General features: G+C 33.8%; 10 protein-coding genes across 17 annotated transcripts; 6 read left to right on the forward strand and 4 right to left on the reverse strand.

The window, feature by feature from the left end:
- The first annotated feature begins 21,158 nt into the window (after positions 1 to 21,158).
- LOC107922343 (alcohol dehydrogenase class-P) lies at positions 21,159 to 23,425 on the forward strand. The gene is made up of 8 exons (XM_041087530.1): positions 21,159 to 21,379; positions 21,584 to 21,720; positions 21,799 to 21,845; positions 21,918 to 22,329; positions 22,414 to 22,489; positions 22,579 to 22,736; positions 22,821 to 22,982; positions 23,056 to 23,425. Exons 1-8 carry the CDS (start codon positions 21,346 to 21,348, stop codon positions 23,176 to 23,178), a joined length of 1,149 nt encoding a protein of 382 aa, XP_040943464.1. The 5' UTR covers positions 21,159 to 21,345; the 3' UTR covers positions 23,179 to 23,425.
- A 7,108-nt stretch (positions 23,426 to 30,533) lies between these two features.
- Positions 30,534 to 43,772, reverse strand: LOC107922089 (probable polyamine aminopropyl transferase). 4 transcript variants are annotated; one of them, XM_016851925.2, is made up of 8 exons: positions 43,304 to 43,772; positions 43,169 to 43,224; positions 42,923 to 42,982; positions 42,751 to 42,828; positions 41,997 to 42,126; positions 41,802 to 41,854; positions 34,292 to 34,465; positions 30,534 to 31,081 (listed from the first exon to the last, which is right to left on the reverse strand). In XM_016851925.2, exons 1-8 carry the CDS (start codon positions 43,650 to 43,652, stop codon positions 30,932 to 30,934), a joined length of 1,050 nt encoding a protein of 349 aa, XP_016707414.1. In that variant the 5' UTR covers positions 43,653 to 43,772; the 3' UTR covers positions 30,534 to 30,931. The 4 variants fall into 4 exon arrangements, with proteins under 4 accessions (XP_016707414.1, XP_016707416.1, XP_016707415.1 ...); XM_016851927.2 differs by having other exon boundaries at positions 30,597 to 31,081; positions 43,129 to 43,224; positions 43,304 to 43,734; XM_041087532.1 differs by lacking the exon at positions 30,534 to 31,081 and adding an exon at positions 31,651 to 31,872.
- An 82-nt stretch (positions 43,773 to 43,854) lies between these two features.
- On the forward strand, positions 43,855 to 49,446 carry LOC107922088 (L-2-hydroxyglutarate dehydrogenase, mitochondrial). 3 transcript variants are annotated; one of them, XR_001691187.2, is made up of 5 exons: positions 43,855 to 44,613; positions 44,689 to 45,134; positions 46,706 to 46,865; positions 48,367 to 48,537; positions 49,214 to 49,446. XR_001691187.2 is itself a non-coding variant. In XM_016851924.2 (4 exons), the coding sequence occupies exons 1-4, from the start codon at positions 44,065 to 44,067 to the stop codon at positions 48,481 to 48,483; spliced, it is 1,272 nt and encodes a 423-aa protein (XP_016707413.1). In that variant the 5' UTR covers positions 43,855 to 44,064; the 3' UTR covers positions 48,484 to 48,642. The 3 variants fall into 3 exon arrangements, 1 of the variants encoding a protein (XP_016707413.1); XR_001691188.2 differs by having other exon boundaries at positions 49,249 to 49,446; XM_016851924.2 differs by lacking the exon at positions 49,214 to 49,446 and having other exon boundaries at positions 48,367 to 48,642.
- A 6,968-nt stretch (positions 49,447 to 56,414) lies between these two features.
- Positions 56,415 to 59,860, forward strand: LOC107922505 (protein disulfide-isomerase). The gene is made up of 11 exons (XM_016852578.2): positions 56,415 to 56,863; positions 57,447 to 57,477; positions 57,575 to 57,862; positions 57,949 to 58,137; positions 58,220 to 58,345; positions 58,506 to 58,643; positions 58,731 to 58,850; positions 58,943 to 59,060; positions 59,145 to 59,257; positions 59,366 to 59,566; positions 59,650 to 59,860. Exons 1-10 carry the CDS (start codon positions 56,688 to 56,690, stop codon positions 59,552 to 59,554), a joined length of 1,488 nt encoding a protein of 495 aa, XP_016708067.2. The 5' UTR covers positions 56,415 to 56,687; the 3' UTR covers positions 59,555 to 59,566; positions 59,650 to 59,860.
- Positions 59,861 to 62,305: 2,445 nt separating this feature from the next.
- LOC107922590 (GDP-mannose transporter GONST3) lies at positions 62,306 to 65,831 on the reverse strand. Of its 2 annotated transcripts, none has more exons than XM_016852693.2 (2): positions 65,638 to 65,831; positions 62,306 to 63,911 (listed from the first exon to the last, which is right to left on the reverse strand). In XM_016852693.2, exon 2 carries the CDS (start codon positions 63,909 to 63,911, stop codon positions 62,802 to 62,804), a length of 1,110 nt encoding a protein of 369 aa, XP_016708182.2. In that variant the 5' UTR covers positions 65,638 to 65,831; the 3' UTR covers positions 62,306 to 62,801. The 2 variants fall into 2 exon arrangements, with proteins under 2 accessions (XP_016708182.2, XP_016708183.2); XM_016852694.2 differs by having other exon boundaries at positions 65,209 to 65,648.
- A 7,378-nt stretch (positions 65,832 to 73,209) lies between these two features.
- Positions 73,210 to 75,884, forward strand: LOC107922183 (caffeic acid 3-O-methyltransferase). The gene is made up of 3 exons (XM_016852077.2): positions 73,210 to 74,014; positions 75,088 to 75,152; positions 75,276 to 75,884. The coding sequence occupies exons 1-3, from the start codon at positions 73,312 to 73,314 to the stop codon at positions 75,582 to 75,584; spliced, it is 1,077 nt and encodes a 358-aa protein (XP_016707566.1). The 5' UTR covers positions 73,210 to 73,311; the 3' UTR covers positions 75,585 to 75,884.
- A 1,376-nt stretch (positions 75,885 to 77,260) lies between these two features.
- LOC107922184 (acetyltransferase At1g77540) lies at positions 77,261 to 79,297 on the reverse strand. The gene is made up of 2 exons (XM_016852078.2): positions 78,738 to 79,297; positions 77,261 to 77,532 (listed from the first exon to the last, which is right to left on the reverse strand). The coding sequence occupies exons 1-2, from the start codon at positions 78,999 to 79,001 to the stop codon at positions 77,461 to 77,463; spliced, it is 336 nt and encodes a 111-aa protein (XP_016707567.2). The 5' UTR covers positions 79,002 to 79,297; the 3' UTR covers positions 77,261 to 77,460.
- An 8,912-nt stretch (positions 79,298 to 88,209) lies between these two features.
- On the forward strand, positions 88,210 to 89,729 carry LOC107921067 (photosystem II 22 kDa protein, chloroplastic). Its single transcript, XM_016850919.2, has 4 exons — positions 88,210 to 88,598; positions 88,705 to 88,821; positions 88,984 to 89,227; positions 89,326 to 89,729. Exons 1-4 carry the CDS (start codon positions 88,371 to 88,373, stop codon positions 89,571 to 89,573), a joined length of 837 nt encoding a protein of 278 aa, XP_016706408.1. The 5' UTR covers positions 88,210 to 88,370; the 3' UTR covers positions 89,574 to 89,729.
- A 2,947-nt stretch (positions 89,730 to 92,676) lies between these two features.
- Positions 92,677 to 94,809, forward strand: LOC107921038 (uncharacterized protein At4g08330, chloroplastic). Of its 2 annotated transcripts, none has more exons than XR_005909572.1 (2): positions 92,677 to 94,063; positions 94,172 to 94,304. XR_005909572.1 is itself a non-coding variant. In XM_016850890.2 (2 exons), the coding sequence occupies exons 1-2, from the start codon at positions 92,946 to 92,948 to the stop codon at positions 94,566 to 94,568; spliced, it is 492 nt and encodes a 163-aa protein (XP_016706379.1). In that variant the 5' UTR covers positions 92,704 to 92,945; the 3' UTR covers positions 94,569 to 94,809. The 2 variants fall into 2 exon arrangements, 1 of the variants encoding a protein (XP_016706379.1); XM_016850890.2 differs by having other exon boundaries at positions 92,704 to 93,040; positions 94,172 to 94,809.
- A 2,459-nt stretch (positions 94,810 to 97,268) lies between these two features.
- On the reverse strand, positions 97,269 to 99,289 carry LOC107921262 (uncharacterized). The gene is made up of 2 exons (XM_016851137.2): positions 98,545 to 99,289; positions 97,269 to 97,833 (listed from the first exon to the last, which is right to left on the reverse strand). Exons 1-2 carry the CDS (start codon positions 98,843 to 98,845, stop codon positions 97,544 to 97,546), a joined length of 591 nt encoding a protein of 196 aa, XP_016706626.2. The 5' UTR covers positions 98,846 to 99,289; the 3' UTR covers positions 97,269 to 97,543.
- Positions 99,290 to 110,589: the final 11,300 nt, after the last annotated feature.

Here is a 110,589-nt window from a genome sequence, read left to right on the forward strand (position 1 = left end):
AAAATAAAATAATAATTGAAGAAAATATTATATCATATTATATATATTCCATTTAAAAGAAAAAGAAATTGGAGAAAAATCTATGGGATAAATCTCAAAATTATACATAAACTTTTATTTAATGTGCAATTGTATACATGGACTTTAATTTGGTGCAATTATATACGTGCAACACTAATTGTGGTTCAAATTTATATTTGAAACTTTAATTTTGATTTAACCATACACATCTAAAGAAATAAATACATTAATTTATTTTTATATTGAATAAATATAATTATTTATGTTTGCAATATATAAACATAAAATAATGTTATATCAATAATTGTGTTAATAAATTATAAGAATTGGATCAGATCAAAATTTCATATATAATTTAATTCATTAAATCATAATTCATATATAATTTTGATACAACTTACCTATTAAGTTTCATCAAAATTCATCTTAAAAACAGTACACATAGTTTTTCATTTTTCCCTTTTGTTTTTTTTACTTTCAGATAATTATTTTAGAATTTCCGACCATATGTAATATAAAAGTTTAATAAAATTTACATAAATAAGTAAAAATAAATAAAAAATAAACATAACTAAAAAAACATCATAAATAATTAAAGTGCAATAATAATTAATTAAATAAGGCATAAAGCTAAATTTAGCCCTAATATTTATTAATTTTATCATTTTGGCCTTTATTCTTTTTTAGGTTATTTTGGCCCTCAACATTTAAAATTTAGTCAAATTGCTGTTGAAATTTTAATGACATTGATGTGGCAACTCACGTGACATTTTCCGTGTATTTCACTATTAATATAGATAAATTTTCTAAAAGTTTTTATGAACTTTTTAAAACTTTGTTAATCTTTTAAATATTTATTCTTATTATTATTATTATTATTATTATTATTATTATTATTATTATTAACTTTTATGAATTATACATGGACTGCCACGCTAGTGATTACATCAATGTCAATAAAATTTTAACAATTCAATTAATTTTTTCGTAAAAAAAATAATTTGAATAAATTTTAAAAAACAATAGCCAAAATGATCCCCAAAAGAATAAATGTCAAAATGATAAAATAATAAACATTAAGAGATAAATTTATCATTATGCCAATAAATAATAACATTTTCAATTAAATGAATGAAATCAAAGTTTCGGAGGGCCATAGAGTTCACATCCAAAACTTGCTGCTCCCCACTCAAATGTACTATGTTCACCTCACCCATAGATTCTAACCACGTGTTCAACTCACACACAAACTATGAGGGTATATGAGGGTCAGAATGATCCCAAAAGAATAAAGGCCAAAATGATTAAAGAGTAAAAAGAAAATGTAGTTTTGATCCCTTTATTATGAGGATTTTCCTTTATCACATGTGCTCAACTCACACACAAACTATTTTGACATGATATATAACACCCTGATAAATTTATTTCTGTTTCTGTAAATTTTGATACAAATGTGTATCGGCTTCAGTGGTTAAGTGTTTTGGGTGTGTGTATAAGGTTTTGGGTTCAAATCTCACTTTTGGCAAACTTTGTTTTTTTTAGATCCAAGCCTTACTCTTGTTGAGTGGGCTTATATAAAACTGTTTATTAATCTATATCAGAATAAGCTTGCTGGTTTGAGTGGTGAGGGAGTTGGTGTGTTGGAGATTTTGTGTTCGTATCCCTGTACGAGCGTGGATGTTATTTTTGCTCGGTTGTGTGTTAGTGTTTCGGTGGAGCTGGGATTCTGAGGTAGTTGAGATTATGTTGTTAGTAGAGGGGTTGTTAGGGGATTTCGAGTGTATCTTTTAATTAATCATTTTTTAAAAAATAATTCCTTTTTTGGTTTTTGATGTCATTTTTTTTTCTGTTCCCTATTGTCTTCTCTGAAATTTTTTCTTCTTCTTCTTCTCTTTACGAATTCCAAATCGATCTAACGTGCATTACTCTTTGTGGATTAGCGTTGTTAATTCTTTTTGTCTTCTTTTGTGCAACTTGACTGTGGGCCTACCGTAGGGTCTGTAAGGGCTAACCAAACCCTAGATTATGTGATCTAATATTCTAATAGTTTGCTCTGAGTAGGACACTTTACGCATGTCTGATTATTCTACTATGTATATATATATCTGATATCTGTATGTGAGCATGTTAAGCATTATATTTCTGTATCTGTAATATGTAATTATGTTTGGGGAGGGAATTGTATATGTGGAGGAAGTGTTCTGTATGTAACCTTTGCCTATATTCTGGCAGCTTAGCTGCATATTATCTGATATGTGTCGTAATGACACAATATGGTGTGTAGGGATGGGTGAGTGTTTTAAACCCCACATGGTGTAATGAGATGGTCAAAGTTGGTGTGTAGAGGATAGGGGTAGGATTCTGTATATATGTTTGCATTTCTGGTTATGTTATCTGTATCTGTAAATGACTTAGGTCCGAATCTGAATCTAACTATATATTGATTTCTGTATGATTAGCATGTCTATTTTTATTAGGTTACACACTGAGTTTATGAAAACTCACTTCTGTCTATTTGTTCTGTTCAGGTAATCCACGAACTTAAGCAGATCGGTGTGACGGAGCTTCACAGTGACCATGAGTTTTTAAACTGTTAAGATTATGATTTATGTTTTAATTTTCTGAAAGTTTTGTAATAATTGGACTCTCCGGACTATTTGGTTTAATTTTGGGATTTGGATTTTTGTTTAAACATTCTATTTGCAATGGATATATAAAAATATGGTTGTTGCTAAAACAAAGGTTTTTTAAAAAATGTACGAATGGAATTTCCAAAAATAACGTTTTCTATGACTTCTGTTGTAAACTATGATTTGGCAAATAAATTAATTAAATAACATTTTTGATAATTGGTATAAACGAATATGAGTTATAAAACTGGAATGATTTATCGTAATGATTTAGTTTTCAAAACCCTTCTTTATGACATCACCGAATTTGGCCATAATGTCTAGGTCGAGTTTGAGGTGTTACATTTAGTGGTATCAGAGCCAGGTTACAAAACTCGGGCTGTGAATTTTGGGTTTCAAAGTTGTGTTTGAAAAATAATTGGTTTTCAAATAATTTGGATCAATCTGAATATGTGGTATACCAAGTCTTCGGCACCGATCCTGTAAGTATTTCTGAACTTAGAAATTTTCTGAAAATACTATGGTTAGTACTTTTTGAAACTGTACTGAGTTAGTTAGAGACTGGAACCTCTAAAATATTTCTGAACTTCTGATAATTTAAGCATAAAATATTTACTAATAAAAATTGGAACTGATGCATAAAATTTTGTAATGTAGAAAAATTTGAAATATACGATGAGCGCTCATGAAACTCACGGTCATGGTAGTTATGAGTGTGGTAAAGGTATTAGGAGGGCTCGAGTTGAGCCTTCCTCTCTGGTAAGTATGCCAAAATTAGACATAAGTGAGGCACCGGTTTCATCTGTTACTGAAACTAGGTCTCAAAGTTGCTCGGCTGGGGACGACGCACTGTCTCAAGCAATGTTAAGAGTGTTGGGTAGGGTCATTAGACCCCATTCTCAATCTGGGGGTCGTGGGTCAGTAACTGAACGAATTCGGTCCAATGGAGCTAAGCTGTTTAGGGGTGTTACTGGAGTCGCCCCTACTGTGGCTGAGTATTAGTTGGAGACCACTAAGAGGATTATGAATGACATCGACTATACTCCTGAGCAAAAACTAAAGGGTGAGGTCTCTTTGCTTTGGGATGAGGCATATCAGTGGTGGTTGTCGGTTGGGAGGGTACTCAATCAAATCGTCTGAAAGTATTTTAAGACTGTCTTCTAAGGAAAGTATATGGGCACGAGTTATGTTGATACTCGTAAGCGTGAGTTCATGAATCTCACGTAAGGTAATAAATCTGTGGCCGAGTATGAAGCCGAGTTTTTAAGGTTGAGCCGCTACGCTTGGGGCATTGGGGCATTTGAATATGATAAATACGTCTATTATGAGTACAACTTGAAGGATAATCTGAGGGTATTGTTTGCTCTACAGAGGGAGTGAGAGTTTGCAGTTCTTGTGGATAAGACAAAGATCGCTGAGGAAGTTAAGTGTGTGGAGCGTCAAAATAGAGATCGTGAGAGAGATAAGAATAAGAAGGATTCAGAGCCTTCTAGTTCTGTTCAAAGGCCCAAGAAATGGGCCAGACCTGATGAGCCTAATAGAGTAGGGGTTCCTATTACTCCTAATGGGATTCAGTCATGTGGTGATTGTGGTAGGCGCCATCCGGGCCAGTGTTGGAGGAGGTTAGGGGCTTGCCTAAGGTGTAGGTCTTTGGAGCACGGTATTATAGATTGTCCACAGCGGGCTGATCAGATGTAAGCTTTAGGACCAGGTTCAGTACAGCCTTAGAGGGCAGTTCAGCAGCCACCTAGGGGCCATGGACCGGCTAAGGGTGGTAATAGTATGGGCCGAGGTCAGAGAGCTTCGAGCAGAGGCGCTACTCAAACTGAAGCGAAGCAGTTTGCACTGGTTTATGCTGCTCGATTTCGAAAGGATAGGGATGCTCCTGATGTTATCACGAGTACATTCTTTATTTTTTATGTACATTATACTGCTCTGATAGAAATAGGTTCTACAAACTCCTATGTAGCTGGTACTATTTTTGAAAACTTTGGGATCTTTGTTGATTGTACTTCTAGTGAGATTACTGTATTGAGTCCGTTGGGGTAATCTGTTCGGGTTAGTAGATTTTATAGGAATGTTTTGTTAGAAGTACAAGGGGTTGTGTTTCTGGAAAATTTGATGGAGCTACCGTTTGGGGTGTTCGATTTAATTCTAGGTATGGACTGGTTAGTTCGGCACCGAGTTAGCTTGGATTACGTGACTAAGAGGGTTGTTTTGAGGATCGTAAATGATAATGAGGTGGTTGTGATTAGAGAATGTCAAGATTATCTGCCTAATGTGATCTTCGCTCTTGTGGCTGAGAAATTGGTTCGAAAAATGTGTGAGGCATACTTGGCCTACATTAGTGTTTCAATTTCTGGGGACTCTTCTGTAGGGGATATCAGAACAGTGAGGGACTTTCTAGATGTCTTTCTTGAGGAGTTACCGGTTTTACCTCCAACTCGAAAAGTTCAGGTCGGCATTGAGCTTCTACTGGGTACAGCTCTATTGTCCATCGTTCCTTACCGAATGGCACCAAATGAGCTTACAGGGCTTAAGGCTTAACTGAAAGAGCTTCTGGGTCGTGGTTTCATCTGTCCTAGTGTGTTCCTATAGGAGGCACCAGGTTTTGTTTGTAAAGAAAAATGATGGTACCATGAAGATATGCATCGACTACCGGCAGTTGAATAAACTAACTGTAAAAAATAAGTATACACTTTCGAGTATCGACAATTTATTTGATCAGTTTTGAGGGGCTTCAGTGTTCTCAAAAAGAGATCTTCGTTCTGGTTATCATCAGCTTAGAGTTAAGATGGTAGATGTTTATAAGATGGTGCTTAGGACTCGTTATGGATACTACGAGTTCCTAGTTGTGCCCTTTGGTTTGACGAATGCTCCAGCTACATTCATGGATTTAATGAACCGAATGTTTTAGCTGTATCTAAATCAGTTTATCGTGATCTTCATCGATGATATTCTGGTTTACTCTAAGATTATGGACGAGTATGATAAACATATTAGAGTAGTGCTTCAGATACTCTGAGAGAAACAACTCTACGCTAAGTTGAGCAAGTGTAAGTTCTGGTTGCGAGAGGTAACTTTTTCGGGGCACTTGGTTTCTGCTGAGGGGATCCGAGTTGATCCTATGAAAATTGAGGTTGTGCTTGATTGGAAATAGGCTAAGAATGTATCTGAGATCCGTAGTTTTCAAGGTTTTGCAGGATATTATCGGTGATTTGTCGAGGGGTTCTCTCTGATTGCAGTTCCTTTGACTAAGCTTCTGCGCAAGGGTGTTCCTTTTGTCTGGACTGATGCTTAACAATCGAGCTTCGAGAAGCTCAAGTCTGTTCTAACTCAGACTCCTGTTCTGGTACAACCTAAATCTGGTAAAGAGTTTATGGTGTAGAGTAATGCACCGCACGTCGGTTTAGGATGTGTACTGATGTAAGATGGTAAGGTTGTGGCTTATGCGTCTCGTTAGTTTAAGTCACACGAGGGGAATTATCTGATGCATAATTTCAAGTTAGCTTCTGTGGTATTTACTTTAAAGATCTAGAGGTACTATTTGTATGGTAAGAGGTGTATTATCTACACTGATCACAAGAGCCTCAAGTACCTCCTTACTCAGAAAGAGTTGAGTCTTAGACAACGTTGATGGATTGAGCTGCTCTATTATCCTAGTAAGGCCAATGTAGTGGTCGATGCTCTTATTCATAGAGCGATGACTGATTTGATAGCGATGTTCACTCGTCTTAGTCTATTCGATAATGGATGTTTGTTAGCCGAGTTACAAGTCAAGCTGACTTAGATTGTTCAAATTCGGGATAAGCAGTTAGGGGATGAGTCTTTAGTTTAACGATTTCATCAGGTTGAGAGTGGTAGTACTTCGGATTTTGGGCTGAATACAGATAAGGTTCTGTATTTTCGAGGTCAGGTTTGTGTACTAAATGATTTTAATCTAAGACAGTCGATTCTGAGGGAGGCGCATAGTAGCCCTTTTGATATGCATCCCGGTGGTAATAAGATGTATCAGAATCTCTGTGAACTGTACTGGTGGTTGGGTTTAAAATGTGAGGTTACAAATTTTGTTACTAGTTGTCTGACGTGCCAACAAGTTAAGGCTGAGCACCAATTGCTTTTGGGTTCGTTAGTGAGTTGCCCTTGACACCTATTAAAAAGGATTTTGTTTGGGTCATCATGGATCGATTGACCAAGTCTGCTCATTTTATTCTGGCTCGGACGGACTATTCTCTGCAGAAGTTAGTGAAGCTCTATATCTCCGAGATTGTAAGACTGCATGGGGTTCTTGTTTCGATAATTTTTATAGAGATCCTCATTTCACTTCCCGGTTCTGGAAGAAACTGCATGAGGCTCTAAGTTCGAGATTGGACTTCAGTACTACGTTTCATCCTCAGACCGATGGTTAATCTAAGAAGGTGATTTAGATATTTGAGGATATGCTTCGGAGATGTGTGATTGATTTTTGAGGTAGTTGGGAGGGTTTTCTATGGTTAACTGAGTTCGCCTACAATAACAGTTCCCGGTCTAGAATCTAGATAGCACCTTATGAGGCTTTGTATGGTCGTAAGTGTCGTACTCGGCTATGTTGAACTGAATTGGGTGAGCGTCAGGTTTTGGGTCCTGAGTTAGTTTCCGAGACTAAAGATAAGGTTAGACTGATTTAAGATCGTTTGAAGGTAGTTTCTGATAGACAAAAGTCTTATGCAGATTTGAAGAGGAGAGATATCAAGTACTCTGTGGGTGACTTCGTATTTCTTAAGGTTGCTCTGTGAAAGAAAGCTCTAAGATTCGGTAGTAAGGGCAAGTTAAGCCTTAGGTTTATTGGGCCGTACTGGATTCTAAAGCGTATGAGACCGGTTGCTTATTAGTTGGAGCTACCTCTAGAGTTAGACCGTATCCATGATGTGTTTCACATCTCGATGTTGAGGTAGTATCGGTCTGATCCATCTCACGTTGTCTCTGTTAAGGAGATTGAGGTTAGACCGGTTCTAACTTTTGAGGAAGAGCTGGTTCAAATTTTGGATCGTGATATTAAGGTTCTAAAGAGGAAATATATCCCGTTGGTTAAGGTTCAGTGGCATAATCATGGCACTGAGGAAGTCATGTGGGAACCTGAGGATTCGATGCATCAGCAGTATCCTCATCTGTTCGGACTAGGTAAATTTCGAGGTCAAAATTTCTTTTAGGGGGTAGAATTGTAACACCCTAATAAATTTATTTTTGTTTCTGTAAATTTTGACACAAATGTGTATCGACTTTAGTGGTTAAGTGTTCTAGGTGTGTGTATAAGGTCTTGGGTTCAAATCAAACTTTTGACAAACTTTTTTTTTAGATCCAAGCTTTACCCTTATTGAATGAGTTTATAAAATATTGTCTATTAATCCTTATCAGTATGAGCCTGCTAATTCGAGTGGTAAGGGAGTTGGTGTGTTGGAGGTCCTGTGTTTGAATCCCTGCGCGAGTGTGGATTTTATTTTTGCTTGGTTGTTTGTTAGTGTTTCGGTGGAGCTGAGATTCTGAGGTAGTTGAGATTATGTTGTTAGTGGGGGAGTTGTTAGGGGATTTTGAATTTATCTTTTAATTAATTACTTTTTTAAAAAATAATTCCCTTTTTGGTTTTTAACGTTATTTTTTTTCTGTTTGCTATTGTCTTCTCTGAAATTTTTCTTTCTGCTTCTCTTTACGAATTCCAAATCGATCTAACATGCGTTACTCTTTGTGGATTGGCGTTGTTAATTATTTTCATCTTTTTTGTGCAACTTGAAATTGCATTCGTTTCGGTAAGTCTTCTATAGATAGGGTTTTTAATGTTCTTGATTTGTAATTAATAGGGGTTTTTGTTCAATTCCCGGTTAGGGGAAAGGCAAGATACAACCGATGCTCCTGCAGTAAATTGAACGTTGGGTGATCTTGTTCATTGTCGGTAAGTATACGATTACGTTAAAGATTGTTGTGAGATCTTGTTTTTGGGTAATTCGTGTTTGAGCTTCGTAATCATTTAATGAATTTAGGCGTTGAAATATCAACTTTTAGGTTCTGGAGGGCTCGTGGTTGCTGTAGCATTAAAATTATAACAGGTGTGTTCCTAAAATGTAGAAAATCGAGCTTCGGCGAAAGCTAAAGAACTATTTTGTCGACGCCACAAGGGCGTGTGCCTAGCCGTGTGCGAGAGATGGCCGTGTGGTTGACGAAGGCAGGGCGATGCGTAAGACATGGCCGTGTGGTGGTGTGGGTGTGGTCGTGTGAGAAACACGGGCTAGGCCAAGTTCGACTTATGGGCCACACAGGCGTGTGGGTTTTGGGCCAGGTCGTGTGGGTCACAGGAGCGTGTAGGCCCATACGGGCATGTGGGCCCAAAATTCTAAAATCCCTAGAGTCACACGGGTCGTTCCGATTGACTATGGGCCTACCATAGGGTTGGTAAGGGCTAACCAATCCCTAGATTATGTGATCTTATATTCTAATAGTTTGCTCTGAGTAGGACACTGCACGCATGTCTGATTATTCTACTATATATATATGTCTGATATATGTATGCTAGCATGTTAAGCAGGATATTTCTGTATCTGTAATCTGTAATTATATTTAGGGAAGAAATTGTAAATGTGGAGGAAGTGTTCTGTATGGCGACCTTGGCCTATATTTTAGCAGCTTGGCTACATGTTATCTGATATGTGCCGTAATGACACAATATGGTGTATAGGGATGTGTTGGTGTTTTAAACCCCACATGGTGTAATGGGATGGTCAGAGTTGGTGTGTAGAGGATGATGGTAAGATTCTGTATATCTGTTCTGCATTTCTGATTCTGTTATCTGTAAACGGTTAAGATTATGGTTTTTGTTTTAATTTAAGGTTTATTTCTAGGAGTTTTATAATAATTGGACTCTACGGACTATTTGGTTTAATTTTTGGATTTGGATTTTCGACGGATATCTAAAATATGGTTTTTTCTAAAATAAAGGTTTTCCAAAAATACACGAATGAGATTTCCAAAAATAACATTTTCTATGACCTCCGTTGTAAATTACGATTCAGAAAATAAATTAATTAAATAACGTTTTCGATAATAGATATAAACGAATATGAGTTATAAAACTAGAATGATTTATCATAACGACTCAGTTTTCAAAACCTTTCTTTATGACATCACCAGATTCAGCCATAACACCTAGGCTGGATTTGAGGTGTTACATGATAATTTGGAATATGTATTTTTAAGAAAAACTTGCCCTAACCTTTTTAGCTGAAATAATAAAAGGTGTCACTTAAAAAAAAGAAATACTTAAGGGTGTCAGTTATTTTAGTTAACTAATAATATTATAAAAGTACATGAGTCAAAGTATGTCAAATTAAAATATAGATACAAAATCTTAAATTTAAATATAGTAGTGGAAACATAACCATAATTTTATCTAAAATAATATGTATCTAATGCCACCCTTTATCATTTGATTTAATAAAAAAATTATTTTTTCTTTAAAAAGAATTTTAAGATATTAACATATAAACTTTAATAAAATTTACACAAGTATAAGTAAAAAGAAATAAAAAAATACACATAACTAAATAAAACATCATAAATAATTATAAAGTGCTATAATAATCAAATAAATAGGCATAAAGCTCAATTTAGCCCTAACGTTTACTCATTTTGTCATTTTGGCTTTTATTCTTTTTTTAGAGTTCATTTTGGCCTTCAACCTTTAAAATTTGGTCAAATTGCTTGCCTTTTTATAGAAAAGCTGATCAAACTGTTAACATGAATTTTCAAATAAGTGTCACGCTAGTGGATACATCAATGCCAATAAAATTTTAACAGTTTAGTCAAATTTTCCGTAAAAAATAGATAATTTGACTAAAATTTAAAAGTCGAAGACTAAAATTTAAAAGTCGAAGACTAAAATTATCCCAAAAAGAAATAAGGACCAATATGATAAAAAGAGTAAACATTAAAAGTTAAATTTATCGAATAAATAATAACATTTTCTATTGGACGAATGAAATCAAAGTTTGAATGGCCATGTACTATGTTCACCTCGCCCACTGATTCTGACTAGAGGTGTGCGTGGACCGGGCTGGGTTCAACTAAAAATTTAGGCCCATTTGCTAGGCTCAAGCCCGGATAAAAATTTTGCCCAATTTCGACCCGAATAAAAATGTTAAAATCTGGGCACGACCCGGCCCGCCATATTAATTTTTATATTATTTTTTATATAATTTTAAAATATATATAATACATCAAAAATACTAAAAATATCAAAATAAATATTTTTTAACAAATTAAAAATAAATTTTAAAAAATATGTATACTTAAAAAAATTAAAGATAGATGCAACTTAACAAGCAAATGTCTTTAAAATAATAACAAAATTAACAAATGTCTTTAAAATGATAACAAAATTAACAATAAAATAAGTTTTATATATTCAAACAATAATAACAAAATAGTAGCAACATAATAGTAAAATGGTAGCAAAATAGGAAGAAAACAATAAGAAAATAATATTAAAAAACAAAAAAATGTCCTTTAGTGAATTGGGCTGGGCCAGGCTCGGGCCAAAATGCCTTACCCTAGGCCCGATCCATTTTTTAAACGGGCATTTTTTGTCCAAACTTATTTTTCGGGCCTATATTTTTGCCCAAACCCTCCCACATTTTGAGCGAGCCCGACCCATGAACAGGTCTAATTCTAACAACAAAGTAGTTTTTGTCCCTAATACGTCCAATCCATAATAATTTTGTGGTTAAATTGTGCTTTAAGTTCATGTACTCTTCAATTATTTAAATTTTTTTACCTTTATTTCAAGGAACTTAGCTTTTCTATTTTTTAGATTTAAAAAAGCTAGTTTAATTGTTAACATTGTTAAAATTCTTTACTAAATTCAAATTCATTACAACATTATTTTTTCTTGTTGCATGACTATCAAAGTGAGTAATTTATTTATTTCAGGTTATTAAACCAGTTAATCTAACAAAAGAAATTTAATGAGATTAAATATTGGACAAAAATTCTAAAATTTAAAAGATATAAAAATTAAATTCTAAATATGGATATTTAGTATATTTTATTGAAGCACCATTTTGATAAAATTAATTGCATATATTGTTAAATGCAACAGTTAGAACTTGCATAAGATTTTATTTTACTTTTTTCCTTTAGAAGAAATTCAATTCCATAACAAATAGAAATAAGACATATGTTATTTAACCCTTGGAGAGGAAACAAAGTCCAAATTCTCCTGCTTGGATATTTGTGCATGTAAAAACAAAAAAGAATGCTGAAGATAAACCACGACTATAATGCTACATATCATATCTTAATCTTTCATAGACTAAAGTAGTCCAACCTTTGTCACCTCATCAAATAAAATATAAAAGAGAAATGCTTATAATTAGGATGTGGAAAAATTGCACAAAAGGTGAAGAAAAGAAAATTAATGGCGACAGCTATTACGGCTTTAAGCTTATCCGTTGAGTTGGGTTATGGAGGTCATTCTACCAAGAGTCACATTATATGTTGTCTCTTATATTTAAAAAATGAGTAAATTAATTTATATATGTTATATTAAAGAGTAAATCAGTCTTTCTGTTAAAAGTTTTATCTATTTCTACTGTTAAAAACTGATTAATGTATGTTAGCATGAGATATATGTGGCACACCACATGTTATTATCTAGTTATTTCATCAACTACGCTAGTTTTTAACAACCAAATGGATGAAAATTTTAATATAAAGTATCAATTTACTCTTTGATCTAATGTACAAGGACTAATTCTCTATTTTTGAGTAAAGTAAACAAAATGCAATCTGTCTCCTAATATATGACATCCATGTGTTGGAAAAAATTTGGTTCGAAAGCAGTTTTCTTGCATAGCGGAAAAATAAAAATTTTGAAAGTCGAGTCAGTTTGTAATATTTATAGTAATAAACTTTTTCCTAAAATAATATATGTGCTTTGAGCGAGATGGATTCTAAATGTTCCTGGTGGAGAATGGATTCTAAATGTTCCTGGTTTTCAACCGAACGACCTTCCCCACTATTCTCGTACCACAAACTACTTCGAGTGTAGGATCGAACAATTTCAAACCAAACACAGAACTAAAAATAATTTTCTTACTTTCAGTAGTAAAGTAAATCGCTCTCTTATAGAAACCAACAATTATTATTCCCGAAAAATATAATTTATACTGAGAAATAAATTCGAACTATTTTCGAGTAGAAAAATAATATCTCAAAGTTGTGTTTTCAGCCCTATCAGTGTCATCTATTTATAAAGAGAAAAAGTGAAACTCTACTTAAATTAGCAGAACACAAATAATACTTAGTTAATAAAAAAAACCAATCCCTTAGTTGAACTAGGAGAGAGGAGCGCCTAATAGGGTGTGCCTCCCCTCATATGTATTATTATGGGGATTCGGGCCTCTCCTATATTGGGTCTAATTATATGTGCTTCCTAAACTTTTAACTTAACACTTTATAATTTAATCCAACTCAATAAATATTTTTCTATCTCCTAAAATAAATATATTTATTAAATTAATTTAAATTAAATAATTTTCTCAACTCAAGTTTAATTCTATTAAAATCATGGAAACTTTATTGTAAAAAGAATCTATGAGAAAATGTAACACCTTTACCCAACTCGATCGCCGAATCTGAGTATAGAGTGCCACAAATGAATTGGATTAGTCCCAACCACAAATTTTAAACTTAACTATTTAAGACAGACTTTATTAAGTAATAAATATCTTTTATAGCCGAAACTTTTTAAATTAAAACAAAAGTTTACTATCTCCAATCTCAATTCTAAGAAAATTATTTAACTATAATATATTCAACCCCAAGGCAATGCTTCTAAAGGTACCCCCTTCCTATGCGTATGGCACCTTATTGACAATGATCATTGACCTAACACAGTCTGGTTTGGTCCCTTCTAGGGTTCCTTATCCCATAAGTCCTGCAACCACAGGTCAGAACCTTTGTAAGTTCGAATAAACCCAATGAGTTTCTTTACTGTATTACTAAAAAATAAACCCCATCCTGCAGGGTTTAAATAGAAAAGAACTAAACACACACTACTCTATGTTTCGTTTAGATGATCTCGTTTTGTCTGGAGTGTTAGACTCATGTTTGCCTTCCACCTTTCTTTGATGGCGAAATAATCATTGAGCGATTGTTTCTTGGTTTGCTTATGACCATTCAACTAATCCTGTGGGATTCTAGATAATTTATCATCCTTGTAGATTCTCACATGTCCTTGCACATATCACCTATTGTCCCCATTTTCCTCACACTTCCTATCATGTATATCCTTCTTAGTTTATCTTAGCTTGTAACACACCCTAGCTCTGGCAGATAAACTGACATTCTATTCATAAGGCCTACTAGAAAAAGCTCACACTGCACTAGTAGTCTTAACCTTATTTCAACTTTCTTTATCCTGCCCTATACTCGGGCTATAACGTTGTTTGGATGACTCCCTGGTATTCTACCCTATTCTTGATACTTTACTTTTAAGTTGAAACATATCTATCTGCAGAGGACCATTCAGGCTTACAACACACAGTAAAATGTTATCTTAACACCATTCGTATTTACGGTTTCTCTTTTATAATGGTTTCCCTACGACTCTATCTTTATGGTGGTTATACGCACAATAGCTTTTTTCCCCAAAGAGGATCACTCTTGATAGACATATCTGTCACTTAGATACTCCTTATTGGTATATTTCTCTCTCTTTCTAGTCAAAGTTTCATTGAGCACCTTCTAGCGGTCCTTAATGGTGGATCCTTATATGTGATCCTCGGACAAATCCCTTTTTGTTTGTTTTTACACTAGACATTACTGGCACATTATTTCCCCTGTATGAATCTCGTCAGGTTGCCATCCATATGCCCTTCCGGCTTCTACGACTACTATTTTGGAAGTCTTTTCCCCCATTCTATTACTTTTTCCATTCTCGACGGATTCCTCACACCTACTGTCTAAATATCACTTGTCAACACTTTCATTTTACCTCTAGCCTTTTTTTCTTGTTTGCATGATTTCCTACGATTATCATCCTGGTGATCCACCCTGTGTTTATTATTCCGATGGAATACCATACGTTGTCATGCCTATGCCATGGTCCTTTACATTATGAATCCATGTTTAACATCCTGGTGAATCATCTCGTATTTAATGTTCCAGTGGACTGCCCTGTTTTAATGTCTAAGTAGACTGCCTCATTTTTAATGTCTCGACGAGCTCTCTACGCTACCATAGTCAAGTTGTGGTCTTAAATAGTATAACCCTATGTTTATCGTCCCGACGGACTCCAATGGTTGGCATAGCCGAGCTATGGTCCTACACCTCGTTATCCCTATGTTTATTGTCCCAACAGGATCTATTGGTCGCCATAGCCGACCTATGGTCTTAAACCTCGTAATCCCCATGTTTATTATCCTAGCAGATTTTATTGGTCGTCATAGCCGAGTTATGGTCTTACACCCTAAACCTCTTTGAGGTGTCGCCCTAAAGGATCTTACTATCGTCGCGGTGTTGCCCTATAGAGCCTACTAACTGCCGTCATGATGTTTCTCTATGGAACCTAATAATTCTCAATATCGATTTATTTCATATTTAACCTTGATGCTCGAACACCAAAATGTCCTCTCTACAAGGTCTAGAGCTTCGCACATCACGGTTTGTACCTAACAACACCATGTAGCGGTATATAGAAATATCATTTCTCAAATCCTAACTTCTTCTATCTTGTCAATACATTTCCCTCCGTAGCCCATAATTTATAAGAATACAGGCACAGATATATGATCAATAAAACATAGATTCATGATTCATGGCAGTCATGTAGTATCCCAGAAATGGAATATGGAAACTCACATGATGTTTTTCTTTCTCTTCAGTTCAGCCTTTTCAAATGTTATAGCTTTCATTCTCCTGACAGCTAAGCATTATAACCAAAATCATAAGTTAAATCCAACTATTCAACTTAAAACTCAGTTTTCCAAAAATATGCAGAACTCGTAATAAACAAGTCAAACAGATTAGGAGTCATCACACTATCACATGTTATAAATTGGCATGCTTTTCTAAACTCAATACATGCTATATTCAGTTCTAAAATCGACTAAATTGTGACTCTGATATTACTAAATGTAACACCCTATACCCGGTCCAATCACCTGACCTAAGCTATAAGGTATTACGACTGTTAAACGTTACTGTAATAAAAATATTCGGCATAAATAACCAATAATTATTTTAAACAACATTAACACAAGTATGATGTGATTTACAATCAAAATCGGGCATTAATTAAGCATATAAGACTTTTAAACCAATTAGGAATCAACTCAGGACTAAACTAAAACTTTTACAAAAATTTAGGAAAAAAGTACAAACAGGGGTTACACGATCCTATGGCCAAGTTGTGTGGCAAGGTTGAGACTTTGTATTCCTAAGACATGGTCGTGTTGCCTAACCGTGTGACAAATTGATGTCGTGTAATCTTGGGTCACGCGACTATGTCACCAGGTCGTGTAACAGGTTGATATTGTGTGAACGAACCTGCACCAAAATCAAACAGACCACATAGTCATACCATGCAACTGTGTGTGACACAAGGCAATGTGGCAAACCGTGTCATAGGCCGTGTGCACTTAAAAACACCTTCTACGCAAACAATCACACCTATAGTCCTTTAAGCCACAAGTCATGCCATACCAGCCATTTAACCTATTCAAAGTACATCAAAAACTTGCCAAAATACTCCATATAACATACAACCTAAGTTTTTAACCAATATGTCATCATTGGCACCACATTTCATACATAAAACATTAACCATTCAAACATAAACAAATTAGCATTTCATATCCATTCCAAAGAACACTTATACTTCATTTTCTCATGACTTAAACATTATCAAATAAGGTACTCCATATGACCTAAACCATACATGCTCATTCAATAAGCCAATTATACTAAAGATACTAAACTTGCATAAACATCACCAACCATCACCAACGAAGCAACCACCATAACTTGCATATTTATACACATAGTTATTCAAAATAGCACAAAGCTTAACCAAAGTACTTATACACATATACAATACCATAATCCTATTTATATGCCACTTATAACCGGTCCAAAATAAGTGGTTAACTATAGAAAGAGTTGACGGATAGTGTGATCTTCAGAAATGATCCAATAAATAGCTCAAATCTGATAATTTACATGAAGAAGATAAAACGAGGTAAACTCACTTAAAGCTTAGTAAGTTCGTAAAAATTAAACATCATATATCTTTCGTTTAAAGCAAACAATTTAATTTAACATATAGCAACAATCTGTGCCTTATTTCACATTACCTACCATACCAAAAAATTAGTAAACTTCATAACGTTGGCAAGATCACAATATATATGTTCCACATACCATTTGATTTCTATTTAAGTAATAACCAATCATGCCATGAGTTCCATTCCTGAATATTTCATTAATTGTTTTGCCCGAACAACTTTAGTAACTAACTTTGGATACATGGGGAATAAATGCTCATATGAGCTAATCATCGGAATGTTAACCAATACACAATGCTGCTCACACAAGCCAAAAAGAACTAGATTCCAATCATCGGTATGGTATCCACCACCGGTACATAGTATCTAGAAATAAATCACCGGCACAAAGTGCTTGGAACTATAACTCTGGTATATAGTACCTGGAAACTGTAATCACCTGCACCTAGTTCCTGGAACACCCTAATGACATGTCATTTGTATCCTAGTTATTCATTGAGTTCACATGGGTCTTAACTTGTACACCTTAATCTTTTCATAATTATAACCTCATACCATGATCAAATTGATCACAAACATTCCATATAATAACACGATTCAATTCAAGCAAGTATAATTACCATTATTTACATTTCAAACATTTGTTTCCACCTTCAATCTTACATTAATTAACTATGCCTGTTGTAAACATATATAATTAGAATTTAAAACATCAATAGGCATAACAAATCAATACGAACTTACCTAAATGCAATAGCTACCAACACCTCGACGAAGACTACTCAACAACTTTTCCTTTCCCGCGATTATCAATCGATTGATTCGTTTCTTGATCTATATATAATAATTTAGTCAATTAACCAATTAAAATACCTTAAAATGTCTAAATTCATGTAATTGACCCTTTAATGAAATTTTACATTATTACCCTTAACTTTTACCTTTTATTCAATTTAGTCCTTAAAACCGAAACTTTCGCATTTATGATAATCAAATCCAATTCAAGATGGTTGAATTCTCTATGACCCTCATATAGACCATAATTAATAAATTTATACAATAATTTCATGCCAAATTTATTATTTTATCATTTTAGCCCCTAAACTTAAAACTAACCAAATTCACTTTACAAAATAGTTCCAATTAACAACCAAGCTTAAAAACCTATCAATTAACTTCAAGAATCATAAAAAATCATCAATGGTAAATTTCAATTGTATTTACAATTTAGTTTTTTTTAGTGCTAGGTAATCAATTAGCTTAATTAGCCTCAAATTATGCATTATCGTAATATAGAAATTAGTGAGTAGCTAGCTAGACCTCTTTCTTGCATGCTTGTTTAATAGGAATCATTAAATCACTGACTTTCTTAGGTTCGATCCTTAGAATACTTTGGTGTTCCATTAAACACTATAAATATTACAACTGACTTGTCATACTTGCAAATATCGTCATATTATTGATTGTTTTAAGCGTTGATTCTCAGCCCTAGTGCACACAAATCGGAGCGCAGTCAATTGGCCAAAAACTTGGCCGAGATGCATGTTTGAATTTCCTGATCGGCGTATGACATCCATTCAAACTATAGTACAAAATTATAAATTTTATTATCCACATAATATTAAATTTCAAATCATTACGTAAATATTATATATTTGAAAAATTAAAAAACCAACCTCGGCTTCCGATCGTTGATCTAATAGTAGTCAGATATCTTCGAGCTCCTCTACTAGTCCAACATAACTCGGATTATTGTTCCGCCTATTCAAATAACATGTTAATTCAAAAATATAAAAATGAAAAAAATTATTATGGTAACTATATTATCAAATGAATTTTACCTTGTTACGAGTGGGAAAGTATAAGGGCCATCAACTCGGGGAAGTAAAAATGGTAGTTGATACCATGCCCATGACTACAGCAGGAGTATGTAACCACCAATCTTAATTTTTTTTGGTTGCGTCGCCCGTTACATCTCTCCGTACAATGTGGCCAACACAGCTGATCCCCAACTAAGTCAACTCGCTTCTTTCAAGTCATTGAGTTGTAGTAGCCACCTTAAATGTACCAGAGTTCAAGATTTATTGGGCATTAGAACACCCCCGATTAACCTCAGGATGAATGCTCGGGTGTGTTATTCTCTTTGAAGGGCACTCGAGGTGTTATCAAGATAATCGAAGTTATCTTCATCTTTCAACCATTTCATCTCTTCCTGGCTACCAAAAAACTTATCCAATACCTTGCCTAATAGTTGCTCACAAATGCCGCCCAAAGCGCCAATGACCACTGACCCCGTAACGACTATCCCATCCATCGGTAAACCGAGTTGTAAAGTTGCATCCTCGAGTGTGATTGTACACTCACCGCATAGAAGATGGAATGTGTGTGTCTCGAGTCTCCATCTTTCCACCAAAATGTTGATAAGTGTGGAATCCAATTTACACCCTCGAGCATACAAGACACAGACAAGAATCCTACCTCTTGCAATTGAGGTTCAATTACACACAGTGCCCTCGCAGATAGATTGTGTATGTACGTCTCCAAAATCCGATCTTCCACTTGATTATATCAACAAAAAAAAATTAATAATGTTAACAACTTAAAAATAAACTTAATTAAAATTTAAAAAATTACAATTTTTTCCTTACCATTTGCAATTGCACACCAAAAATGTTGTTGTCATCGAAACAAATAAGAGGAATTGGTATTATAAAAATAAATTGAAATGAATAAATTACGAATTAAAAAAATTAAAACAACAAGATTTTGAGAGAAATTTAATGAAAATTTAGAACTAAAATCTTGAGAGAGCTGAGACAATTGGATTTAAATGAAAATGGGGGAAATGGTTGGGTTTATATAGGAAATAAACTATCCATTGGGAGGATTTGAAATTTGACTGTTGGGCGGATTTGAAATTTGACCGTTGGGATGTTCCTATTGGCTGAAAGCACACCTGTAAGATGCGCTTTCCTACCTAGTTAGATGAAAACACATCCAACAAGATGCATTTTTATTGAAACGATAGATTTAAAATATTGAAAATTATCATATTTTATGTTGAAATTTTATTATGTGCAATTTCTTTTTAAATTTTCACAAAATATAAAATAAAAAAAGTCTAATAGTACTAATGTTTATTATTTATAAAATAATATGTTTTAGTAATTTCTTAACTAAGTTGGAATTCATGATGAGTGACAATAAATTCGACATTTTTTTCTAATGTGGTATCTCTGTTATGTTAGTACAAAACTCCGGTAAGAAAAATCTCGAACACACGATCAGAACTCGAAAAGAAAAGAAGAAATAGGACAAGGCTCCAAGGCGTGTATCAAGGCACTATATTTAAGGTTATATTCGCCCCCACTTATCTTCAGTGTGCAAATGAGTTCCAAGCAAATTAACCTCGAGGATACAATGAAGCGAATGACTATTTGCGTTTTGCACTGACGAGAATAGTCCACTATACACTGAGTAATGTATAACAAAAACTTAATTTCTACAAAGGATTTCTGCAGTAATACTTTATAGAATAATCTAATAATATTAGAAAATGAAGGAAGAGAAGAAATAATATTAGAATTTGTTGATATCTTTCCAAATGAAAACCCATTCCTATTTATAGGAATTTTCTTGTCTCTTCATAGAGACATCTTTCAATAGGTGTCTTTATGAATAAATAAATAATTATTATTATTCATTTAATTTTGTAACTATTCAAATAATATTTTTTGAATAATTATAATTCTTTTTTAAATAATCAAATGATATAACTTTTGACCAATGACCAAAAGATTTATCTTTTGATTAATTACACCCATTCATTTATAGTTATTGTGATACTATAAATATTTGAAAATGTTCCAACATGTTATTTTTTGATTCAATTTTATATCTATATTTGACAAAAATTATATATTTTAGTGCTCAATGGTAGCAATGTCAATTTTTAGTGCTTAATTAGGGTTTTAAAGTTATATATTTTGATTCTCATGTACCGGATGATATATAAAATCTTTAAATAATAGTATAGATGTACCAAATAATTAAAAAAAAATATTTTATACTAAATTTAATATGCATTATCAATATAAGTGAAGCATGAAATATAAAATTAGATTATTAAAATATTAATCCTATAAAAAATAATCACTTTAGTTAATATATATATACGATATTTATATGGCATAATTGAACTAAAATACCTTAATGCTTTCATAAAGAACCCAAGCAGATAATCTCGTACATTTAAATATTATTTATTGTGCAGTCAACAGTGGACTACAATTTTTTCTATATATACAACCATTTGAAGCTGCTTTTCTCACTACACTCAGGAGAGAATCTTGTTTAAAATATAAGAAAAAAAATCATACGCAATGAGCACTGCTGGTCAGGTTATTCGTTGCAAAGGTGATGATAAGCTCTTATCTCTTCTCCCTTACCCCAACAATTACAATTTTTCCTTAATTCCCTTGTCTCCTACTTACATATGATCAAATATACCTTTTGTTCTTGGTTCGGGTTACATTGATTTCTTTTTTGACAACATTTACAATATACTTGAATTCATGCCATAGCATTAAATATGTAAAAATAGTGTGGTTTTGATTGTAGCTGCGGTGGCATGGGAGGCGGGGAAGCCACTATCGATAGAAGAAGTGGAAGTGGCACCACCCCAAAAGCATGAAGTCCGTATTAAGATTCTCTTCACTGCTTTATGTCACACTGATGTATACTACTGGGAGTGTAAGGTATTACTGTTCGATATAATGAATATTACAACATTTATTTTCTACAAGTATTGTCACTGTTTTCCTTTAATTTGGCAGGGTTACACTCCTCTGTTTCCTCGTATACTTGGTCATGAAGCCTCAGGGTATGAAAGTTAAACCATTTTATTTTTTATGTATTCTTCTGTATCAATTTAATCTTACAATTATAATTATAGGATCGTGGAGAGTGTGGGTGAGGGTGTGAATGATTTGAAACCTGGAGATCATGTGCTCCCTATCTTCACCGGAGAATGCAAAGAATGTCGCCACTGTCTGTCAGAAGAAAGCAATAACATGTGCGAACTGCTTAGGATCAACTGCGACCGAGGTGTTATGCTTGCTGATGGGAAAACCAGATTTTCCATCAACGGCAAGCCTATCTACCACTTTGTTGGAACCTCGACCTTTAGCCAATATACTGTCGTCCATGTTGGCCAGGTTGCCAAGATCAGTCCAACCGCCCCTCTTGATAAAGTCTGTCCCATTAGCTGTGGGATATGTACAGGTTTTGGGGCCACTGTGAATGTTGCTAAACCCAAAAAGGGTCAAACTGTTGCAGTTTTTGGACTGGGTGCCGTTGGTCTTGCCGTGAGTTTATTCTTGTTTCACCTAAGGTTTTTCTCTAGGCTATTTGGTAAATGTGTTTGATTCACTTTTATCCATATAAATTAGGCCGCTGAAGGTGCAAGGGTTTGTGGGGCTTCTCGGATCATCGCTGTTGATGTGAACCCCAGAAGATTTGAAGAAGGTACCTCTCATAGCATCATTTATATGATTTGTCGTTGTTTCTCACTAAAAATACTAATATATGGATCATATTTCTTTGCCTGCCACCAGCTAAGAGGTTTGGGATTACAGAATTTGTGAATCCAAAAGACTACGACAAGCCAGTTCAAGAGGTGATTGTGGAGATGACCGGCGGAGGAGTGGATCGCAGTGTGGAGTGTACAGGGAGCGTCCAAGCCATGATTTCCGCTTTTGAATGCGTCCATGATGTAATTTAGCTTCTTCCAAAAAAAAACTATACTACCTCTTTGCATTAATTGTCACACGCATATATGATGCTTCTTGAATTACAGGGTTGGGGTGTTTGTGTGCTGGTGGGTGTGCCAAAGAAAGACGATGCATTCAAAACTCATCCAATGAATCTACTAAGTGAGAGGACCCTTAAGGGTGCTTTTTATGGCAACTATAAACCACGCACTGATATTCCCATGGTTGTCGACAAATATTTGAACAAGGTAAGGTGATGTCCTCTATACAGATTACAGAATATAGTTCATTTCGATGATGGTTTTGTTGATATTGTTGCAGGAGCTGGGGCTGGATATGGACAAGTTCATCACACACTCTGTGCCTTTTGCCGATATTAACAAGGCATTCGACTACATGCTCCAGGGTATAGGTCTGAGATGCATGATTCATTTGGATGCTTAAGGAAATGTTGCTGCTGTATATTTGCCCATCCAAGGATCAAAACTCTAATGTTTTGTCCTACTATGTGTTATATTATGTGCCTACTTAAGCTACCTTTCCCGGTTATCAAGAGTGCCTATATAGAACTCTCTCTCTCAAAAAAAAAAAAAAAGAGAAAAGAGTTCTTTATATGGAGTTTTATATTATATGCTGAGAGAATAAATTATCTTGTAAAAGCATGCTTTGTTAATGAAATAAATTTCTATTACTATGATTGTCCAACTTTTATTTTTTTATTTTTGAAAGATAAAAGCATACAAAATCAATTAAACTAGATCCTTAAAGGGGATCTCCAAACAATTTTAAACCTATTCTTCTATCACGAGCCATCTTAACAAGACTATCTACGGTTGTGTTTTCTTCTCGGGAGATATGTTGAATCTTCCACTGCTTTACCATTTTCAGGAGTAGATGAATTCTTCTAACTAGAGTAGAATTAGAGTTTTCAGAAGAACCATCCTGAATGGCATTAACTGCCTCAAGGTTGACCGTTTGAATTGAGACTCTTTCGAATCTCCTATCTAAAATAAGCTTCAGCCCATCTAAGATGCCCCACAGCTCAACCTCTCTCATTGTGCAACTTCCCAAGTATCTGCAGAACTCAATGATCCACCCACCATTATGATCACAAACTAATCCTCCAGCTGCAGCAAAACCTTCTTCATTCTTAACTGAACCATCCGTGTTCAAGCACACCCAACTGCTAGCTATAGAAGGGCTAGCTAAAGATCTTTGTATCTTATGAGGTGATGCCTTTGAAACCGAAGTACATTGTCTTGCCCAGCTATGAGAAACCTTAAGGATTTCGTTAATACTCTAGGAAATACTTTGAAAAGTAAACAAGTTGTAGTTCTTCCAAATGCTCCAAGCGATAATCCCAAAAAGGCACGGTCAATCTACCCCACCCAAAAAAGGAGTTTAATGGTTTTAAAGGTTTTTCGTCATCCATTCAAGGAGGGATCCAGTGTAGAATCTAGAGGGCGTTCCTTCTGGAATGAGCTTGTCCTAGATGTTCCTAGCTGTAGGGCAATCTCTGAGAACATGCAACAACTCCTCAGATCTATGCCCACAAAAACCTGAAAACATGCAACACCTCTTCAGATCCATGCCCACAAAAACCACGTGTTGTCATTACCAACTCCTCGCCTTGCCCTTTCTGCATGCATTCGTAAGCAAACGTTACTTGAGAGCGAGCCAAATAAAGAATTGAACCTATTACTGGCCTTTAAACTTTTAAGGAAGCTCTCAAATCGACTCTTTTAAATTCAATGTACCTTCCCGAATCTTACCATAAGCACTTTTTAGGGAAAGAGCCAATCGAAATAGCCCCCCATTTAATTCTATCTAGACCAAAAGATGGGTGAGGCGATGGGACACCTACAATCTTATTTATAACATCTTCTAAAACCCAAAGTCTAAAAAGGTCCAAATTTCACGATCCATCATTTCTAATCATATTGCTAAGAAGACAATCCATATTAAGATTAGAAGTGGAAGGAATCTGTTTATGAAAGGGTCCACAATTCCCATCCCCGATAGATCATAATAAGTTTTCGTGAATAAGGGGTCATACCTTAGAAAGGGATCTCTATAAAAAAGAAAGGTGTCCTCTTGATAAGTTCTCGAGCAAACCACTTGTAACCCTATACTTCGATCGAAGAATCTGAACACAAAGGGCATTAGAATTTGAAACAATGTTGAATCCAACCTACATAATGAAAGAAGTGTTATGGTCCTTCAAGTGCCTCACACTAAGACCTTCACGCGATTTAGGTTGACACACCGAGTCTCAACTTACCAAAGCCATCTTGGTACCACCATTATAGGACCCCAAACAATCTTTCTAATTACTCGCTCAATCTCATCACACAAGCCTTTAGGAACCATCATTGTCTGCATAAAATAGCTTAGAATCGAAAGCAAAACCGATTGAGCCAAAGTCAGCTACCAGCTAAAGAGAGTTTTCTGATGTCCCAGCTAGACAGTTTACTATGCACCTTGTCAACAACAAAACGCAGAGTGTTATTAGTGACCTTCTAATGGAAGAGGAGCACTCTAAGGTAAGATCCTAAGTTTCACACTTCTTGAAAACCAAAGTATCCGCTTATACATCTCCCTAAGCTACCATCAATGTCTTTAAAAAATAAGATATTTTTTCCACATATTAATCTGATGTCTCAAATATTCACAGAACTTATCAAGAATGTCTTTGATGACCCAAGCTTGATGTTCTTCAGCATGTCCAAATAAGATCAAATCATCTGCGAAGAAGAGATAAGTTAACGGTAAGCCGATGCGAGCCAGACAAATAAGGGACCAATTACCAGAGCCTATGGCAGAATGGATATTTTGGCCCAACCATTGCATACACAAAATAAACAAATAAGAAGATAGTGGACATCATTAGCAAACACCCCTAACAGGCCGAAATTTCTGTGTTGGAACCCCGTTCCACAAAACCTGCATTGTGGAACTTGAAATTGAAAACATAATAACATTACGAAGAAAATTAGGAATACTTGCAATCTAAAGCGAGGCATCGATGAATTCCCAACGCACACGATCATATTCTTTCCCTAGATCAATTTTGATGGTAATCCATCTCCTATTTTTTTGCGTACTCATAGAGTGGATAACCTCTTGTGCGATGACAATGTTATCAATGATGTTTTGTCCTGCGACAAACCCAGTTTGCTCGAGAGTTATGATTCTTGGAAAGACCACTTTAAATCAGTTTGCGATAACCTTCATAACTAGTTTGTAGAAAGAAGATCATAGACTGATTGGCCAAAAATGAGAGAAACCTTCCAAATTTTAGACTTGAGGGATAAACACGATAAGTGAATTATTCAAATCAGAGTCAATGTTCTTTACCGGAAACGCTCTTAACCCAATTACAAATAGAGGCACCTACATATTCCCATTGGTTTTGATAAAATAAGACATGATAACTATCACTTCCTAGAGCTTTCAACGGAGCCATATCAAAATGAATAACTTTGATCTCCTCATTAGAGATCAATCTATTTAAGAGAGTAACATCTTCATAGTTAAGGTGTGGGAAAACATTAGGGGATAATCCTCTTATTGGGCCTGGGTGTTCACCATTCAGTTTCGTATAGAAATTAATCGTTTCAAGCTTCAATTGATCCTCATCCAAAATCCACTCACCCATATCATTCTTCAAGGCATCAATTATATTTTGTTTCATTCTCCTCAAAGCGCGCATGTGAAAAATTTTGTTGTTACGGTCCCCTAACACCAACCAGTCCCATCGTGCCTTTTGATACCATAAAACTTCCTCATGATGTAGAACATTTTCCAATTCCTCTCTCACCTCCATTTCAACCTGATTAAGATAAGCAGAGTTCACTCTATCAAGTGCAATCTCAATATTTTTTAACTTCCGAGTCTAATGCTTTTTACGGGTATTAATATGACCATACAACTTTGTATTTCATCGTTTAACATGCTCCGTAAAGTTGGAGTGTGCTGTCAACATGTTAGCAAAAACTCTCTAATTTTCTTTAACAAAATTTGAAAATGTTGGATATTCGACCCAACCCACTAATAACCTGAAAGGACGCTTTCTTGAGAGGTGATATTCAGGCATAAGAGATAAGCTTAATGGTCAGTGATCGAATTTAAGCCGCGGCAGGTGTGTCAGAATGGAATGTGGAAAAGCAAAGTTCCAAACATCATTGCAAATAGCCATATCCAATCACTCAACAATCCCTCATCTCTGCTATGTGAACTACGAACCTCGGAAAACTAAATTGTGCAACTAAGCCGAATCCATAAAATCACCAAAAAGTGGACACCTTTTCCTTAAGGTCCGTCCTCCTCTTTTTTCCCTAGAGGAAAGAATAGTGTTAAAGTCACAAATCACCATCCACAGAAACCCATCCATTGGAATAGTACTTTGTAAGGCCCTTTAGAGTTGTTTCCATTTATGGCTATCAGGGCTTCCATATACAAAGGTGACTAAAACAAATTGGGGATGACTTTTGAGAACCTCAACACAAACCACCAACTCCCTCAATCCAATCCAAATACCACTTGAAAACCCAACTGCCTCCACATGATGAGAACACAGGAAACTAAGCTTCATCATAATCAAATTTGCTTTCCTACAGCTGACTCTCGTTTTTAAAATGTCAATCAAATCTGGTCTATATTCTCAGTTATACTCATGAAAAACACGGAGAAACTTCAAATTGGCACAACCCTGAAAATTCCAAGATAAAATGATAAAATTCATAAATAAAGTAAAAAAAAGGTAGGAGAACCAACTACTAGGATGTAGCAGATGTTTTAACACGACCATCTTGGGCGTCAGCCTTATCTGTTGGAGTTTCCACTTGTGCACCAAAGAACTTTTCCATAAAAGTCATGGCTTCTAGAAGTGGGGCATGTGAATTGCCAACAAGTTTAAAACATCTCCCACATCCATGAATCGTTTTATTTAAGGCCCTTCCAAGACGACCACTCTTTCCTTTACTCCTATAGCCATGCCCTTTAGAAGATATTAGAGAAAACCACATTTATTTTCAAATGATTTCATTTCTCTATTTTCATTTTCATTTTGGAGAAAACCATGCTCATTTCCAAATGTTTTTAATGAAAATGGAGAAATTGAATCATTTGGAAATGAATGTGGTTTTCTCCAAAATGAAGATGAAAAATGAAAAATATTTGGAAATAAATTTATGTTTTTCAAATAAAATGAAGTTCAAAAATGGAATTAAATCATTTGGTCATGGTAAACCCATTGAATGTGAAAATACTCTCATAGATTCTTTTACGATAAAGCCATGATTTTAACGAGATTAGGGTTGGGCTGAGAAGATTATCTAAATGGAAATAAATTAAGATGTTTATTTTGAGAAATAAAAGAACACATATCGGGTTGGATTGAATTATAAAGAATTGGTTAAAAGTTCAAGTACTTGTAATTGGACCCAATATGGGAGAGGCTTAAAATCCCCTCATGTTAAAAGGAGAGACGACAACCCTAGTATTATTAACTAGGGTTGTCGCCCCCTATACTTCTAGTTAGACTAGGAGTTTGTTTTCCTAATTGAAATAAACTTCTGCAATTTAAAAAGGGTTTACTTTTTCTCCTTATAAATAAATGGCACTGGTAAGGTTATTTACACAACTTTAAGATATTGTTACTTTGCTAAAAAATAGTGAGAGTTTATTATCAAGTATTAAATTTATTTTTTGGAATAACAATTTTACCGATTTCTATTGAGAAGAGATTTTTTCATTTTCACACCAAAAGTTAAAAAAACTATTTCAAGTTCTGTGTTTGATTCGAATCGTTCAAGCCCATACTCAAAGCAGTTCATGGTACGAGAATAGTGGAAAAGGTCATTCGGTTGAAAGCCAGGGACAATAAGGATCCGTCTAGCCGAAAACACATGTGCAATTTCAGTAAAGGGTTTATTGCTATAAATATCACAAATCAGCTTAGTTTTCAATTTTATTTTTATTTTTCATTGTGCAAGAAAATCAGTTTGGAACTAGATTTTTCCAACACGTCTGATATCAACTCACCATTCAGTGTAGAAGGTTTCTAGGCATGTGCAAAGCATAACTTACATAAATCTTCTTACTGTTGATGCGTATGAAACACTTCTTATATGTTCTCTTTCTTTTTGTTGTTTTAAGATAATCATCCAAATAAATATGAAAACTTGATGTAGAAGGTTGAATGCCTTCCTTCGCACCAGACATTGCAAATTGTTTTAAGATCTTACCAATGTATGAAGCTTGTGATAAAATTATCAATTTGTTCTTTCGATTATTGTATATTCAAATACCTAGAACATGATTGAATTCACCCAAGTTCTTCATGTCAAACTTTGAGTTAACCATAGTTTAACCAATGGTAGTGTCGCTATATCATTTTTAATAAGTAGAATATAACCACATTTCTGTCCTTCATACGTTTATAAATACAATGTTCATCAACATTTTGCTCAAATTTAAAGGTTTTGATCGTTTGATCAAATCTTAAATTCCATAAGTGAGATACTAACTTAAATACATAAATGAATCTAAGCAACTTGCAAATTCTATACCCTTGTCCTTTAGCTATGTAATCACTAGGTTGCACCATATAGATGCTTTTGTTAAGTTAATCATTCAAGAATGCAATCTTGACGTCTATTTGCCAAGTCTTGTAGTTGAGAGTCGCAACAATAGATAAAAGAATGTGAATATACTTTATCATCACTAGAAGCAATGTCTCATCATAATTGATACTTTCTTTATGCATGTATCCCTTTGCTACAAGTCTAGCTTTATAAGTTTCAACATTTCCTTTTACATCTCGTTTTCTCTTGTAAATTCACTTATCCCCTATAGATTTAATCTCATCTAATAAGTCTACAATTTCTTAAGTCATATTGGATTGCATAGAATCTATCTCGATATCCATAACTTCTTTCCAAAGCTTAGAATCAACATCATGCATAATATCTTTGTACGTGAGTGGACCATCATCTTCTTATTCGATAATTTTTGTGTTATAAACATTGCCTATAGCACTCCTTACCCAGACTAACAACAGTCTTGAGTAAGTGATTGCATTTAGATATCCAGGGACATCATCCAATTTTCGATCGTTCAATCAGATGATCAAATATTCAAACGTCATATTTAAAACTCATTTCATAACTCAAGTTGTGCTCAAAATAAAAATTGAGAACTTTTAAATCAACTTCGGGAATAAAAACACAATTAATAGGTGCAATGGCCTATATCTCTAGACACGGTCTGTTACCATAGCAATTTAGCTACTGACATGCATTGTCTCAATACTAAGGATCTATGTCTTGACTTTGGACCCATAGAGCTAAATTTTGGATACTAACTTACCTGTTTCAAGGCTAAAGTGCCATATCTCGAGGCCTAGGTACAAGAGAGCAAAATCTAATTTTTATAATATAATATATGCTAAATATAATTATCCCATTAAAACATAAATTTATAATATAATATTTTTTAATGTACATATTATAATATTTATTGTTATTTTCATTATATAAATATCAATTAAGTTTTTATTTAAAGTAATTCAACTAATTAAGTTGATAATTAAAATTGAAAGATATTTAACATAATTAATTATAATTACTTTTTTTTAATTAATGATTATATTTAATTTTGAAAAATAATATTTTATCATATTGATATTATTATATATCAATTTGTGTCATTCATGACAAATTTTCTGAGAGTAGACAAAATTTCTAGAGTGGTGGTTAAAACTCGAGGTAATGCTGAAAATGTTAGGGGTTCGCTTCTTTCTACAAGCATTTTGGAACTATTAGATTCGAATAACAAATTGAGATAAGTCGATATGCTCCAAAATTATTATTTTTCCTACCAAAAACTACCTTGAAATGATAAAAACTACCTTAAAAATAGAAAATAAACGAAAATGACACTAACAAGAAGCTTTAACTTAAGAACAAGAAACAAATTAGCTCTAAATTAGTGTTAGATAACATTTTCTTTAGAGTAATCATTTGTCATGAAAGAATAGTATAATGTAAGAATGAAAAGAAATGACCTATTCTTACATGACTAAAAGCATAACCTAGTGGTGTGGCACATGTTGAGAATTCCAAACCTGTGTTTCACATGTATGAGCGAAATCCCTTGCTTGCCACACAATACACATCTTCCTCCTAATATGTTATCAATGAAAGGGCCTACAAGGCTTCCATTGTTTCACAGCTTCACTTGGGCAACTTGGGACCATAGCTGACCATGAGGTCAAATCTGGCAAAGGTCCTGTTAGGGCAAGATAGTTTTGTCCTTGGCTTTCAGGCATTCTCTTCCAGTTGACCTATATCAGAAAGAAGCCAAATTTAACATTTCCATCCAAGAGATAATGTAAAATAGATATCCACACCAACAGTTAAATTCACAATTGTTGATCTGCATAAGATTAAAAATAAGCAATAACTTGATTGTGAAAATCATTTATGATTCATGGTTAGCGATTCTCCATATCATATATGACCTAGTAATTTATGCAATATTTTTCTTCTTGCAAGTAGGATCTTCAAATAAATTATTAACTTCAAACTATTTGGTCGTCACCATGATAGTAGTTTGAAACTTGGAACTGTAAAAGAAACAAAGGAAATCTAGGTACTAAAGTCCGAGTTGGACAGTTCATGTCAACTTATATGATAAAGGGTTTTCAGATCTTTCTATCATAGGATAGAAAATAGAAGTTTCAGTTTGAATATAAATAGCAGAAATGACAAGAGAAAGTGATAGGAATACATAAATGTCTCAAACTCTATATAATATGAATTATTAACATATCAAAATTCACAATTATAACACAAACACAATACAAATACATGAATAGCCAAGTGTAAAAGAGTGTAAAAGTTATTCTTTACCATGAAAAATGTAGTAATTCAAATACAGAATCGGAAATTCCTTGGTAAGACGGCCAATGGAGAAGATGCATGAACCTAGTGTTTATGGTAACTCCATAAAGACCTCTTTATTTCATCACCACTTTGAGCTAACACTAAGGTTTTACACCATTTTGGTGAGAACTTCCACCATTTCAGCAAAAAACATTCAATCCATTCCACAACTCATGCTCATCATAAAAACCTGCAGAAAATGATGTGGTCGATTTGCACTTGTCATATTGATCCAGAATTGCTCAAAACTAATTGTCTTGAAACTCTCAATTTTATAAATATAAAGATCAATCAAGATTTTGATTCCAGATCCAGACTAATAGCAATATTTATCTTCTCCACAAGCCAATCAAATTTTGAATAAACAATTTTGGACAAAGCATCTCTAATGTGAGCAACAACATCCAGATCCAATGATTATGAAATGATCTCATCACGGGTCACAGAAACAACACAAGGACTTCAAGAAACTACACGTGAAAATTTTTGAAAACTTTTTAATGGAATCGATATTTATCATCCTTAAGTTTAGAATCATATTATTCTTGTCCCTTAACAAACTCAAAATTTCCTAAATGTAGAATTGAAACCACAAACAGAAATACTGCATCTTGCTCTGTCTGACTGATCCAAACAACATCCATAGCTCCCCTAGTTGCAAGATACTCTTCTAATTCATCTAGGGCATCCACCTCAATACAATTTGACTGGTTTAAATAATGAAAAGTTCATGGATTCCTCGATTTTTACTTCTCAACATCCTTTGTTGGTGCAGCGTAAAGCATATAAAAGCAATGATAGTTTCTCTCTAAACTAGACACTTGGAAAATATGAAATCTTTCTAGAAAATAAGTTCTTATTGCAACTCCATGCCCTTGTGATGAAATTGAATTACGACAATTTTGCCTAAGCGACTTGAGCTATTCTTTCTGACAGTCTTTGTATTGCCAAATGCTTCTAGAGCTGGATTAGACTCCAAGACATTCTGCTCCACAGACTGTTCCAATGCATTGTTAACTCTCCCTCCCATATAGGCTAGATATTTACCAACTCCATTTTCACCACTTACCAAAATTGCTAGGCTAATTCCCTTATTGATCATCTGTCTATAGGCAGGATCCACAACTGCAAACGGGTGTGGGCTCAACTCACCCAAAGTTACGACTTTGCACTTTTGCATCTCCTGTTTGTCAATTGTCAGATAAATGTCTGTCTTTGAAAAGGATTTATAGCAATCAATATACTTCTTGTGTAGGTATATAGTTCAATAGCATCAGATCAACATCTTCACTCAAGTGAAACCCAGGTTCACCCAAATATGCTAGCTTTTTGTCATATCATCAACACCACATGAGGAAAATTCAAGGTATTTGAATAGACACTAGATGTCTTGGCCATAACCTGGAATATGAATGGTGACCAAATGGAATGTATAGCACAAAGCGGTTTTAAGAGGGGATAAAACTTCCAAGACTGATGAAGAGCCATTAGATGTGGGATAGAACTTGCTGTTAAGCTATTTTATATGTTCAAACCACCTTTTAAGTGCTTTCACAAAGAATGTAACAAACTGAGAAACAGACCAAATAAATATTGTCCCATATAGCTTCAAGCAAATAATTATTGTTCAGACACTAGGAAAAACAGTAGTGCAAAATTATTAACAAAAAGTCCTCATTTGTACCTCTCATGAATTTCACCCACTAGCAATTAACTTTCTCTAGGAACCAACTCGATTGGAAAAAAAGCTTTCAGAAACTCAGCTTTCATGTTGATTGCAAGCAATTGTTCTCTGACAGGCTGCCTTACCTTCACAATGTTACTTGCCTTCAAGTTTTCATGCTTTTTATTGAGCTCAACGTTGAATTTTCTTAGTAAAGTTAGTTTCAATTGGTTGAACTAAATTGATTCTGTTTACTCCAAATTATCACTTGTGTTTCCCTTGAGATATCAAAAGATTTCAGGCTTGCCTACAATCTACACCTTCTTCCGAGGTTGTGACTGTAATTCTATGAACAACCGAAGACATTCCCTCAACCAGATATACATAAACATTTTCACTTTCTTCAGAATACTCATCATACATAGGATCCAATAAATCATACTCTTGCTCTTTCACATGCATTGTGTTACCCGCATTTAATTCAAGGGCATGCACATAAATTGCACGAGACAATTCTTCAATCGCACATCGCAACCAAGAAGGTTTGAGTAATAATCTTATATCAGGAAAACTTTGCTAGTATGTGTAATGTATACAAGATAAGATCTTTGACTTCAAGATTCAATTTCCCTTCAGTCTATATTCAACTTTTTATTTCTTGGTTCAATTTGTAGTTTCTTTCTTGGTTTCCCTTTCACTCCCAACCTCACGTGCTAATACAAACATTCAAGAATTACTTATCAAGTGTGTTAAATAATAAAAAAGAAACAAAAACAAGCATAAGCCAGGTAATCTAGGTGGCTCTATATTTTCATTCATTTTAAACTATTCAACCGTTTGCTAAGATATTACTGGAAAATAGCATCATCACCCATTCTTACCTAAATCACTAATCACAAAAACATTATGTCCATAAGAAAGAAAAACAGAGAAATAAACAACATACTTGTCCAGGAAATGCTTCAGCTAATGCCTTGATGGTAGAATTTTGCATCCAAATGTCATCAATGGATGGAAGCTGTACTTTTCCATCCAAAGATGATTCACTTACACCACCACAATTCACCATAAGGCGACCACCAGGCATCAATCTATTACTTAATTCCAACCATATTTCAACCTGACAAAGGCAATTATAAAACATGTTGCAACCGGTCAAATATGGACATGAAACATGTAAATGGTAACTATAAACAAGCTGGCACTAGCTACAAGTTAAAGAGTGCATTAAAATTGTATGAAAGTAAAGAAATTGAGAGAAAAAGGCTAAAAAAATGTTCTGTATTTGTATTTCTTGATTTTCTACATAAGCTACATAGACATTTATTGTACATATAGGAAGAAAACATCTAACAAGAATAATTGCAAATTCAGCCTAATTACTATATGTTCATTAACCTTCTTCCTTAAAATCAGAAATAGAATTTCCTAATTTATTCCTGATTTTATGGGATTTGGGATTCCCTTGCTATCTATAATAACAAAAAAACCCTCAAGCTGGGTTGTAGATGTTGAAAAAGCATGGAAATAAGAATCTTGAATTTGTTTATTGGAAGAACCTTTGTTAAGATATCGCCAACTTGAGTTGATGTAGGAACTTAGAGAACTTTGACACTCCCTTCTTCTATTTTCTCCTATATTAAATAATGATCAATCTCTACTTGCTTGGTCTAGTCATCATGTACAGGATTCTTAGCAATATTGATGGATAATTGATTGTCACAAAGCGTCTCTATAGCATTGTTGATTTCAACCTTTAATTCCTTTAGTACCCTTTCAAGTTGTATTCTTTCACATATTCCAAGTGCTATCGACCTAAATTTTGCCTCAGCACTACTTCTGGAGACTACACATGGTTTCTTGCTTTTCCAGGTGACAAGTTCCCCCCCCACAGATGTACAATATCCAAAAGCTGAGTGTCGACCTTTTACTAAGCCTACCGAATGCACATTAGTGAAAACTTCAAACTCTTGGCCGGTATTTCTGATGCGAGACTAAAAGTTGAGTAGACAAAGAAGAAGAAATTTGAAGAAGGGAAAAGAGAGAATGAAGAGAACTCCGAAATTGAGAGAAATTAATTCAATATTTTCTGGATAATGCAATACATGCAAAATATAAAGAAAACTAACAAGGTGACGTGCACAATTCTGTTATAACAACAAAAACACAAAACGCCCCGTTTCAATTAACTCCAAAACTCCCCGTTTCAATTAACTCCTCAACAGTCTTCTGCTAACTTTTCAATTCATAACAATACTCCCTACCCCAAAAGCAACCTTGTCTTCAAGGCTGAAAATGAGGAAATTTGGCTTGCAAGGCAGAAAATGATTCCCAGGTCGCGTCTTCTGGAAAAGAGTCAGCCCACTCTACTAGCACTTCAGTCACAGCTTGACTTCCCTTCTTAACTATTCTTCTATCAATAATGCGAACAGGCTCCTTTAGTAAGGCACCATGAGCATCCACGAGTGGTAACTGTGATTGAGTTGGAGCAGACCCCACATGCTTCTTTAATTGTGAGACATGAAAGGTGGGATGAATACGAGAATTTTGTGGAAGTTGCAGTGTATAAGCTACTGTCCCGACTTTCTTGGGAGAGGACCATAATACTTGGGAGAGAGCTTCTAATTAGAAACCTTTCGAAGTGATTGCTGCCGATAAGGTTGCAACCGCAAATAGACCAAATCACCCACTTGAAAGCTTCGCTCAGAACGATGCTTGTCTGCAAAGTGCTTCATGCGATGCTGAGCTTTCTTAAGGCAAAAATGAAGTAACTTTCGAGCAGCCTCTCGCGCCTGTAAGCTTCTATCTACAACCGCCACAGGAGAAAAACCTGCCAGATAGGGCATGTGGGTAGGGGGTGGCTGACCATACAGGGTCTCGTATGGGGTAAGCTGGATAGAAGAATGGTAAGAAGAATTATACCACCATCCAGCTAGAGGCAACCATTGAAACCAGTGTGCAGGCGTTTCCCCAGTCTTACAATGCAAGTAATTCTCAAGGCATCGGTTCAAACTTCAGTCTGGCCATCCGTCTGAGGGTGGTAGGCCGTCGATAGTAAAAGCTTAGTCCCTGACTTCCGGAAGAGTTCCTGCCAAAAATTACTAACGAAGATTCTATCTCTATCCGATATGATAGAATCGGGCATACCATGCAGCCTGTAGACCTGACTCAAATACTCAGAAGCTACCTCTCTAGCTGTGTAAGGGTGAGTCAAAGCCAAAAAATGACCATATTTAGTGAGATGGTCAACCACGACAAGGATGGAATTCTTCTGATTCGAAACCGGTAGTCCTTCAATAAAGTCCATGCTAATCACAGACCAAGCTCTATCAAGTATTGGTAAAGGCGGTAGGAGACCGGGAGGAGCCACTGATTCCCCTTTGCACTTTTGACGAATGATACATTCACGGATCCACCTCTTAACATCCGTAGTAAGGCCCTTCCAGTATAATTGACTCAAAAGCCGCTTCCTAGTCACATGCACCCTAGAATGACCCCCGATAGCACTAGCATGAAAATGAAGAAAAAGCTCCCGTCGTAACTGTGGATTCTTTCCCACGACTATTTTCCCTTTTCGAAACAAAAATCGACCATCCCAAGAATATTTTTGGTCAAGATTCGAATGTTGCTGGGTGCATTGAATAATTTGCTGCAATCGATCGTCTTGGGTATAAGATTGCTGCACCTGGACCAAGAGATCCGAGATCACTGAACTTACTGTCATTTGATAGTACTGGCTATGTTCAAGTTGTGGTTGTCGAGAGAGAGCGTCCGCAACTTTGTTGTTAATCCTTTTTCGATAGGAGACTTCAAAATTATAACCGAGCATTTTAGCTACCCAACGCTGCTAGAAGGGAGTAATAGCCATCTGATCCTACAAAAAACGCAAGCTTTGATGATCTATGCGAATTTTAAAATGGCGCCCCACCAAATAAGCATGCCATTTTCGAACTGCTAGTAAAACTACCAGCATTTCTTTTTCATAAATAGATAAAGCTCGATGTCGCACCCCAAGAGCTTTGCTAAAGAATGCTATCGGCCTACCCTGCTGTTGCAAAACTGCACCAATGCCCCCGCCGCTCACATCTGTATCCACAGTGAATTCAAGCTGAAAATTTGGAAGTACCAACACAGGCGCTGTAACCAAGGCTTGTTTAAATGCTTGGAAGGCTTCATTAGCTCAGTCGGTCCATCCTCAGCAATTTTTCTTTAATAAATCAGTTAACGGTTGAGCAATTTCTCTATAATTCCTTATAAACCGTCTGTAGTATCCTGTGAGACCAAGGAAACTACGCAGCTCCTTCACTGACCGAGGAATAGGCCATAAAGATATGCAATCAACCTTCGTGGTATCCATAGACACCGTTCCATCATGCAATACATGACCTAAATATTGGATTTGAAGGGAACCAAAATAGCATTTTGATTGTTTAGCATACAATTGTTGTTCTCTTAAAATAAGAAGAACTGACCTCGAATGTTGTAGGTGCTCAGACCATGATGCCGAGTAGACAAGGATGTCATCGAAGAAGACTAGCACGAACTTCCGCAATAACGACTTAAAAATAGAGTTCATGAGGGCCTGAAAACTGGGGGGAGCGTTCGTGAGGCCAAAGGGCATCATGAGAAATTCGTAATGCTCTTCATGCGTCCGAAATGTCATTTTATGTATGTCTGGTTCCCACATACGGATCTGATGATATCCCGATCTTAAATCCAGTTTAGAAAATACCCGCGCGTCCCCTAATTCGTCTAGTAATTCCTCGATCACAGGAATAGGGAACTTATCCTTAACTGTGTGCTGATTGAGCTGCCTGTAATCCACACATAATCGCCAGCTGCCATCCTTCCTTTTAACCATGAAGATAGGAGAGGCAAATGAGCTGGTACTATTGCGAATAAACCCCGCTTGAAGGATTTCCTGAATAAGCTTCTCTATTTCTATTTTCTGAAATGCAGGATATCTGTAGGGCTTAATTTTGATTACTGCTCTTTCATCCGTTAGAGGAATTTTGTGATCATGAAATCTCCTAGGGGCAACCCTTTTGGAACTTGGAATATGTCATCAAATTCCAACAACAGGTTCTGAAGCTGATCCCCCTGGCACATACCCCCCTTGGTAGAGAGCGTCACCTACTCGGGTGAACTTAACACAGCTGTATAAGGTCCCAATGACTCCCCGATTACTGCAAAACATCTTGGCTTGCATTCTGTCTTCATAGTTGCTAACGAACCGGGAATGATGCCTTGAAGAACGCATGATTTCCCAGCTAAGTTGAACTGCATAGTTAAAGAGCTGAAATTCCAAATTATGTCTCCCAACGCCAATAACCATTGCACCCCCAAAACCATATCACAGCCCTTCAAGGATAAAACCATGAAGTCAGTTTCGAACTTCTGGTTCTGCACCTCCCACTTGACCCCTTTACATAGACCTTTGGTAAACAAGCAATTTTCATTGGCCACCGAAACTTTCAATTGTTTCTGGCGTAGCACTAGTAAGGAGACTCTATTGACCAACTTTATGTCAATAAAATTATGCGTACTTCCCGAATCCACAAAAATAATAACCCAATTTGTTCCCACCCGAGCAGTCACCCTCATGGTGTTATGCCCTTGTGAGCCTGTCAAAGCGTGTAGCGAAATTGTAGGAGACTGAAGACCATCTTCCTCGTTCCCGTTTCCATCCAATTTGTCAGAACACTCCTGGAATTCTTCCACTTCACCCTCTGAAAAAGGTTTCAAAAGAAATTGATACAATTGGGATTTCATACATTTATGGCCTACGTGGTATTTAACCCCATACCAGAAACAAAGCCCTTTCTGTTTCCTTTCCGCCATCAATGCTGGAGAAATGGTCTTAGACCCAGAGATGGTTGATGGTACAGTAGAAGCAGATTGTGAACTTGCCACCGATTTTGTGCGTAAAGAAGAATGCCTGGAAATAGATGAGGTACTGGTTACGGTCCGTGGCGAGCTGACCCCCACTGTCGGAGGCCCTTTTCACGAATGGGACACAAGAACTTTGATTTTTCTAGCTAACTGGAAAGTTTCCGTCAACGTCGCAGGTGTAAATAAATCCAAATAGTGTCTTATTTCGGCCTTCAAATTCCCAATGAAAATACTAAGAGCATATGATTCTGGCAGATGCAGTTGATTAAGCAGTCCTACAAACAGATCTTGGAATTGCTCAACAGTACCTTGCTGTTTCAAGTTGACCAGCTCCCTCATTGGATCCCCAAATGGTCCACAACCAAAACGATCTTGAAGGCTCCTAATGTACGCCGGCCAAGTCAGCATTGGCAAGCCACCATTCCGCTAAGAATAGAAATGATGCCATTCCAACGCCCTGCCCTCCAAATTCAACATCACCAAGCGAACTTTACTGGCTTCAGGCGTACTTTCTGCTTCAAAATACTGTTCTAGTTTGGTCCACCAACCTCGGAAATCAGTTCCATCGAACTTAGGACACTCCAAATGGCTGAATTTGGTAGAAACCCCTGCCACAAAAGAAGGATCTCTCGCATGTACACTACCTCCATCCGCAACATAAGGGTCCTTCTGTTCTTGCGGTAACTCAGTATTCTTAGGTAAAAACCCAGGAGGAGCTCCCAAAATGCCTTTACCCTTATCAACCGCCGCATTCACCGAAGAACCTGTCGGAGGTGGCCCAAAATACTGGCCCAACAACGACTGTAAGTCTCCCCGAAACTCCACTTTGAACTCCTGTAACCGATCCTCCATTTTAGTTTCCAGTCGAGCGATTTCTTCTTGGATTTTTGAAATATCCTACTGTAAACTCCCTACCTCCTTCTGCAATCTGGTCTATACCCCATCGCCAGCCATCACGAGGGATCGTAAAAGCTCTGATACCCTTGATGCGAGACTAAAAGTTGAGTAGACAAAGAAGAAGAAATTTGAAGAAGGGAAAAGAGAGAATGAAGAGAACTCTGGAATTGAGAGGAATTAATTCAATATTTTCTGGATAAAATGTTTCCATGCAAAATATAAAGAAAACTAACAAGGTGACGTGCACAATTCTGTTATAACAACAAAAACACAAAATGCCCCGTTTCAATTAACTCCAAAACTCCCCGTTTCAATTAACTCCTCAACATTCTTCTGCTAACTTTTTCAACTCGTAACAATTTCTCATGAAATAGAGATCCTTTCTAGTACATATCAATTTGTTACCAAAACTTAGTAAGAGTACTGAAATATTCTGTCAGTGGCATTTCCTCCTTGTCTCAAGTTGTGAAGGAGGCTTCCGACTTCAAACAAGACCAAATTATTTTCATTATTGGAATACATTTCTTTAACTGCATCCCAAATGCCTTCGACAGTTTCTTAAAGAACAAAATTTTCACCAATTTCATTGTTCATAGAATTAATGACATTACCATAGCAGCTCCAGTGATAAGATCATCTTTTCCTTTGTCGTAAATAAACAACTTTACTGATTGGCTCTACTGCAAATAATTGTTCCAGTTTAATTTGTGGCTGGTGACAAGTAGTAAGTTCCCTTCAAATCCTCCATTGGTGTTTGTATTAGCAGGATCTTGGTTGGATGTGACTTCAGAATAAGTGGGCGAAGTTCTCATTTTGGTTGCCATGGGAACTTAATAGATAAGAAGAATTTAAGAATTTACAAAAGAAAAAGAAAAGGGATTTGGTTTCAGAAACAGCTCTGACACCATGAAGAAATGGAGAGAAAAAGGCTAAGAGAATGCATATATTTGTGTGTATTTTTTTTTCTGACTTTTCTGCATAGGGCTATTGTTAAACAACCTTATTTATAGCACATAAAGCAAGGGAAAATCTGGAAACAAAGAATCACTAATTACGAAATTCTCCTTTATCATATCTTTAAAATCATAAACACAATATCCTATTTAATTCTTGATTTGACGAGAGATGATATTATGGGATTTAGAAATCCAATAATATCCATAATAACAACAATAACTTAATATTGCTTTAAGTTAGTTTGCTAGCTTTCAACTTGATAAGTCCTTATTCGACTAGGATTAGAACATGGCAATGCATTTGAGGGTAGTCATTGTATAGGAAATGAAACTAGTCCGATTGATGAAGTGATGAACCTTAGATGTCAAATGAATGATCCAAGCTAAGTTTAGTGATTTATTCACCTTTTCTATTCAATTTTAGTACTCTTCACTAGGAATTCGACAAAGGATAATCTCATAAAACACAAAAGTATATTTTTATTTAAAACCTAAATTACACCCACACTCATAAAAGGTTGAACCAAATGCAAAATTTTCCCAAGTAATGCTCACAGTACTAGAACTATAGCTCTTTATCCCTTATTTTCTGCACTCAACCTCAGCCCTATAATAACTCTATGCAAGCCCCACCAAACCTCCCTTAACTAAATCTAAAAATAATCTCTACAATCACCTACATATGTTTCATCATTGGCACATTGTACATACCTCTTGCAACTGTGAAAGAACCTTTCCATCAGAGAACAAGTCAATAACGATGGCTGAACAATAATTGTTCATACAAGTTAGTCTGTGAAACACAATCATCTACTCAAGAGAAACTCAGTGCTTGTCTGTGTGTGTTTGTGATCTCAAAATGTCAAATACGCATGTTAATGCATATAATTAAAATAGAAATCTCACCAGCATAGCCTGAAGGACGATGTTGTTCATGTGAAAAAGCATCATCAATGTGAACTTGAAGCTGACCACCAACGTCATTACACTTCTCAAGATTGGATAGCCCAAAATATTCTCTTGCTTTATCAATTAACTATTGTACAAAAATACAAAAAAGGAAATAATAACCATCCACCAAGAAAGGAATCAATTGAGACTGGAATCTTCATTGATTTAAATATTTAAACCCGGAAAATATAGCTAATAAATATAGCAGCAAAGTGCTCACCAGAACAAATGCCACATTATTTAATTGCTTTAAATGGCAGAGAAGGAAAGGGATAGACCATGACTCATAAAATAAACATATCCTTGTTTAAATGAGTCAAAATAAAGATGAAAAATTCAGCTACTTGTAAAATTTCTATTGTGTCTATCTAGTGTTTTAAACTATGTTGTTCTAACTCTTCCTTTTTCATAAAGCATCCATGGAGGTTCAACCCCACAAATATATGAAAGACATAGAAAAATCTAAGTGTACCCGTATTAGACACATTCCCAAATCCAACACTAAATCTAAATCCGAGTAATAGAAGTTTTATAAAATTCATCAAATAGGAGACTAAGACTTACCGGTGGCTATCAACAATATAAATCATATTTGTAACTGTGAATAGGAAAAGGGAAATCATGAATCAAAACATTGTATGGCCAAAACAATTAATGTGATAATTGGAGAATGTATATTATGCATTTGTCAACATAAGTTTATTCTCACTATTTCATCAATCTCCCAGCCTTCAAGCTGCAATGAAGGCCACACGTCAAGCATCAAATGTGCAGCAGTTCCGCCGCCCTACAATATGATATATAGCTTCACAAACAAATTCACTGAATTTCAATTTAACAAGAAAAAGAAATTGCAGGTCAGATGAGATGAAATGTGTTACCAATCCGTAGATTGCAATGGGACCTTCAGTTACAATTGGTGGCAAACTAACGAATTCGTCCTAATTTTGAAAAGGGGAGAAAGAAGGGAAAAAAAAGTCAAAACAGGGTTCAGAAAAATCAATTTGAACAAGTTTGTCAATTACAATCACAAAATCAATGGTTTATAAGGTTCAAGAACAAAACAAAACATGTTTAAATTGATTACATGATGAAAGAACAAAAGAAGAGGCTTCTTCACAGCATACCCAATATGATCCGGTCCATTTCTCATCACCCTTTTGTAGAACGCTATGAACATTATCTGCATAGGGATTTGGGGATGAACCAATCCACTGTCTAATAGCAAATGTTAAAAAAGAAAAGAAAAAGAAAAAGCGTACGAGTGGAATCGAGTAGTAGCATCCTAGATTGAGGAGTGTCGACAATGAGAATGTCATTGTATTGCGTATGGATGGCTGTCAGCACTTGAAAGGTTTCTTCTGCTGCTGCAGCTGCAGCTGCAGCTGCTTGTGGCTTTTCGTCTTGTTTTGGATAAGGATTTGGTGGTGGTTCTTCATGTTGACTTGTTAAGTCTGTTTTGGTACAACGACAAGTGGATGAAGAGCGTAATTTGAAGGTAGCAGCAGTGAGAGTAGGAGTAGGAGAAAGCGGAGGGAAGAATAATTCAGTGAGAGGGAAAGGGGGCGATGCTATTGATGTTGGTGACAATGAAATTGATGACCAAAACATTGTTGTGTGTGTGTGTGTGTTCGAGTTTACCTGATATGATATGATATGATAAAATATTCAGATGAGTGCGAGCGGGGAAATATGCCAATTGGCCTAATATTTCTACAGTCCTTATATGCATTTTCTTGTCAAATAAAGGGGAAATCAGTCGCACAAATTTACAAAAAGGTAAATTACGCACTCAACTTTTAAAAAATAACATAATAATCACTAACACTATAAAAAATGATAAACCAATCACTGATTAACAGGTTGTCCGCTGATGTTTAGACCCTTTTCGATTTTCATCTCTTTCAGAAAAATCACAAGGCTATCGATATTCTCCATCTTCCCTAATGAATCATCGTTTTGTTGCTTCAACAGTATCAAATGGTAATCATGAATGACGTTTGCGGAATAAGAAGGTAGAAAGATGCTAAAACGGGACGTTGTTAGGGTGATTAAGAGGAGATTTCATTTACCAAAACCATCTGAAACGTGGCGGAATGCCCCAAAAGAGAAAGCGGAGTGCGTCGTGATCGGAGCCGGAATCGTGGGACTGGCAGTGGCCAGAGAGCTGTCGTTGAAGGGGAAAGAGGTTTTGGTCCTAGACTCTGCTCCCACCTTCGGAACAGCCACCAGCAGCCGCAACAGCGAGGTCATCCATGCCGGCATCTACTATCCTTCCAATTCTCTCAGGGCTCGTTTTTGTGTGAGAGGAAGAAAATTACTCTATCACTACTGCTCTCAGCGTGGGATACCTCATAACCAGATCGGTAAACTCATAGTTGCCACAGGTACTTCCGAGATTCCAAAGTTAAATCAACTGTTCAATCGTGGGATTCAAAATGGGGTTGAAAATCTTCGGATGTTGGACGCTTCTGAGGCTATCAAAATGGAGCCTGAATTGCACTGTGTCAAAGCCTTGCTATCCCCTGCTTCTGGCATTCTGGATTCCCATTCTCTGATGCTGTCTTTAGTGGTATGCCTCTTTTCTTCTCAATTAATTTGGTGATAGACTTACTTAATTAAGTGACTAACCAATACCAGGATCCAGGGGGAGGCTGAAACTAATGGCGCTACCTTCTCTTACAACACTGCTGTCATTGGAGGTCATCTTGAAGGAAATCAAATGGTCCTCCACGTTTGTGAAACCAAAACACTTACAAACTGGGATGGGAACACTCCATTGCAACTGGACCTCCTACTTATGCCTAAAATTGTAGTCAATTCTTCAGGCTTGAGTGCTCCCACTCTGGCTAAGAGATTCCATGGTCTAAACACAGCTATCATCCCTCCTGCATATTATGCTCGTGGCTCCTACTTTATCCTTTCAAATGCAAACTCTACTAGACATCCTCCTTTCAAGCACTTGATATATCCTGTACCAGAGGAAGGTGGTCTTGGAGTTCATGTTACTCTGGACTTAGATGGTCAGCTCAAGTTTGGCCCAGATGTTGAGTGGATTCCTCATGTACCTGATACAACCAACTTCCTTAATAAGTATTCTTTTCTCTTCCCATTCCAATTTTTTTATGCTGGTTTGGGTGTAATACTTTTTTTCCATTCTCAATTTCATGATTATGAATTTTCTATAGTTTTGTTTGTTTACAACCTATACAAGTTCCATAATTTGTAGATTTGTATTTCTTAAAATAACAAGACTACAGTCCCATGTAGAGGAATCAGTGATTTACTTCCTTTAAGTGGTTATGATTATAACAGGTGTGATTACTTAAATTTTGAGAGTAGTAGTAGAAGGCGCCATTTCACTTGAGGGTATATTCAGTAAAACACAAAATACATGCTAGTGAGTAATTTGGATTAAAATCACAGTACGTTTTGCTTCTTCTTCTTTTTTTTATCTGTCTCTTGTTTGCTGGCAATGGAAAATATGTCATGCATGACAATTATCCCAGCATCAATAGTTCAGTATGTATCATTTGTTTATACTGATGTTGTGACTTAAATTCTTCCTATTCTACTGTATACTTTGTTTCCATCTCTATGCTAGGTGCTTTTTCCTTTTGAGATTTCATGTCCTCATTGCTCATCATTTTTTTCCTTTTTGTAATTTGATGAAGAGTTGTTATAGTTATTACTTTATCTTTTCTTCCAGAGCCAGCTTCCTTTCAATAACTTTCATTGTTTTGTTTGTGTGTTAACTTAGATTGTCAGTCCTGCTTTTTTCTGTTACAGTGGCCAATGTCCTAAACTAATACAGTGATTGGCAGAAATCTCTTGATGCCTAACTGAGAAGAATATTTATCTCATATTAGGATTCTTTCCATTTCATTTATGTTTTGGAAATTTGTCTACTGTCATGATCACATTTGAGAAACTCTTTTTGAGTAAGAAAATTCTCTTGTGCAGTAGAAATTGCAATTGCATCTAATTAAATTTCAATATAACTTATACTATATTCTCATTTGCTAGAAGTTTTTGGATCAAGTAATTTGATTGTGCTATGCTTCTCTTTTCTTTGTTTGAGCAAACACACTCCATTTTGTATCCAATTGTCCTGGAGGTGGAAATCTGACTCTTAGAATAAGTTTGTTCTAGAACTCAGTAGCAGATAGTGCAGTAAGTTTTGTTCAAAGTCTTAGTAGTAATCTTATACGTTAAGGAAGTCTGTACTTCATTTGATATTTCCTTTGTTGAAGTTAGAAGAGCTATATTGGGTGTTGGCATCAGAGGTAGTCTCCAAGAATTCTATTGATTTAGTAGCTTGGCTGGTTAATGAACCCTCTTTAGAGGTTAAAATTAAAATTTCAGCTCTTTTCCATTTTATTTTGATAGAGGGGATGAGTTTTCTTGAGAGGGGGGGGGGGGGTACTGGTTTGAGCCATTCCATCAGTAGCTGTTTTATGGCTCTGCAAATGCACTGGATTTGAAATAAGAAAGAGGACAAATTTTGTCCTCGAGTTCATTTCAGATAAGTTAGTTGCTGCATTTGTTGCATAAAAGCAATTGATTAAGGGTTAGTTCTTTTGCTGAACAGAATGTATGTGCTTGTATCGTGAAAGGCATTGTCATGTGGTCAAAAACTAAGCTTAGTGGTTCCATGCTCTCAGGTTTGACTATTCTGTAAGTGCTGATCATGTTGCAAGATTTTATCCAGAGATTCGGAAGTACTACCCAAATCTCAAAGATGGATCTCTAATACCAGGTTATGCAGGGATTCGACCAAAACTTCATGGACCTGGACAGTCTGCCTGTGATTTTGTAATACAGGTTTGTTTCATGTATTCTCTTTAATATGGAGGAATAAAACTGATATATACCTTTGTCAAGCCATATGCCTGAATTTCATTTATGGTACAAAGAGCTACTCTTTTTCTTATTATTACTAAGAAATACTACCTTGTTGAATTTTCTCTAAGAAAGGAATAACAAAAAAGAAGTGTTCCCAGATTAGCATTCAGACAATTGTTTATCCACAGTTTATGATTGGTGAGAAATGTAGCGAACAAACAAACTAGAACCTAGCCCTTCTCACTACTTGGATAAGCTAAATGGACAAGCTTTAGCTAATGTTCTTTATCTTGAACCACTGAGTAAGAGCATAAAGTTTGTAGTCCTATTTAATAGTTTTACTTCTATTCCTTAAACATACTCATCATAAATAGGGTCTAACATATCCTCTTGCTATTCTTAGTATCCTCTTGCTATTCTTAGTTAAGTTCACCCTTTGTTCACAACTAGAGTAAGAACTATGGCCATTTTTCCCGCAAGTAAAACAACTAATCTGAGTTGCTGCCATCTTAAGAAGCATTCTCTCCAGCCGACTCCAGCCTTATTTTCAAACCCCATGTCCAGCTAAAGCCTTCCCCTTTTCACTCCTCTCAATATTTCCCTTGTTTCCTCCATCAACGTGTTTCTTAAAGGAAGCTCACTGTTAATTTTAAAGGTTGTTAGTTTAGTTTTAATGCCTTAAATTGCTTCAAGCCCCCTTTTTGCTACTCCTTCAATCCTTCCCAATATAGGCTTTCTTGCACCATACTGTCAAATACGTTTTTCAGCCGTTAAAGCATGTTTTCATGTATTTTCAAGGTCCAATAACTGAACGGCTCCTGTCTCATCCCTCATATATTGGTTTAACCTTGCTAGACAATGAGATCCCATTTATTCTTGCCGCAGCCAATTATGTTTCTTGACCCTAATTTCGTCTTCCTTGACCTCTACCACATCCAATGATAGCTTAATAGCAAACCCTAATATAAACCCTAGGATCTAATGGGAAAATAGTAGTAAATCCATAGAATTAGGTCTATATAAACAAGTTAGAAAGAAGTTACAGCTCTAGAAAACATAGGGTTTATAGAGAACCTCTAGTTTGTTTCTATTAAATCAAGAAAATGATAAGGATGTTGTTGTAAATATTTTAAAGCTTATTTATTCTAAGATTACAAATAAAATTTTAATCCTAACTCTAGATTTGAATCCTAAAGATAATTAATAATCGCAACCGTGTAATAACAGAAATAGTAATAGTAAATTTATTTATTTATTGCTACTCATGATTTAAATAAACTTGTGGTACAAGATAACTGCATATGTTTCATAGGTTCATGTTAAACAGTAAGAATTTGGAGGAAAAGGATGATGTCTCTAATGATTTACATGGGTATATATATATAGATACTATCCATTCTAAACCTGTTAAGAGTTTAGAGTGGATTTTGGTGATTTGGATCTATTGGGCTATTTTGACATAAATTTCTAATTTCTGTAGGGAGAAGACATTCATGGAGTGGGTGGTCTTGTAAATCTTTTCGGTATCGAGTCACCCGGGCTGACTTCAAGCATGGCGATTGCTGAATATGTAGCTGCTTTACTTTTGGGAGGATGATGGAGATATTTACTGTACATTCAAAACAAAGTTGGTGTCTTCCCATTGCTATAGGTAAAATTTTCATTTATTTATATTTCCATTGAAAATGATTATATGTTGAACTTGATGTCCTAACTAACAAATAAATCATTTTATTAGGATAAAATTTTGTTATTAGTCTATGTACTATGTGAAAGTCGTGGATTTAGTCCCTATACTTAATTTGATTGTTTTCAGTCCTTTAACTTTTTTTATTTTTAAAATTTTAGTCTTGACTAAATGGTAGTTATTAAATTCATTAAGTTTTGTTATTTTCAAAATTTGATGCGGCAAACATATCATCGCATTTGTAATGTCATGTTAGCATGCTATTTCTACATATTACTCACATGAAAACTAGTTAATGGATTTAATGATGGTCATTTACATCAAGACTGAAATTTTAGAATTCGAGAAATATGCCTATTAAGAATGATCAAATTGGAGAATATGGGCTAAATCTATAATTTTGCGCATAGTACAGGATCAATAGTAGAATTTAACCATATAGATTTAATTGTTACTGTTTGGTTATGATTAAAATTTTAACATTCAAAAAGTATAAGGGTTAAAATTAACCAATTTGAAAAGTACAAAGATTAAAATTAATCAAATTAAAATATAGGGACTAAATTCATAACTTACGTGAAGTATGTGGACTAATTGCAGAATTTTACAATAAAAGGATTTAAATAGATTTTTTTATTAGGATAAAATTTTACAAGGGGAGTTAATGTCCGATAGGTGAGCTCCAAGCGATGATTCAATAACCAATACGATGGAACAGTATTCCTCGACAAGTAGAAGAACATACATTATATTCAAGTTGATCTGATGATCGATGTCTATGATCAGATGTAATACCCTTAACTTATATATATTGTCGGAACAGGGTTACGAAGCATTATCGAAGTTTATAGATCAAATACAGTTAATTTTTAACATTTACTATTCATATCACAAATCAATCATAATATCCCTTATATTGTCCCTCGAGGTTCAATATGCATTAGAAACAAGTCGGGACTAATCCGGGAACTCAGAAAATTTTTCGCAAAATTTTAAAATTTTGCCTAGTTGTAAGGGACACATGCCCATGTAGCCAGGCTGTGTGGCTCACACAGCCAAGAGACATGCTCGTGTCCTAGGTCGTGTGGGCATTCGAAATAGGGGCACACGGCCGTGTCGCAGCTCGTGTCCAATTTAGGTTGCTTACTGACTTGGGTCACGCAGCTAAATTACACACCCGTGTGCTAGGTCGTATGAACAATTTAATTTACATTAATTAAGTGCAAGGATCATACGCCCAAGGCACATGCTCATGTGCTAGGTCATGTGTCACACACGGCTGAGACACACGCCTGCGTCTTTGCCCATGTGAAAATATTTGGGCATTCTGTTTCTCAATTTTAAAGATGCAAGGGACACACGGTCAAACCACACGCCCGTGCACATGGCCGTGTGTCACACACGGCTGAGACACACGTCTGTGTCTCCACTAGTGTAGACAAAAATAGGTTATTTGTTAGGCCACTTTTCTTATCCAATTTACCTTCCACTTACAACAACATTTAAGCACATTCACAAGCCAATTCATAACCCTCAAATCAAGCCAAAAACTAAGTCTTATGCATGATATATCATCACATATATTCAAGTATTAAACTTACAAAATTGACCAAATATTAATTTAAGCAAGTTTATACCTAATATACTAATCCAACCAAATCCAAGCACACATATACCAAACATAACATAATCTCATATATATATACACACACACACACCAAAACATGCCATCACTAGTCATTCCAATAGCTAATTACAACCAAATATTTATATGTCATCATTTGGCTAATTTAACTTATACATGTCATTATACTCAAAAGAAGTTTGTTATTTATACCAAAACGAGCTGATGGATAGTATGATGTTGCTCCGACCAGCTTCCAACCTTTACGAGCTTCCGAGTACTATAAAATAGAGGAAATAAAACAAAGTAAGCATATAATGCTTAGTAAGTTCTTATAACGGAAAATTAACTTACCATTCATTTCCACTAAAATAAACACATAAATTGCATCCAAGCAATTTGGCTAAAAGCCTAAAACACACAATTTCACTAATCATGTTAGTTATGTATTTCATATGAATAACAAGCACGAGAATGAGCTCATCAAATGTCATGTTTCCATGTAAATACGGGAAATAATTCATTCAGAATTCATCTTGATTTATATCAGAATTTCACCTGTTAAATCATTTGAAATCTTGATAGATACATAGTAGTACACTCGAACTGTACAATACAGTAAATTCGTCAACCCATATTCAGGAGTGTTTATAAGAGCACATAAACGGGAAGCTCATGTGAGCCATGTAACGGGAAGTTTATCCGGGCTATAACAGGAAGTTCATGCGAGCCTATAACGGGTAGCTCCGAAGAGCCATTAATCGGGAAGCTCCAGATAGTCATATATAGGGAAGTTCAAGTAAGTCATATCGGGAAGCTCATAAGAGCCAATTAATCAGGAAGCTCACGAAGAGTCGTATATCAAGACGTTCATAAGAGCCAAGGTGTGTCCATAACACATGTAGAATCATAACCTATCGGGATGCTTTGAAGAGCTATAATGGAAAGCTCGCAAGAACCATATAACGGGAAGCTCGTTAGAGCTAATAACGAGATGCTCTTTCAAGATATGGTGTGTCCGCAACATATGCAGAACCACAATCAAATCGGAACCTTATATCTGATCGAATTTTATTTATTCAAACAGGATTTAATAATTATCAGGCATTGTTGGATATGTAATCAATTTCATATACATGGCAATAAAACAATCACGTACATACAATTCAATTAATATGTATAAATTCACAATTTAGTTACACGAATTTACCTTGACACTTGTTCGTGTTTGTAGGCTACTAATGTGATACTTTTTATTTTCCTCGATCCAATTCCATACTAGGTCTACTCGGATCTACACGAGTAAATTTAAATCAATTTAATACATTTCATATTCAATTCAATCCAATTCACATCTTAGGCAAAAGTATCATTTTGCCCCTATACTTTTAATTAATTCAAATTTCGTCCCTAGGCTCGAAAAATGAAATTCATGCAATTTAATCCTTATTTCAAGCCTAACCGATTTTTACATATAAAAATAACAGTTCATATATTTCACAAAAGTCAGAATTTTTCCATGAATTTTACATATGTTCGATTTAGTCCCTAAATCACAATTTCATGAAAATTTTCTTTACAAAAGTTGTTTGTCTATCAACAACCTTTCCATTTCTACCATAAAACTTCATAATTCATGCATATTCATCCATGGCAAAACTTTAATACTTTGATAACTTTACAAATTAATCCCCAAAATAGTTAGATTAGGTTATTACGATCTCAAAAATATAAAAATTACTAAAAACGAGACAATATTACTTACCTAATTAAGCTAAGTAAGCTTGCTTGAATTATTTTCTCTTAGCTAGGGTTTCCATGAAAAAATTTAGGGAAAGATGATGAAAAAGATGATATTTTGTTATTTAATTAATTATCATCTTTTTATTTCCAATTTAGTCATTTTCTTTATTTAATTTTTCATGGATGAATCATCATACTTATCTACGAACTCTATTTAATGGTCTAATTTTCATATAAGGGCCTCAAGTTTTGAATTTCATAGCTATTTGCTACCTATAGCTACTAGAACTCAACTTTTACATTTTATGCAATTTAGTCCTTTCCTCCTAATTAAACATGTAATTAGTAAAATTTTCTTAACGAAATTTTCATACGTTATTCCTATCATAATGCAAACTATGTAATAATATTAAAATAATTTTTTTTCTTTCTGACTCGGATTTGTGGTTCAAAAATCACTATTTCGATTTCACTAGAAACGGGCTGTTACATCAGAGGAGAAAGCTATTCGAATTTTGGTTCGTTAATTCATGATGTTCAAAGTTGTTTCATAGAAAAAACTAAATCTTAGAAGAGGGGGGGAATAAGAGATTTCGATTGGTGCTGGTGATACGAACAGAGGGCATACAACGATGATTTTAACAACTCAATGACTTAAATGAAATTTTTTGAATAGTACATTGGTCATTTTGTAACTTTTTGAAGTTGAGTGACTAAAACATAAACTTATTAATAGTTTAGTGGCATTAGTTGTAGTTTACCCTTAATATTAGGGTAAAGTAAACTACCTCATTATTAAAAAAAAAACTTTTGAGGTGACCAAAAAAGGGATGATCACTATTCAGAGCGAGTAACGAGGTAATTTACCATTAATATTAAACATAATGATTTATTTGGCCCTCTAACTTAAAAGGAAAAAGTCGTTTTAGCTCTTTATTTATTTTTTCACTTCTTTTAATCCATAAACTTGTATTGTTAGTCGAATCACCCTCAAAATGAATGAAAAACTAACGTTTGTTAATTTTGCTGATGTGGCATACACATGAATTGACATGGATGTCATGTAAGCAATTAATTATTTTTTAAAAAATTATAAAATTATTTTTAAAAATTTTAAATTATTAAAAAAGCATAAAAATATTTTTAAATAATATTTTATTTTTAAAAATACAATTAATTGTTAATATGATATACATATGAATTGCCACATTAGCAAAGTTAACAAAAAAAATTCATCTATTTTGGAGTGATTTGACAAACAATGCAAGTTCAAGGGTTAAAAGAAGTAAAATTTTAAATGAAGAGCTAAAATGACTTTTTTATATATAAAATTGGAGGACCAACTAAATTATTATACCTTAATATTATTGTTATAAAATTTAAAACTTGGGTTTAAAGTATTTAACATTGATGTTATGGGAAATTGAAATGACAGGTATATATATTTAAGTTAAAAACTTTTTAATAGTTTTTTTTTTACCAAAAACACTTTTTAATAGTTAATCATTATAATAGAAAATTTTGTGTTAATATAATCACTCAAAAAATTTAATTAGATAGGTCACTAACAGAACATTTGTACTAAAAAAATTTTGGGATAACCAAAATAGAAACGAGCCTATTTAAACTGTCTAATGGGTAGTTTACTTTAATTTTAGAGTGCTTAACGTGGAAATGTATCGTTAGACTTCCGTTACCATTTTAACAGTGGAGTAATCAATTTGATCAATTCTTTTCTGGGGTGTTTAAATTAAGACAAGATAGTTTATCCACGTTTTACACATAAAAATAATGAAATCAATTTTTAATTAAAATAACTTTATTTTCTTTAGATTATCTAACCATAAATTCATAAAATATAAGATTTGATATTGTAAATAGAATTTAATCATAAAACATAATAACCATTTTCTTAACTTGTGTGTAAATAAAAAGTTGTAAAATTGAAAGTTGCCAATTTGTTGTCACAGGGCTGCCCTAAATAACTTTCAAATCTACCAAAAGAATTGTGATTGCTCCACTACCAATGAAGCTTCCTTATTATGTTGCACTAATCACCATTTCTTTTTCTGTTTAATCTAATCACCCATTTATATATGTGATGTGCAAACGCCTATTAATTGGTATCTGTGGATCAAACTAATTAGTGATAACAAAAATCAAATCCATTCAGAACTTGGCAGAATAAATTACTAAAATCTTACTTAGATATCACTTTATAAAGAAAAATGAAAGATTTTTCAGAAAAATACAATCTAATAATTATAAAAAAAATAGTTTATTGCGTTTGAAAATTTACCTAATAATTGGATTTGAGTTTAATTGTTTGTATATGTATGATATGTTTGGGTAATCAGTGTACCACTGAATTAATGTAGTTGGATGGTTTCAATTGCAGGATGAAAATTATGATAATTACGCGGTTAATTATAAACAATTACTCTTAAATTTAATTATTTAAGGATTTCCAACTGAACTAGTATATGATTTAAAAAGTTGGTTTTTTTTATATATGCACTTTATGTCTGTTTTACTATCTATATTCGAGATTTGTGGCTGTTCTTCCCAACAATGTTGTGTCTTCAAGGTTTAACTTGAGTCCTCATTTTAGGAATGTAATGTGTTTTACCATTGCATCCAATCACTTGTTGGTTTTAAGACTATTTTTATACAATAATAATATTGTTTTAATTTTAAGACATGTTTTATTTTTTAAAAATATGATTACATATTATTTTACTAATTTTATTTAAATAATTTGAAATTTTTATTCATGAGCGATAATTCACGTATATTTTAACTTACTAAATTAAAATATTCAACTAAATTGTTTAATATTTAATATAAATTGCGCGGACTTTACTTAATTACATTATATTTATTATTAACTATTTATACTTGGTAAAGATCAACTAATGATGATAATAAATATATGTTACATTCTACACTCAATCTAAAAATCGATCAGATGTAAAGTATCATATCAATTATCGAGTTAACCTAAACATTTTTCTAAAAAATGAACTCACCAATCTAAAACCTTGAACAAATAGATAATGGAAGGAGTCGAGAGAAAATTGAGAGAATTTTTGTATTGAAAATAAAAGAAATCGTGAAAATGGTTGAGTAACCAATCCCTCCTTTGCCATTTTGCCTAGATGAGCTTGGGATATTTACCAATTAAGGATCTCTCCTCCTAAAAATCTTATTTTCTAGTTCTTCCTACATTAACCGCACTGATTTGGCTAATCTTATAATCTAGCCCATAAGAAAAACAAAACTGCAAAAAATATTAAATTACACTATATGAAAATGTTGAAGGTTAGATTTCTTAGAATCAATACTAAATTGATACAATGTATTTATTGAGGGTTAAAGTTGCTATCAAGCCAATTTTCAAAGTTGTCACCATTAGTTAGCTGATAGAGGTGCTAATGGGTCAGGTTGGGCCTAAGCATGATATTAACATATTTTATGCTTGCCCAAGCTTGGTCCGACTCGAAATATGGGCTTAAAATTGTTCAAGTTCATACATATTTGCAAAAAAAATTAACCTAAACTCATTTTAGGCCTACCCATATTATTTGTAAATTTTAAAAATATATGTTTATATTATATTATTTTAATATTTAATAATTTTATACGTTTTTTATTTATTGAAAATTTTTATATAATCATCTAAACATTGTTTACATTAGAGTAGTATTATATATTTAGTATAGGCTTATCTTTTTAATGTGTTCTAAATTTCATAATATATAAAAATAACATAATATAAAATATTATAAACTCAAAAACAGACCATGCTCAGGTCTTGAATGTTTAAGTCCGAGCCCAACCCATATTTTAAACGGGTCTAATTTTTTGAATAAGCTCATTTTTCGGGCTTAATATTTTTACCCAAATCCTCTCAAATTTCAGGCGGACCTTCGAGATTGAGCGGTTAACCTGACCTATGAACAAGTTTATTAACTGGTGGCCAAAAAAGAAAAAGTTAAATAATTGAATGAATATTTTGTATATTTTCACAATTAAATAATTAATAAAAGAATTTACTAATAATTTAGTAATTGTTAGTATAATTTAAGTTTATAATAATAATGATATTTATAAACGCAATTACAAATAATGTATATCTGAATTAATTATAATACATCACCAAACACAATCCAAAAAAAATCAAAATATTAAAAAAAACCCAAAAATTAAATCTAAAAACATCTCATTCCATGGTTTCAACTTTGGCGAAGACTCCTAGAGGTGGATTGGCATTTTTATGGTTATATTACATACTATGTCTGAACGTAGCCGTTTTTATCCAATACAGTCAAAACCACGTGAACATAAAAATAGTAAAGCCAATTAAAATAGAATAGAAATGAGGTGGCAAGTTTTTATTGATTTGGCCACGGAGTTCGCACTCACACATTTCTTACTTGAACCCACGAAAATCCAAGGCACTAAATCCCGGATATACTTGCCTTAAATCACCACTGCTTTCCTAATCAGCTTACAATGACAAACCTCAACCAATAATAACCCCCCACGTAGGAAATCAGCCACACAAAAGAGCGAGTATCATTTCAGCTCTGTACTCGCGAGCGTGATCTAGCAACTTACCTTTTGTGTGTCATTAACTTTTTAAACTGCTTTCATCACTCCTTAAAAGCTCTGTAAATCAAAGAGACAAAACGGACCCAAAGAAGAAGAAAAAAAAAAGGTGAAGATATCTTACAGCTTTGCGATAATGGCGAGAAGTGTTTGCGTTTGGTTTGCCTTGGCTGCAATTGTATGCTCTTTATCGGCCATTTCTGCTGAAGAAAGCAGTGAGTCGAAAGAATTCGTTTTGACTTTGGATCACTCTAATTTTACTGACACTGTTAGCAAGCACGATTTCATTGTCGTCGAATTTTACGCTCCTTGGTAAGTTTTTTCATTTGTGTTCTTAAAGTGCATGCAATGAGTTTAGTAGGCGATTTAGAATTCGAGGAGTTTGTATCATAAATTTCTAAATGGTGATGTTAAATTAGATATAATTGTTTTTCTGATGATTTCTTTTTCTTGGAAATGATTTTCAATTTGAGCTTAAAGTGCATGCAATGAGTTTAGCGGACGATTTTTTATTTTAATCTGTGTTCTTAAAGTGCATGCAATGATTATATATATATACACATATATATAATTTGAACTCGCAAACGGAAACAATCGGTTAATTCTCATTTACTATTGAAGCAGCTAGAAATTTTCATAAATCCTACTTTCTCTTGTAACTAGCATGAAAATCCTATTTTGTTATCTAAGCAAAGGAAACATGATCCATAGTTGACAACCTACAGATATATGATCTGTACACTGATTCTTTAATTTAGCAGTGAAATGCTTCCGTTGCGAGAGATTTTACCTGTTTTTCAATTTACATTTTTTTCTTTTTTGGTTTTCCTGATATACCTTGTTATTGTCGTTTACCTTCTTATGACTAAATAAGCTTCTTTCCTTGTACTCTTAGGTGCGGGCACTGTAAGCATCTTGCTCCCGAGGTAAACAATATTAGATTCCCCGAAAAGCATTGATTTTTCTTGATAATTTATACGTTTAAATGGCTGCTAATGATTAAACTTGTTTTTTATTGTCTAGTATGAGAAAGCAGCATCCATTTTGAGTAAACATGATCCTCCAATCTTTCTAGCGAAAGTTGATGCCGATGATGAAGCAAACAAAGATTTAGCAAGCCAATACGATGTCAAGGGTTACCCTACGCTTCAAATTTTGAGAAATGGAGGAAAGAATGTTCAAGAATACAAAGGTCCACGTGAAGCTGATGGTATTGTAGAGTATTTAAAGAAACAAAGTGGCCCTGCTTCTGTTGAAATAAAATTAACAGAAGATGCCAGTAACCTTATTGATGACAAGAAGATAGTAATTGTAAGCTCCCTGTTCTCTGTTCTTTCGTTTCATTGGGTTTTCATCACAAAGATTAGCTGATATGTATGTACATGTTTTTTTTCTAGGTTGGGGTGTTCCCAAAATTTTCTGGGGAAGAGTTTGAGAGCTATATGGCACTCGCTGAGAAATTACGTTCTGATTATGACTTTGGTCATACTTTGGATGCTAAACACCTTCCCCGTGGTGAATCATCAGTTGTTGGCCCTCTTGTTAGACTTTTCAAGCCTTTTGATGAACTCGTTGTTGACTTTAAGGTAACTGGTTCATTGAATGTATCTATATCTATAAGTTTCTGTTGTTTAAGATTAGCTATTTTAAGAAGTTAATTGCTTACAGGATTTTAAACCGGAAGCTCTAGAGAAGTTTATTGAAGAATCTAGCATTCCTCTTGTGACTCTGTTTAACAAAGACCCAAGCAATCACCCCTTTGTTGCGAAGTTCTATAACTGTCCCAATGCTAAGGTAAATTCAAAAGTCAGAAACTAGAGTGTGACTGGTATTCATTCCATAAAAAGCGTTATCTTGGAGTACTAACTTTATTCATGTTTTCTAAACTACCATATAAAAATTTCTATTCATCCTTTTAAGTTCGTCTACTAATATGACTTCTGAATCTGGGTAGGCTATGTTGTTTGCTGACTTGAGTACTGAAGGATTTGATTCATTGCAATCAAAATATCGTGAAGTTGCGGAGCAATACAAAGGAAAGGGCATTAGTTTCCTTTTGGGAGATGTTGAGGCTAGCCAAGCTGCCTTCCAGGTTAGTCTCTACTCGAAAATGGCAACATGTTTAATGCCTTCGCTAATTGCTACCTTAGTCTAAACTTTTCTGTTGGATGGAAAATAGTATTTCGGAGTTGAAGAAAGCCAAGTACCTCTAATCATCATTCAGAGTGATGATGGGAAGAAGTATTTTAAACCAAATTTGAAGGCTGATGACATTGCACCATGGGTGAAGGATTTCAAGGTAATGAATTTGGTGATGGTTATCAAGCATAATGAGATATACACTCTTTAGTGGTTGTATTCTGTTTCGCTCACCAAAGTACTTAACTGCAGGAAGGAAAAGTTGCACCGTATGTGAAGTCTGAACCTATTCCCAAGGAGAACAATGAACCAGTGAAAGTGGTGGTTGCTGACACCCTTCAAGACATGGTTTTCAAATCAGGGAAAAATGGTGCGTCTATTTAGTAGTTTGCTTTATGCTTTTTAACCCCTTATGATGAATGCTTAGAATTGGTATGGAATTGTATTTCTGCAGTTCTGCTTGAGTTTTATGCCCCTTGGTGTGGACATTGCAAAAAATTGGCACCAATCTTGGATGAAGTTGCTGTCCATTATGAAAAAGATGCCGATGTTTTAATCGCAAAACTTGTAAGTTTTTATTGTATATTTTTCAATTTCTAAGGTTTCAATTTCAGTTTAGATTCTATATTTTTATAATAGAAAATGGTTTAAAACCAAACTTGTTCACCATTACAGGACGCAACTTCAAATGATATATTGGATGAGAACTTTGATGTGAGAGGTTACCCAACTGTCTACTTTAGATCAGCTAATGGAAATATTACTCCATATGAGGGTGATAGGACCAAAGAAGACATTGTTGACTTCATTGAAAAGAACAGGGACAAAACTGTCCATCAAGAGTCGCTCAAAGATGAGCTCTGAAAAGGCCAGGGTGTAAGTTTCTTGTTTACATTTTCTAAAATAAAAACTATGTGAATGGGGGTATCAAGTTTTGAATGGTGTTTTTGTTTTGGCAGGGATTTGAGCAGAGACAAAGATACCCAGTTTCATACAAGAACCACTGTGGACTTTGACTGAGGGATGATGCCTCATCTGCCAACCTGCTCTCCTCTTTTTGTTAACTGTAGCCGCCGCGGCTTTCGTTTTTTTTTTTTTTTGAATATGAAAACATGTGTCGATGAATAATGCAGGATCAGTAGCCTAATACAAATTCGACTTACATGAAAATGATCTTCTCTGGGTTAGCATAATGTCTTGTTGGACTTCAATGACGTGAAAAAAATTAATAATATAAACGTGGTAATAGAGATATGATAATTATTTGATAGTGCACTCAATATTAAAAATAATAAATAAATGAACTATGTTTTTTTTTTCAAATTTTATTTTTCCTTAAATCTTATAAAAGCATAACCCAAATTAAAATTTTTCCCTAAATATTTTTAGCATAATATCAAATTTAATCTTTAATGTTTACATATTTTGTTGTCAATTTGATATTTATTTTTTTAGCTAAATTTGATTTTTAATTTTTAAAAAATATTTAAATTTATCTATCAATTTTTTTATAAAAATTAAAAAAAATACTAATTAAAATGTTAAATTTTTTAATATAAAATTTTTTTTAAGGTTAAGAGTCAAGTTTTACTTGAAAAAGAAATAAGGAAAATGTGTAAACATTGAGGGCTAAATTAATCATTATACCAACATTTTTTTGTCACAAGTGATACCTAAACTATTTTTCTATTACTCATTTTACACAAAATGTTCTATCCATTAAAAAAATTTCAACCAATAATAATTTATCATGTCATATAAACTTAAAAAAAATATTTTTTAATTCTTTCATTTTCTTTTTTTCTTTTACATTATTTCTCTCTAATTTTTTTTTTTGTAATGTATGGCAATACCAACGATACTAGAAATTTGCTCTCCTAAGGCCAAGATGCTAGCGATTAATTCTGTTTTTGAACTTCTTCGCTTGCTTACTTGACCTGACAAGATTAAAAAAGTTATTTCATCGATCAGAACTAGTGTTTTCAAAATCAAATTGGAATGCCCAGTTGAACTGATTGGGGTACCGATCCAAAGATAGGGGTTAAACCGATTGACCCACAAACTGATATAGGCTAGTTGAACCAAGCTAAAAAAAACAATTGAATTGATTTTCTCTATTTTTTAAATATTTTTTATTTTTATGAATCTTTAATAATTCATTTGATCGAACTAGAAAAATTGATCAAATCAAGATCTGATAGCCTAACCAGTTCAACCATTGGTTTGATTCTAAAGAAAGAAAGAAATATATATATATATAAAAGAGGAAATAATATTTTATCTTTTTTTTTCATTGTTAAATTTTAATTAGTTATTTTAAAAAAAAAAAGAAATAGACTTAACAATTAAACTAATAGAAATATCAATTTAGAAAAAAAAATCAAATACCACTTGTAACCAGATAGTTTAGGTATCAGTTTTGGGGTTAAGCTTCTTTTTTAGATAGATTTAACAGTCAACTTAGAAAAAAAATAGTTTATTTTATTACTTGTGATAAAAAAAATTTTAAGTGTTATAATAAGAAAATGAGTATAATTTTCATTTTTTTAATTTATTTTGGCTACATTTAAAGAAAATTATCCCATATAAAAACCTGTAAACGAGCTGTAAGTCTTTAAAAAGATTAAAAAATTAATTATATTAAACAAAATTAAAGTATTCCACAAGTTATGTGAGATTTTTAAGTGAAGTTGAAGAATTTTTATTGATTGCATGAACATATAAATAGTTTAAAATATGAATAAATATAATTTTCTAGTTTACATTTTTATCAATTTTTTTTTAAATAAATTTAACTATTAACTTTTTAAAAGAAATCAAATTACATTTTTTCAACGATGTTGGTAAAATAGTTTACATATCAATTTGACAATATTTATTGTCTTATAAGATAAACCACAGCAACTTGCTTTGTCAACTTTAATCGCAACATCATCCAACTATTAGTGGTGGATTGCACCTTCAATCTGATAATGGAACATCAAATTTCCACAATGTAGTTGCACAAAGTAATTTGCAAACCATCATCTGCCCTCAGTTTGCGAAGCTTAACAGTTGTTGGTGTCAAAACCGGCAGACCAGTATTCTAATCTCCCCACACCAACAATACCATGATATCTTCTTTGAAGAGCCATAAATTCATTGAGGCTTAGTTACTCAAAAATGAGTCTCCCCATATTTCAACCCAAGACATCCTACACTTACAAGACTCCTTACCGAACCCAGACTCCTGGCTCATATTTGGACATGAGTCGTGGATGTGTTGAATGGAAAAGTTTTTAAGGAAAAAGTCTAACAGCAATATAGCCTACTCATGTATCTAACACTCACCCTAGTCCAGTCCAGGTTAGCTTTTGGGAATCAGAAAATGGGAATATGACTCCATCAGCGTTGATGCTTGCCCATGACTTCAAGTGCAATGTAAAACAACTCAAAAACTACATTCTTCCATTTTGAATACAAAGTAACGATTTGTCTTGGTTCCAGTTATCAGGGTGGAAACAAAAACAGAAAAGGACAGGATCAAGTCTCACAGTTACTTAAAAGACCAAAACCATACATCTGATGTTCGTTATTGACGATACAAAGAACAAGAACATGATTGATAACAATCGGTACAACTAAAATACATTTATGTATAAATATGAAGAGTCAAAAAGTGGTAACAGACAACAAATAAAGTGAATGAATGGAGGGAACTTGAAACCAAAGACTAGAAGCTAAACCTTGATCTGACAAATGCATTTATATCTACATATAATCTTAGCCCTTAGGCACCAATAAGATGATGAACTGATTGGGTCAAATAAAATGTTCATGGTAGTAATATAAAACAAAAGAAATTAAAGTTCTATCCAGTCCTCCCGGGTTGTTGGATGGGAAATACAAATCATGTATCAATCTGATAAAGAAAAAAATTCGAGTTCGAGCATAGAAGACCGACCAGATGAAACGCCGTAGGTGTATAAGACTTGAACCTGAATCTTCAATGCAAGTATTTGTGCATATGGAGATTGTTGTTTTCATGAGAATTCATCAGCCATACCGAATCAAACAATGGTTTCCATATGCAGATGGGATAAGGCCTAGAATGCTCATATTTTAAGCCCTTTCACTTCTCTATCTTAGTATCTTCTTTTTCGTTGTTCTTGGCTTGTGAGTTGTTTTGCATTTCAAGTAAATTCTGCTGTTCCTCTGTCTCTTGAACTGTAGCTTCACTGACAGCTTTGGGCTTACTGCTTGTCGACTGCTGATACATAACACCACCTAGCATACAAATCAAGAGCCCCACAGTCCCCACGAAAGTCGAATGTTTGTCCCAAATAACCAAATTAATCACAACTGTCAATAGCTTGTTAACTATACCAAGAACAGTGAACCCTGTAGCAGAAATTGCCCTTCGGCAAGAGAACCCAAAGAAAGATATGGCCAACCCAAATAAACATGATAAACCCACAGGTAGGATCACTTGAAAAGAGTGCCAATCAGACTCATCCGAGATTTCATGCTTTATTTTCTTCAACTCTCCCATTATTAGTAGCTCAAGAGGAAACAATAGGAGAGCCTCAAGATTATTGTACAGTACAAGACCCCATGTATTTAGACCAATAGTCATTACCACATGCTTTATGTAAACAAAATCTATAGACATACTTACCAAGTATGCAGCAGCCCAAGTATAGGCAGTTAATGTGAACTGGTAATCAGTAAGAACATAAAGGACACTGCCGCCAAAGATGGTGCCTAATGAGATCCATGTCTTCAATGAAGGCCAAGGTTGGCTCAAGTAAAGGGTCTCTCCTATTGCAACAAATATAGGAACTGCTGATCGGAAGACAATGAAAGTGTCAACATTAGCATGTAGGAGGAGCTCACTGTTGGTAAAGAGAGAGAGATAAAATATAATGGCTGCAGGTAGGAACTGCCCCATGGTCCGAAGGTCAAGTGGATCATGCTCTAGGACCTTAAACCATCCACAGAGAACTACACCAGCTGCGCTTGTCAGATACTGCAAAGCAGTTAGTGCCCCTGGATAAGGAAATTTCATTACAGCCCATTTGTTGATGATGGAGAGAAGAGAAGCTGAAATGCAGTATCCTGCCGCCACTCCATAGACAGATACTTGCTTTAGTACACAACTATACCATGTTTCTTGGGCATCACCAGAGGGAACCAAGACTTCAGGACCACGGTCAGCCGGATCCTCCACATCCTTAGACATCTGAAAACAAAACGACTACAAGTTTATTACTAGGTCTAGCTATTAGCAAGCACGTATTGTGTATACATGCATTTCACAGGCCCTGTATATGCATGCACCTATCTTGGCTGCAAGATAAACATGCATAAAAAGTAATATTTTCTCCAGTTGAGGTCTAAAATCAACAAAAATAAAAAATCAGTTTCATTCTATAAGGAAGCACTGGAGTAGAAAGGGAATATTGCAACATATTGAGCAACATTTTGGGTTATAAAATAACAATCAGACTCATCCACAACCAAACAAATCACTTTTGTTGATAAAATAAATACTTAAAAGTGGCTTTCTAGACTGATACCAACCTACAGAAGGAACTTCTCAGCTAAAAGGATTAGCAACAGAAGGTCAAGTCATGGGAATCACAGTTTAATATAAAAAGGTTAAAGAGTTGGAGACACATGCAATGTGGTTATTAGTAAGACTACAAACAAATCAAAATCAAGACCAATATAGAATGCATCAAATTTGGAAGCAAGCACTAAGAAACTGCTAATGATCTAAACTAAACAATTTTTAAGATTAAAGTCCAAGATAAATAGCCAGAACCCAAGAAAATGCCAACCCTGAAGCAAACTAAGGCTCCCAAAGCACATCTATTAGATATAGCACTCAGTTGACTCATGGCTATATTCAGATATAAACAAAAAGATATTTGACTCTACTACTACCACCAGCAGCCTCTTACAGATGAACCAAGGAATGACAAGGGCAGGATAACCACAATTTTGGCTACTGATACTTGAACCTAATAATATGTCATAATACCGAAACCCAATAACTGCCTAACTAATTTTTCAATCTTGTCACCTAAATCCCACACGAGTTAGATAAGTAAAATGTCTGCTAAATGCCTGAATCTCTTAAGTACCCAAAATTTCAAACACATCGGTTCAGCAGAAAGAATAAACAGATCAAGAAAAGTCAATAAATCGAACTCTTCGATAAACTACATCAAAATCTTTCAAAGCTCAAACAGAAAACAAAAAATATAGAAAAAACTGAAGCTAAGAATTGATGCGAAGAAAAAAAGTTCCAAGCAGACAAATAAGAAATAAATGAAACAAACATTAGGCATACAACGATCTGCAATGCTCCTCAATCACAGTGCTCAAACAGCTCTAGGCCTGAGAGAGCACTGTATCACTACTCTGCTGCATGATTGCAACTGAGAAATATGGTGTATGTCACTAATACCAACTGATAATAACCTTAGGAGAATCACATCCCAAGAACTAGCTACTAGGGCAAAAGGTCATACCTAAAAAGGAAATCCCATACTTTCATAGGGAATTCAAAGCCCCGTACCGCAGTTAGGCACGTACCAATGAAAAAGGAAAAAGAAAGGATTGCACAAAAAAAATGTAGATTTATAAGGAAATAAAGGGAGCAAATTTCACTTTCATTGTATATTTCATCAAAAGAAACAAATCTGAGAATCGAAAAACAACATCTTTGCTTAAGATTATGGGCTGGAATGGAACTGGATAGTATATTGGCAGAATACAACAAAAAACCACAAAATAAAAACAGGGAAAGATAAAAACCCAGATGGAAATCGGAAAATTTAGAACAAAGTGAAGTGGAGTAATGCAATGGGTCAATGAAAATGAAAGAGCATGACAGTTTCAGATCAGTGGAACACAGGAGTGCAAGAGGAAATCGAGATTTATAAAAGAGAATTATTTACCTGGGAAAATTGGAAAGGTTGAATACACTGCGTAGATCTTTGAAGTACTGGTAGCTACTTGCGTAACTGTTTCTTGCTTGTTTTGGTTTTTATTTTTAATCTCACTCTCACTCGTTTGCTTTTTTCATTTTAAACGGTGATGTGATGTGAAAGCTGGTTAAAGATTAGAGATGAAATTTCAGTTAAGTTTTTCCCTATTCGATTTGATTTTTTATAGATTTATTTTATACCTTTTAAATATTATTTGATAATTTTTCAACAACTTTTAAATCATAAAATATTTATTTTATATCATAACAATTTAAAATAAATTATATATTAAATGAAAAACATAATTTAATTTGGTTTTGGTGACCGTGGTTTTTAAGCTTGCATTCTATAAACCTTCAAAACACTTTACTTAAAATCGATTTTCGATTTTTCTTGCTCAACCTTACCAACCCCTCTCAATATGTTAAAATAATTCATTATTTATCGACATGTATATTTTTTAAGTTACTCAGTATATGTGCATTTTTAGAAGGTATAAAATTCTTATTATCGAGCGCTTTTGGAATCAAGGAAGAGACGAGAAAAAAGAGAATTTTGGCTAACCCCTCCCTTATCCAATGAGGGTTTGGCAATTAAAATTTTATATTGATTTTAAGACTTGTTTGGTGTAACACCCATAACCCATATCCATTACCAGAATAGGGTTATAGGGTATTACCAGAGTTTACAAATTAATTTACAAACATTTCATTATTTCATCAAGCATTTATATTTATAACCAATCAAAATCAAAACATTAATGAGCTAACGTTGGGCAATTTAACTTATTCATGCCATTATAACTAGAATCAAATCATCTAAAATTACTGATAGAACCAATGGATAGTGTGATATATCTCCGGCAAGCTTCCAATCCAATCGAGCTTCCGATAATCATTTCAATGCATCCAATAATTATACATATTACCAATAATAATTCAATTCCAATAATAAAATACATATTTATATAATATTCATCACCAAATAACATTCACTTTGATTAAAATTATACAAAATATAGTTCATACGAACTTACCAGGCTAAATTGTAGAAATACCAAAATTTATGGACATTTTGGTAATTTTTTATTTTCCTCGAATTTCCACCCAATCTTGATCTAAATTAATATTTCATTCAATTTATTAATTTAAATAATAAAACAATTCATTTCATGCAATTTGGTCACTTTTTGACATTTTTACAAATTTACCCTTAAAATTTTACTTTTATTCAATTTAGTCCCTGAACCTAAAACATGCAAATTAGCCATTTTTGATGAAAACTCATGCTAGTTGAATAATCATATGTTTTCCTCCTCCTTCTCTCCATTCCACATCCTTAAATGTATATAACATGCTTATATGTAACATTATCTATAATTTCATTATTTACTTATTTGTTCATTCAAACCTGTCCACTTGAGTCATAGTCACAAAATTATTTATATCTTCAGCTACGTAACTCAAAATTGAGATCCGTTAATTTTATATGAAACTAGACTCACATATCTTCTTACTATAAAATTTTTAGAATTTTTGGTTTAACCAATAAGTACATTTTATTCTTTAAATTCATCCCTATTCTGCAGTCAGACAGTTTTGACCCTTCTTTACTAAAAATTAATTATCTTCTCGTACAGGATTCAAATAATGTTCCCATCTATTTCTATTGAAAATAGACTCATTCAAGATTTTAAACATATAAATTTAAGCCCATAATAATTTTTATCCAATTTTTGATGATTTTCCAAAGTCATAACAGGGGAACCCGAAATCATTCTAACCTTATCTCACAAAATTTATTATAACTCATGATTTACAATTCCATTGCTTACACCGTTTCTTCTACAAGAAACTATACTCAATAAGATTTAATTCCATATTTTTTTAATCCTCTAATTAATTTTATACGATTTATGGTGATTTTTCAAAGTTAACCTACCGCTGCTATCCAAAACTGTTTTAGTGCAAGATGTTGATAATCAAATTTATAACACCCTCCTTTCCTTTCTCTACAATATTTTCTATCAATTCCTTTTGTTTCCCTTCACTAACATATCAAGAACATAGAACCTTATATAATAAAATCCAACATTAACATCAATTTCATACTTTTTCAATAATATCAAACTCAAAATTTATTGAAATCTTGATGTTCTTACATTGCTCTATTGATTTCAATCTTTAACTTGATTTTCTCTCTCCTCCAGCCTCTATCTCTTGAATCTCACTTGATATTCTAGCTCCCCATGGTCTCCTTATCAATTTTCTCTCTTGGTGGCTATGGAAATGTCTTTGATTTCTAAGTGAAAATGGTGAATTTTTAGTGAGAGGACCAAATTGTAAAGAAAAGAAAGTTTCTTTCTTTCTTTTCTCTTCATACGTTGGAATGCACGGGAGAAGATGATGATTCTTCATCTTTTCTTCCATATATATATACTAAATAAAATAATAATAAAATGATAAAATATCATTTAAAAATTAAATTAAAATATTAATAAACTAATATTTATTTATTTATTTAATCTAAAATATCTCCAACATCATCATTATGTTCTAGATTTCTCTTTCTTCTAATTGACCATTTTGCCCTTTAGATCTTTTAAAATTCCATCCTTGAGTCATCACTTAATTTGGTAAAAATTACTATTTAGTCCCTCATAATTCTTCATTTATTCAATTTAGTCCCAATTCATCCATTTTCCTTAGTTTCTAGATTATTCCACCCTTAAAATATTTACACTATTGATCCTTCAAAATTTTCATATTTACACTTTAACCCCTCAAATTTTGAGTATTTACTCTTAGGTAACAAAACTTTTCTCACTTTTGCAATTTAATCATTTCTTTAATTAATATGTCATAATATACTTCCCAATGTTGTCATAACTCAAAATTCTCCTTTTTGTCACTTTATTTCCTTACTATATTAAAGATAATATATTACTGTAAAAATTTTTAGGGTATTACATTTGGTATGTCAAATTTTATTTAGAGTAAACTATCCAAATAGTCACTTTTATATTCTTTTTTTTTTCTTTTGTGTTCTTTTAGTTTTATTTTTTCTTTCTTTATTTTTCATTCTCTTCTACTTCTCCCTTTGTTTTTCTCCCTTCCTCATCTCATTTAATGTAATTTTTCTATGTCTTTCATTTCTTAAAACTACTTGATTTTTTCTACTACTTCAATGGATTTTGGAATGTAATTTTTTCCTTGATTTTATATTTTATATCAATAATTAATCATCTATATATTATATCATTTATATATTCTCTTTTATTTTCGTTATATTAATTGAGAACTCAATTTTATTATAAAATTTATGAATTTTTACGAGCAAAAGGGCAAAAAGAACTAAGGTTTAAGTTTAGCTCTAAAATTGATTTGATCATAACCTTTTTGCATAACTTATCTTTGAATTATGGTTTGTTGTATCTGATTGAGAATTCTACTAAAATGATTTTCTAGAATGAGTAAATGATTGACAATCCATTTAGAAGTAGAATAGATAAGACAAGTGATCAATCAAATTTCAAAGTAGTTATGTATTATTTAAGTAAATATTTTTTTTTCAATATCAAAAGTAAATTATGTTACACTAGGGCTTTGAAAAATTTAAAAATTATCAATTAGATTTCAGTATTAAATACTTAACTCAAATATTTGTTAAGAATAAGGTTTATTACAAAAATAAATATATTAATATTACATTTTATATAATAAGGGTAAATTTGTAAATTATTATTACATTCTGAGGAAAGTTGTTAGTGAATCAAACCTGATAATGTAACTTTTTTGGGGAATTTTAATCAATACATTTTAATGTATATTAAATATTGCAAAGTAACTTTTCTGGCAATCACATTCCATTGTAATCATAACATAGAAAAGCAACAAACACTACCTTAATGTCGAGATATCCCTAAAATATATTGTAAAAATAACTTTTAGAAATGTATATTAGGAGTTTTTTTTTCCCATATTGTGAAATAAAAGTCTTCCCAAAATGTTATATAACAACATAGAAGGAAGGAGATTATGCTCTGCAAGGGGGCACCCGAGCCAAAGTTGCGAATGTGAACCTTAATGGGTTTTTTTCACAACCTAGTCTACATCCATGTCTAACCTAAGCAAAAGAGAAACTCGTATGACCCTACATGGCACCATTAATATCATAAACAATTCTCAAAATTTCCTATGGGCAACCCCTTTTCTTCTTGATAGATTTTATGAGCTTTTCACAGTACTCCACCATCACTTATTGTTATCCTTTTGCAACAACCAACTTTAGACCAAGTCTCTAAACCTGAGCTTCAGCTACTAGTGCCAACGATGCAAACACTAGTGTCATGGGTTGTGCATGGGAGCCCGCAACCATGACACATTTGAATGATCCATCTTATTCATGAGGAGTCACATGACCCAACAGGACTAGTCCATTGCTTAGAGAGATTGAAGACCCATCTACAAAGCATGAAAAATATGAAACATAATCTTCGAAAATATGCAATCGTATAGGATTTGTAATCTTAGAAGATTTGACTTTGTAAATATTAGAGATTTAATTTTTTAGATAGCTTTTAATCTTGACTGTGATGTACTTTAATCTGCACTGTTGAATTTGGGGAAGCTTAACTATGAATAAATGTCTCTCCCCCTCATTGTAAATCACTTCATTGAGTAATAGAATTCTTTAGAGCATTCACTCAAACAACTATCTTGTGCTTTTGTTTTTCTGTTCTTTCGATTTATTTATCTTTTGAGTTGCTTCCGTTTTACATTGGTGTCTTAGAGAGTTCTAAAAGAATTCTCAATTTTTGGAGTTAGGCTGACTTAGGTGTATTTGAAGTAAATAAATCGCTTAAAGTTGCACAGATTGCGAGACTAAAGATCTAGCCCCATGACACTAGTGCGTTGATTCTATCAATGATATCCCTATTGTAGTTTCTAGTAACAACAATACCACTTCTTTGTCTCTTCCTTTGAATAAGGTTTTGTAGTTAACTTTAATAATCTTTTAAAGGAAATTTATAACCTTCAATTGAATTGAGCTTTCCCTTTAAGACCAAGAATGAACATTGTTTTATCTTTAAAGTTGACAATGGAAAGAAAAATCTCAAGTAAAAACATAATCCTCCTTTTTACCTTCAAACACAAAGATACTGCACATTTTCTAAATCTCTAGCACATCATGACAATAAGCTCCATCTTATTGCAATGGAGTAAATTCAGGAGCTTGGTCCTAATGAGAAACCACCATTGAAGCACTTTAGACATAGAAGTGGTGATGCTAGATGATGATTAAAAAGGGCTTCATTGGTTGCAGTTGAACTAAATGATAAGCCTTTAGAATGAACATTTTAACTCTAAGTGTAGTTTTCAAGCTCCAATCACTCTCCCACCACATCATATCACTACAACCTTCATTCTCCATCTGAGAAGTGTTGTTGGCAAGGAAAAGATAACCCAACTTCACACAATAGCTTTTGAAAGTTCTAAAATGAAATTTCTACGCAATCTTGAGCAGTGCTAGAAGTAGTGCTACAGATTAGTGCCAACTGCATTAGGCACTGAGTATGAATAAGGCAGAAAAATAATTAATAGAATATATATCAATTCCATTTTTCAACATTCATGGGGTCTTGCCCAAAGAGATAATCGGAATCCATATATTAGCAACTCGTAAAACAAATTATTACAACCTCTAACACTCATCAAATTAGATTTTTTGCATTTGTACCTAAAATCTAAATAACTCCATGTTTTAGAAAGCTTAGGACATTAACCAAGTAACACTTGATTTTCACTTAATGCACTCACAATAAAACGGTCCTTAAAGAACCAAAATAAGTGCTCTCAACTCAGTAAAATATCTACATAAGTCTCCTTAATTTATAAGGAATTGAGACTTATTAACATAGTATCTCGATTACAATCAATCTCCCCATATAACCAGCAAGATTACAAGCATAAAGAATATCTTCAATGAGCTTTGTTAAGTCTTGAATCTTCAAGATATACTTCCTAGTTTTACCCTATTCAATTCAATTCTACCGAATTTGGAAAGTCGATTGCCTTGATCCAAATTCAAAAAATCTTCAAAATATGTAGTTATAAGTAATTTGGATACCAAAGATCGGCTTATAGTCATCCAAAGTACCAACTAGAATCGAAATTCAAAGATTTTTGTTACCAAAATTTATCAACTTTGGCAAGTTTCTGACCTTGTAGTGTTAGACACCAATAGAAAATGGTCCTTGACACTACTAAAAAACTATCTCAACAGTTCCATCATGTGAGAAATGTCAAAATAAATCTTTTCCCTTTTGATTTTAACCCATTACTCACTAAAAGCAGGTAAATGAATCAAACAAGTCCAAAGCAAAATAATGGAACAAACTCTAAAGAACCAAACCTAAAGAGGAATTATAAGTATTAGTTGAATATGAATCTTATCGCACCTCACTCGTATATTACTCTTTGATCTAAACCTCCTTTATTATTTCTCTCTTTTCACTATTATTATTTAATATTTTTTATGGGTTACTATTTGTTATGTTGGTAGTGTATTTTTTTAATCCACAAACAATCTTAAAAATTGTCTTGTGCCCTTTTTTTAATTTTTTTTTAATATTTTACTATACCCTTATAGAACACTTGTCACCCCCTAACTCTGCTTGCAAAGTCTAAAAACGCCATTATCAATGTCATTTTTTATTATGCTAATTTCTTTTATGTATTTTAAAAAATAATTTTATGTATTTTTAATTTATTGTATTTAAAAAATTTTGATTTTTGAATTTTTGAATTTTTAAAATAAATTCTATTTTTTTAGAAATAAGATCAAATTGACACAATATATTTATAAAGCTTATTTTTTTTAAAAAAATAGGATTAAACTGACATAACGTATAAATGATGATGGTTAAATTTTTTTGCTATTTCAATTAGAAAAGGGTTATGTTATCCTTCGATTAGCTATTCAACATCTAGATGACTAAGAAAACACGATCCTAAATAGTTAGGTGACTTAATTGTAATTTTTTAAAATTAAATGACTAAAATAAAGATTTAGGCATGATTGAATGACTAGTAGTATAGTTTACCATTCTAAAAAAATTTATTCAAAGAAAGTCAAAATTTATTCAAAGAAAGTCAAGGAGAGGGCAATAGAAGATTATGGGCACAAGTAAAGCTTTTAGTGGTGCAAATAGTTGAGTGACTATTTATGTAGTTAGGGTGTTTTAATTTTGGTTAAAATTGAATTAATTGATTGAAGTAATCTAACTCGATTAATCATTTGGTTAATTGATCTAGTCGGTCGGAGGTCGGTTAATTTATTTTTTGAAATTTTGGTTAATGGATAATTCGGTTCAAAATTAAATAATTAATCGAATTAATTAAACTTAATAAATAATATTATATATGATATGTATTAAGCTTTCGGTCAAATAAATATTATAAATTTATTTATTTTATATATTTTACATTTGTTTTAATAAAAAAAATAAAAAATATAATTTGATTAAAAGATTAAAAAATTCGATGATTTCGATTAATGGTAGTTGGATAGGGCATATGCGGATATGGTCTCAAAAATTTTGGTAAAGTGAAACAACCAGAAACAGGCGCTGAGAAAGAAACCATGTCTCAAGAAGATCAGGAGGAAGAAGTTGGGAAACTGGCCGTCCGCCTAGCCAACGCCGTGGTACTTCCAATGGTCTTGAAATCAGCCTTGGAGCTGAACATAATTGACACAATCTCAGCCGCTGGTGATGGCGCGTTTCTGTCGCCTTCCCAGATTGCGAGTGCCCTTCCCTCCAAGAATCCTGACGCACCGGTGCTACTTGATCGAATGCTACGCCTGTTGGCCAGCCATTCCATTCTCAAATGCTCAGTAAAAGCAAAGGAAAAAGGAGAAATTGAAAGACTGTACGGTGCAGGCCCACTATGCAAGTTCCTTGTTAAGAATCAAGATGGAGGGTCGATTGCACCTCTCCTTTTGTTGCACCATGACCAAGTCTTCATGCAAAGCTGGTACCATTTAAATGATGCTATACTAGAAGGAGGGGTTCCTTTTAGTAAGGCATACGGGATGACAGCATTTGAATATCCAGGAACCGATCAACGATTCAATAGAGTATTTAACCAGGCAATGTCAAATCATACTGCTTTGATAATGAGGAAGATTGTTGATGTTTATAAAGGGTTTGATGGGTTGAAAGTGTTGGTTGATGTGGGTGGTGGGATTGGGGTTGCTCTCAGTTTTATTACTTCAAAGTATCCTCAAATCAAGGGCATCAACTTTGATCTGCCTCATGTTTTGGCTGATGCACCCACTTATTCAGGTTCTATACCAATCACTCCCTTTTATCTCTTGAACAGATTTCTCTGAAATCTATATGGAATTATGGGATACTTGTTAGTCCAATCTGATATGAATCTGTGTTAATTTAAAGCATTACCATCGCTGGGAAATGCTTTTAGTTGTGCTGTTTTCTCTTTACATGCCTTAATAGTAAGCAATAGAAACCACAAGCAAACTACAGAACAATATCATTTTCTTTCTTCTTTAAGTCTATCTAATTCTATCTGCTATTAATTTATGATAAACCAATTCATCTCAAATTATGTTCTGCAGGGTAGTTGGCAAAGATGAGTAAACCCACATTGCTAAGAAATGAACAAGTTAAAATGTTTATACGTGATGTTCGTTTATTGATTTTCATGTCTAGCTCATCTAAAGTGGGATATATATATTTGAGGATAAGCACTTTGGTTTGAGTTTAGTGGTGTAATTATTTTCTTATATTATAATTATTATAGTCAGGGGAAGGGAGAGGCAGGGCTCTAGCCCTCAAAATGGAAAATTGCTACTTTAATCTCTCAAAAATTATAAAATTTTAAGTTAATATATGATAAAATTATAATTTACTCCCAAAAATGTTAGAATTCAATTTAACCCTTTCAAAACCTATCAAAATATAAACCAATACAGTGATAAAATCACATTTTAACTTTTATGAAAATATATAACTTAATTTCAACCACTCTAAAAAAATTTCTACCTTTACACATATTATTTTACCAAAAGTAAGTGCATATATACATGAATAATTACATTGCCAAAACTGCATGCATGAATAATTACGTTAAGGTAATATTCTATTAAAAGGGTTAACCTTTTCGAAAAGATGTGAAATAACACATCTTTTGCCGAATAAAAGTGTTTGTTCTTGAACAGATCCCTTTTTTGTGGCTTATACAAAAAAAATATATATATTGATATACCTTTTGCTACTCTGCTCTATTGTTTTGACTTATTGTATCTTAGAGGGAAACTTATAGCATTAAAGAAAGTGATTACGCATCTTGTTTTAAATTTTCCTTTCTTACCTCACATATTTTTCTAACAATATAGGTGTTGAGCATGTTGGCGGAGATATGTTTGAAAGTGTTCCAAAAGGTGATGCGATTTTTTTAAAGGTAAGCCTTTATGTCCTATAGCTTAGTAAATGGAGAGCTTTTTTTTTTCTATCTTCTTATCATAATTGATAAATGTAGTTGTTGTGAAATCTATTTAGCTTGGTAACTTTATGAAACTTGCAGTGGATACTCCATGATTGGAGTGATGAACATTGCTTGAAGCTTGTCAAGAACTGTTGGGAAGCTCTCCCTAATGGTGGGAAAGTGATTATTGTGGAATCTATCTTACCCGAGGTTCCTGATACCAGTGTTTCTTCTAACATTGTCTGTGAACAAGATCTGTTTATGTTAGCTCAAAACCCGGGGGGCAAAGAGAGAACTCTAAAGGAATATGAGGCCTTAGCTTTAAAAACAGGTTTCTCTAGCTGTGAAGTAATCTGCTGTGCTTATAACAGCTGGGTCATGCAAATGGAGAAAAGGGCAATTTATTGAAGTTCTATTGGAAACTTCCATTTCCTTTCATCTACCCCCACAGGAGGATTCAACATAATGCTTACTTTTTATAGTGTTTGATAATATTCTTGGGGTTTACTCAAAATTACCTTCTGTTGCCAGTACTTTTAAGTTCTGCTAGTGATGATGATGATGATGATGATGAAAAGAAAATTCTAAAAAGATCCCGAGACATGCATATTTATTTGTATTATGAAATTTCTAAAATGAAAAAAAAAACGAACAGTACTTATTATGTTAAATAATAACTAAATTAATGCTCAAGGTTTGATTTGGTTATTACTTTTTATACTTCTTTTTCGCTATTTATCTTTTTACTTCTTGAAATATTGTAGCTCCATATAGCAAAAACATGATAATTGTTGCAGCTGGTGTGGTTGACGTTTGGGCACCAAAAGGGGCTGAGAGAGGACCCCGAGGGGACTACGGACTCCTTGAGACTTTTTGGTGAGAGGAATGATTACTCTCGTAGTATTTGAGAGAGATGAGCCTTGAAAGTGCAAGAGAGACGATCAAGGTATGCTCCTCGTGCTCCTCAAGGATGGGGATCTAAACGTCTTGGCTCAAGGTTTTGAAGGGAGAGAAACTATTGGTGGTGAAGGGAGCTTGTAGGCTTTGAGTTTGGAGTTAGGCGTCGGAAAGCCTTGACACGTGAAGAGGCCTAATCTTGGGTTTCTGAGTGACTTGTAAACATTCTTGAACTCCTCAAATTATTCTCAGGGTGTGAGGGTCTTGTGGCTTATGATTTCGAAGTTACTTGGGCGTGAGATCTTGGTGCAATGGAGGGCTTGTCTCGTGGTTTGCATGCAGCTACGGTTTACAGGCACCTTGGACTCCTTTCTTGACCTTGCAAGAGGGGCATTTGGTGGCAACTTGAGAACCAGGTGTAGCGCTCCCATTGGAGGCTTAGAAAGTGGCAAGTGTTGTGCTCTTATATGAGGCTTGGGAGGTGGCCAGCGGGTACATAAGGTGCCTTCTTAAGCCTTGAAGCAGACGATCTCTCCTTGGTGTGGGCATTCTTAGCTTCATAGGCTTCTTCTGATTAGGCATGGATCATCTTATGGTCTGCTAGTGTTTTATTCCCCAACCTTCACAACCCCTTTAGTTGAGGAAAGTGTAACTTTTCTCGGGCCCCTTTAGTTGAGGAAAGTGTAACTTTTCTCGGGCTTTGGTTGGCTTGATCTTGATTGTTTAAGGCTCGTTCCCTGTTTGAAGGTAACGTCAGTGACTACATTGGTAGATGTCTTCATACTTTGTGATTTATCTTGCGCGTTTCTCATGTGCCTCATTCTATGTCGATTTGAGGTATAGTGGTTTTCTTTTATTGAGAGAACCAATTCTTTTGATTGGAGTTTGATTGATTTTCTAAAAGGGTTTTGTTTCTTGTTACGTATTATAAATATAATACTTAAAATATTGAATAAGTATGTTAGAATTGACTCGCACATCCCCGAAGTATTCCTAGTAATACCATATTTCCTCCAAACAAGCAGTTGGCATTTATAGTATATAGAAACACATCTGTGTTCATGAGATTATATTAAGTTCATGCCTTGGACCATAGATTCAAAATGCATGGATTTATGCACCTACTTACATTTGTTATTGAAAGGGAAGTTATTAGCTTTCAGATAGGCAGTAGAGATTCACTAAAGTTACCAAACTCGAACGGTGTCAATATCAAATGCAAAAGCTATTGCATACATACAAGTGTTACCGAAATATATTACTTGCAAGAGTACACCAAATTATCATTTGGTTGAAAGTAGAGTATATGCCACGATCAAAGGGAGATGTTGATGCATATAGTAGATTATCTTTCAGCATAATCACAACAACAAAGAGATGAAGGTATTTAGATATTGGATCTCAGGTCTTCTGAGTACAATAGACTGTTCCAAGACGGGTTCCGTAGAAGAAAAGTGTCCTGAAAAGAGCAAATCAAACATATGATCGAATGTATAGAAAAGACTTCTGAACCATGACATAAACAAGCAACAGCACTATACGAGAACGAAACAATTCAAAGCAATATATATTTCCTCAGTAGAATGGTTCACAAATTATGATGTCAAAGCATATCCAAAGGCACCTAATTATCCCAAGGATTAGATAATTCCAGCTTCAAACTGAATTATCTCACATTTCCTCATCAAGAAAGGAACACATGTACTTTGTAGCAGAAAAGAGTCCCCTATTTAACAACTTAGGGAAACCTATTTGTAAAAGGAAACTCTCGAAGAAGATTAGTTACAAATGAAAAACCAATTACTGAAGGAACGGCATCATCCAAAGAAGCACAAAATTATTGACAGAAGAGTGAGCCAATGTCACTTTTTTGTAGACACCAGGAAGCTCACAACACTAAATGCATCATAAGATTTGCTAACCCTGTAGTTTAACTCCAGAAGTGCAATTGATGTTAAACATACATGACTGTCACTAACAATACCACTTCTCGAAGTAGAACAACCCTGTTTTTTTTCTCAAGCCTGGGATACTTTAACCACTTTGTCTAAGAAGCAAAAGAGACCATTGCATTCAATCATATGGTATTTAAGTATGAAAGAGGATCATGATCTAGCCACCACGTAGATAAGATTTTGCTATACAGAAACCCCTTTACCTAGATTTCAGCTTCAATTAATCATTTGATTTGATTTGATCAGAAGACAACCTAAGGTAACATAAAAATGCTATGCTAAAGCCTATGACCGAAATTGAATAATTTCTTGAAGAAAGCTTTTGGATGGAAAATGGTAATTGGTTTGCATCACTCGCTTGGTTCAAATGAAGAGGGTACTTCATGTCTGTTCTACCCTCTATGAAAACTAATTTTTTTTCAGGGTTCGTGACTTCCTCCCAATAACAATGCTATGTCCAGGTTCCAACCTGAGATCTATATGAAATTATTTAATAATTGAGCGAGCTACCATTAATCAAGTATAAATCAGAGTTCCTAAATCATACAAATACGGTAACAGCAATCAGAGTTCCTAAATCATACAAATACAGTAAGAGCAGGCAAAAATTTCAGGGTTCCTAAAAGATTTGAGAAACCCAGGAGGGAAAGTCAACAATCACACAAAAGGCATGAAATGAAAGAGAGAGAAAGGGAGAGAGGGGACTAACGGAGACATAAGAGCATGAAGGGATAATAGACAAAGAGTGAGAGTTGGCATGATGGAAGGCAGCAACACAGAGATGAGAAGCCAATCCCATGCCTCGCTTGGAAGAAGGGACAAAAGTGTGGATGATGTCCATCACTTTGCCATCATGTCTTAACACGTATTCTATGTAGGCTTTCTTGTCTTCAGTCTCGAACCTCCTTTGGGTCTCGTTCCACACTATCTTAGGCGCCTCCGGGGAGGCTCCGGTTGCACTGCCCGCTGCCATATCTCGCCAAGTGTTCTTGTGATTTGTTTAGACAATGCTTCGTCGGAAGGAAGGATCGAATAACGAGATCTCGGTCATTTCATTTGGTCTTATATTACGCGCGTAGATACCAGACTGCCCCTTAGGTCCAAGTTGGGACTTGTTCTATCCCATGCCACTGGGTTACAATCGTTATGGTAGATATAACCGCCGCAGTTTCTACCTTGCTAATAGTTTAGCAAATTCTTTGTTGTTACTATCGGGTCCTGACTCGTTGGTGTCTATTAAGTGGTCTGTGGACATTTGTTGCTATTCACAGCGTCTTCGGACTAATAGATTTTATTTAAAGATCAATTTTTTAAAATTAATTAATTTTAAACTTTTGGATAAATTTTTAACTTAATGATTTTGAGAATGGATAATTTAAAATTTTTAAAATTAATAACTAAATAGATTAATTGATAATTCTTTTTATTTTATTTTTTTAAAGAAATAATCAAAACAAAAGAAAACATCATAAAATCAAGCCAAAACAATAAGGAACAAAACACTGAATCCAAGTAGACAAACTTTATTCCGTACACTCAATCTTATGTTCCCTTACTACATTGGCACATGAAGCACCGTCATCAACATCAAGAACAAGCCTAATAGACTCCAAAATATTAAACCACTTGACAATTTGATCATACAATAAAGTTACTTGTTTTAAACTATGAGCCGTTTTATCTTCTAAGAAAAAGTTAATTACTAAAGTGCATCTTAAGAAGCAAACTATCCTAGTTAATAGCCCAAATTCAGTAACATCAGTAGAAACACCAAATAGAGCATTAATCACCTGTAATGAGTCCAACTCCACAAGGATTGAACCAAAGGCAAAGCCACGAAGTCAAGAGAAAACATCTCATATAGCAAAAGCCTCTACTAGTCGAGGGGCCAACAAAGAATCATTATGACTCGACAGGGCTTTGACAAACTTTCCTTCCTAGCCGCGAAGGTCGTAACATTCTTCTGAACAAAACAAGTAGCATCGATGTTGCACTTATACCACCCCTTAAGTGGCCTTTCCCATTAAGGTGGGGATTGTAACTCGGTGGGGATTTTATCTCCATACTCTAACAAGGCTTGCATGTTGTGAGTGGTTGCCCGATGGGCTTGATTCATGGAGTTAGGAGCACCTTAGTTGGTGGATCTGTAAGACTCAAATGAGAGGTGCTGGTATAAGGCATGTGAATAATTGTGGAGCCCACTTACATACGGGAAGACTCCAACCCCCACCTCGAGGCTTATAACCCACCTACTTGGAACCATGGTAGCACTTAAGACTCAGGTTTAGGGTACCATATGGTACCATTTTTGCAGATAAGTGGGTTATAAACCTCAAGTGGGTGGTTCAAATCCCTTCGCATGCATTCATATGCCCTATACAAACACTTCTCCCTATATGACCTAGGTGATACATTGCATGGATGAAAATTGAACTAAGAATTAAAATTTCTTACCACTTATATTTCTTTGAACATAAATGTATGTTTGTATATTTGTTTTGATGGATAACTATGCTTAACATTCTTTGATTTGTTTGCCTTATAATTTATCGAACTAACCTATCTAACTTTAGAAATCATGAGTCAGTTACCTATCGTACTAGAATTACATGTTTAGCTACACCATCTTGTTTATATTACTCTGATTCAATTTCATGTACAAAGCATGCTCGAGTACTTTATTTTTCGTGTGTGTTTTTCTTGTTTTCTTTTATTTTTCTTTTGTTTGCTTGGGGACAATCAACGACTTAAGTGTGGGGGTATTTGACCTGCCACAAATTGTAGTGGCAATTTAGGTACTTTTCGGCACTTAACGAGCTTGTTTTCTAGCCATTTTATATTTATTTATTACATTTTTAGTTTTATTAACTTAGATTCATTTTTTTTACAAAATAAGTATTTTTACGCATGTTTTAGTGTTTCGACAACCCGTTAGGCCAACTCAGGCATCGGGAATGACTAGTAGGCTACTTGGGTGTGTAGGGTGTCATTTCAAGCCAAAGAATGCAAAAAGCAACAGGCGTATCACAACTCAGACATCCGGTCTCGTGACATAGAACTTCGAAGCTTCCAAGGCTGAAACCAGGCTGGTGTCGCGATGTGGAGGAACCCGACGTCATGACGTCATGCTGACATGTGTTGACATAAGCAGTCACAATTTGATAGATTTTTAAGATATCATTCATTAATTAAACTTTAATAATATCAGAGGTATTTTAGGCATATAACACATCAAGTTTAGCCTATATAAGGATTATTGTAACCCCATTAGGAGGAGGGAGTCAATTTAGCTAAACAGTTTTCTTTAGTTTTACTTTATGTTTCCGCTGTCAAAAAATCCTATTTCAATGTGAAGACAATTACAAGCGGAGATTGCTTGAAACAACGCTTCCAATTATTTATTCATGAGCTTTCTCTTTATCCTCTTTCCTTTATTATTTTATTTATATTTTCGTTAACCTAATTAATTAACATTTGTATGAATATTAGGATAAATTCTTGTGCTTTATTTATATATTGCATGATTCGATTATAGAATTGATTAACTTATTAGAGAGTAATTAACTGATGAATGAGCGGTTTCCCATAGAATTAGTTGGCTTAAATTATGTGTGTTTAAACACTAAGATTGACGATCTAGGAAGTAATCTAGGTAAACGAGATCGAGAGGTAAGGTTATCGAGTAAATTGTAATTTATCCTGGTCAAGAAAGTGAGGTCGAGAGATAAATGAGTATTGGTTGATTAATTAATCAGTAAAGGTCGAGAGGCAATACTAGTTAGTTAATAATTAATTCACTAAAAACAACTCGAGTTCTAAAGTTAATTACAACTACTAAAGCAAGTTGATCTTATGTCTGCTAATCAATCATAGGTTAGGAGCTCGCATAATTGACACTAGGAATAGGAAATTCCATTAGGTTAATTAATTTAATTAGTTTAATAAATACTTTAATTTGGAGTCAGACTACTAATTCGTGACTCGATTAGATTAGTAATTATTTTTGGAAATTAATTTAATAATAAAATTGTAATGACCCAAAATTCACAAGTACGGGAAAAAATGAGTTATAGGGCCTCTGTCTTAGTAAACCGAGTTCGTAAATAATTATTAGGAGTAATCATGAGTCTAGTTGAGTGTTTAATTAGGTTCAAATTGGGTGAATTTAGCTTAGTTAATAGATATTAGGAAAAAGGATTGAATTGAATAAGGTGTGAAAGTCTAATTATAGATTAAAAGAAGATAAGGGGGACTAAATAGGAAATTAAGCCTATTCTAATGAATGAGGCCGCAAAGCATAAAAATCTTTGATTTTTATGATTGTTTATTTATAAAATATATTATTATTGTTATTATTTTATTATATTATAAATTAAATTGATTATATTATTATATTATGAAATAAATTAAGAAAAGACAAGTGTAAGGTAAAAATAAAATACAAGTGTATTAATTTAAATGAGTACATACATTTGTATTGTTTATATATAATTAGTAAAAAGTTATTTTATTATTTATTACTAATTAGTAAAATATTTTTATATGATAAATAAATTGAAATTATGACAAGTGAATGGTGATGATAAAATACAAATGTAAAATATATGTGTACATTTGTAATATTTATATTTGTTATTAAATAGATATTTATTATTATTATTATAATTATTGTTATTATTATTTAATTGATATTATATTATTAGATTTATGAACAAATTAATAAGTTGACAAATGTATGGTGATAGAAAGTACAAGTACAATAAATCATATACATACAATTGTAAAATACATATTTATTTACTTAATATTTAAGAAATAATAATTATTAAACTAAAGTAAAATGAAAGCATAAAAAGAAACAAAAAGAAATAGAAAGAAACATAATAGAAACGAAACAGGAAGAAAAAGAAAGAAAAAAAAAGGGAAAGAAAGAAAGGAGAAATAGGGTTTTTAAAGTTTGGGGTTTAATTTGGTAAGTTAATTTAGTCCATTTTCTTATAATTTTGATGCTTTTGGAGTCCTAGAGTTGAATATTATTGAATTTAAGTTGAAATTTTGAAAATTAGTAGATTTTTTAGTAGGGTTCATGTTGAATAAATGATTGAATTAGGGGTTTATTTGATAGAATTATTGATTAGAATTGATTAAAGGATTAAATTGTAAACTAGGCTACAAGTTTTGTGTTGTAGGGACTAAATTGAAAAAAAATCAAAATTATGAAATTATGATGAAATTTTAATAGTTAAATTTAAGTTTAGATGGAATTTGGATAGGAATAAGATATAAATTGTAATGGGAAAATAGATGAATTTATTTAGGACTAAAATTGGAATTTAAGTGAAAGTTAAATAGAAAGTTAGTATTTAATGTAAATTAGTGATATATTAATGATTGTAAATTATTTTAATTTTCGTAGCTAGCAAAGAACCCGAGACATCGACACCGAAAAGAAAGGAAAAAGTTATCGAGGAGTAATCGCGAAATTCGGGTTTGTATTACTATAATTCAAGTTATTCATTATTAAATATTACTTTTAAATTTATTTAATTTATGGTAAGTAAATATTGAGGTAAGTAACTTTATTGAATTGAAATTAGAAAATTGAATTGAATAAGAAATATGTGTTAGTATTGAATTGAATTTTGATTAGTGAATGAAAAAGTTAATTTGATATTGAAAGTAAATTTTGAAATGAATGTGAATTTGAATTGAGAATTGGAAACCCTATTAACTAGCCGGGCTGAGTCGAATATAGTTGGCATACCATAGGATTGGAAGAGTTTAGGGATACTTCGACCTTGAGTCAATGAGACATTGGGTGTCACTATTTTACTTCGGATAGATTCGATGAGATACTGGGTATCACTTTACTTCGACTAGGCCGATGAGACACTGGGTGTCAACTTTGCTTCGAACTATCCGATGAGGCACTGGGTGCCAATCTGGTGTGTTTGGTTGGATCCGTGTATCCGCCAAAGTACGAGTCTGTTAATAAGGGTAATTAATTGAAAAGTTAAATCGAATGAAATGAATCAGTTGAGCCATTGAAAAGAAACGTGATTGTGGAATATAATTTGAAAATGTGAATTGAATATGAAAATGTGAATAGAAAGCATGAACTAAATGTTCATGAGATAAATAATGGCTCAATGTGATAGTGTATGATATTAACTATTGAAAGCCAAATTGAATTGTAGATATTGAGAAAAGAAAGTTAAATAAAAATTAGTTTGGTAAATTTTTTAAAGTTAAATGATTTAATTTACTTGGTTATTATATTATAATTTGAATTATAGTAATACCACTGAGTATGATATACTCAACGTACGGTTGTTACCATGCGCAGGTTAGTAGAAATTAAAGTTCCGGCTCAGCATCCAGAGTGATCCCGACTCCAGTGCAAAATTTGGTGATGTAATCTTTCTTTTGGTAAAGTGGCATGTACTTAGGTGTTATATTGGTCACTTGAAAATGTCTTATGCTTTTGGTTGAAAATGTTACTAAAATGATATTTTGATACTTAGTGTAATGAAATGGAAATAGAATTATCATAACATATTTGGTATATTTGACAACAAGTTGAAATAGAAAGAATAAAGCTTATTAATTTAAACAATATATGCGAATATTTATTTAGTAAATTACTAAGTTGATGTTTAAGATATGTCTAGGTGTTTTTAAATACGAAATTGTATGGATTATGATATTGGTTTCGAATTGGTTGAGGGTTGCAACTGCAGGGAAGGTTAAATATTTATAAAGGGGTTATATTGAGTTTTTTTTTAAACTGAAGTCAATTAGTAATAAAAATATTTATATGAAATTATGATCATATTATAATAAGTTTGTTATTTATTCAAGAATTATTTGTAGATTGTTTGATATGTCCGGTAATGCTTCGTAACTCTGTTTCGGCGACGGTTTAGGGTTAAGAGATGTTACAAAAATTCTCCAATCTATAATCTCTTGGGTACGATCCTTGGAATACTTAGTGATGTTCTGTTGTAACACTTATATATTACAATTTGACCTATTCGCTTGTAGATACCGCACTTAACTATATATATTTTATTTGCACGATTTTTACTCTAAACGTTCGCACATTTGAAGACAATCAAAAGGCAAATTAGGGTTTCTAATGGTACCAAATACTTAAAAGATACTAAAAACATGATGAAAACAATAAGAAAACTCACATATCCAACTTTGGGTTTTTTGAAGATTCTGGTTTCATGATCAGTTCTTTATTTGTTCTTTGAAGATTTTTTACTTGATTTTTTATAAAGATGCTAGAAAAAGAGTGACCCACAGTAATTTATTTTTTGATTCTGTATAGTAGCAACCCAAAAAATCAATTCTATAAGAATAAGAGTTTTGGAAGGGTGAAATTTTGTGAAGAATTATGGGGTTAGGTAGTGATGGAGTTGAAGATCAACCTTTTTCGAGTGGATTTTTATTTGAATGTGGAAAAGGAGGGTTTCATGGCATGAAATTGAAAATCCAGGAAAAAGAAAGTCAAGGTTGCATAGATGACTTTGATGGAATAAGATTAAAGAAGCACAATAAAAAGATAAGCAAAGAAGAAGCACTACAAAGTTTTTTTTTAATTTTTTATCAAAGATGAAAGTAAGAAGCTCGAGAAAAAAATGAACAAAGAAGAAGCACAATCATTTTGGGGAGGGGAGGGTAGAATTTTCAAGGGTAAACTATAAAAATAGTCACTTATGTTTGTTTAAGTTTATGTTTTGGTCATCAATGTTTCAATTGCTACGATTTAGTCAATGATGTTATCAATTTATAACAATTTAGTCACTGTACCATTATCTATCGTTAGAGTGTAATGGAAACCTATGGTACGTTAGGTTGGGGATCGACTTGTATAAACAATGAGATAGTAAAAGTGGAGAAGAAAGAACACAAACATTCTACGTGGAAAACCTTCAAAGAGGAAAAAACCACGAGAAAAAGTGGTATCGACTTTTCACTAAATAAGTAAGCAAATGAGAGTACAATATGAAGGAAATAAACTTAAATGTATTAAACGTACAATACCCCAAACCTTGAAAACAAAGCTCTTTTTTCAAAGAGCAAGCCGATAAACAAAACTTTAAATCTCATAAGGTACTCACAAAAGGGGTATAAAATACTCTCTATAATTACCACGAAACTCTCATAAAAAATCATGCAGCTACATCTTGTCACCTCCAAAGAAAAACACTTTTTCTGACTAGCATCTTAGAACAAGGATACAAGATCCCTTTAAATAGGCTAATATTAGAGTTCTAATCATACTAAAATATCCCTAGAATAATCAGAGTTTAATTGGGAGAAGAATACGAGGCACACCCCACATGTTAAAAGCTTACTTGAATTGTATGTCTTTAATTTTTAAGCTTTTTTATTATGAGTCTCACCACTTTTTTTATCTTTTATTTATGATTTTTCCATTTTTTTTCTCTCCCATATTTTTGTCTCATTTTTCTTTATTTCTTTCTTTATTTTATACTTCTTCTTTAGCCCTAATCTAGTTGTCACTTACTCCGTCGATCATCAATACCTTTCTGGCCAATTAAGGCCTCCAGACGAGAGCACAACACTTCCTCACTCTCTTTCTTAAGTCAAATTCCATGAAAAGCTACTCAATATCTTCGAATCTCAAAACCCATTTTGGACCTTAACCCTTCTAATATACAATCTAACTATTGAATCTCCTCGAGGCCAAGGTAGGTTGTTCGACTCCCCGAGGCCGAGGTATGTTCCATTTCGAAATTCCTTTCTTCACTGTTGGAATCATTCTTAAACATCTTGGAAACTACCAAATTCGTAGCGGAATCGTCACTTTCTTCTTTCTCTTTTTTGAATTTCTTGGTTTTTTTTTTGTTGCTTGATGATAAATGATTGTTGGTATTTGGGATTACATGAGTTTGAGAGATGGTGATGGGTGGAGCAATGGAGGGTAAGGGTGGATAGGTTGTGGGTGTCAGTGAAACCGAAAGTGGGTTGAAGGAAGAGCATGTTATGGGAAAATTTAAAATTCTATTATTTATTGTTACTATGCATTGTGTTTTAGGGGAGGGTAATAGATTGTTTAAATGGTGCGTTTTGTCTTTTAGTTAAATGGTGAATTTAATCTTTTAGTAAACGAGGCATTTTGTAGTTGGTTGCCAGTTGTCTACTAACAGCTATTGTAACCAGCTAAATAACTATTACTTTTGTTTCCTCTTTTAAGCTGGTGAAAGAGAGGACCAATTATGCATAATTTGGGTGGAAAATTGATTTATGTTTCTTCCCATTGCTCTATTTTTTTCTTCTCTATTCTCCCGTTCTTTTGTTTTCTAGAACTGTATCAGAGCAATGGTGGTCATGAGTTGGTGATGAGAATGTTAGTTTGAGAGTTGATGAAGATGCTGGTCAAGGGGCTAGTGGGGTTATGATGGTGATGATAGTAGTGGTGAGGGTGAGTGGATGAAGATAACATTTAATGATAGTAGTGGTGGGGTTAAATTACGTTGCAATGACGTGGAAGCCACGTCAACATTTAATGACACAATTTGTGCCACGTCTAACTTTTGGTACACCTTTAACGGCGATTAACGACACAGTGATCAAATTGTTATAAATTGATAACGATAGTGACCAAATTAACAATTGAAACATCAGTTACCAAAACGTATACTTAAATAAACATAATGATTATTTTTGTAGTTTACCCAATTTTCAAAGTTACAATTTGTGTTTTAAATTTTTAAAAGAAATTATTAGATTTCTTACTATCCAGAAAAACAACATTTTAATTTTTTAATTTCTAAAATATACTAATATTTTATTTATAATATATTAAATTATATATATTTATAAATTTTAAACATTTTATAAAAAAATAATTTTTAAATGATCACATCATCATTGTCTGTCATAAAATGTCATTTGTCTTACATTTAATGATGTTAAAAAAATACTAAAATAATGAAGGAAAAAATAATTTAGATACTAAATTGTGAGAAAATATCAAAGTCAAAGTCAAAATACATACTTCATCCTTTTTAAGAAAATGGAGGCAGCTGCTTAGAAGAAAAATGTGAGAGAGGTAAAAGTAGTGTTGAAAACAGTGCAGTGGATGGAGCCTAGTAAATTTGTGCATGAAATTATCTTCGACCATAAAAACATGTAAGGAACGACGTGGGCCCATCACCACCCCTCGCACCACATCCACATCTCCTTCCTTTTATAAGCACAAATCTGAAATCTGAACCATTAATCTAAAAACAAAAGGAATATTAGGTTTTGAAACCAAATATATACTTTTCTCCCCATCACAAACATATCTCAGAAATTTTAATCAATGGCTCAAACAATGCTGGTAATGTCAAGTACCAGCGTTTCAACCAGCCATGTTGTGAACTTGAAGAGAGACCACACTTTACTCCATTTTCAAGCTCAAGGGTTAAAGCCTAAACCCTCCTCTCATTTCTTATTCAATCCACACTCTAACACTGTTGCTGCTTCATCATCTAAAGCTTTCACCACTTTTGCACTCTTCAAACCAAAGACGAAAGCAGCTCCTAAGAAGGTAATTTCTTTTATATTTTCTTCTTGGGGGGGGGGGGTTATTTTATAATGAGTGTTTTAAGTTGAACTTGAACTTTGATCTATACTCAATTTTTGTACTTTTTAAGGCTGCACCTAAACCAAAGCCAAAGGTTGAAGATGGAATCTTTGGCACCTCTGGAGGGATTGGTTTTACCAAGCAAAATGAGCTCTTTGTTGGACGTGTTGCCATGATTGGCTTTGCTGTAAGTAATTTCCTTTTTCAAGCAACCAATATTGGTTAATTAGCACTTAAACTGGTCTAAGTTTTATGTATTTTCTTGTTAATTACCTGGGTTAATTACCAATGTTGCTTGTAGTAAGCACAAGAACATAGGGGTTATGGTGTGCTGTTATAAACTATGCAGGCATCCTTATTAGGTGAAGCAATAACAGGGAAAGGAATTCTAGCACAGTTGAACTTGGAAACAGGAATTCCAATTTATGAAGCTGAACCCCTTCTTCTCTTCTTCATTCTTTTCACCCTCCTCGGAGCAATCGGAGCTTTGGGCGACCGAGGTAAGTTTGTCGACGAGCCTCCTACAGGCATTGAAGGGGCAGTAATCCCTCCTGGGAAGGGCATCAGGGGCGCATTGGGTCTCAAGGAAGGAGGTATTTTATACATTGTACAACGAATCACACGTTGGCACTTTATAAAAAAAGATTAAAAATAAGGTAATTAAAAGTGGTTTTTGGCTTGTGTTCATTAGGTCCATTGTTTGGATTCACAAAGGCAAATGAGCTGTTTGTGGGAAGATTGGCTCAGCTGGGGATTGCCTTCTCATTGATAGGAGAAATTATAACAGGGAAAGGAGCACTAGCACAGTTAAACATTGAGACAGGGATTCCTATTAGCGACATTGAACCCCTTGTTTTGTTCAACGTTGCCTTCTTCTTCTTTGCTGCTATAAATCCTGGGACTGGTAAATTTGTTACAGATGAAGCGGAAGAAGACTAGATTTTCCCAAGCAATTTGTAATTAAAGTCTCGTACTTTTCTCTCCCCTTTTTTTCTCATGTCCCTTGGTTGGCATCAATGGATTACATTGCTTTTTAATTTGTTAATTTAATCCACACGTGCCCAGTTGTTAATAAAAGATTTTCATTTATATCAATTTATATGTCTGAACTTTGATGCTTGGAGTCAGCGTCTCCCCTAGGTTCTCCATCTAAGATCCTTGAGGAAGAGGATCAAGTTGGCCATTGCGAACAGCTTGATGCGCTATCTCCATTCAACTCTTTGAACGAAATGCGGCAAAAGAAAGAAAAATTCATGAACCAACCCCATCGTCTCCACTCCATAGTAACTACGAGATCACCCCGGTATGCATGCTCAGGAAAATGTTGCATACTTTGATTAGACTAGACATTCAATTGGGGGTTTGCAATTTTGGAGTTCCTTTACATTTGCAAACATGATCGTGGATACAATTTCTTTGGTGGCCATGGTCTTCCATGACTTTTGAAGCAATATTTCACTATTTATGATAGTCTAGATGATGTCTTTATACACGGTTGATGGTTCAATAATTAAGGAAGCTCATTTTCACGAAAGGCATTTGAATTAGGAGAGTCAAAGTTTTCTTTTGGTTGAAGTTGAAATTAAAATTTGAGTTGAAATTCTTGACCTCGATAAAGGATTTAAGCTTATATATAATGGAATAAATAATTAGTCAAAAGTTTCAATTTAAGGTTTAAAGAATACATAGAAGTTGATCAGTTAAAATGAAAGCAAACACTTTCACATTAGGGTTTAGGATAATATATTATTAAACAATTAATTATTTTAATATTATTACAATTTAATTATACTATTGTGAATAAATTGTCTAAATTTTTTATTTGTAAAATATAACCAAATAGTAATTAATGTGATTTTAATAAAAGTTTTTAAATTTGTTAATAATTTTTATCCGATGCTTATATATGATGGAATAAATATATTAAAATAAAAATAAATGGACGGTCACCTCAATATCTATGGCTCTACGTACTTCATTTGTACTTTTTCACAAATTGAGGGCACAAAGTCTATAGGAAATTAACACTCATTAGATTTAGGGTGTTCAAACTGAATTAGTTGATTGAGTTAATTTAATTTGGTTAATTGGTCGATGATCGAATTTAGTTTGGTTGGAGATCAGTTAATGTTTTGTTGGAATTTTAGTTATTGGTTAATTTGATTTGAAAGTGGGTAAGTAACTAAATTAACCGAATTAATTAAATTTAATAATTAATATTATGTGTTAATTTCAAATTTTATGTAGTGTTTTTAATTTTGTAGTATTTCAAGACATAAAATTTTGGTTAATTCGGTTAAATTTCAAGACAAAATCATATATTTCGATTAATCTCAATGTATTTTTTATATGTTTTGTACTTGTTTAAACCAAAAGATAAAAACATATAAATTACGATTAATCTAGTTAACCGACCGAATTAACCGAAATATTTCGGTTCAGTTAATTTGTTTTGAAAAATTTTTAATTCGATTAATTGTTAAAGGATAATATAATTCAATTAATTTAATTAATGTTAGTTCAATCTGATTAATAATCAAACTGACCGTTTAAATACACTTATCTGCGACACTTATGTATAGTGTTGTAAAAAGCCATATTTTGAGAAATAATCCAAAAAGAGCTTCGAAAAATAGTTATTGAATAAAATATCCTTCTGAATATCTATAAATCTTGAATTTAAAAATTTATTCATCTGACACTTTTAATCATATTATCATAATATTTTATATTATTTGAAAGATTAAAAATAATATTTTGTACAAAATCAATAGAAATATGACTTTATGTAAAAAGACAACTTAGATTTTCAATAACTTTATTAAAAGATTTCAGTAAATAAAATTTAATACAAATCATCAAATACATTAAAATTAGTATAGTGATCCTTATACTATACCCTATATTATATTTTGAATCCCTTTATTTAAAATGAATAAATTAATTCATATACAATCAAGTAAGGAGTAAAATAGTTCTTTCGCTAATTTTGTGTAAAAACAAATTAAGTCATTGATTTTCATATTTTTTATTCAATTTAATCCGTACACTTATATTTGACATAAATTGACCTTTAACCTTTTATTACTGACTTGAAAATATTTTATCTTATTTGTCACATTGATAAATAATTTAAAAATTATTAAAAAAATTAAAACATATATAAAAATATATTTATTAAAATTTTAAATATATATATTTTAAAATTCAAAAGAACTTTAAAAATTTTAAAAAATTCAAAAAAGGTTTTGAAATAAATGAAAAAACATTTTTTTACATAATTTATAAAATTAATTACACCAAACATCTGCAAACTAAAAATTAATTCTTAAAACTTTAAACATTCAAATTTAATCTTTAAACTAAAATATTGTTCCAATTAAGTGCTTCCATAAGTATAATAGTAAGCTTTGGCATTAAATATTTAAAAATATTTATTACTCCATACATATTTAAAATTGAACTACGTTTGATTCAAGCTAGATTTTAACGTTGAAAGCGACGACTAAATTGATAAAAGAACCTAATTTTTAATTTAAAATTTAATTAAAACATTTCAAAATTTAAAAGTAATTAAAATTTAGCTCATAATTTATGAAAACAAAAAATATTAAAATTTAACCCATAATTTATGAAAAAAAATAAAATAATCTCTATGAAAAATAAAAAATATATTAAAATTTAACAAAGAAATATTTGGTATAATTAACTCTATAAATTATAAAAAAAATCTTTCTGAAGAGTTTTTCATAGTTTTTTTTAATTTTTAATTTTTTAAAATATAAAATTTATTTTTCATTTTGAAAAAAAATTTAAAATTTGAAAACTTTAACTCTTTTTTTAAAATTATTTTTAATAGATTTTCCTCATAATTTGGGGAATTATAATTTTTATTCTTTTATAGATTTTTATAAATTTTAAAATTATTTATTAATATATAATATAAAATAAAAATATGAATTGAGAATGAGAGGAAAATTCAGAAATAGTAAAACTTAGATGAACCGCCCAAAAGCCACAATTGCAATTTCCACATATTTTAATAAAAAAAGCAATGCTAGCGAATATAGATACGACGTCATCAATAAGAAAACCACAGCTAAAAGCCAAAACCCTCAAAACGAGATTGTTGAACTGTTAATTCCATTTATTTCCCTGAAAATTAAGCCGTTAACGCCACCCCCGATTCAGGCGGACAATTTTTTTTTTCCTTCCTAACCCACCTCAGCACTTATTTACTAAAAACTTGGGTCTTTCTTTAGCACCGTCATCCTCGTCAGAGTTGTTGATTTGTGAGAAGAAGAAGGAATAATGGAAAATTCGGTTTTTATGAATCATATTCAACACCTCAACGGGAATCTCCTTTATTCCTTTTCCCCTGCTTCTCTAGGACATGTAACTTACAGGTTTCTGGGTATCCCAATTCCTTCTTTCTTTTTTCTGTTCTTTTTTAATTCCATGTTTTAAGATTTTGAAGTTTCATTTCTGGGTTTTGTTTGTCACGAGATTATTGATTTTGGGTTTTTTTTTTTTAAATGATGGGAATTGGTTGCGTTGACTATGCCTAATTGTGTTAAATAAAGTTTCTGTTTTTGCTCTTTTTTTTTTTGTCTCCATTGATTGTAAACCAGGGGACTGGTTTAGTTTAATAAAGTGTTCATTATTAACTGCTGATTGGAGTTCAAAGCTGAATTTTGAATGAGCTTTTGATGAGAAGAAAATCTTTTTGAGAATTAAATTAAGCATATACAAACATTACAATCTTCCAGAGATTCTGTTAATACATGGAAAAGCTTAGTAAAACATTAAGCATATATGTGTCCAAAACATACTTATGTGTCACTCACATCGGACTCCGAATAACCTTAATTTATTTATATTACAGGTTTATTAGGGTGCTAGTGGAATGAACTGGTTATTTATGTAGTATTTTGCATTTATGGTAACTTCACCGCAAATTCTCTGGCTTTCTTGATAGCTGGTACTTCATAGGCATAGCAATGAAACATCTGAAGATTCAATTTTTATGGTTTGTTGAGTTATAACCTGATCTCCTTAGCTTTGATAGCAACTGAGATATGGGCTGTTTGACTTAGATTATCAAAGCCAGGTTATGAACTCATCTGGGAATTTTGTTTTTAATTTACTTCTATTTGGCTAGCTGATCAAAAGCCTTTTAGGATTTTTCCTATTAGTTTAGCTCATGAAATTGGAATTTACAAATTCTTAAAGAGTAGTTGACATTGAGAATTATAGTCCTAGTAATTTTTAATTCTATTTTTTTTCATGAAATTGCAATTAGTACTTAGAAAGAGTCGGTTAGCAGAAAAGTTCCTTAGATGCTTCCATCATTTCAAATTATGATGCCTTCGTCGAACACTCGTTGAAATTCTAGTCTCCCTCTCTAAAGCAACATAAGGATAACTAATGTATGTACAGAACTGCCAAGTCTCTTTAGTTTCAGACACTGCATAATAGTTTTCTTAGCATTACATTTTTTGAAGATATAAAATGGTCGAAACAATTCTTTCTTGCAGCTGTGGCTCTTGTGGGTATGAGCTAAACCTGAGTTCTTCTAGTCGAAACACCACAACAATTGGCTCCAAATATGGAAAGTCTATAAAGCGAGGGATTATATCATTCTTCAGTATAGATGAGAGCAGATTTACACAAGTTGATGAGTTCCAATGTGTTCCTTACTTTTCAAGGCATTCTTGGGGCTTGTTCCGCCATAGAACCAAACTTCTTTGCCGCAAGTGTGGCAACCACATTGGAAATGCTTATGATGAAAAAACTTCAGGCTACCCTCTTGTATTAGACAAATCCAATTCATCCCCTTGTAATGAAGTTTCTAGCCATAGAAAATATGATGTTAGAATCCGTGCCCTACAACCCTCGTCAGCTCAAGAACTTGGTACTCCGCATTTTATGTGATCATATCGTTTATGGTCTTCCACGTGCATTATACTGAGAGTTACCTTGTGTGGTTGTTGTTTATAGCTTGTTTTGAGTCATTCTTTGATGTTTTTCATGGTAACTCGTGTACATAAATTCTGAAGGGAAAGAAATTTGGAGTGTTTGTTGAAAGAGTTGAGCAAACTATTGCGACTACCCAAACTTAAATGTAATCATAGTCATGTAATATCTTTTTGAAATGAAAGTATTTTTTGGGACATTGAATTGAATCTTGGAATTACTTTAGTATTTTGGCTATGTTAAACCATGTGATGGATATAGAGCAGATCTTGAAGCACACACAAATTATCAAATCTTCCTTTCACTTCTCACTTTTTTCTTTTTTCAGAAAGAAAGGCCTGTTGAAACACGATTTGGTCATTGGAGACAGCTTCACAGGGAAGTCTGTTTTTCTTTAAATAAAAAAAAGGTTAAAATATAATATTAGTCCTCGTACTTATCCATAATTTGAGATTTAGTCCCTATACTTTAAAGTTAAAAACTCAATCCTCTTGCTTTTTCAATTTAAAAATTCTAGCCCAGTTATTATCTGATGCTTAAGTCAACGAGGGACTCGAGGAAATTTAGAGAGGGAGGACCAAAGTAATAGCTAGATGGGGAAGAAGATGAGGATAGATATCTAAGATTATATCTTACTTAGATGTTGACTTAGGGCTAAACAGTGCATAGAAATGGCTAGTTCTCATTGTCCTGTGTCATCTAATTTCGTAGGGCAACGTGCAAACTTGCGGGATCGTGGCAGTGTCAATCTTTTCTTTGCCATGCATGATAGTCGGGGAGTGAAAACTATGGATAGTTCGCTGGCAATTGGACTTTGTCCTTGGCAATGTCTTTGGGCCTCAAGGGTCCTATTTACCATAGGTTGGTATAGGCAGATTATAAAGTGGGTTCTTTGTGTATTTTCTAAAGGATCATAAGCCAATCTTTAATATCTAAAAATAATTATCCATAAGAAAAATAAAGAAGTCAAGCTTGAAATGAAAAAAAGTGTGTTAAAGAAAAAAGCAAAGTTTTGAAAGGTGCATTTTTCTAAAGCTTTTAACGCCCTTCATACATAATTTATGAAAATTTTGGATAGGAGTTATGAGGTGTGACAGAACAAGGTGCCTCTTCTAAAGTTTTGTTTGACTTGAGAAAAGCTAGCAAAAGAAAAGCCAAGCCAAGCCTAGCCTAGCCCTCCCTTTGGCTTCTTGAAACCAAACAAACTAAAGCTGCTGCCCTTTTACTGGTTCACACCATGTTCTTTGTTTTAAGGTCACCTCCAAATGAAAATGTTAATTCATTGGTGATTGAAATGAGTAAAAATGGAAGTTGAAACTTGGACTAAAATGTTAACCTTAATGTATACTGTATTAAATAGCCACTATAGTTTTCCAATTCAATATTGACTGAAAATATCTAGTGAAACCCATGATTCTTTCATCATCTTCTTCTTTGATAATGGCGGAGAAGAATGTGGGGCGGTGGGGTTAAGATTTATGTCTTGTCATTTTCGACTACTCCATTTTAGCCTTTTCTCAATAGTACCATTGTGGTCCTGACTGCACTGGTCCCTTTGCTGGAGAGAGTCACAATTTGGGACAAATTATAGTGAAGGGTCTTTCTGAACAAACAAAGGGGCCTGCTTGGCCACTTTGCACCAGCTTAATGGCTGGCATGTGGGGGCAGAAATCTCCATGAACAACTATGAAAATTTTCAAGTCCAAGAAACATGTTAGGGGCATTAGAAGATTTGATGACTCTACACAAAATAACTCATGAGATTTGAAGAAGAAAATAAATGTTAAAACATGCCTTTGAACTTGAAATCTTGTATTATCAAGAACTTTTATCACTACTTGAGCAAATGATTATTTGGCATTCAACTATTAATTCTTAGTTGACTTAATTGAATTGATCGATTTGTTTGTTTTTTTTAAATTTATGTTTAATTAATTTAAACACTTATTTAATGTATAAAAATTAAGTAATAATTAAAAAAATTATTTTTTCTTAATGTTAATATCTTGAATATATATAGTTAAGTTAGCATATATCATAAATTTCAATTTCCATAGGTAATGTAATACATAAACATTAATTTAGTATAATTATATACTAAAAATTTTAATTTTAATTTAATTACACAAATAAATTTTTTATTTAATTGTACACAATTTTTTTAAAAATAAAAACAACTATTATTTTCATGTTAAATAAATATAATTATTCCATATGCAAACATAAAATAGTATTACGTGGATAATAGTATCAAAAATTCCTGAAACATAAAATGGTATTATATGGATAACAATGTCGATAATTTTTAAAATTTGAATTAAATTAAAATTTATATATGTAATTGCACAAAATTAAGGTTCATATATCACATTGCACAATAAATCAAAATTTATGTGTAGTTTTGATATTTATCTCTATATTTAATATAAAACAATGAAATTAAAAGTGTAAACCTAATTAATTACAAATAAAAAATAAATATATATATAAAATCAATTTTTTTATATAATTCCTCAGAAGGAACAATATTCTCTCCCACAAAGACAACAATAAGACAAGTTTTAGCATTATATTTTGGGGGGCATGTTGCTGTTTGGCCCTTGTGAAATTATGCTGCAATGTTACTCACTTTAGGCACATGATATGGGGACTTCAAAATATACAAATATTTCTTCTTCTTTTTTTGTATTAGGAATGTGGCTCATTGTAAACAAATAATCCTTTTACAGCTGGTTCAGTTTATCAGAAAAAGAAAAAGAGTATAATAGAAGCAGCAGCCAAAGAACTTTAAACCAAAGCATGTTAGGGTGATAAAGCATATTTTGACTCTTACCATCTCAATTATATGAGAGCCCCAACACACACGCACAAATTGGCATGGAGGAAGATGAAAAGCAAAGCCTTAGGTGTCCCTTTCTATACAAAAGATGTCTTTATTCTTTGGTCCACTTTGTCAGACTCCTTATCCACCACCCCTTCCTTCTCATCACTTTCACTCCTTCTACCTTGCTGGATCTCTTCCACCTCATGAGCTGGAATAAGTGGCCAATCCGCTTTCGCCATCTAAGCGAAGCTCGTGGTTTGGCATGCTCTATCACACTCTTATTGGTATCCTTAATGGGGTTCCATGACATACTGCAATGCTCAAGAGAGACCTTTGAAACTGTGCCTTTGTCCCATGAACCAACACCATTCTCTTCAAACTTAATTGAGATAAAGGAATCTACAAAAGAAACAAGGGTTTCAAAGGAAGATTAGTAAAAGTACTAAAAGAAAAGCAAATGATAAAGTAACTACTTTTATGGTAAAGTGTATGCAGTATAGTACATCCACCAAATTTTGTAGCTAGTTAGCTGTATACTAACAGTGAGTGCAAAACTAAAGCAATGTACAAAGCATAGCCTGAAAATAGGGGAAAATAATATAAAAGGAAAGCCATCTTTACTAAAATTTTATATGGTCAGAACATGAATAAAATCATAGGATTTATTGTTAATGGCATTCATTGTTTCCAAACTGATATATTTTTCAATTATTATAAAACTTTTTCCATGATTTTTCCCATGTAAAACACACATACAATGCTAAACACATTTTTATGTTGGGAAGCTGCTTACTTTGAAACATTGGAAAAAGGATACCTACAGCAAGCAGAAGGAAATAGGAAAAAAAAATCTATTTTCCAGTTTTACCATATTTTGACCACACTTTGGTCACTACCCAAACTATAATTTTAAACATAAAGAGTAAAGACACACATGCATGCATGTGATGCATGTCTTTCTAATATTATGTTTTGATTTAAGTTCTGTTTTTTCCCTTTTTGTTGATGGGAATTCAAGAACAAAAAAGATACTGTCATTGCTTGAACAATCTGAACCAAGTACTTAAGAAAAAAGGAGGAGCAGAGGGGGAGAAATTAAAAGGGTATTACCTTCTTGACTGGTTGAAGCATCATGAGCATCAGAATTTTCAGATTTGCAATGCTTGAACTCAAGACGATTGAGAAGTGAGCCTAAAGCAAAGATCTTGGGGAGGTTAATGGGAGGTTTCTTTAGTGAAACACCATGAATTAATCTATGGCTACTTTTGCAGGTGGATGACGAAGAGCGTTGGGCTTGCTTTGAAGCTAAGAAAAGAAGCCTCTCATTTAAGCACAGAGGGCAAACCCCAATAACAACTTCTTTAGGATGGAAATAGCAGCATGAATTGTCTTCCCTATACCCCTTCATCATGCTATGGGGCTCCTACTGTAAAAGAAGAGAGCAATTAGAGGAGGGAATATGAAAATTCTTTTTTAACACAGAATGAAAGAGTTGAGTTGGTGTGTGATAGCTTATATTGTGGGGGAAGTTAAGTAAAGATTATCATGAGATTTTGGTCCCACCAACATATCGATTTGGACAATATAATAGGTAGGGAGTAGGCAGACAGGGTTTTTGGATAGCTATCCATCAGCTAAGTTAGGGGCATTGATCTACTCTCAAGCACACCTAATTTGTTTTTGGAAAGGAATATATGTTTTAACTTTGTAAAGAAATCTATGGTAAAGAGAATAAGTGGAATACTATTTATTGAGAAAAGGCAAAAGAAAATAGTAGAGTAGATCCTGTAATGCAGTGTAGCGACGGACGGTGGTTTGCAAGGTGGAGCAAAATTGTGTGACTGAGAATAAATCTCACCATTAAATACGAGTAATGAAGAATATTGTAAGTTGCATAAGGTATAAATGTTTTATTTTAATAAAAATTTTAAGTTATTGGTGCTGGTGAATAGTGAATAGGCTTCTAAAAGAATAAGAGAGAAATACTCAATGTTACACGAAAAAGTTTAAAGAAAATCTCTTAACTACCTTTTAATTTAACTCATCAAATCAAGCTCTCTAAAACATTCCAAAAGTGAAAGAAAACTCAATAATCTTATTATGTTTCGAGGTTATTTTCACTTTTTTTATTTTGGTGAAGTACTGTAATGTGAAACATCTTCCGTAAAAAATTTCTTGGAATGCAACTTATTTTTAAAGAAAAGTTATTTTTAAATGAGAGTTGTTCCTGAATAAAGATTATTCTGACATGTTCTAAATGTGAGTTTCTCAACAAAGTTATTTTTAGTAGAGATTATTATGAACAAGAGTTGTTTTATGTTGATATTTTTCTTGAAAATGCTTGTTCCGAATAAGGGTTGTTCTTATAAAACACAATTGTTTTAAATAAAACTTGTTTTGAACTATGGTTGCTCTGAATATAACTATTCTTAAAACGCGGTTATTCTAAATAAGAGTTGTTTCAAATATTAGTTGTTCTCAAACGAAAGCTACGTTGTATGACAACTATTCTAAACTGAAGCCATGTTCTGAACATAATTGTTCCGAACGTAACTATTCTTAAACAACGGTTGTTCTGAATAACAATTATTCTAAATAAGAATTGTAATTGTTCTTCGAGAAGAGATGTTAAATGAAGCAACACTACTAATTGTTCCTAGTTAACTTTGTTATTAACCTTGGAAGTCCAATTTCCTAAAACCTAATTTTATTTATCTTTGAAAAGAGATAAAATATTAATAACCAAAATTAAATATCTATATTTTATCTCTATCAAGAATTTTTAGTAGAATAAATTCTCATGCAAGAATATGTAGTAAAAAATGATAAAACAATTATAAATTCATAAGGAAAAATTCTAGTTGTGTAAAAAAAATGTGTTTCCCATTTTGTATCCTCTTGCATGAAAACTTCTATATTTCATGCATGTATGTTTTTTTTTCATGCATATAATTAAGTGTATGTGAAAACATGTTGCTTTTCTCTTTAGAAAATTTAGAATTTCTCCTTAAAATTTTCAAGAATAACATGGTAGAGCTTAAGTTAGAAAAAGCAGAATAACATGGTAGAGCTTAAGTTAGAAAAAGCATGCTGCTCTAAAAAATGAGAAGAACATAATATTACTTCTTTTTTAAAAGAAAAAATCAAGAACAATATGCCGGGCAATTTACTATTAAAAGCTTAATTTTTTTTAAATTTATCGAAATGGGCTCGGTATTTTCTTATTTACCGGAATGGGCACTTTTCCCCTAAATCGCGTCCACGTCAGCGCAATGTCAGGGGACGTGTCAGCAAATTGCGTCCACGTCAGCGCGGTTTGCTGACGTGGCAGAAAATCACGTCCACATAATCGCGGTTTGTGTCCACGTCAGCAAAGCGCACTGACGTGGACGCGATTTGCTGACGTGTAGCGCGCTCCTGGGGACGCGATTTGCCCCGTGCGTGAACAGTGCAACGGTCATTTTTTTGACTGTTGCCTCCCCCAACGGTCCAAAAAAAAAAACTATAAATACCCCCTACCCCTTTTTTTCACAAACTAATCCTCTCTCAAATTTCCTCTCAATTTCCTCTAAATTTCCTCTAAATTTCCTCTCAATTTGCTCTTAAATCCCTTCCAAATTTCTCTCAAATCCATATTTAATCTCAATTTGCTCTCAAGTTCCTCTTAAATTTCTCTTAAATCCCTATTTTTAAATAATTTTTTTTAAAAAAATTAATTTTTTAAACCGTAAAAATTTGTATGATTTCAGCAATGGCCGGAGAATTGACTCGTCTTGATAAGCATCACATATCGGTGGACCAAATGAAATTGGTAAGCGTTAAATTTAATTTTTAAATATTATTTAAGAATTTTTTATTTATGCATTTTTAGATAATTATTAATTTATTATTTGTTATAAAAGTCTGTAGATCGGATATTGGAATGCAATATCTGTGCTCCTCCATCACCATTTGTAGAGAACTACCTGCGGGAAGCGGGTTTTTGGCATGTGGCGACAGTAGGCCGGGGATGCAAGGTGGACCCGAAACTAATCAGTGCGTTGATCGAGAGGTGGAGACCCGAGACGCACACATTCCATCTTCCATGTGGAGAGTGCACTCTCACTTTGGAAGATGTCAGTCTGTAATTGAGATTGTCGGTGGACGGGTACCCAGTCACCGGATCTGCCCAATCTAGCGATTAGGGAGCGGTGTGCTACAAGCTTTTGGGCGCTATTCCGGAGAAAATGGACGGAGTTAAGCTCGAGATGGGCTGGTTACGAGACACATTCCCAGATCCGGATGAAGATTCAACCGAAATAGAAAGAATCTGATATGCTCGGGCATACATTCTTCAGTTAATTGGAGGTTATCTGATGCCGAACTCGTCACGGAACCGCGTACATCTAAGATGGCTACTGAAACTCGTTGATTTTAGAGCAGCTGGTGAATTGAGTTGGGGGTCTGCCGTCTTGGCAATGTTATATCGGGAGATGTGTGGGGCGACGCGACCGAGGAAAGTAAAAATCGGAGGTTGCCTGTCACTACTGCAGTCATGGGCACGGTTTTGCTTTCCATTTCTACGTCTTCGAGTGGACCACCCATATACGTTCCCACTCATAACGAGGTAAATTTTATATTAGCTTTTACAATTATTATGTAGATTTTTAAAAATAAAAGTATGCTAAAAATTTATTTAATTAGGTGGAACCATCCGGCAAATCATGCTCGATTACCTACCTCTCTTGAAGATATACGACTTCTATTAGACCAACAGTCGGAAGCACGCGTAAGTATTAAATAAAATTGATATTTCCATCATTCGCTAGTCGATTGGTATTTAGTATTTAGTATTATGTATATAACTAATATTTCTATCATGTTCATATAGTTTCAATGGACACCATACGAGGATCCGGCAATTCGGGCAGTAATTCTGGATGAGTTCTTACAAAATCCAAACGCTTGGCACGCAAAAGTCGCGTTGATCAACTACGCGACCGTGGAGATGCACCAGTCAGATAGGGTGTTACGACAATTTGGATGTAGATAACCGTTTCCCGTGGAACCTGAGGTGTTTGACGATCACCACAAAATCAATATTCGACAATTGAATACAGATTGGTCGAGATTCTAGTCCGAGTAGATCCAAATGTGGGAAGATCGGTATGATTATATACCTACTAAGGAATTGATCATCGTTCCGGAGTTAGCATGCGTGCCGGAATATATGCCATGGTTTAAGATTCATGGCAAGCCGTATTTACTATTGCCAGAGGAGAGGCAGCGGCAATTACGTGTCCAAAGGGAAAGACGCGGGCTTTTAAATCCAAAACGACAGAACGACGACGTTGGCCCCTCAAAGAGGCCCAGACATTCACCCGGCCCATCATCAGCGGCCATTCAATCACCAGGCCCAACGATAGCACCGACACAGTCACCCGACCCAGCAGTTCAACCGATGATACCCACGTAACTGCCTTTTCAGATGATGCCAGGTGCGTTTCCTAGCCCTTTTATGTATCCTAACCCTTATATGTTTCCTTTTCCGAGTCCTATGGCAGGTTGGAACCAATGGCCCGATTTAGCTCTATTTCCTGTTACGCCGATTGGACCGCCGATGTATAGGCCAGAGACGCACAAGGGATCGCCAGAGGGGCCGTCAATGAGCTCTTATTTTTACCAATCCCCACCACCGTATGGGTTTCAAAAATCGTCGCTGTTGGTGATGTAAAGACCTTCACATTCACTATTCTATCAATGTGGCTCATCGTCCCAACTCCGACAACCAGATGCCCTACCAGAAGAACCAAAATCCCCGCCGGAGGAACCACAACCGCCGCCGAAAGCTGGACAAAGGAGGAATCCAGCGCGTAACCGTCGACGGCCATTATGTGGCATTGAATCTGACGGGCACAGACATTGGTTTTTGTATTTAAATTTATTTGTACAAATATTTTAAATATTTTGATATTATTTGATGTAATAAAATAGAAATTTGTTTGAGTTATTACTTTAAAACCCTAAACTAATTTATTATAAATTTATAAATTTATAATTTATAATTAAATGCATAATTTAATTGACAAACCTTAAACCCTTAACCTAAAAACCCTAACCCTAACCTTAAACTTAAAAACCCTAAATCATTAACTTAAAAACCATAAACCCTTGACTTAAAAACCCTAACCCTCAACTTAAAAACTCTAACACTTAACTTAAAAACCCTAAACTTTAAAATCTTAAAACCCTAAACCCTTAACTTAAAGCTTTAAACTTTTAATTTAAAAACCCTAAACCTTTAAATTTAAAACCTTAAAACCCTAAAACCCTAAATTCATAAATTAAAAACCTTAACCCTTAACGTAAAAACCCTAAACCCTTAAATTAAAAACTTTAAAACCTTAAAACCCTAAACTTTTAAATTAAAAACCCTAACCCTTAACTTAAAAACCATAAACCCTTAACTTAAAAATCGTAAACCCTTAAATTAAAAACCATAAACCTTAAAACCCTAAACCTTTTACTTAAAAACCTTAAACCCTTAACTTAAAAATTGTAACACTTAACTTTAAAACCTTAAACCCTTAACTTAAAAATTGTAACCCTTAAATTAAAAGCACTAACCTTTAACTTTAAAACCCTAAACTCTTAACTTAAAAATTGTAACCCTTAACTTAAAAGCCCTAACCCTTAACTTTAAAACCCTAAACCCTTAACTTAAAAACTATAAACCGTTAAATTAAAACTCTAAAACCTTAAACCCTTAACTTAAAAACTATAACCCTTAAATTAAAAGCACTAACCCTTAACTTAAAAACCCTAAACCCTTAACTTAAAAATTGTAACCCTTAAATTAAAAGCCATAACCATTAACTTTAAAACCCTAAACTCTTAACTTAAAAATTGTAAACCCTTAAATTAATAACCTTAAAACCTAAAACCCTAAACCCTTATCTTAAAAACCATAAACCCTTAACTTAAAAACCCTAACCCTTAACTTTAAAACCATATACCCTTAACTTAAAAATCATAACCCTTAAATTAAATACCATAAACCCTTAACTTTAAAATCATAACCCTTAAATAAAAACCCCTAACACTTAACTTAAAAACCCTAACCCTTAACTTAAATATAATTTGATAATTTTACTAACTATTAATACAATTATCAGTTAATAATTTTACATTCACATAATGTTAGATTTGGAAAAATGTTTTCACTAGTACTAACAATTAATAATTTGATATAATTTGATAATTTTACTAACAATTAATACAATTATCAATTAATAATTGAAAACATATAATTTTTTTTTACAATTACATTCAACTATTGCGATTAGGGCATGATTGACTTGTATGGCCTAGATTCTTACACCATCCGCACAACTTCTATTGACTGGTTGTTTCTCGAATATCTATATTGTTACGTATTCTAGTCGAGCAAAGTCGACCCTTTATTTTGCGACGTAATTCTCTATCTGATAACAGCTTAAAAGGGGCAAGAGATACGGGCGGCCACTTACGTTCATCTAAGACTGGTGGGAAAACGTGTCTCTAAACGTTGTAAATGTTTTCTAATTTGTACACTTCGTCCACATAGCTCATCGGATCCAGACAGAGATTCTAACAAGCTGCAATAACATGATCGCATGGATAACAAAGTACATCAAACATCCCACAGTTGCAAGTCCTATTTCGCAAGTGTACACGATATTGCCCGCTTACAACACCTTGGTGCGGTCTGTCAAACTCTGGCACGCGAAACCATAAGTTGTCTCGATCGTGACACACTGTGTGCATGATGTTTGCCCGCGTCTTGGCCTTGTTAATTTCTTGAACTACCTTACTGCATCATACATGGCCTCCCTGCATCTGGCCTGCATAACTTGCTGCTCGCTTTGGAAATAGCGCTGCTAAACAAAAATATGTCTCTCGCACAACCGATGTTATCGGTAGATGACGCATTCATTTAAGAACAGAATTTATGCATTCAGCCAGGTTTGACGTCATATGGCCATATCATAAGCCGCCGTCGTATGCTTGTGCCCACTGTTCGAAACGTATGTTACAAAGTTAGTCCGCCCCTTCTCCGTTAATTGAACGTAAAATTGCCAACATCTCGTGAAAACGATCTTTATTTATTTCATACCCTGCCAATATAAGTTCATAGCAAATATTACATACCACTTCTTCATTTACAACTAATTCAAATTGACAAACGAAAGAACACAGATAGAGACTAAATACCCATGTTGGTCACTTGTCGTCGTTCGCTCTTAGATGGATATTGCCTGTAGCAGTTGGAAGCAACGTGCGTTAGGCAATATCGATGGTGTGTGGGCTGCCATAAGCTTCCCTGTCGATCAAATGCAGCTAGTATACCGGCGCCCCGATCTGAAATAACATAGATATCAGTTTGGGGGCACACATGCCTCATTAACCTAGAGAAAAAGAAACCCCAGTCATCAGATGACTCCCCCGGTGTTATTGCAAATGCAATTAGAAGAATTCTCCCACTGCCATCCTGTGTCACTGCAAGCAATAGCCGATGAGTATACCTACCAAACATAAAGGTACCGTCAATTTATACCAATGGCTTGCAATATGAAAATGTGTCTCGGCATTGCTTAAAGGTCCAAAACAGGCGTTTGAACACTCGGCATCCACGTAGCAATCGGCCGCTGTAGTACGCATGTTCCGTTTCAAGGTCTGTGATGGCACCTGGGACGTATCTCTCTAGCACTTGACACCATTGCCATATTTCATTATATGAGGCATCCCACCCACTATGCATCTTCTCCAACGCCTTTTTCTTAGCTATCCAAGCCTTGCGGTAAGAGAGTGTGGACCCCATTTGGCTACGAATATTGGCAATTAACACCGGCACTAAAGTCCTCGGATCTGCTTTTACCGTGGGCAGTATCAAGCTAGCTAACATAGCTGAATCCATCTTGCGATGATTTTGTGAAACACCTATAAACGGAGTACATTAAATAATGTAACATTACATAATACAAGTATTATTTAGAAACCGTCAATACTGTACCTGCAGCATATGTATGTGGACCTTTGTACTTTTTAATCTCCCACAACCATGTCTTTTTCCTTAACGAGGCGTAGATTTTCCATGAACATGTGTCGTCTTGCACCGCACGCTTCGCCTCAAACTTATCAGATTTGGATTTAACGATGTGGTAGTTAACGTCGTTTTTGATGCTATGTTGTTTCGAAGCACCAATAAAACTATCCTTATTGGTAAACTGATTACCAACTTCAAATTCACCCGAATCTAGCCCTGAACTTGTACGATCACACAACCGGTGTGGTAGATTTGGATACTCTAACGTATCATCTGCAGACAGATCGACATTATGCATGTGGGCTGGACGTGAGTATGCTCTGAATCGTAGATTTTCTTCTTCATCTGAACTCCTTTCAGCATCTTTAGGTTCTGTTGGAATAGGCTCCGGTTCAAAAAATAAGCCAACTTCTATACCATCGGGCCCGGGCTCTTGAGGTGGATCCACATCGGAGTCATCTTCTAACTTACAATCATCTGCAGCGTGCGAGGTCCCCTCACCGGTTGACGTCGTAGGGAGTACATCATCCCTTCTTCTGGGCATTTCATAACGTCCCCAATTGGATGTAGATTGCCAACCACTAGAACTTGATGTCGTTCTCCAGTACGTATTTCCAGCATCAAACATTGAACCACAGGCGTACATGTCTTATCCACCGACAGAGTGTCTTGCGGGGGACTACATTCAACACCGCTACCAAACATGGGTTGTTCCGTGTTTTGTAACCCGCTAATCGAATATCGGCCAGGGGTCGTGTATACATCTCGAACACCGGTCGTAAGTATATCATTTGGCAATGTAAATTGTACATATAACTTAATATAAAGTGCTCCACTAGCAAGATGAGTCTGCACAATTGCCTCCAAGCTACGAGCACCTTTTATGTCGAACGAGTCATATGTCACCGGATCAACAGAAGAACAAAATCGATACGTAATAGTCAGAACTTTCATTGGCGTCGTTTCAAAAATTTTACGCCTAATTCTTTTACGAAGTTCTGTCAAATCTATGCTCTGGTTAAAAACCAATCGTACCGTATTCTCTGGAAAAAAACAACACCATTCTAGGTGTGGCAAACCTCACAATTGTAGTAAATAACAGCACAAATGCGTTCACTTATATTTGAAACCCTAACCTTCTTAGCCTCTCTAAATTGTTTCTGCTGTGACTTATGCATTCTAAGAACATTTTTGCCTCATTTATAGCCTCAACCCGAATATGCTACTGTAGCAAAAGCGCGTCCACGTGGGCGCGATTTCACAAATTCTTCTCATATAGCATCCTGCTAGAAGCAATTTTATACAATTTGCTCAGAAACGTCTCAAAATTATTTTTCCAGGACCTACTGTAGCAAAAGCGTGTCCATGAGGGCGCGATTTCACAAATTCTTCTCAAATAGCATCTTGCTTACAGCATTGTTTTATACTATTTGCTCAGAAACGTCAACTCGAAATTATTTTTTCAGGACCTACTGTAGCAAAAGCACGTCCATGTGGGTGCGATTTCACAAACTCTTCTCATAAAGCATCCCGCTTGAAGCGATTTTTTAAACTATTTGCTCAGAAATGTCAACTCGAAATTATTTCTTCCAGGACCAACGGTAGCAAAAGTGCATCCACGAGGGCACGATTTCACAAATTCTTCTCATAAAGCATCCTGCTTGAAGCGTTTTTTAAACTATTTGCTCAGAAACATCAACTCGAAATTATTTTTCCAGGACCTACTGTAGCAAAAGCGCGTACACGTGAGCGCGACTTCAAAAATCCTTCTGATAAATCATACTACTTTGATTTAATCTTAAAAACCCATAAACACGAAACGTAATCCAATATTGAATAAATTTTATTTAATTTAATTACGAAACCCTAAACTCTAATCCTTTATTTGTTTACTTTTTCCCCAAAAACCTTAAAAATCCTAAAAACCCTAAAAATCCTAACCTGAGAAACACAGCGAAATCGCGTCCACATGGGCGCACTACGTGGCAGCAAATCTTGTCCACGTCAGCGCGCTTTGCTAACGTGGACATAAAGCGCGCTGACGTGGACGCGATTTGCTGACACGTCCCCTGAAATCGCACTGACGTGGACGTGATTTAGGGGAAAAGGGCCCATTCCGGTAAATAGTAAAATACCGGGCCCATTTCGGTAAATTTAAAAACAATTTGGTTGTTTTTGGTATTTTGCCCGAATATGCCATTGTTTTTCCTTAAAAATTGAGAAGAGTATACAATTGCTTTTAAAAAATAAACATAAAATAATATACTTTTATGTTTCTTTAAAATTGAGAATTTCTCTTCTCTGAAAAAAAAGTTGGGTATAGCAATTTTTCTTTCCAAATATTTGAAAATAGCATGCTATTATTTTTTCTTTAAAATAGTGAAAAGAGAATGTTGTTGCATTTCACAAAAATCAGAAAAGAACAAGTAATTATTTTTCCCTAAATATTTAGGAACAAGATATTTGTAACACCTTACATTCGGCCCGAACATAAAATATGAATGTGTGATGTCATATTACATTGCTAAAGCAACTCAAGCTACTATAACACAAATACATTCAATTCGATCATCAAATAATTCATATGCATGCATTTGTACACTTATTGATTTCATTTCATCAATTTATGAGGTTATACGAATTAATTTTAGAGTTAAGACTCAAATCAAAACTCAAATATTAAATTTTAAATTTATGTCTCGAGACAGGAGTCTTCATGTCTCAAGACAGGTCATAAATTATTTTGGGATTTTTATTTTTGAAGTAACATGTCTTAAGACACTACATAATGTTGTGGCTCCAAGCAAGGTCCTTTATGTCTCGAAACCAACCTTCCATGTTTTCTTATTTTTGCTTCAATGTTTGCATGTCTCGAGATAAAGGGTTCCTATCTTGAGACTTGGAGTAGGACAAAAAATATTTAGCTACGATATTCTTTTGTCTTGAGACCTAGGAACAATTGTCTTGAGACTATACAAGTATGCCTTGAGACATCAAACTCTTGAATGCAAATTTTAAATGAAATGTGTTCTAGCAGTCTCGAGACATGTTCTTTCTGTGTCGAGACTCAATGACCAAATGACTGAAATCCTACACTTTTAAGTGTCCAAATCCTAACCAAATGAACCTAAACATACCTAAAATGTACCACAAAACATATTCATCCAATTAACCTATCTAAACATGTTCAAACATTACTAAATTATAACCTTCAATACATCATTACTAAACCAACTCATTTGCACATTCAATCTCACGTAATCAAGCATAATTAACTAGTAATCAAAAGATAAAATTCAACCAATATAACATTAGAGGTCGCTTATCAAAACTAACTTAAGCAACAAGCCAACCAACCTAGGTACATACCATATGGCCTCAAAACATATAAATACATACAAAATAGGATAGGAATGACTTCCGAGTTGAGCTTGAGAATTGGATGCTTGACCGCGACACTTTTACAGTTTTTATCTAAAACCTGCACACGAAAACAAACAAATCTATACGCCAAGTAAAATATACTCAGTGGTACTAACATAATTCGAATTCAATTATAAACATAAGTAAATCATATAAACAACTACCTGTCAAACATAATATATTAGTTAATAACTAAATTGTTATCAATTTCATTAGCATGTATATACCGTGGAACCAAATACCTCATTATTGTACAATCATATTCATTTCATTTAGATGCTCGTTTACAAGATATGAATCTTGATGCACCATCAAAGTATTTGTATTTGACTAATCATATTAACCAAATCGGATATAAGAATGGGTACTCAGATCAATCCACCATCACACTAAATACACACCGAAGTGCTAATTGGGCATAAGTGCATTGATCCCACCAACTAAATCAAAATACACTTGTACTCTCAGGGTATTTGAGCTGGTGATACGTTTCTCGACCCCCAAGGCATTAGAGAACTATACTCGTGACTTTATCCAACAATGTTAATAATGCAAATTCCATAATCAATTGTCATATGATATTAAGCAATCATAAACATATACAAATCACATACCAATTATCATAATCACATAATTAAGTCTATATGTACCTTTCAAATATAATCATA

The sequence above is a fragment of the Gossypium hirsutum genome, chromosome D01 (assembly GCF_007990345.1).
Source record: "Gossypium hirsutum isolate 1008001.06 chromosome D01, Gossypium_hirsutum_v2.1, whole genome shotgun sequence".
Lineage (NCBI taxonomy): Eukaryota > Viridiplantae > Streptophyta > Magnoliopsida > Malvales > Malvaceae > Gossypium > Gossypium hirsutum.

What these genes read in the sequence shown, in the direction of transcription:
- LOC107922184 (XM_016852078.2), bottom strand. Translation starts at nt 79,001, where the DNA reads ATGGCAGCGGGCAGTGCAACCGGAGCCTCCCCGGAGGCGCCTAAGATA. An exon ending in CTTCATGCTCTTATGTCTCC is followed by an intron (nt 77,533 to 78,737) that starts GTTAGTCCCCTC and finishes TGCTCTTTTCAG; the next exon opens with GACACTTTTCTTCTACGGAA.
- LOC107922183 (XM_016852077.2), top strand. Translation starts at nt 73,312, where the DNA reads ATGTCTCAAGAAGATCAGGAGGAAGAAGTTGGGAAACTGGCCGTCCGC. An exon ending in TGATGCACCCACTTATTCAG is followed by an intron (nt 74,015 to 75,087) that starts GTTCTATACCAA and finishes CTAACAATATAG; the next exon opens with GTGTTGAGCATGTTGGCGGA. An exon ending in GTGATGCGATTTTTTTAAAG is followed by an intron (nt 75,153 to 75,275) that starts GTAAGCCTTTAT and finishes TGAAACTTGCAG; the next exon opens with TGGATACTCCATGATTGGAG.
- LOC107922590 (XM_016852693.2), bottom strand. Translation starts at nt 63,911, where the DNA reads ATGTCTAAGGATGTGGAGGATCCGGCTGACCGTGGTCCTGAAGTCTTG.
- LOC107922088 (XM_016851924.2), top strand. Translation starts at nt 44,065, where the DNA reads ATGCTAAAACGGGACGTTGTTAGGGTGATTAAGAGGAGATTTCATTTA. An exon ending in ACAACCAACTTCCTTAATAA is followed by an intron (nt 45,135 to 46,705) that starts GTATTCTTTTCT and finishes CCATGCTCTCAG; the next exon opens with GTTTGACTATTCTGTAAGTG. An exon ending in CCTGTGATTTTGTAATACAG is followed by an intron (nt 46,866 to 48,366) that starts GTTTGTTTCATG and finishes TAATTTCTGTAG; the next exon opens with GGAGAAGACATTCATGGAGT.
- LOC107922089 (XM_016851925.2), bottom strand. Translation starts at nt 43,652, where the DNA reads ATGTTTTGGTCATCAATTTCATTGTCACCAACATCAATAGCATCGCCC. An exon ending in GCTACTACTCGATTCCACTC is followed by an intron (nt 43,225 to 43,303) that starts GTACGCTTTTTC and finishes ATCCCTATGCAG; the next exon opens with ATAATGTTCATAGCGTTCTA. An exon ending in TCGTCCTTCAGGCTATGCTG is followed by an intron (nt 41,855 to 41,996) that starts GTGAGATTTCTA and finishes ATTATTGTTCAG; the next exon opens with CCATCGTTATTGACTTGTTC.
- LOC107922505 (XM_016852578.2), top strand. Translation starts at nt 56,688, where the DNA reads ATGGCGAGAAGTGTTTGCGTTTGGTTTGCCTTGGCTGCAATTGTATGC. An exon ending in ATAACTGTCCCAATGCTAAG is followed by an intron (nt 58,346 to 58,505) that starts GTAAATTCAAAA and finishes GAATCTGGGTAG; the next exon opens with GCTATGTTGTTTGCTGACTT. An exon ending in CTAGCCAAGCTGCCTTCCAG is followed by an intron (nt 58,644 to 58,730) that starts GTTAGTCTCTAC and finishes GATGGAAAATAG; the next exon opens with TATTTCGGAGTTGAAGAAAG.
- LOC107921038 (XM_016850890.2), top strand. Translation starts at nt 92,946, where the DNA reads ATGGAAAATTCGGTTTTTATGAATCATATTCAACACCTCAACGGGAAT. An exon ending in CTAGGACATGTAACTTACAG is followed by an intron (nt 93,041 to 94,171) that starts GTTTCTGGGTAT and finishes TCTTTCTTGCAG; the next exon opens with CTGTGGCTCTTGTGGGTATG.
- LOC107922343 (XM_041087530.1), top strand. Translation starts at nt 21,346, where the DNA reads ATGAGCACTGCTGGTCAGGTTATTCGTTGCAAAG. An exon ending in CTTGGTCATGAAGCCTCAGG is followed by an intron (nt 21,846 to 21,917) that starts GTATGAAAGTTA and finishes TTATAATTATAG; the next exon opens with GATCGTGGAGAGTGTGGGTG. An exon ending in CTTTTGAATGCGTCCATGAT is followed by an intron (nt 22,737 to 22,820) that starts GTAATTTAGCTT and finishes CTTGAATTACAG; the next exon opens with GGTTGGGGTGTTTGTGTGCT.
- LOC107921067 (XM_016850919.2), top strand. Translation starts at nt 88,371, where the DNA reads ATGGCTCAAACAATGCTGGTAATGTCAAGTACCAGCGTTTCAACCAGC. An exon ending in CGAAAGCAGCTCCTAAGAAG is followed by an intron (nt 88,599 to 88,704) that starts GTAATTTCTTTT and finishes GTACTTTTTAAG; the next exon opens with GCTGCACCTAAACCAAAGCC. An exon ending in ATTGGGTCTCAAGGAAGGAG is followed by an intron (nt 89,228 to 89,325) that starts GTATTTTATACA and finishes TGTGTTCATTAG; the next exon opens with GTCCATTGTTTGGATTCACA.
- LOC107921262 (XM_016851137.2), bottom strand. Translation starts at nt 98,845, where the DNA reads ATGATGAAGGGGTATAGGGAAGACAATTCATGCTGCTATTTCCATCCT. An exon ending in TGCTTCAACCAGTCAAGAAG is followed by an intron (nt 97,834 to 98,544) that starts GTAATACCCTTT and finishes TTTCTTTTGTAG; the next exon opens with ATTCCTTTATCTCAATTAAG.